The sequence below is a fragment of the Podarcis cretensis genome (genome assembly GCF_951804945.1).
Source record: "Podarcis cretensis genome assembly, chromosome: 18".
NCBI classification, from domain to species: domain Eukaryota; kingdom Metazoa; phylum Chordata; class Lepidosauria; order Squamata; family Lacertidae; genus Podarcis; species Podarcis cretensis.
The window spans coordinates 3693353-3834619 of record NC_137188.1 but is presented as its reverse complement, the minus strand read 5'-3'; the positions used below and the strand labels follow the sequence as shown (position 1 = coordinate 3834619).

The window sequence follows — 141267 nt, the reverse complement described above, 5'->3', positions numbered from 1 at the left end:
ATCCGTTAATTTAGCTGAGTAGTGTCTGAGAAGCACCTCCATTCTTTGCAACTACGGCAGATAAATCTGCAGGGAATTCGCTCCCCACACAGGGCTGCCAACTCCAGGAGAGGCAGATATTGCTGGTTTTCACCTATAAAGCCTTAAACGGCTCAGGACCGCAATCCCTTAAGGAATGGCCTCTCCCCATATGAACCTGCCCGGACCCTGAGATCACCCTCCAAGGCCCTTCTTTGTATGCCTCCTCCTCAAGAGATCCAGAGAGTGGCAGCACAAATACAGGGGCTTTTCTGTGGTGGCTCCCCATTTGTGGGACGCTCTCCCTAGGGAGGCCCATCTGGTGCCTTCATTATACACCTTTAAGCGCCTGGCTCAACCTGATGCCCTTTGCAGGGGTAGATTATTGGTTTGCCTTTGCTTTTATTATGCATTTTGTGTTTTTCATCTCATAATTTTCCGGATGAAGGGAAGCATACGGATTTAATAAATGATAATGATAATAACAACTCCTGCAGAAACGCAGGCACCGGGCTTTTTCAGAGGACAAGCAGCTATCCTTCACCCAAGAATAAAATCTTTTCACAGGTTCCAGTTCAATAATTTACTCCGGCCTGCGAGCTGGGATCCCTTTCCTCACCCACCTGCAGGCAAAGTTGGACTGGCAGGTGGAGCCCGTCACCTGGGTGACCAACACCCAGGACAGGTGAGTACGGCTCAGCCAAAACTACCAGAAGGGCCAAAACAAGCTGGCCAGGTTAGGCCCACAGGCCAAACGTTCCCGACCAGCAACATGCCAGACACAAGCGTCGCTACTTGCCTCCTCGCATCTTCTCAAACACGAGATAGAACCGGTCTTCCTCCTCAAAGAACTCAATCAGCTCCAAGATGTTCCTGCCACGAGCAAGACAGGGAAGACATTTTAAAATGGGGGGGAAATCTCCACTTTGCATGGTTTTCTCCTCGAATGAGGACGCCTCTCTTTCTCCCCCACTGCACAGCCTTGCCAGGTCAGTCCAAGAAAGGTCCACACACCCCCTCCCCACATTTTCTTCCCCCAAATGGGATGCGTCTCCAGGAAGCCTGCAAAAGCAAGGCTGCAGATAGACTGCTCTTGAGCATGGAGGTTTCATGGGGGCGAACCAGGTGCTGGTGGAGCATCAGGTTTATCTGAGCCACTATCATGGGCACCGTCAGTCCAAATTAGCCCTTAATAAACCCTACAGCTTAAGCCACCAAAAAATAAAATTAAAAATACCTATGTCCTTGGCACTGATACAGCATCTCTACTTCCCGGAAGACCCTGCTCCGGATGTGTCCGAGACGCTTTTCGATAATCTTTAAAGAGAAACACACACAAAGCAGCGAACATCAGCGCACAGTCGCGTCAGGGATTTGAAAGCGGCCAGTTGGGTGCAATCAAGAGTTTTGCGCCCTATTAACATGAGTTCAAGCCGTTCCCTTGTCTCTGTGGGAGTCTGTGTGCATAACAGGCACCATTCATGGCCACCCATATCCTGTCGCAACTCCCCGCCCACCTTGAAAGGCTAGCTCTCTAGCTGCAAGGGTGCCGTTTTGCACAGAAGACCGTTCTCGTGCGCGAGTTCCCCCAAGCATCTTGCTGGAGAACAGCTTTTTAAAAATGGCATCCCGATTTATCTGCTTGCACACAAACGCTCACCCACCCACCCAAAAAAGCAAGTTTCTCCGCAACTAGAAAGCAAGAATATCAAGAAGAAATGTAGACCCTGAGAGGCTTTGTTTTTATGTGCAGGGATTTCTGTGCAAGTTCAGCCTCTCTCAAGCTAAGGTCATACCACAAAGCAACAGAAAATTTTCCGCAGCAAAGGAATTGCTCCCAGTTAGGCACCAAAAACACACCAGCCCCCAATCACCACTTCCTTAATTTTTTTAATTTTTTGCAAAACACAGCTGTTCCCTTTGCAGCCGTTTCCTTTTCAAAAAAGCATTTTACGAAGACATTCTTGGGCTCATCCAGGGACTTCCTTGTTTTGCTCCAGCCTAAAAAAATAAAAACTATTTTGCTTTTCACGCCTACAATCGCAGATCAAGAAAATGTCCTTAAAATCTAAGCAGCTCAAATAGGAATTGCAACTCAATGGGAAACAGCCCAAAATCTTACACTGGGCACTCGGCCCCACCACTCTGGAATACAGTGATAATGGAGAAAATTGAGCATCTTTTGAGATTTTAACGAGGACTAGAACTTCCAGACACTTTACATATAATTTGAAATTCCTTCATTACATGTGGACAGTGAAGCCATCATTTTTGAGACAAGCCGCGCAAACAGGAAACGACGCTTGAAAATCCAGCAACACCAATATTCTCTCTTAATGCAAAAACTTTTATTCTCGTCTTTCTTTCTTGAACTGGGCTTTGTTATTTCACCGGGGGGGGGCATTTAGTTTCCCGTCTTTTAATTTTCACCTGTCATTACAAAAGTTAATGTTCCTAAGGCGAGAAAATAAATCATAGAATCCTAGAGTTGGAAGAGACCACAAGGGCCATCAAGTCCAACCCCCTGCCAAGCAGGAAACACCATCAGAGCACTCCTGACATATGGTTGTCAAGCCTCTGCTTAAAGACCTCCAAAGAAGGAGACTCCACCACACTCCTGGGCAGCAAATTCCACTGTCAAACAGCTCTTACTGTCAGGAAGTTCTTCCTAATGTTTAGGTGGAATCTTCTTTCTTGTAGTTTGGAGCCATTGCTCCGTGTCCGCTTCTCTGGAGCAGCAGAAAACAACCTTTCTCCCTCCTCTATGTGACATCCTTTTATCTATTTGAACATGGCTATCATATCACCCCTTAACCTCCTCTTCTCCAGGCTAAACGTGCCCAGCTCCCTTAGCCGTTCCTCATAAGGCATCGTTTCCAGGCCTTTGACCATTTTGGTTGCCCTCCTCTGGACACGTTCCAGTTTGTCAGTGTCCTTCTTGAACTGTGGTGCCCAGAACTGGACACAGTACTCCAGGTGAGGTCTGACCAGAGCAGAATACAGTGGCACTATTACTTCCCTTGATCTAGATGCTATACTCCTATGGATGCAGCCCAGAATTGCATTGGCTTTTTTAGCTGCCACGTCACACTGTTGGCTCATGTCAAGTTTGTGGTCAACCAAGACTCCTAGATCCTTTTCACATGTACTGCTCTCAAGCCAGGTGTCACCCATCTTGTATTTGTGCCTCTCCTTTTTTTTGCCCAAAATGTATTGTCTATTGCTATATCTATTTGTTCTCTCCTGCTCTGGAGGGCGGGACTCGAACCCATGGCTTCAAGCTACAAGAAAGAAAATTCCGACTAAACATCAGGAAAACTTTCTGACAGTAAGAGCTGTTTGACAATGGATGGAACGTGGCGGACTCTCCATCCTTTGGAAGTATTTAAGCAGAGGTTGGCTGGCCATCTGTCCGGAGTTCTTGAACTGAGATCTCTGCATTGCAGAGGGTTGGACTGGATGACCCTCAGGGGTCCCAACTCTACAATTCTATGAATGCGCTTAGGGGGGTTGCTTTTGTGAGAGGAGCATTCCCTCCCCCCATGCACATACCAAAAAAAAAAATTGCTTCTCTCTCCCCTTCTAAAATCAGACTTCGAAGGGACACAAAGAGTAACCTAGTGCAATATTTCAGAAGATCACGCCTGCAGCTGTTTTTGCACTACAATGCCCACCCTCCCTAGCTAGCAGGACCAGCGGTCAGGGATGATGGGAATCGTAGTCCCAAAACAGCTGGAGACCCACGTTTGGGAAACGCCGACCAACTGTCCGCAACGCAAAATAATAAAAATTGTAGAATGAAAAACACCCGTGTTCGTTTTCACTCAACCCAAAGTTCTTAAGACGAGAGAGGGAATATGTGCATTTTATATTGGTGTTGGTGCTGACCTTTAAAGCCCTAAACGGCCTCAAAGGCCCAGTATTCCTGAAGGAGCGTCTCCAGCCCCATTGTTCTGCCCGGACACTGAGGTCCAGCTCCGAGGGCCTTCTGGCGGTTCCCTCCCTGCGATAAGCGAGGTTACAGGGAACCAGACAGAGGGCCTTCTCGGTGGTGGCACCCGCCCTGTGGAACGCCCTCCCTCCAGATGTCAAAGAGAACAACAACTACCCGACTTTTAGAAGACATCTGAAGGCAGCCCTCTTTAGGGAAGGTTTTAATATTTGATGCATTACTGTATTTTAATATTTTGTTGGAAGCCGCCCAGAGTGGCTGGGGAAACCCAGCCAGATGGGGAGGCTATAAATACAGTGGTACCTTGTTTTGATTCAGGATCCGTTCCGGACCCCCAGACGCTCGACAAAGCGCCACTCTGCGCATGCGCGTGAGCGGTTTTGCGCTTCTGCACATGCATGAAGCATGATTTAGCGGGCGTGTGCGAGCGGCAAACCCGGATGTAACCCGTTCCGGTCCTTCTGGGTTTGCCGTGGACGTTCCACGAAATGGACACTAAACAGGGCAGACTCACAACGAGGTACTACTGTAATACATTGTTGTTGTTATTATTATTATTAATCCCTCCCCAGCCAAGGCCGGGCTCAGGGCGGCTAACAACCAATAATAAAAACAAGTTGAATGAATACAAGATTAAAATACAACATTAAAACATTAAAATACAGCCTCATCACAGCAGGAGAAAGGGAAAAAAGAAAGAGGGGGAGGGAATCAAATTGAATTATTATTATTATATCCCCATCTGCACCCAAAATCTGGCTCCGGAAAGGGGCGAGGGGGTTCATTTTGGGAGCTGCCATCACTGCTGCAGCCCCAAACCCACAGTCAGAAGGAGCGAGAATCGGATTATTTACGGAGCTCTAAACTTTTCTCCTCGCCCCGAGATGCCGCTTTGCAGCCAAAGCCCGATGAAAGGCCTGCTTGTTCCTCTCCCTCCTGCACTTGAAAGGGAAGGGGGCGAGGGGGTGTGTGCCAGCGCCAGACCAGCAGCTGTTCTCCTCCCCTCCAGCCCAGGCAGGTCACAACCTCGGCCCTCCCCAACTTCTGCCTCCGCAAAACAACGCCAGTTTTGCCACCACCGCCCGCTCTCCCTCGCTCTGCATCTCCCATGCGCTGGAAAAAAACAGCCTCGTGCAAGACTGCAGAGAGGAATTTCTTCTTTGGGGTGGGTGGTGAAAAAAGAGGCAGGGGCCTGCAGATGAAAACAAGGAAGCGATTGCAACAGGGTGGCAGACACGGCGCCAGCTGATGGAGAAAAATAATAATAATAATAATTTATTATTTATTCCCCAGCCACTCTGGGCGGCTTCCAAAAAATATATTAAAATACTGTAATACATCAAACATTAAAAGCTTCCCTAAAAAAAAAAAAAAAAAGCTTTCCTTCCTGTCTCACAAGACTCAAATCCATGGGCGTTCCTTAAAGCCGAATGCTAAGAGCTGGGAAAGCGCCTGAGTTGGGTTTTTTTTTAAAAATGTATTTTTATTAAATATTTTCTTGATTTACAAAAGTGTGTGCAATGCCTCTCTCTCGTACTTTCCTTTCTCCATGTAACATTTTTACAAATCAGTTTCATTTGTTGAGACATTAGAGAAAGAGGTGGGTGGAGAAGATGGGAGGGGGTCGGATGTTTCTATTTTACTTAATATATGTAGGGTTTGGCGTCAGCGTTGCTTGTGCAGGTTCTCTGCTGTTCACTTGTGTTCCTTTGGTGGCGAGAGAGGTTGGGGTTGGCCTAAGTTTTTTGGGGCCCTCCAGACGTTTTTTGGGACTACAACTCCCATCACCCCTAGCTAACAGGAACAGTGGTCAGGGATGATGGGAGTTGTAGTCCCAAAACATCTGTAGGGCCGAGTTTGGGGATGCCTGGCCCAGGGTGTGGCTGTTCCTTTGCGGTTGGCTGCAGTGGTCTTTGTTTTCATGTGTGAGTGGGGTGGGTGGGTGTTTTGGATCAGGTTAGCCATATTGAGTTGTATGCTGTTGGTGAATTTTTGTCACTGTCTTGTTGGGCTGTGTGTGTGATAAAGGGGAGCCATACCGGGGTAAAGGCGTCTTCTTCTATTTGTCCCTATATCAGTTTCAGTTTATTGGTTAATTTTTCTAGTAGGGCTGTTTCCCATACTATTTGGTCCCATTGGTCCATGCTTACTCCTGACAGGTCTCTCCAGTGTCTGGTTATGGTGTTTCTGGCTGCTGAAAGTAGGCGGGTTATGAGTTCTTTGCGGTGTAAATGGGCATTATTGTCTTGGAAGATGTTTAGTAAGGCCAGTTCTGGGGTGATTTCCAATACTTTGTTGGTTATTTTACTTATTTCTCGTATGGTTGTTGTCCAGAATAGTTGGATTTTGGGACACTCCCACCACATGTGGAGGAAAGCACCTAACCCCCATTGTCCTTGCTCCTATTCCAACAGCACGAAGACCTACCTGTGAAGAATTTCTTTAATTCTCTCCCCCCCCCCTCCGTCCAAATCCCGGCTAACCACACCAACTAGGAAAACACTACCGCAGACGTTTCATGCTGGAAATTCCTGACACACACACACACACACACACACACACACACACACACACCAATTTTGGCCCAGGGAAGACCTTCACGCAGGACCTGTGGAACTCCTTGCCACAGGAGGTGGACGGCTTCGAAAGAGGGTTTGAAGGAGAGGGTTATCAATGGCCGGCAGCCACAATTGGCTATGCTCTGCACCTCTGCGGTCAGAGGCAGCCATAATAGGCACCAGTAAAAGCACAACACAACCATCTCACACCCAAAACGCAATGCAGTTGTGGGAGGGGAGAGAATCCTGCTTGGGGCATCCAGCTGGCCTCTGTGAGAATCACAGATTTGTGGAGCTGCGAGGGACCCTGAGGGCCATCCATCCCAACCCGCTGCCATGCAAGAATCTCTTGCCCGACCCGGGGCTCAAACTCCAAAGTCCCCAAGCCCCCTTACCTTCACTGCATACTCTTTGTTGGTAATGAGGTTAACACAGGCCTGGACTTTTGCATGAGCCCCTTCCCCCAGGACCTCTTCTTGGAGTTGGTAAACGTCTGAAGTTTTTTGGGGGGGACGGAGAAGACAGAGAGAGAGAGAGAGAAAGACAAGGAAACAAGAGAATTATGGGGGGAATCAGTTCCCTGCCTCGTTGCCTGAACTTTGTTTATTCCAAAAACTCTGTTTATATTCCAAAAATTCCACATAAAAGTCCAATATATATTTTAAAAATGTTCTTTTTGTATCGCTAACTTCCCATCTCATTTTCCGTGATGTTTTTCTTATCTCCCCGCTCCCTTTGCCTGCCTCCCCTCTTTTTTAACACAGCCGTAGCGCAATCATCGTTCGTTCTTTCTGCTGCTCATAGTTCGAATCCTGATCACAGATTCTTCGTGCTGCCGTATTTCTCCAAACGATCCGGAAAAGGCTTCCATTCTTCAAAAAAAAAACCCCAAGCACCAGATCATCTTATTTTAACTGATGGCTTTGTTGATTTGACATAGTCCATCTTTGCCTGAATTTAGCTGACGCCTCTCCCTGCTGCTCCTCAAATTACAGATCATCATCGTAGTTGTTGTTGCTGTCATTATTATTTCAATTTACATGCCACCCTTTAATATTCAAAATACATTACAGAACATCAACAACAACAAAAAGCATACTGACAGACCCTGCCTAATAGTAAAATAGCCAGTAGCTGCAGTCCCTGACGGTTTAAAGTTCTAGCCCTCATTGCCTCTCACCGTTCCTGCAAAAATAAAACAAGGTGCTAGACCTCATGATTCTGAACCAACAGGCTGGTTTAAAAAGGAAGCTCTCCTTCAAACAGCGTCACACCTTTGGGTCTCATCCAGCTCAGTGCAGTCTACACCAACCTTTCCCTAAACGCAAGAGTCTAATCCAGGATTTCCCAAACGTGGATCTCCAGCTGTTTTTCGACTACAATTCCCATCATCCCTGACTGCCAGTCCTGCTAGTTTGAGATGATGGGAGTTGTAGTCCAACAACTGCTTGAGAACCAAGTTCTCCTGGTCTAATCCATCTCCTTTGGATAAATAAACACACATCTCTCCTGCAACCCTCTTCCTGTAGGCTTCTTGCGGACACAGCCCCTCTCACAAGGACTGAGCGGAAAACATTTTGCTGCAAAGGGAAGGATTTCGAGAATAAACGCTGGGGACTAGCGACTTGAGCGGCTCACCTTCAAACCTTCCGGAGAAGCTATCCGTGGCCCGACAGCGTTTTTTCTTTTTGTTCCGTTTCTTCGCGTTGGGGATGTCGATGGGCTGACTCGAAGGCATGTCTGTTCCACGAGATTGGGGGGGGGGGAAGAATCACAGTTAAAAGGCAGCATTTGAACCCAGGACCAGGCACACAACAATCCCTAAAGCCAGAGGCGTGCTGGGTTCTGCAGTCGCCCTTAAACTTTGCATTTTGCATGAAACAGCCAGCGGCTTATATTTCAAGGTAGACTCTCTTTGAAAATGGAGGCTCCATTACAGGAGTTAAGACCAGGGTGGGGAGGCTGTTCCACATGACAGCTGTGGGCGGGGCGACAGGCAAATGTGGGCGGGGCTATTAATAGAAGCTTCACCTTTGTGCAGTAGGGCAGTGCTGCACAGTGGTTAGAGCAGTTTCCCAAACTTGGGTCCCCAGACTACAATTCCTGTCACCCCCGACTACTGGGTCCTGCTAGCTGGGCATGATGGGAGCTGTCGTCCAAAAACAGAGACCCAAATTTGGGAAACTCTGGGTCAAGACGAGGGTTCAAATCCCGACACCTGTTCACAAAGCCAGCCACCGCTTCTTAACTGAACCCACCTCACAGGATGGGGAGGAAACCATGAACGCCAGATTAGAGGAAAAAGGTGGCATTCTGAACCCAATAAATGGGAGAGTTATGAGGGCCAGAAGGAGAGGTCTCGGGGGCCGCACTCCTCTCCCCTGCAGTTCACAATCCCTGGAATAGAGATAAAAAGGTAAAGGGACCCCTGACCATTAGGTCCAGTCGTGGCCGACTCTGGGGTTGCGTCACTTATCTCGCTTTATTGGCCGAGGGAGCCGGCGTACAGCTTCTGGGTCATGTGGCCAGCATGACTAAGCCACTTCTGGCGAACCAGAGCAGCGCACGGAAACGCCGTTTACCTTCCCACCAGAGCGGTACCTATTTATCTACTTGCACTTTGACGTGCTTTCGAACTGCTAGGTTGGCAGGAGCTGGGACTGAGCAACGGGAGCTCACCCCGTCATTGCGGGGATTCGAACCACCGACCTTCTGATTGGCAAGTCCTAGGCCCTGTGGTTTAAGCCACAGAGGTACCCTCCATCAAATTGTCTGAATCTCAAGAGGCGTAAACCTAGGACAATTCCCAGTTCAGGAACTGATTTTCTTCCTCCTGATCCCAAAACAGAATTAAAACAGCGGTGCTCACCGGGCCGAGAGGGGCATTCGAAGTTGAAGACAGAATCCAGGTGAGTGGACTGGGAGAATTCGATGTCAAACGGGTTCTGGCCCTGGGAGTAGAGAAGGAAAGGGGAAGGGAGAGGAAAAGTCACATCCAAGCCAGAATTAAAGGGGGGAATGGTGGTAAGAAGTTTCCAGGGGGATAGTAGGGGTCTGCTAGACCTGAGCTACACAGTTAGCCTCTCCTAGACCTGAGGTGCATATTCGGTAAAAAGCATTTGCTAGACCTGAGCTGCACATTCTATTTCTCCTAGACCTGAGGTGCATATTCAGTAAAAAACATTTGCTAGACCTGAGCTGCACATTCTATTTCTCCTAGGCCTGAGGTGCATATTCAGTAAAAAGCATTTGCTAGACCTGAGCTGCATATTTCTATTTCTCCTAGACCTGAGGTGCATATTCAGTAAAAAGCATTTGCTAGACCTGAGCTGCACATTCTAGTTCTCCTAGACCTGAGGTGCATATTCAGTAAAAAGCATTTGCTAGACCTGAGCTGCACATTTGGCCTCTGCTAGACCTGAGCTTCTAGCTTCTTAAAAGGCAGCCGACATCGACGCCAACTTTTTCTGGCCAGCTACCCAAGCGCAGAAAACCTTGCCTGCCTGCTCCCTTTAGGTCAACAATATTTAATGGGCGCAGGCAGGCAGCCCAAATTTTGTACATTTTAAAAAAAACCTTTGCCACTTAGGGGTTTTGCTTTTCCAGAGGCAGCTTCTGTGTGTCGTTCAACCCAGACGCAACTGGTTGATGCAAAAAAATAAAAAGTAATTTGAACTTTTCTTGTGGACTAGAAACTTAGCAACCTGCAATTGCAGCTTTGCAGGAGCCAACTCCCTTGAAAGTGCTCAAACCAGTTCCTTCCCTGCTGCGCGACAACCTGGCGAGGGAGAACAAAACCAGGAACCTGACTCTTCCCCAGTACACAGTCTCCGTGGACAGGTGTGACTGGTGGAGGCTGCAAAAGGAGGCCAACAGGGAGGAGAACACAGGGTAGCCTAACCAGACCCGGCCGGAACGCTGCCCCACCGGCTGTGGCTGGAGATTCAGCCCATAATGAGCAGGGAGGAGACTGCTTGTTTGGGAACAGCAGGGCAGGGCGAGGCGAGAACCTTGCAGAGACACCACAAAACACAGGAGGCGTCTGCTAGACCTGAGCTGCGCACTAAACCTCTCCTGGACCTGAGCTGCGCATTTATATATATCGGAAGGAATGTCTCCACCTCCATCATTCTGCCCGGACACTGAGGTCCAGTGCCGAGGGCCTTCTGGCTGTTCCCTCGCTGAAAGAAGCCAAATTACAGGGAACCAGGCAGAGGGCCTTCTCGGTGGTGGCACCCGCCCTGTGGAACTCCCTCCCACCAGATTTCAAAGAGAACAACGAACAACTACCACAAGACTTTTAGAAGACATCTGAAGGCAGCCCTGTTTAGGGAAGCTTTTAATGTTTGATGCAGTACGGTATTTTAATATTGTGTTGGATGCCGCCCAGTGTGGCTGGGGAAGCCCAGCCAGATGGGCGGGGTATAAATAAAATTAATTATTATTATTATTATTATTATTATTATTAAAACAGCATGTGGCAGAGCCCTTTCTGGGTTGTACCACAGAGGTGGGGTGCGGGTGGCAAATGGACTTTGAATCCCCCCCCCCAGCATTTATATTAAGGAGTAGAATCATGGAATATTAAGAGTTGGAAGGCACCCTGAGTGTCATCTAGTCTGACCCGCTGCAATGCTGTCCCAGACGGCGATCGAACCCGCAACCTTGGCGTTATTATCAGCGCCATGCGCTAACCAACAGAGCTCCCATCCAGGCTCCTCAATTCCACATTCTATATTTAGTACCTTGAAGGTAGAAGAGGAGCAGCTCAGGGAACAACGCCTTTTGCAGAATCGGGGAACGGCTGGAAGGGACCCCAAGAGTCATCTAGTCACCCCTCAATCCTTAACACCTCCTTGTAGGAGGGCCACACACACACCCCCCCCCCCGCATGTTAGAAACTCAGCTATCTAAGATGGGCACCTTAAACCTATATTGTAGTCACCGCAACAGAATGTCTATTTGCTGGGGGGGGGGGGTTGGACTAGATGACCGCCAGGGTCCCTTCCGACGCGACAATTCAACGATCTCAGCTACATTGCTTGTCCGCGGCTTCCTCTTACGACAATTCACTCGTAAGGCGGAGAAACACGCACAGCGGAAATGGAAACGGCATTGAGTGTGGACTAAAAAAGAGGTTTTCTTTTCTTTTATATACATTTTTATTAATTTTTTTAACGTATCATTTCCAACAGTCATTGAACACAAGTTCTTATCTTATACAATATTTTAGACTCGCGCCAACAACCTCTGAAGATTTTCCGTTCTTTATCACTTGGGGAAACTCAGCCAGATGGGCGAGGTTTAAATAATAAATTTATTATTATTAATTATTATTATTAATTATTATTATTAATTATTATTATTTTTTTATTATTATATTATTTTTATTTTTATTATTATTTTATTATTATTATTCTGCATTTCTTAATTTCTCTATTATTTTTAATTATCATTAACTTGCAATATTTCACATAACCCTCCTTACAGAACTTCTTGCAGTCCTACCAGCGTAATCTGTTCATTACAATTGCTTTTCAAATAGTTCAAGCATTTACTCAAGTCTTCTAAGAATCTCTTAGATTCTTAAAGCAGAGGTTTCCAAATGGCGCCCAGGTATCTCCACATTGTCGCAGCCGGACCAGCGCCAGCAGCAAAACCAGCGTTTGAAATTCCGAGTCAGGCGCATTTTCTGAGTCCTCTGGCCCCAACAAGGCAACCTGGAATTCCTTTTACCCAAAAGGAAACCCTAGTTTAAGATTTGGCGCCTGGCTTCCATATCTGAGTTTCCAAGCCTGCTCCTTGAGTGCTCTCTGCACGCGCTCAAGCAACTCTTCCCCCTGGGGGGGAACTAGCCTCCGAGGATTAAGCCCCCCGCTCCCATTGTAAACCCCATTATTAGCACCCCCTGACTGCAAACCAATTCCACCCCCATCTCATTCCAGGCCAAAAAAAGGGAGGGAGCAGAACCCGCAGCCTGGATAGACAGGCTGTTATGAAACCTACTCAGGTGAAGGATGCAGGCGCTTCCCACAGTAGAAATATTTTGTTCAAGCTCTCGGAACACAAACACACCCCTCTGTTGCATTGGTCCTTAGCAGAGAACAAGCTTGTTTCCTCCTGGGTAAGACTCTGACAAACTGGAACGTGTCCAGAGGAGGGCAACCAAAATGGTCAAAGGCCTGGAAACGATGCCTTATGAGGAACGGCTAAGGGAGCTGGGCATGTTTAGCCTGGAGAAGAGGAGGTTAAGGGGTGATATGATAGCCATGTTCAAATATATAAAAGGAGGTCACATAGAGGAGGGAGAAAGGTTGTTTTCTGCTGCTCCAGAGAAGCGGACACGGAGCAATGGTTCCAAACTACAAGAAAGAAGATTCCACCTAAACATTAGGAAGAACTTCCTGACAGTAAGAGCTGTTTGACAGTGGAATTTGCTGCCAAGGAGTGTGGTGGAGTCTCCTTCTTTGGAGGTCTTTAAGCAGAGGCTTGACAACCATATGTCAGGAGTGCTCTGATGGTGTTTCCTGCTTGGCAGGGGGTTGGACTCGATGGCCCTTGCGGTCTCTTCCAACTCTAGGATTCTATGATTCTATGACTCGAACCCATGGCTTCAAGTGACCAGAAAATGAGATTCCAACTCAACCTCAGGAAGAACTTTCTGACAGTAAGCGCCATTTGGCAGGTTGCAGATTCTCCTTCCATGCAGCCTTTTGAAGCAAAGGTATAACGGCCACCTGTCATGGACGCTTGGCCTGAGATTCCTGCACTGCAGCGGGTTGGGCTGGATGACCCCTGGGGTTCCCTTCCAGCTCACGATTCTATGATTCTATCCACAGCCTTCACCTCCAGACCCTCTTTTGAAAGCCAGCCTTCTCCCCACACCCCTTTAACCCATTCTCAATGCACGAGGCTGGCCACATTGTGACTTTTTAGTACCTAGATTGCGGCTATTAATAAAGAACAGCGGCAAGAGAAGTTGATGAACTACGCAGAATTGGTGAAACTGACATACGAACTGCGAGATAAGGACAACTGTGACTTTCAAAAAGAATGGGAACTTTTTACAAATTACTAAAAAAACAAAACAAAATGAGCTGGACTCCTGGACAGTTTTTGAATATACACACACAAATGTATTGATTGATAACATGGTAAACAGATAATGTAAGGATTGGTATAATTTTACAACATGCAGAGAATAATATGTGCTGAGAAATCATAGAGTTGCTGAGGGAAGTCTCTTGGGGAAAAGGGGGAGAAAATAATAACGTTTTGATATGTTGAAATTGTTAATAAAAACATTTTTTAAAAAAAGATGGCAGCTATTAATATTTGACATTTTATTGTGTTTTTCTATGTGTCGGGAGCCGCCCAGTGTGGCTGGAGAAACCCAGCCAGACTAGAGGAGGGGGGTATAAATTATTATTATTATTACTTATTATTTTCCACTCTACTTGCGCCAACCCCTGATCCCCTTTGTGCCTGCTTAATTTCCACCCATCCCTCAAAAAATGCAAAACAGCCAACAACAGGAAAACCCACAGACCCATTTCTGGGTTTCTCCTTCAACCTCTCTGCTCCTGCCACTTTGGATTTTGCAAAACCCGGGTCTGGGAATTCCCCGTATGCGACTCCCTTGCGCCTTTGCGCACGAAACGCACAGACTGCAGAGCCCAAGATGCGCTTACATAACCCATCCCGCGCTGCGCCAAATATCCCTCCATGGGGCCTCCCAGCCGCGGAGAAGTTACATCACCCGGCCACAAGCGAGTTTTGCAAAACGCAGGGTGCAAAAAGGGGGGGGGGGACTGCAGGCAACTCTCCTGTCACGCCTCCGTTCAGCGGCCTCCTTCCTCCACCCCCTGAAACACACACTTGTGTGCGCACACAAACCCAGGTGTGAGGCTGCACACAGTCCCTGCACTGCACTCTTTTAAAACTGGAGAGTTGTGCAGCAATCGACTTAAGGACCCAGGCTTTTCACGACAAGCAATAAATGCAAGGGAATCTATTGTGCAGGCTTGTGTGTGTGTGTGTGTGCGCGCGTGTCGGCATGTTTAAAAATAAGCGCAAGGGCATTAATTTGAGATTAGGCAGCAAAGTCACAGGGTGGCCGAGAGGCTTCGACCATCGCCAACCCGAAAGGCATCTGGAAAGAAATCTCTTGGAAAAATACTAGCAGGAAACGCAAAGGGGGGGCATGTCAAGCCCCGTGCAAAATTGGGCGTTTGAGGCACACACCCGCATTCTAAGTTGCAAAGAAAAGATTTTGCATTACATAAGGAGGAATGGAGTACGGGATCTCAGCATGCGCTGGGGAGGGAAACGAAAATAAGATTATTTCTAAGAGCAGCTGTTATTTGCAGGCGGAAAACCCCATGAGGTTGGCTGTAGGGCAGGGAATGGGATTAAGAACATAGGAGATTTGGAGGCATGGATGGAGGCAGCTGGTGGAACCCACAAAAAGTTTCCCTCTCTCACCCCATAGTTATCCTAGAACCGTAGATTTTTGAGGGACACCAGGGGGTCATCTATTCCAACCCGCTGCGATGCAGGGAAGATTTGCACGCAGAAAGCCTAGGCTGAGTCCTCAGCATCTCTGACTAGGAAGCACCGGATAGGCACTGCCAGTTGGTTGCCGTTAATACTGAGCTACATGGACCAGCATGGAAGCTTCCTGTTTAATCTTCACAACAACCTTGCGAGGCAGGCTGAAGCTGAGCGAGAGATATTCCAGAGATCAGCCGGCAAGTTCAGTGAGGGTTTGGAGTCGCAGACTCCTCGGTGCCCGACCTTGACGCCACACAGATTCACTTTGGAAGTCTGAGCACAGTTTCAAAACCGGTATCTCGCAGCTGGAGCAGGCGAGACCTGGGTTCGAATCTCCACTGAGCCACAAACTCAACTCTTCCAACTCTGAAACCTACAAAGGACTGAAGAAGAGAGGCCTCTTGCAGGAGAACGGACAGAGCAAAAACCTTTGGGAAGATCACTTTTCTTGTCGGAATCGCCGCTCTGGCTAGGTTGGCCTACCTCGCACGGTTGTTGGGGTGATTAATTGAACAGAACCGGGAACGGCGACACCTTGAGCTCAGTGGACAAAGAAGGCGGGCTACAAACAAAGTAAATAATAGGGAGCCTCGCCACCCCAGTACAGAAACAGCTCTAGGCCAAGGGAACCGCTGGGTTTTGCAGAACTACATATCCCATCATCCCTGACCATTGGGCTATGGTGGCGACTGGGAGCTGGAGCCCAGCAACGATGACCGGAGAACCAGATGACCCGCATGGCTGTGTTGTCTTGACCCACATGGCTACTCGTCTGCAATGTTTGCAGGATTATTCCAGCTGCAAAAAATCGTGCAACCTTTGGGCCTTTTTAATTTGGAGAAGAGGGAAGCAAGCACACGTTTGCAGGATTACGTCCACCATGGGAAAAGAGTGAAAAGCTTTTCTCCCTCTCTCACAGACGCTTGCGGACGTCCCAACAAAGCTGGACAGTTGGGAGATCTGGGACAGGCAGAGGAAAGCCCTTCTTGGGCACTGTTAAAACTATGGAACTCCTTGCTGCAGGAGACAGTCGTGCCCACCAACCCAGAAGGGTTAAAAAAACAGGATGAGGTAACTTCATGGCAGACAAGGCTACTAGCCAGGAAGGCTAGAAAGGCTCCTGAAGACCAGTTTCTGGAAAGCATGGAATCGCAGAATTGGAAGGGAACCCTCAAGGTCATCCAGCCCAACCCGCTGCAGTGCAGGGATCTCAGCTCAAGCTCCCAGGACAAATGGACACCCGACCTTGGGCTTGAACACCTCCAAGGAAGGAGAGGCCACAACCTCCAAAAGGCAAATCCAGCCCAGGCCTGAACTGCGATGAAGCCCCAGGGTTGCGGGTTCGAGGTCCACGCTGGGCAAGATTCCTGCATTCCAGGGGGTTGGACTGGATGACCCTCGGGAACCCCTTCTAACTCTTATGATCCTGTTCCCCGGAGGGAGTCCCAGCTTCTCTTCTGACCTGCCCAACCGGTCTGGCTCCGAGCCGCAGAGGACCAGCCCTCCCGCATGGCTCCCAGCCTCTGCCAACCAGGACGCTGGCATCCCATAATTAGGGAGAGCCCTCGGCAACCAGACAGACAGGGAGGGAGGGAGGCGGCGCATCACGGGACAAACCCCATGACTCTGAGCGCAGGGTTGGCAGCCCTGCAGGGAGGAATTAATCTGCAGGGCCAAACAACCAACTCAGCTATCCCGCCTGTGAAATGGGTACAAGACAGTAGAGACAGGCGTGGAAGCCTGTCTGGCCCCAGGACTCCTCCCTCCTTTTGTCTGTTCAAGAAAGGCAAAAATACTGGGTTTTCCGGGTGTTTTGCTTGAAATTGAGTGCAGCCCAGCAGCTGTCCCTGACAGGGACTGAACCCACAACCTTGGCAATATCAGCACCAGGTGGCAGGAACCAGTCATCTCACAAGCTAAAGGTCACCTGCCACTCAGCAGTTCAGACAATTGGAGCCACATTGCGGGATCCTGACTCACACCAGCCATAACCCTGTTTCGTGCAAATTACAAAAACAAAACACTTGTACGGCATTATCCAATTTGGCCTCATTTATTCAGGCGTCGAACCAGGTTCTACCCAGAGGAGGCAGGGCACAAGCAACCATTGCTACACAAATGCACACACCTGTAGCAACAACATCTCGGCCTCCATGAGGGCTAGAAACCTGGCTGCAACTAGCAGAGAGCATCTGAGGATCAACACGAATTGCAGAAAGCGTGCAGGCGATATCGCTGCCTCCATGGGGACTAGAAACCTGCCTATGGAGAGCAGAGAGACGCAGAGAGGTCACATCGCCACCAAGCCGGCCTGCCAAAGGGTTTTAGGGAACTGCCATCGGCTCATAAATCACGGAAATTGAGGCGGCGCCTACAGACGACTTGCATCACTTCCCAAACATTTCAGGCAACCAGTTTGGAAGGACAGGATTCCCTGACGCACTTGCACAACACAGAAGTCGGGCCCTGGCTGTATCCCTAAACACACGTTCCGGCCAAAGGAACTGACACAACCCTCTTTTTGCTTATTCAGCAAAACAGACACAAAACCCCCAGCACCATTGCATGTCAGGGCACCAGCGAAACGGCAAGCAAGCCTTCATTAAATGCAAGCACCCGGCTCTCTCTTTCAAAAGAGCTTGCAAGCGCCAAAGGCCGACTCTCTAGGAGGCCGACCCAGCAGCAAATTAATTCCTCTTAGGAAGCAGAAATTAATCTCGCACACAACTCAGAAAAGTAAAAATGTACAGCGCTCCATGCAGACGCCCGAAACTGCAACACAACTTGTCGCTAAAGCATTGCTTCTGACAACGCACACCCACCAAGACAAACCCTACAACAAGGTGTCATAAATCATTATTAATTATTATTTTTAATTGTTATTATGTCGGGTTCCTTTTAATCATTATTATGTCGGTTGATTTCAGGTTGTACGTTGACAATAAAGGTATTATTATTGCTCTCGAACCCCAACCACCTGCTACGTCCCCGTGCTGATTTCCCCCCTTTGATTGTAATCTCCTCGGGGCAGAGACCCTCAAGTCCTGATGGTCCGCTATAATTTGATGGACAAGGTCAAAAACTCGCTTTTTGGTGGGGCGGAGGGCAGGGAGAATGTGGTCCAATCCTTAGCATCTCTTCGTAGGGGTGAGTAGGATTATTAATATATTATATTATATGCTACTATTATATCTGCAGCAGCAAAAGTTTCGGGGTTAGACCCACTAAGGAAGTATTTTCCACTACTCTGAGGAAACCACCTATGCCACACAGGGTCCCGAGTCAGCTCTCCTGGCTGACTAGGAGTCCTGTGTAGCTCAGAAGCTTGCATGCAGCTTAAAAAAAAAATTAAGCCTTTTTATAGTGGATATACATGCTGCAAAAGTTTCAGTGCAAACGGTTTCACAGCACATATTTTGATTCCCAACATAAGTCTCTCCATAATTATTATTTTTTTCCAATGAGCAACAAAGGCATTGCAAGCCTAGGCAACTTACCTGGGAGTAAGCCCTATTGAATTCAATGGGGCTTCTTTATACCTACATATGTCTGGGACTGCGTTGCAAAAACACAACTTTTTTTTTAAAAGGGAAAAACAGAAAACGGAAGCAACTTTCAGAAGGCATTAAAAAAACCCAGACACATTAACTCCGCAATCCGACTTCCGCTAAATAATAAGAGTTTTAATCTATCTTACCTTGAAGGAACGGTGGAAACCTTTGAGTTCTGTTTTTTTCTGCACCATTTTGGAGGTTTGGAAGATGCAAATGAAGAGGGGGGAGTAAAGAAAAGAAAAGGGGGGGCGGAGAAGGAAAAAAAATTGGGGTGAAGCTAGTCCGGGTCTGCCGATGGAGACCCTGTAAAAGGGGAGAAAAGAAGAGAAAAGCTTTATTTTTATTTTTTAAAAAGTTCAAGATTCAACCACTGGGCGCATAACCATAAAATAGCTGTTGGGATTTTTTTTGGGGGGGGGGGGATCTCATTTTTGACAAAGGAAATTTAAAAGCAAAGCACCAGACTCCTAGAAAAAGGAGAAATAAGAACGGCGGTTTGCAAATGACACACAACACAACACAACACACCACAGGAGCAGAGTGCGTCCCGAAATACAGAAAATCGCAGGCAGAGATTTTGCAAACACACAAAGAAGTGGGGGGCTTCCAGGGGGGGCAAGTATTTTTCTCTGACAACAGAGGCCCTTTTGCGCAGAAATCCTCGTATTTAATAATCATAATCATCGTCATAATCACAGTAATAATAGTTTGTGCGTTTAAGATTCAGCTCCCAACCTCTCCGACATAAGGCCTTTATTACAAAAATATCTCAATCTCCCTCTCTCTTTCTCTGTGTTGCACCAGATTTTCGTCCCTTTGTGATGCAATGCAAAGCTTAGGAAGAACATTCACTGTTTATGATTTGAAAGAAGTTTTGCTTTATTTTATTTTATTTTTCAAAGGAAGGGGGGGAACAAAATTCTTGGAGCGAAGGCAGATGTTGGAAGTACAGGCCCTGGGGAAGGAAGGGAAAAGGGGGTGTGTACAAAGGGGGTGGGCACCCCCCCCACACACACAGGCCTTTTGCAAAGAAGGGATTATGCAGCCAACTCAAGCCCTACTCACAAGTAGACCACTGAAATCAGTGGTCATTGCCCATAGATTTAAACAGTGGTTGCAGTTAGATGCAGCTGAGAACTGGCAGGAGAGGAATGTTATCCCCCCCCCCCAGCAGCACAAAATTTTAATATTTCCTCTCCACCCCCACCGCGTCGACCCACAAAAAACCATATATAATATTTTGCAGCTGATCTTGTGGGGCAGATGGAAGAGACTTTGAAACTTGCAGATTTGCAGTAAAATCCTAATAAACCCAACGCTCTCTGGACTTTATTCTGAAAATCTGCAATTGGGGCGGGGGGTGGAAATAACACAGCAAAAATACACACCCCTTATTTCCTAAGCCACCCCCCCCCAAAAAAAACCCTACATCCTGCATAGCAAGGGAGGGGGGCGTGATCATTCGGGTGAGTTCATTTTCTATTATTGCATTGAGGAAGAAGGTAAAATGGGGGAGGAGAAAAAAGAATCGCTCACTACTGGGGGGGGGCCGTGAAACGGATACGCCCCCGCAAAGCTTCCTCCCCCCCCCCAACGCAAACACACCTCCCCAGGCTTGCAACACAACAACAACAACAACACAATCCGGCCCTTTGCAATGCTATCAGGTTTGCAAAAGGAAAAACATGGATTTTTAAACCCCCCCATTTGCAAAAATAAGTGGGGCCACCAAAAAACGGTAAAAAAGAGATAAAGGGGAATATTGGGGGGGGGGTGAAGGGATTGCCTCCCCAGCCCCTCCCCCTTCCTTCCCCCCTGCAAAACCCCTCCCCCCCTTAAAAACACACACACACACACAAGACAGATTCAGCTGCGCGCGCCATGCAATGAGTTTGCAAACCGGGGGGGGGGGATGCAATATTTCCGACCTGCTTTATTTATTTGCTGGGGGGGGCATTCACCCCCCCCCCACATCTGAAGTCTTCTTCCCAACCATTCTCTCTCTCTCTCCCCCCCCCCCCCAATTTCCATTGCAGAACTACGGAGATCCCGTCGCCTCTGCTTTTTGCAAATCGCTTTTTGCAAATGCAAGGGACGCGGCTTTGCAAAAGCGCCCGGGGATCGGGGGACCCGGCCCTCGGCAGCCCTCCGCCCGGCCCGCGGCAGTCTCCCCTTACCGAGGCTCGGGCTCCGCAGTGCTGGCGCCACTGTAGATGGAAAAGGCACAGCCGGGCTCGGGAAGGGAGGTTCCGACCAGGCGCCGCGCCGAGCCTTATATAGGCGGCGGCCCCCGCTTGCATCAGCTGAGCCCCACCGGCCCGCCCCTGCCTCCGCCTCCGCCTGCCGGGCCGGGAAGGGAAGGGAAGGGCAGAGGCCAGCGGGGAGCGGCGGCCCGGCGAAAGGCTTTCTGCTCCTGCTGCCTCTGGGCATGGGCAGAGTGCCTCTGCGGCAGGAGACAGAGGGTAAAGAGTACCTGGAAGCATGTGCAGAGTATTTTTACTGCTCCTGCTGTCTCCCCTAGGAAGGGAGTGCCCCTGGGCATGTGCAGAGTTTCTCTGCGGCAGGAGAGAGAATACAGTGCGTACCTCTAAACATGTGCAGAGTGTTTTCTTCTCCTGCCGTCTCCTCTAGGAAGGCAGTGCCCCTGGGCATGTGCAGAGTGCCTCTGCGCAGAGAGAGAGAATACAGTGCGTACCTCTAAACATGTGCAGAGTGTTTTCTTCTCCTGCCGTCTCCCCTAGGAAGGGACTGCCTCTGCGGCAGGAGAGAGAAAGTAGAGTGCACATCTAAACATGTACAGAGTGTTTTCTGCTCCTGCCATCTCCCCTAGGAAGGGAGTGCCCCTGGGCATGTGCAGAGTGCCTCTGCGGCAGGAGAGAGAATACAGTGCGTACCTCTAAACATGTGCAGAGTGTTTTCTGCTCCTGCCGTCTCCTCTAGGAAGGCAGTGCCCCTGGGCATGTGCAGAGTGCCTCTGCGGCAGAGAGAGGGTAAAGAATACCTGAAAGCATGTGCAGAGAGTTTTCGGCTCCTGCCATCTCCTCTGGGAAAGGGGTGTCTCTAGGCATGTGCAGAGTGCCTCTGCAGCAGGAGAGAGAGGGTAAAGAGTGCCTGAAAGCATGTGCAGAGTGTTTTCTGCTCTTGCCGTCTCCCCTAGGAAGGGAGTGCCTCTGCGGCAGGAGAGAGAAAGTAGAGTGCACATCTAAACATGTACAGAGTGTTTTCTGCTCCTGCCATCTCCCCTAGGAAGGGAGTGCCTCTGGGCATGTGCACAGTGCCTCTGCAGCAGGAGAGAGAATACAGTGCGTACCTCTAAACATGTGCAGAGTGTTTTCTGCTCTTGCCGTCTCCCCTAGGAAGGGAGTGCCTCTGCGGCAGGAGAGAGAAAGTAGAGTGCACATCTAAACATGTACAGAGTGTTTTCTGCTCCTGCCGTCTCCTCTAGGAAGGCAATGCCCCTGGGCATGTGCAGAGTGCCTCTGCGGCAGAGAGAGAGAATACAGTGCGTACCTCTAAACATGTGCAGAGTGTTTTCTTCTCCTGCCGTCTCCTCTAGGAAGGCAGTGCCCCTGGGCATGTGCAGAGTGCCTCTGCGGCAGAGAGAGGGTAAAGAATACCTGAAAGCATGTGCAGAGAGTTTTCGGCTCCTGCCATCTCCTCTGGGAAAGGGGTGTCTCTAGGCATGTGCAGAGTGCCTCTGCAGCAGGAGAGAGAGGGTAAAGAGTACCTGAAAGCATGTGCAGAGTGTTTTCTGCTCTTGCCGTCTCCCCTAGGAAGGGGGTGCCTCTGCGGCAGGAGAGAGAAAGTAGAGTGCACATCTAAACATGTACAGAGTGTTTTCTGCTCCTGCCATCTCCCCTAGGAAGGGAGTGCCTCTGGGCATGTGCAGAGTGCCTCTGCGGAAGGAGAGAGAAGGCAGAGTGTGCATCTAAACATGTGCAGAGAGTTTTCTGCTCTGCTGTATCCCCTAGGGAGGGAGTGCCTCTGGGCATGGGCAGAGTGCCTCTGCGGCAGGAGAGAGAAGGCAGAGTGCGCCTCTAAACATGTGCAGAGAGTTTTCTGCTCCTGCCGTCTCCTCTAGGAAAGGGGTGCCTCTGGGCATGGGCAGAGTGCCTCTGTGGCAGGAGAGGGAGGGTAAAGAGTACCTGAAAGCATGTGCAGAGTGTTTTCTGCTGCTGCTGTCTCCCCTAGGAAGGGGGTGCCTCTGCGGCAGAAGAGAGGAGGTAGAGTGCACATCTAAACATGTACAGAGTGTTTTCTGCTCCTGCCATCTCCCCTAGGAAGGGAGTGCCTCTGGGCATGTGCAGAGTGCCTCTGGCGAAGGAGAGAGAAGGCAGAGTGTGCATCTAAACATGTGCAGAGAGTTTTCTGCTCTGCTGTATCCCCTAGGGAGGGAGTGCCTCTGGGCATGGGCAGAGTGCCTCTGGGCATGGGCAGAGTGCCTCTGCGGCAAGAGAGAGAAGGCAGTGCGTGCCTCTAAACATGTGCAGAGAGTTTTCTGCTCCTGCGGTCTCCTCTAGGAAAGCGGTGCCTGGATTAGTCCCTCCCTGCTGCCTTCCTCACCCCCAACTTTTACCATCTTTTCAGTGGGTATTTCTAAACATGCACAAATCCACAACCTGCAAACCTCCTTCTTTTATGGGTGACCTCTGCAAAAACTAGCCCCTTTTGTTCCTCCTGGAGACCAGAGCCCACATTGCAGGATCCGTCCCCCTGCCCAACCCCATCCTGGCTTCACTTTTCCACACTGCCAGTTGTGAGAGGGTGTGCAAGCAGTCAAATGCCTATGTGCAATTTCACATGCCCATTGTTAATAATAATAATAATAATAATAATTTATTGCATGACCAGATCACTCAATCAGGCTCTAAATCAACCCAGGAGTGTAGAGGGTGCGAAATATGCCACGATTCGTCTACCACGTTCGCCAAAGACAGATGCAACCCCAGTCCTTATCCCACGGCATTCTTGGATTGCGGCGGGTTGGTCTAGATGACCCCTGGGATCACTTCCCAGGATCTGTAACGCCTCCCTCTCTCCCCCACCTTGGGATTGGAGAAGGCTTGCAGCGTTTGAAAAGCATCGTTCGGAAATGCAAAGTGACAAGGGCAAGTTAATGAAAAACAATAATTAAAGCGCATCGCAGCGCATTTGAAACCAGAAATTAAAATCCCGTTTGCCCTGCCCAGCAGCCCAGTAATCGCCATTGTCCAAAGGCCTGGAAGGAGAGCGAAGAGGGAGCCAGTTTAACCTCTCCGGAGAGGGACTCTGCAACATGGGAGCCACCACAGAAAAGGCTCTGTCGAGCCCCACCAGCCGTTCCCCCATGATCAACAAAGACACCTTCTAAAAACCAGTGTCTTTTTGTAAACGGGCATCACTCTGTGCATGCTCAGAGACTATTATTTCCCCTTAAACTTCACATTGTTGTCATTTTAAAAGGCCCACGCCTATCAAGAAGGGGTTGACAGGCCCTCCAAGTGTCCCTATTTTCCAGGGACAGTCCCGAGTTTTCAGAAGCCGTCCCAGTTTCTGATTTTCCTTAGGACGTCCCTATTTTCATTGGAGGAATATACACCCTTTCGAAGATGTCCTCTGAAGGCAGCCTTGCATTGTGAAAGTTTTATAATGTTATGTTTTTCTTGTCAGAGTGGCTGGATGATGATGATGATGATGATGATTAAACAGGACGTCCCTATTATCACCAGAGAAATGTTGGAGGGTATTGCGCTCTGTGTATTCTCAGAGGTTAACCCCACTGCTGGCAACAAAATGAAAGTTAGCTGTCCAAGGGTCGATAATGAGGGGCTGGGTTCAAAAGCTGCTTGTGCATCCATAGCCTGATTTTTCTCCCTATAGGTATGCAAAGCACCTATCTGCCTCTGGAAAGTGAGTTTGCCTGTTGCATCTCTGCACGATGCGCTCGTGTGCATCCTTGGAATCATTCGTCGGAGTGGGAGAACTGGTTTTTCCACGCTTTTGCACTGGGCACAATTGAATGCTCCAAACTGCTCTAAATGCAGAGATGTGCAGGACGGATGAGGTAGCCCGTTCTCTCTCTGCGTGAGTCACTGCTCTGGTCTTGCCTAAACTGTAGGAAGCCTGGCTTGCTTATTTTGGGGGTAACTCTCTTGATTATTTTGGGGGGTAACTCTCTTAACAAGCATCGGCTAGGTGGAGTAGGGTCACTGGGCAGGGAGATTGGGAGGTGGGGCTTATAATTTAATTAAACTCCCCCCCTGAGGGTTCCTTCCAACTCTGCCCTTATATGATTCAGCGCACATGCACACACAAGACTACATATTTGGATTGAGTCAGCCAGTCCCAGCAGGGAGGTGGAGCTAAGCAGTATCCCCAGGGAGATGCCTCCCTGTTGCCCCCCTGCCCGAGTCCCTGTTCTTTGTGCAACTCCTGGACCACAAACTTGACATGAGCCAACAGTGTGACGCGGCAGCTAAAAAAGCCAATGCAATTCTGGGCTGCATCAATAGGAGTATAGCATCTAGATCAAGGGAAGTAATAGTGCCACTGTATTCTGCTCTGGTCAGACCTCACCTGGAGTACTGTGTCCAGTTCTGGGCACCACAGTTCAAGAAGGACACGGACAAACTGGAACGTGTCCAGAGGAGGGCAACCAAAATGGTCAAAGGCCTGGAAACGATGCCTTATGAGGAAGGGCTAAGGGAGCTGGGCATGTTTGGCCTGGAGAAGAGGAGGTTAAGGGGTGATGTGATAGCCATGTTCAAATATATAAAAGGATGTCACATAGAGGAGGGAGAAAGGTTGTTTTCTGCTGCTCCAGAGAAGCGGACACGGAGCAATGGTTCCAAACTACAGGAAAGAAGATTCCACCTAAACATTAGGAAGAACTTCCTGACAGTAAGAGCTGTTTGACAGTGGAACTTGCTGCCCAGGAGTGTGGTGGAGTCTCCTTCTTTGGAGGTCTTTAAGCAGAGGCTTGACAACCATATGTCAGGAGTGCTCTGATGGTGTTTCCTGCTTGGCGGGGGGTTGGACTCGATGGCCCTTGTGGTCTCTTCCAACTCTATAATTCTATTCTATGATTCTTTCCAGTTTCAACACACAAGCGAAAGCTTGGGAAGTGAAAAGAAGCTCGTCATGGGCACCCGAAGCAGTTCCAAGCAGCTCCGACCTGCTGCAAGGCCTGGTAAGATTGTGCAAGCAATTTGTCTCCCCTCCGGTGAAATTTCCCTCCCTGTTCGCTTCTTCCATCACGTACAGACTCATTCCTGTCCAGTGTCTCCTGTGCCGAAGCATTGTCTGTCCCTTCTGCCATCCGGTGACTCTCCAAATCCTTTCCTGCGGAGAGCAGGGCCTGGCTTTGTAAGACTTTTTAAGGTTTCTGTTTTTAAAGGCCACCCCCCCTCACCCCAAAGAGATTCTTAAAGAGACATGCTTGGTTTAAAAATAAATAAATATCATTGAGGTTTATAGAGGAAAATACAAAGCTTTATATCTTTCTCCCCTGTTTTTAACCAAACAAAGACTTTAAAAGAACAAAAAAAGGGGAGGGGGATAGAGAAAGAAAAAGCAAATAAAGAGAGAAGCTTGCTTTCTCCTCCTCTGGAGGGTAAGACTCGAACTCATGGCTTCAAGCGACGAGAAAGGAGATTCCGACTCAACGTCAATAAAAACTTTCTGGCAGTGAGAGCTGTTTCACCGTGGGGTGGTAGACTCTCCTTCCTGGAAGGTTTCTAAGCAGAAGTTGGACGGACATCTGTCACAGGTGCTTTAGTTGAAATTCCTGCCTTGCAGCGGGTGACCCCTGGGGTCCCAACTCTGCAATTCTAGGATTCAACACAATGTTCTGAAGCACGGACTCTGAATGGCACCATCGTTGTTTAATTCCGCAGATAGGGAGCTTTGTTAGAAGCGGGGTTTTGGTAAGGAAATTCACCGTGGTGGTTCCTGACGCCCTGGGTCAAGTTTGAGGTGTTCCTATTAGTATATGAAGCCCTTAAGAAGTTTACCTGCGAGAAAAACACAAGATGGAAGAAGTAAAACAAAAAACAAAAAACTGAGATCACACATGGGTGAAGGGGAGTATAGGGGAATTTATAACATTATTTATAATATAAAAATTTTAATATAAAATTTCTAATTGCGTTGTATTTATATGCAGCAAAGAGAAGTCTAGAGCAATTAGATATATTTTAATTTAGTTAACTATGCAATAGGCTTATATTAGAAAACGAATATGGATTTTGAATGTTTGTAATTTTTCTTTTTTCGGTTTTGGAAATAAAGAAGAAGAAGAAGAAGTTGTTTACCTGCGAGGCTGCCTTATGCCACTAGGCCTTCTCGGCCGCTGCCACCTGTTCCAGGTCCTGCTCAACTCCCCCTTCTGCACGGCTAAGAACCAGATGTTTTTAGCGTCTGCACTTTGGAACTCCCCGCCACTTGCCACCAGGCCTTCCCTGTACTATTTTGGGCACCTGCTAGAAACCCCAGCACAGAGGCAGGAGGAGAGGAGGGAGGCCTGTCCCACGCAGGGGGTGCTTCCGACGTTCTCACCTGGCCTACGCGTTTTGGCATCTGATCCACAGGGCAAGACCTACTGGGGGCCAGCTGCTCTGCTCACTAGGCCTGACGCTCCACCAAATCTATTCCGGTTGTGTTCTCGCTAATAAATAGTTCACCCCAATTTGTATCACATCTGACGTGACTGATTTGTAGACAACACAAGAAACATGAGAAGAGTCAAAACACGGATTGTTGTAACCAAAGAAAATCACACACGCACAAAAAACACACACATTATCTCTAACTTGCACAGTGTGATTCACTCCCGACACCCTCGTTCTCTCCCTTTTCTCTCTCTCTCTCTCTCTCTCATTCATTCAGCCTTTACAGTACTGGCATCATTTAGACAACAGAAATCATAAATGGAAAAAATAATAATCCATAATACATTGGTACTTGAGATGTATCAAACACATAAGACATATAGAAGACTCAGTAGACACCATTAACCCTAACCTCTACATTCTTGTTATAAGTTTGATATTATTATCCTAAAAGTTAAAGGTAAAGGGACCCCTGACCATTAGGTCCAGTCGTGACTGACTCTGGGGTTGCAGCGCTCATCTCACTTTATTGGCCGAGGGAGCTGGCGTACAGCTTCCGGGTCATGTGGCCAGCAGGACTAAGCCGCTTCTGGCGAACCAGAGCAGCACATGGAAACGCCGTTTACCTTCCCGCCGGAGCGGTACCTATTTATCTACTTGCACTTTGTGCTTTTGAACTGCTAGGTTGGCAGGAGCAGGGACCGAGCAACGGGAGCTCACCCCGTCGCGGGGATTCGAACCGCCGACCCTCTGATCGGCAAGTCCTAGGCTCTGTGGTTTAGACCACAACACCACCTGTGTCCCTATTATTATCCTAATATGTATGTAAATATGAATAACCTACTAAATTTTGTAGAAACTCATTCCAAATATTGCCATACTTTAAATTATAAAAATAGTTAGGCATCATTCCTTTTTTATATATATATATACATTTTTATTGGTTTTTTAACATATCATTTTCAGCAGTCAGATAACATAAATTTTCATCTTAATACAGTGTTTTAGACTTCCATCAACACCTCAGATGATTTTTCATACTTTATCACTTATTCTGCATTTCTTAATTTCACTATTACTCTTAATTGTTATTAACTAATAATTTTCCTCATAGTCTTTCTTGCAATGTTTCGAATAATCCGCCTTACAAAACTTCTTGCAATCCTACTAGCGCAATCTGTTCAGTACAATTACTTTTCAATATTATACTGTATTGTTTTAATTAGTGTTTTTATAGTTGTTCTGATTTTGTGTGGAGTGCCCTACCTGGGTGGATGGAGCAGCCAAGTAAATTTCGTTGTCCCTGAGAGGGGGCAATGACAATAAAGATATTATTATTATTATTATTATTATTATTAAATAGTTTGTATATTTACTAGTTAGGCATCATTCCATGTAAGAAGATGAGCCTGCAAAGGGCTGAGTAGCCTGTCTCTTTCTCAGCACCATCTCGCTGAGCGCCCAGAATGGGGCATCGTGCAGGGAAGCAACGGGAGGCCTCTTCTTTCGCCGCCCCAGCCCCAGCGCCTCTCTAATTGGCTGCCCTGCTCCCTGCCTCCTTCTCATGCTTCAAGGTTCGGCGATTGTTAATGTGGAGGACGGTTGCAGATTGGAGGTGAACGGGGCCACCTTGGCGGCAGCACCCAGGCTGAGGTGTGGCAGAGCAGGTTCACTCCCCGTAGCTCTCTTGAGTTTTATTGCTGCCTAAATTGCCCTCTGCTTGGTAGAGTGACCTAAATAACATTCCCAGGTGTTCTTGCAGGCCTTATCTTTATTATATATATAGATATAATTTTTCATACAATAACAGAATCGTAGCATTGGAAGGGACCCTCAAAGGTCATCCAGCCCAACCCCCTCCAATGCAGGCATTTCAACTAAAGCATCTGGGACAGATAATGCCATCCAACCTCTGCTTCGAAAGCTCCAAGGAGGAGAGTCCGCTGCCTCTACTGGGAGTGGCTGCTGAGACCATATAACACCAGTCCTAAAGGATCTTCACTGGCTCCCAGTATGTTTCCGAGCACAATTCAAAGTGTTGGTGCTGACCTTTAAAGCCCTAAATGGCCTCGGCCCACTATACCTGAAGGAGTGTCTCCACCCCCATTGTTCTACCCGGACACGGAGGTCCAGCATCAAGGGCCTTCTGGCAGTTCCCTCACTGTGAGAAGCCAAGTTACAGGGAACCAGGCAGAGGGCCTTCTCAGTAGTGGCCCCCGCCCTGTGGAACGCCCTGCCATCAGATGTCAAAGAGAAGAACAACTACAGTCATACCTTGGGTTAAATATGCTTCAGGTTGAGCATTTTCAGGTTACGCTCCGTGGCGACCTGGAAGTAACGGAACGCGTTACTTCCGGGTTTTGCTGCTCGCGCATGCGCAGATGCACAAAGTGATGCCATGTGCATGCGCGGAAGCATGCGCAGACTTGCAGTCGCGTGTTACGTTCTACTCAGGATGTGAATGGGGCTCCGGAACAGATCCCATTCGCATTCAGAGGTACCACTGTACCAGAGTTTTAGACAACATCTGAAGGCAGCCCTGTTTAGGGAAGCTTTTAATGTTTGATGCATTACTGTATTTTAACTTTTTGTTGGAAGCTGCCCAGAGTGGCTGGGGAAGCCCAGCCAGATGGGCAGGGTATAAACAATAAATTATTATTATTATTATTATTATTATTATTATTATTATTATTATTAGTTTTGCCTGCACAGGCTGGCAGCGGCTTTGTGGGGTTTTGGACAGCCAGTCTTTCCCTGGGGGCCGAACCCTGGACCCTAACCCCACAGGCCCCTCCCCTAGTGCATTACGGACTCTGCTTTCCTGCATTAAGCTGCAGTTTAAAGAGTCAGCCGGGCGAGAAAGCAAGAAACAGAGAGGACTGGAAACATGAGTCCCCCTTTGCTGCCGCCATGGCAGGTCGCTGCTCCTCCCCTGAAGGTTAAGGCAGGTCCCTGGAAGGGCGTTATCAGCACAGAAAAACAGTTGCAGAGTTCTTGCCAAGGATTACATAACCGCAAGGTTACCACGAGACGAGGTGCGCCTGACTCCCTAATAAGCCCGATAAGCAGAGCGGCTGCTTGGCTTGCAGAAGGAGCTGGCTCCTTGATTGATTGACAAGAGCCTCTTGTCAATCAATGCAGGCGACCCTCCCCCTCCCCCACCCCAAGTTTCTTCTATTAAGTTTTCCAAAATTTCGCACATACATTTCTTATATATATACATTTTTATTAGTTTTTTTAACATACCATTTCCAACAGGAATTAAACACATTTTTACATCTTATTCAATATTTTGACTTCCATCAGTCCATTCTGAAAATTTTCCAATCAAATCTCTTAGTATACATTTCATATTTTCCCTGTTACATTTAAAACTCTATTCTTTATCTACTTTGTAGCTCTTCATATATTTCTCCCTACAAAACTTATTGTAGTCCTACTAGCATAATTTGTTGATTACAGTTGCTCTTCAAATAGTTCGTATATTTCTTCCAATCTTCTGTGAATCTCTGTTCCCGCAGATTTCAAATCCTTCCTGTCATTTTGTCCAATTCTGCATAATCCATTATTTTCGTCTGCCATTCTTCTTTTGTCGGAATTTCTTCTTGCTTCCATTTCTGGGCTAACAATACTCTTGCCGCTGTTGTTGCATATAAAAACAATTTAACATCTTGCCTGTTAATATCCTGTAATATAATACCAAGTAGAAATGCTTCTGGTTTTTTTAAAAAAATGTATATTTCAACATCTTTTTCATCTCATTATATATCATTTCCCAGAAGTTATTTATTTTCTTACATTCCCACCACATGTGATAAAATCACACATACATTTCAATACACAATAAAAACTCTTTTTGTCCAACTTCCCACCTCCTTTCCCACGACGTTCCTCCCCTTCCGCTGCTCCCTATTTTCTGTCTCTCAAACCTTGAGAAAACAACTGTAATCTTTAAACCCCCCTGTTGCTCATGGTTCGAATCCTGATCCCGTGTTTGTCATGTAATAATATTTCTTTAAATAATTCAAAAAAGGGTTTCCTCTCTTCCACAAAAACCTTATTTTAGCTGCTAACTTTGCCCATCTGGCATAATCCATCGCCTTCCTTATTCATTCTTCTTTGGTGAGAATTTCTGCTTCTTCCCATTTTTGTGTGTGTAGAGAATCTTAGCTGTACTTATAAACAACTTAATCGTCTTAATTGTCTTTTTGGGGTAATTTCTGTCCCTATAATCCCTAAAAGAAAAGCTCCAGGGATTGTTGTTTTTTTGGTATAGTAAACGTCCTTTTTATCTCATCATATATCATCTCCCAAAATGCCCCCGACGGTGCAGATAATCCCAGGCCACAAAAGGTCTCAGCTTCGTAGGTTCCTATGGAAATCAGAGCTTTGTACGCAATCCTGAGGACTACAACCTTGCGTCGCCTTTAGGGAAATGATAATATAACTCAACAGTTGCTTTGGAGGCAGCAAGCTCTGGAGCCAATCCCCAGGATCCCCGGTTAGGGCCAAGAGAGACCCCTACGTGTAGCCCTCGGCTTTCTGCTCATGGGCAGATGCACTCTTGCTTGCAATGGGCTCTGTCGCTCCCCAAGGGGCAAGCAGCTGTTGTTTTCTTGCAGTCCAGGTCTGCTTTGCAAACCTCCTTCATTCCTGCGTTTTGCCTCCACCCCAGGGAGAGGGGAGAGGCAGTTTCACTTGCAAATTTCCTGCTTCTTGTGAGACCCTATCCATTTATTTATTTTTAAAAAAGAACCAGCTCAAAAGCCCATCATGAGGCAGGTGCAGAGTGTCCCCAGCCTCCAAACACATGCCCTCCAACATTTATCTAGTGGAAATAGGAACGCGGGTGGCGCTGTGGGTTAAACCACAGCCTAGGACTTGCCGATCAGAAGGTCGGTGGTTCAAATCCACACAATGGGGTGAGCTCCCGTTGTTTGGTCCCTGCTCCTGCCCACCTAGCAATTTGAAAGCATGTCAAAGTGCAAGTAGATAAATAGGTACCGCTCCAGCGGGAAGGTAAACGGCATTTCCATGCGCTGCTCTGGTTTGCCAGAAGCGGCTTAGTCATGCTGGCCACATGACCCGGAAGCTGTACGCCGGCTCCCTCGGCCAATAAAGCGAGATGAGCGTCGCAACGCCAGAGTCGGTCATGACTGGACCTAATGGTCAGGGGTCCCTTTACCTCTACCTTAACAAAAAGTGCAACATTCTGGGATCAAAACAGAAACCGGGACCGGGCTTCTGCCAACCCAGGGCCGTCCCAGGAAAATAGGGATACTGGCAGGGCCTTCAAACAGAATGCACAAATTCTGCGCCCACCCAATATTATGGTTCCTGCACCCATAACAACTTCAGGATCTAGTCCGTCGCGGAATAGATCAGAGGCAAGGAAACGGCAGCTGGCAGAAAGTCTCGTCTGGCCCTCTTAAAGGCAGAAGAGCCCTGCCAGGGAGAAGCAGTTGGCAACTACGCACACTTGCAGGCTGGTTGCACAAGACGTCGGTTGTGCAATATCCAGAAATGGAGCAGGATGCAAAACTGGAGAGGAGACCTGCCCCCCCCCCCGCCAGTGTTTCTCCTCCAAAAGTCCTCTCCTAGGGGAGAGTTGCCAGGGGAGGGACCCCAAGCACTTATGAGCCCAAGGAAAATGCTGACGCCTCCCTCCCTCTCTCCCTCATTGGTTTCCTCCCCTCCCGGCCCACTGGACGATCCCCTTCCACCCCAGCAAAACATGTTTTCCTCCGGAATCAGTCTGCTACGCAGGCCGGGAGACCGTCCCAGGTTTCCGAGAAAACTCTGGAGGCCTGGAATGGGCCTGATCTTCTTAAAAACCGCTGGAAGATCGCCTGAAAAAATGAGACCCTCGCTTGCAAGCTAGCTAGGCAGGCTGGCCTTCAAGAGAATGCCAAAGAAATCTGCCTTCTGTGTCTCTGTAGGAGCCTAGAATTGTACAGCTGGAAGGGACCCTGAGGGCATCTCGTCCACCCCCCTGCAAGGCAGCACACTTTTGCCCAATCTGGGGTTCGAACCCGCAACCCGTCCTTTGCTCTTATTTAAACCGCTTTTGATTTTGAGCCCTTGAGGACTAGAATCTGGCTTTAAGGGGAGGGCAGCCGTGGGTCCGTGCTGGAGTGTGTCTGTTTTTGCATGCGAAAAGGTCCCATCCTCCCCAAACAGGAAAACCCTGGAGGGAAGTTTTGGGGACTCCAGCCCTCGCCTGCAGCACCCTCGGTTCACCCGAGGCGAGCGGGCATTTTGCAAGGCTGGATTATCTGCATATATCCACACTGGCTCCACCCTGCTTATCTGCAGCTGTACTGGCCCCTCAGGGTAAACAAATATGTGTTGCAGACCAGGTTTCTCTCTCTCTGTTTGTGTGCGTGTGCGCCTATTCCCCTGGAGTTAACCCAATAATTCTTACAGCGTTCCTAAAAGATTCCCTCCCACCCTCTCTTATAACGCTAGACCGTGGGCATGCAGTGAAGCTGAACATTGAGAGATTCAACAGAGTTAAACTGCGGAACTCCCTCCCACTGCAGGGCCATCAACTTGGACAGCTTCAAAAACGGATCGGACACACACGCGGAGGAGCAAAAGGCTTTTGACGACTACTAGCTATGAAGAATACCCCAAGTATTGTTTCTAAAGTTTTCTGCCGTTGCCAGACAATTTCAACACGAGCTTTTCCACTGTGGAGGCGCAGAATTTCCCTTTGGATCAGCTGTGTGGGGTTCCAGGGAAGGGGGCAAAATTTGGGCGCAGTTTGCATTTAGAAACAGACCAACCTCGTTCCCAATTTCCCCAAATAGTGTGAGAACTGAAACACACAACTAGCCTTCGAAATCCGTGCCGCTTCTGAATTTTGCAAAGGAGGTCTCCAACCCCCCGAAAAGTGAACAGAAATGTGTAGATAATGAAAGGAACATACAAGACTGCATCCTTTGCTTGTTTTAAAAAAAGCATCCTATTTTGGGAAAGTGTCTTCTAAAATATGTGTGTGTTTTACATAGAACTGCCCTTTTAAAAATGTGTATGTAATGTGATTATATATTACATTTGCTATACAGATGTATATGTCGTATACACATTTTAAAATGCAATATTTAACTGCAGGAGAGAGAGAGAGAGAGAGAGAGGAGTCATGAAAGTGTAAAGCTGGAGGGAACACCAAGGATCATCTAATCTAACCCCCCACAATGCAGGAATCACAAGAAAAGAACCCCTGACTCTTTATAAGCAAACACACACAGCTCATAGACACATGCACACATCCGAGAGTCTGCACCTCTTCTCACCAACCCCAGGACTTGCCCCCCATCCAGGACCGTGATGAGGCCCTACAAATCATTCCATGGGAGCTGCGTGACGACAGCATTACGTTTGTGTTTCTATAGGAGAGATAATAATGGCAGAAATGTAGCAGGAGATGCTCCTTGGAATTAAAAAACATTGCAATCTGGTGCAGAAATGTGGCAAACTGAACTTTTGAGATTGGGGGGGGGGCTGAGGGAATGGGAAACTGAGCAGAACCGAAAGGGGCAGCTGCCTGCCTGAGGGCGCCGCGTGGCAGTGGAAGAGAAGCGCTCTGGGGAAGGGGCTGACCTACCCCATAAGTAAAACAGAGAGAGGAGAGGACAGAGGAAGTTTGAGGGGACTTGTGACAACCGCTGGCCAGGTGCGCAGGTGGGGTGAGGGGGGGGGCCTTCTGCGTTGTTGGCCAAGCCCCCAGGCTCCCATGCCAAGGTCACACTGTTGGTGAGCCAGAGCTTTCGAAGACGCGGGAGGGATCCTGTCCTCAAGACTTGGCCCAGCTCCCAGAACCAGGCCAAACAAGCCATCAATCGTGAGGAACCTGGCAGCTCTGAGCACATGATCCGAGGAGGAAAACAGAACGTCCTGGAGGGAAACACCACAGCTTTCGGGGGGAGGAGAAGAGGGACGCTAAGCTCCCTAGGCTGCTCCCCAGGCCTCCTCTGTGCTTTTTTCCACACGCGCACCATGCGCAGATATGCGCACCCATGCGCCGTGCGAGAGCAAAAAGCGTCCCCTGACTTCGCAGTGACCTTTGTGGGAATTTCAGCAGGGCGAAAGTCACTCGGATTAGAGGAGCAGAAATTGCTGGCGTTTGCTTGCTGGTATGCGCGAGGCCCATGCCCCACCCCACACCCCTGGCAGGCCTGCCAAAGGGGGTGGGTTGGGGGTGGAGCAGGGAGAAAAGACGCCCAGAGACAAGGCAGTGCTCCAAAGTTGTGCATTATTTTGTTTTTCAAGCATTGTGGGCGGGAGCAAACTGGCACCAATTATGGGAGGCGAGTTGTCATCTCGTCCCACCGCTTTGCACCAATAGGAAAAAGAAGTTCTCTGCTTCCTCTTCGGGGTCAGAGTTAAGCATATTTGTCAACAGAATAATAATCACGTTTGTTTTTGCTTGGGTTTTTTTTTTGGGGGGGGATGTGTGAATATTTTAAAACTCATTTTGTTGTATGTATAAAACAGAGAAAAAATAAACAGAAACAAAACTATAAAACAGCCACATTGAACGAGTTGGGATTAGGGTTAGAACTTTTTTTTCTTTTCCCAAAAAATTGATTTCCTGTATCCTAAGGGGATAACCTTTTGCTTAAAAAGGTAAAGGTAAAGGTACCCCTGCCCGTACGGGCCAGTCTTGACAGACTCTGGGGTTGTGCGCCCATCTCACTTAAGAGGCCAGGGGCCAGCGCTGTCCGGAGACACTTCCGGGTCACGTGGCCAGCGTGACATCGCTGCTCTGGCGAGCCAGAGCCGCACACGGAAACGCCGTTTACCTTCCCGCTGGTAAGCGGTCCCTATTTATCTACTTGCACCTGGAGGTGCTTTTGAACTGCTAGGTTGGCAGGCGCTGGGACCGAGCAGCGGGAGCGCACCCCGCCGCAGGGATTCGAACCGCCGACCTTTCGATCGGCAAGTCCTAGGCGCTGAGGCTTTAACCCACAGCGCCACCTGCGTCCAACCTTTTGCTTAGAAACACTCAAAAACAGGGACTGGTTCTTCTCAGTTGTGAAACAAGGTCACCCTGAAATGAAAAATTGGAATCACCATTACTACTCATAAAGAAAGAGCATTTTTGAAAACTTGATGGAACTGTTTAGAACTTTTACAGCTGTAGGAGAACTTTCAAAAGCATTGGAGAATCTCTCTTAACCTGGAAGCAGGAGCAGGGCCGGATTAAGGTTTGATGAGGCCCTCCGCTCCGGAAGGTAATGGGGCCCTTTATATGTCCAGCTGTCCTTTGTCAACAACAAATTGTCGCTGTTTTTTGTGTTGAATATATTTGTTGTTGCTTAGTCGTTTAGTCATGTTCGCCTCTTCATGACCCCCTGGACCAGAGCACGCCAGGCCCTCCTGTCTTCCACTGCCTCCGCTTCGAGAACATTATCCAACCATCTCGTCCTCTGTCGTCCCCTTCTCCTTGTGCCCTCCATCTTTCCCAACATCAGGGTCTTTTCCAGGGAGTCTTCTCTTCTCATGAGGTGGCCAAAGTCTTGGAGCCTCAGCTTCAGGATCTGTCCTTCCAGGGAGCACTCAGGGCTGATTTCCTTCAGAATGGAGAGGTTTGATCTTCTTGCAGTCCATGGGACTCTCAAGAGTCTCCTCCAGCACCAGAATTCAAAAGCATCCATTCTTCGGCGATCAGCCTTCTTTATGGTCCAGCTCTCACTTCCATACATCGCTACTGGGAAAACCAGAGCTTGCTATATGGTAATTTATGGACATAATAGGTATCTAAAGCCATTTGCCGTTGTTGCTGTATGTAGGTTTTATTTAATTTGTTTTTTTATTTTATATTTTGGAAATGGACATCCAGTTTTTTCCCCTTTAATTTTTTTTGGGGGCCCCCAAGAAAGTGGGGCCCTAAGCTATAGCTTGTTTAGCTTATACATAAATCCAGCATTGAGCAGCAGCCCTCTGTATGCCAGATCCCAGGATGTGATCCATGCGCAGAACGCGCAACCAAAGTGATGCGGGAACTTTTTGGTGCTTGCAGCAGAAACCCAAAGCCAACTGCAACCTTGTTTTATTCTAAGCAGTAAGAAGAGATATACGATGTACAAGCACTGAAAAGTTTGCAATCTCAATTTTTCCTGCATCATAATACATGTCATGCATATTATACTATGTTACATGTTATACTATAATACATGTTATACTATGTTATAGGTAAAGGTAAAGGTACCCCTGCCCGTACGGGCCAGTCTTGACAGACTCTGGGGTTGTGCGCCCATCTCACTCAAGAGGCCGGGGGCCAGCGCTGTCCGGAGACACTTCCGGGTCACGTGGCCAGCGTGACAAAGCTGCATCTGGCGAGCCAGAGCCGCACACGGAAACGCCGTTTACCTTCCCGCTGGTAAGCGGTCCCTATTTATCTATTTGCACCCAGAGGTGCTTTCGAACTGCTAGGTTGGCAGGCGCTGGGACCGAGCAGCGGGAGCGCACCCCGCCGCAGGGATTCGAACCGCCGACCTTTCGATCGGCAAGCCCTAGGCGCTGAGGCTTTAACCCACAGCACCACCTGCGTCCAATGTTATACATTGTATAACAATGTATAACAATCTATAACATAGTATAACATTGTATAACAATGTTATACTATGTTATACAGTTATACAATTATACAGTTACACAGACAAAATTTGATTTATTGTTTTTGGGGTGACTTTGTTTGTTTTTTGCAAAAGATTTTGCTTTTCGGCAAAAGTTCATCTAACTAAGCTACAGGAACGTGAGGTTGTAAAAAAGTTATAAACTTAATGGCCACCTGTCAGGGATGGTTCAGTTGGGATTCCTGAACTGCACAGCATTGGAATTCTTTTTTAAAATAATTTTTATTAAGAATTTCAGCATAACAAATTACCAAAACATATCGTATTCATCCCCCCCCCATTTCCCCCTCCCCCCAGAAGACCCCCCCAAGACGTCCCTCAGCTCCTCTCTCAGTTTTTTTTCAACCCATGTTGTTCTCTGCATATTGCAAACTTGTAAAGATCCTTAAAGGGTACGCAGGTGGCGCTGTGGGTTAAAGCCTCAGCGCCTAGGACTTGCCGATCGAAAGGTCGGCGGTTCGAATCCCTGCGGCGGGGTGCGCTCCCGCTGCTCGGTCCCAGCGCCTGCCAACCTAGCAGTTCAAAAGCACCTCCGGGTGCAAGTAGATAAATAGGGACCGCTTACCGGCGGGAAGGTAAACGGCGTTTCCGTGTGCGGCTCTGGCTCGCCAGAGCAGCGATGTCACGCTGGCCACGTGACCCGGAAGTGTCTCCGGACAGCGCTGGCCCCTGGCCTCTTAAGTGAGATGGGCGCACAACCCCGGAGTCTGTCAAGACTGGCCCCTACGGGCAGGGGTACCTTTACCCTTACCTTTACCTTTAAAGATCCTTAAATTATCTGTCTGTTATGTTATCAATAAATTTGTGTATGTTTATTCAAAACCTGCCAAGGAGTCCAATTCATTTTGTTGTTTTTTTAAAGTAGTTTGTAAAAAGTTCCCATTCTTCTTTAAAGTCACAGTTGTCCTTGTCTCGCAGTTCGTACGTCAATTTCGCCAATTCTGCATAGTCCATCAGTTTCTCTTGCCACTGTTCTTTTGTCGGGATTTCCTCGTTCTTCCAACCTTGTGCTATTAAGACTCTTGCTGCCATTGTTGCGTACATAAATAAATACTTTATTTTTTCTTGGCAGGTCTTGTACAGGGTTGGACTTGATGGCCCTCGGAGGTCCCTCCCAACCCTACAATTCTAAGAACTGGGAAAGGGTTGCGAAACGGGGACTCCTGCACTCCCTGGCCTCCCTCTCCCCCCCCCCCTTCCCGGCTCAGGCTCCGGCCAAATCCTGACCGGCCACATGCTGTTCCTGGTGTCCGGTGACCAAGAGACAGCTGTCGGACATGGCTCGGGTTTGGACAGGAGACAAGGGTGGTGCACGGGGCACATCAACAAGGAAGGCGAAAGGAAGGCGGGGTGAGTCATCTCCATGGCAGATGTTCACTGTGAGGGCGGGGAGGACGCAGCACATCGCAGGTAAAAACAGGAGGGCTCCTAACGCCGTCCCGATGCTCATATCCAGGGTAGTCTCCGCCTAGGCTGCTCTTGCGCATCGCTAGAGACTCTCCTGCACATGAAGCTGTCTTTTTTTTTAAAAAAATACATATTTATTAAAGTTTTTTGAGTACAAATGCATAAATAAACGACATTACTTATATCATAACATAATTTCGTCACTTCTTTAGACTCCCTCACATCTCCCGCTCCCACTTACATTGTTACGAAATTTTTTTCCAAGCAAATTACCCACTTGTTTGCGATCTTATCTCCGCTCATTTAAATAAAATCTAACAATTCTCCAATAAATTTATATTTTCCTTAATCTCACTTATCGTCAAATTCAGATCTAATTCAGTGGTAGGCAGTTATTTGTGATCTAGCATCCTTCTTAACATTCAACCAAATTACAATATTTTTGTAGATAAATCTTGAATTTCCTCCAGTCTTCTTCAACCCTCTCTTCTCCCAGGTCTCGAATTCTACCAGTCATCTCGGCCAGTTGCATATAGTCCATCAGCTGCATCTGCCACTCTTCCAGTGTGGGTAGATCTTGAGTTTTCCAGCTCTTAGCGATGAGTATCCTTGCTGCCGTTGTTGCATACATAAAAAATGTTCGGTCCTTCTTTAGCACCTTCTGGCCGACAATACCCAGAAGGAAGGCCTCTGGTTTCTTAGTGAAGGTATACTTAAATACCTTTTTCAACTCATTATATATCATTTCCCAGAAAGCCTTCACTTTAGGGCAGGTCCACCAGAGGTGAAAGAATGTTCCTTCATGTTCTTTACATTTCCAACATTTATTATCAGACAAATGGTATATTTTGGCAAGTTTAACTGGGGTCATGTACCATACCTGCACATGAAGCTGTCTTATCCCGAGCTAGAACACTAGGCTGCCCAGGTGACGGCTCTGCGTGGCGCTAGTCCTCATGGTGTCCAAAGAGGTGGCTTAAGCAGAAAGCAGCCTGCCAGTGAGCCAGGCCACAGGTCCTGCTGGCTTAGTACAGTCGTACCTCCGGTTACAGACGCTTCAGGTTACAGACTCCGCTAACCCAGAAAGAGTACCTCGGGTTAAGAACTTTGCTTCAGGATGAGAACAGAAATTGCACGGCGGCAGCGGGAGCCCCATTAGCTAAAGTGGTGCTTCAGGTTAAGAACAGGTTCAGGTTCAGAACGGACCTCCAGAACGAATTAAGTTCTTAACCCAAGTTACCACTGTATTATTCTCAATGTTCATTTAGGGCTCACCGCTGTCCATGGAGGCGCAGGTCAATTCTGCGTGCAAGGAGGCTGTCTACCAGCTCCATCTGAGACGCTGGCTGCCTGTGCCCTGTCTCGCCAGAGCGGCCTATGCTCTGGTTATCTGCCACATAGACTTCTGTAATGCGCTTTCTGTAGGGCTGCCTTTGAAGATGACTCAGAAACTACAACTAATCCAGAATGCAGCAGCTGGACTGGGGACTGGGAGTGGCTGCCAGGACCATATCACACCAGTTCTGAAGACCTACGTTGGCTCCCAGTATGTTTCTGGGCACCATTCAAAGTGTTGGTAAAGGTAAAGATAAAGGGACCCCCGACCATTAGGTCCAGTCGTGAATGACTCTGGGATTGCGGCGCTCATCTCGCTTTACTGGCCGAGGGAGCCGGCATACAGCTTCCTGGTCATGTGGCCAGCATGACTAAGCTGCTTCTGGCAAACCAGAGCAGCGCATGGAAACGCCATTTACCTTCCCGCCAGAGCGGTACCTATTTATCTACTTGCACTTTGATGTGCTTTCGAACTGCTAGGTTGGCAGGAGCAGGGACTGGGCAACGGGAGCTCACCCTGTCTCGGGGATTCGAACCACCAACCTTCTGATCAGCAAGCCCTGGACTCTGTTGGTACTGACCTTTAAAACCCTAAACAGCCTTGGCCCAGTATACCTGAAAGAGCTTCTCCACCCCCATCATTCAGCCCAGACATTAAGGTCCTCCTCTGAGGGCCTTCTGGCGGTTCCCTCACTGCAAGAACTGAGGTTAAAGAGAACCAGGCAGAGGGCCTTCTCGGTGGTGGCACCTGCCCTGTGGAACGCCCTCCCAGCAGATGTCAAGGAGATAAATAACTACTTGACACTTAGAAGACATCTGAAGGCAGCCCTGTACATAGAATAATAGAATTATAGGATTGGAAGGGACCCCGAGGGTCATCTAGTCCAACCCCCGCAATGCAGGAAACTTGTGGGGCTCAAACCTGTGTCCCTGAGTCCCATGCTCTACTGACTGTGCTTCCTGTTTTATGTTTTTGAATATACAGGAAGCCTCCCAGAGACAGTCAGATGGACAGGGTACAAATAATGACATTATCATCATCATCATCATCATTTAGGCAAAGAGTCTTTCCTGGCCTTCATGGAGACGCCAGACATTGAACTTGAAACCTTCTGCTTATAGAGCAGGTGTCCTGTAGCTGAGCTATGTTTCCTTTCCTTCAAAATAAACTCAAGGATCCAGTCCTCATCTTTCTGATTAGAAGTCAGGTTTAAAGAGAAGCATGAAAAACAGCGTTAAAGGGAGTCAGATGGCCCAGCCAGCTCAGAAACGATCTGCACTGGGCTTTTCCAAACTTATATCGCCAGCTGCTTATGGACTACAATTCCCATCATCCCTGAGCACTGGTGCTGCTAGCTATGGATCATGGGAGTTGTAGTCCAACAGCAGCTGGAGACCGAAGTTTGGGAAGCGCCAACTGGCCATGGGTTCCCAGACAGGGGACACCCCCTAAAGATTATTAGGGGTCGAACCTGGCACCTTCGGCATGCAGAGCAGGTGCCCGGCGACAGTAGTATGGTCCTCCTAGGTTCCTAGTCCTCATGGGTCCAAAGAAGGGCCTGATGTAATAAGAGCAGCACAGGCTGCCGGCATGCAAGCGAACAGGCAGGCAAAACGCGATTCGGACAACGGCATTGTGAAGTCTGCTGTTTTGCAAAACAGGTGATCTGCTGCTGTCTGGGTCATGATGTTGGCAGAGAGAGAACTTCCCTTCTGTGTTCCAGGGTTTCCTAGAAGAGAGGTGGGATCAGGGCAGTGTGACCACATCCGCCACACTGGGTGGGCGCCAAGAGCACACAACTATGACGTGGTTTGTATATTTTATCAGCCTTCTATCGTAATCTTCAATTCACAAACATGTCTTTCCAGTTCCCACCTGGGACAGCTACCATCTGGATTCCTGCCTTGCAGCGGGTTGGAGTAGATGACCCCTGGGGTCCCCTCCAACTCTCCAATTCTATGATTCCATGTCTACTCAGCGAGTAAATAGCAGCCTTAATAATAATAATAATAATAATAATTTTTATTTATACTCCGCCCTCCCCAGCCAAGGCCAGGCTCAGAGCGGCTTACAAGCGATAATAAAAACAACTTAAATGATTACAACTTAAAAACAAAATTAAAACTACAACATTAAAATATTGAAACATTAAAATATTAAAATGTAGCCTCATCGCAGGAGGAGAAGGAAAAGAATAAGAAAGGGGGAGGGAATCAAATTGACTCCAAGCCAAAGGCCAGGCGGAACAACTCTGTCTTACAGGTCCTGCGGAAAGAAATCAGATCCTGCAGGGCCCTGGACTCATGAGGCAGAGCGTTCCACCAAGTTGGGGCCGGTGTTGAAAAGGCCCTGGCTCTGGTTGAAGCTAATCTAACTTCCTTAGGGCCCGGGACCTCTAGGGTGTTGCTGTTTAGCGACCTTGAGGCTCTCCGTGGGGCATACCGGGAGAGGCAGTCCCATAGGTACGAGGGTCCTAGGCCGTGAAGGGCTTTAAAGGTCAAAAGCAGCACCTTAAATCTGACCCTGTACTCCACCGGGAGCCAGTGCAGCTGGAAAAGCACTGGGTGAATATGCTCCCATGGCAGAGACCCCGTGAGGAGCCTCGCTGCAGCATTCTCACCCGCTGGAGTTTCTGGGACAGCTTCAAGGGCAGCCCCGCGTAGAACGAATTACAGTAGTCAAGCCTGGAGGTGACCGTCGCATGGTTCACTGTGGCCAGGTCAGGGCGGGAAAGGTAAGGGACCAACTGCTTGATGCGGTAAAGGTGGAAAAATGTCGCCTTGGCTGTTGCTGTAACCTGCACCTCCATGGAAAGTGAGGCGTCAAGGATTACACCCAAACTCTTAACGGAAGGCAATGGCACTAATTGGGCCCCCGCAAGAGAAGGGAGTTGGTCCCTCATTCCCATGCCATCCCGACCCAGCCAGAGGACCTCTGTCTTCGAAGGATTTAGTTTCAATCGGCTCCCACGAAACCATCCAGCCACAGCTCCCAAGCATCTGGTCAGTGTGTTCGGGGTCGAGTCGGTGTGGCCATCCATCAGCAAATAGAGCTGAGTGTCATCAGCATATTGGTGACAACCCAGCCCAAAGCTCCGGATAATCTGGGCAAGGGGGCGCATAAAGATGTTAAAAAGCATCGGGGAGAGAATTGCACCCTGCAGCACTCCACACACCAAGGAGTGGCGCGACGACATTTCCCTCCCTAGTGCCACCCTCTGTCCCCGACCAGAGATAAAAGAGCACAGCCAGTTACGGGCTATGCCCTGTATCCCCACGTCTGCCAGGCGGTGGTCCAGAAGATCATGATCGACCATGTCAAAGGCTGCTGACAAATCTAAAAGGATCAGCAGTCCTAACCCGCCTTGATACAGTTGTCTACGGAGATCATCTGTTAGGGCAACCAGAGCCGTCTCCGTCCGAAAACCAGGACTGAAATGGATCTAATGCCGATGTTTCCTCCAGAAACCTACCAAGCTGTTCAGCAACCGCTCTCTCAATTACCTTACCCAGGTATGGAAGATTTGAAACTGGGCGGTAATTGGATAGGTCTAAGGGATCTAATGAAGTTTTCTTTAAGAGTGGACACACCACTGCTTCCTTCAGTTCCCCTGGGAATTTCCCCGTGTCAAGGGACAAATTGATAATTTCAAGGGGGGGTGGGGGGACCTTGTAGCCAGACCTCACCCCTGCTCTCTCCCTATAATCCTGCCCCATACATTATACATTTATCTCTCAAAGCATTGTATAGAGTCTTTCTGAAAATAGGTTTATTATTTTACGTTGGTATTTTCATTAAGATCACATAACGTGCAATTTTCACCAAAATCTGTTTATTTATCTTGGCTGCTTCCCATTGTTACATCCATGATGGTCTAATTCTTTCTCCTCCCTGCGGCCGGTCCAACCCCTTAACCTTATCTATTTACCTAAAACCTATATTGCAATCTTTTCTGTTTCCGCCCCCTGTTGCGTTCTTACAGAGATGGAAAAAGAGGTCACCAAAAAAGTTGGTAAAATGGTTTTTGTACCCACAAAAATGGAAAACACCAGAAATCACAACAAAGGAGGAATGGACATACCCTCTAACATTTCTCGGATGAAAACAGGGACGTCCTAAGGAAAAGCGGGACATTCAGGGATCAAAACAGAAACCGGGACGGCTTCTGTAAATCTGGGGCTGTCCCTGGAAAATGGGCACAATTGGGAGTACTCAGAAATGTTGGAAAGCCCAGCTAAAACAAGGAATTCGAAATGTGTGGAATTATGATTCTTTGATTCCAAAGAGCACCATGTGTTCCCCCCAAGGGTGTTCCCCCTTGGGGAAAAAAAGGTCATATATATAATAAATGTTCATAAATGTACCAAGCAAACACGTACATAAATATATAAACCACATGTCTGAAGCAGCACAGGAAAACAGCCCTGGAACCATTTTGACTCCCAAACTGACCAAATGATTTCTCTGCAAGGTCAAGGAAAATGGAAAAGCCTCCCCATTGTCTTTTCCTTCACAAATCCTGCCTTAAGGGTATGTCTGTGTATGAATAGGGTGTGAGCCTGTGACCTGGCTCAGGAACTAAGTATTTGTCATTACAAAAGACTGGCCAGGCTCCCCAGGCTCTCCTCATTACAAAAGACTGGCCAGGCTCCAATCAAGTGAGCATTAACAGGTAACCTGTCAGACAGGAGGTAAACAACGCACTCAGATTTCTGTTGTAGACCGCCCTTTCTGTGATGTAGGTATGATGTTTCTGGGGGTGGTCTTGGACTCCAGGGCGGGCAATTTAAAATGTCTATATAAGGGCAGACACACCTTGGTTCTGGGTTCCTCCTCCTTTCCTGCGTGTAAAGGGGGCACCCTCTTGCAACAGTTCAATAAAGATCAGGCTTACGAGCTTCTTTGCTTCTCAATGTTCTCTGGTTGGCCTCTGTTATTTTCTCCGACCAATGGAGAAAGTGCAAAGGACTCTATAAGGGCTCTTGTGTCCCCCATAAGGGAACCAGGGCAGATTTTCATTTATTACACCCTCCTGTAAAACCCCATACACCCCAAACCTCAGAGTGGGAATGTGCAAGTCAGCTAAGAAGGTAAAGGGACCCCTGACCATTAGGTCCAGTCATGACCGACTCTGGGGTTGCGGCGCTCATCTCTCTTTACTGGCCGAGGGAGCCGGCGCACAGCTTCCGGGTCATGTGGCCAGCAGGACTAAGCCGCTTCTGGCGAACCAGAGCAGCGCACGGAATCACTGTTTACCTTCCCGCCGGAGCGGTACCTATTTATCTACTTGCACTTTGAGGTGCTTTCGAACTGCTAGGTGGGCAGGAGCAGGGACCGAGCAACAGGAGCACACCCTGTTGCGGGGATTCGAACCGCCAACCTTCTGATCAGCAAGCACTAGGCTCTGTGGTTTAGCCCACAGCGCCACCCGTGTCCCGCAAGTCAGCTAGATCTGCTCTTAAATGCATTGTGAATCTGAATCCCTGCATTTGATCACTGTCTCCTTCATCTCAAGAGTGAAGCCAGCAGACATAACAAGCCGCCTGCAAGCGTCTGTCCAAGTGCCAAGCCACCGGTCCGGCCAACGACAACAAACCGCACACGCAAGGCTCCTGTTTCTTCCGAGAACGGAGGCCTGCCCACCTGGTTATAGGAAGCCCGGTCCCAGGGCGAAACACGGCGTGGAGTTCACATGAAACAGTGCCAGCGACCCGGGTCAGAGCCCTTACATGGGAATAAGCCCCACGTAGGAATGGGGAAAGCAGGTGGGGGTGGGGCCCTTTTCTCCTGTCACCCAGGACAAGGTAACCCACACCAAGGGGTCAGCCGCTCGGATAGTCCCGTAACAAGACTCTGGGCTCTGCGTCCAGCAGCCCCTCTCCCCCAAAATAGCACAGGGCTGTCAAAAATAGGAACATTCTTTGGGAAGGCCGAGAGTTGAACCCAGGACAGAACACATCGACGCACGTATTGTTTTGCAAGCAGATGGCAATCTTAGGTTTCGACCAACATGTGCCTGTTTTCTCTTTCTGCCAATAAAAATTGACTGATTGATTGATTGATTGATTGATTGGCTGTCAAGTCTTAATTGCTGCATCGGTGTGAGAGGTTTTTTTTGAGCTGGTGGCAGGAGGGGGTACTAATCGTCATAGGAGCCAACTCCTAGGGGACAAGGGGTCTGGAGGAGGACACAACCCCTCCCCCCAAGTTGCCGGGCATTGCCATTCAAATAGTGTGAGGGCACGGTGTCATGCGATCGATTATGCAGCGCAGGGCTTACTTGGAGCGCTGCCATTATTTTGTTCAAGTTGGCATCACCTTTCCCTCCCCAGCTGTTAACTTCCCCCCTCGCCCTGCACCCCCCACCCTCAAAGTATCCAGTGACTACACAGAGTTCGAACTTCATTGCTGGACAGGTTGTGCGTGTTCATGTGCGGATGATTAAGCCGGATCCTGCCCATGGACTCGGGGCTCCTTTCTCCCGCCAGCCTAGTCACTTGGCGTGACCGGGACAAATGCATAAAGGTAAAGGTAAAGGTACCCCTGCCCGTACGGGCCAGTCTTGACAGACTCTGGGGTTGTGCGCCCATCTCACTCAAGAGGCCAGGGGCCAGCGCTGTCCGGAGACACTTCCGGGTCACGTGGCCAGCGTGACATCGCTGCTCTGGCGAGCCAGAGCCGCACACGGAAACGCCATTTACCTTCCCGCTGGTAAGCGGTCCCTATTTATCTACTTGCACCCGGAGGTGCTTTCGAACTGCTAGGTTGGCAGGCGCTGGGACCGAGCAGCGGGAGCGCACCCCGCCGCAGGGATTCGAACCGCCGACCTTTCGATCGGCAAGTCCTAGGCACTGAGGCTTTAACCCACAGCGCCACCTGCGTCCGGGACAAATGCATACCCTCCAACAATTCTCCCTATGAAAATAGGGACGTCCTATTCAGCAATAACAATAACAATAATTACCTTGCCCATCTGACTGGGTTGCCCCAGCCACTCTGGGAGGCTTCTGTAATAAACGAAAATCTGCCCTTATTCCCTTATGGGGGACACAAGAGCCCTTATAGAGTCCTTTGTTGGTTCTCCATTGGTCAGAGAAAATAACAGAGGCCAGCCAGAGAATATTGAGAAGCAAAGCAGCTCGTAAGCCTGATCTTTATTGAACTGTTGCAACAGGGTGCTCCCCTCACATGCAGGAAAGAAGGAGGAACCCAGAAGAAAGGTGTGTCTGCCCTTATATAGACATTTTAAATTGCCAGCCCTGGAGTCCAAGACCACCTCCAGAGACATCATACCTACATCACAGAAAAGGCGGTTTACAGCAGAAATCTGAGTGCATTGTTTACCTCCTGTCTGGCAGGTTAACTGTTAATGGTCACTTGATTGGATACCCTGGGGAGCCTGGCCAGTCTTTTGTAATGATAAATACTTAGTTCCTGAGTCAGGTCACAGGCTCACACCCTATTCATACAGAGACATATCCTTAAGACAGGATTTGTGAAGGAAAGGACAATGGGGAGGCTTTTCCATTTGTTTGCAGAGAAAACATTTGGTCAGTTTGGGAGTCAAAATGGTTTCAGGGCTGTTTTCCTGTGCTGCTTCAGACATGTGGTCCACACATCTATGTATGCGCTTGGTTGGTACATTTATGAACAATATATATATATATGACCTTAATTTTTTAATTTCACTTCCAACATAACAAAATATTAAACATCTTAAAACTTCCCTATCCAGGGCTGCCTTCAGATGTCTTCCAAAGGTTGTCTCGTTACTTATCTCCTTGGCTTGGGGGTCGCATAACTCCAGACCCTTCAACATTTCTCCGATGAAAATAGGGACGTCCTAAGGAAAAGTGGGACATTTCGGGATCAAAGCAGAAACCGGGATGGCTTCTGTAAACCCAGGCCTGTCCCCGGGGCAACAGGGACACTGGGAGGGTTTGCAAATGGATTTCCCTGGTGTTTCAAATCTCACGTGGGTTTCTGCGAAGGTGTTTTCGCAAAGGCAGCAGAAGGAAAGTGTGTTTTGAAAGCTTTGCCTAAATAAACAGGTTCTTATTCCCTTTTCCTGACACTGCATCATACAAGAAAGAAAAAAACCCTCTTAATTATGGTCTTGAGCTTTGCTTTTGTTCCGTCACTACAATGAGCAGGACAAAATCTTCCCTTGCAAGTCCTGCAATCTTCACACCTGCATTTTCAAAAAGGCAGCAAAAAGTGTATTTTTATTTTTAATTCAGGATTCCTCCTTAAATCTCTTAGGCAGTTTCATTTTTGTTTCAGGATTAGAAAACAGCACCCTCTAGAGGTGAAATATGAGTACTACCCACCTGGAAATTTTGCGTGTTATGATTGGGTAAACACCAAGCAGGCCTCTCCTCATTGGTTGAGCTGCTGTGATGTCACAGCGTGGCTTTCACGCCTTCCAGATTCTTGAGGTTTTTCATCTGCTAGGTCGCTTTTATCTCATATTTTATAACGTTAAGTATAAAGAACATCCATAATTGAACTGAGGAGGAGACAGAGCGAGAGAGAATTTCTGCAGCCACAGTGGGAGCTGTGATTTCGCAGCAGTTTGATTTCACCCCCCGAGGTGCACTCCATTGTTTCTCAAGACAGACAGATGCCAGCAACTGCCCCCAACCATGTAGCCTTGCAGCTAGTAGCCATCAGTGGCTATCTATCCTCCCTGAATCCATCCAGTCCTTTTTTCAAACCATCTTGTGGCAATGAGTTCCGCAGTCTAACCGAAAAGGGTAATTTTTGGATAGGTCCCAAATTGCCCAACATTCAGCTGCACTGAACATCCCTGAGTTCCAAAGAGTAGCCACTGTGGGAACAGAATATTATTTACATTTCCCTATACGTATAGTTAAAGCTATGGTTTTCCCAGTAGTGATGTATGGAAGTGAGAGCTGGACCATAAAGAAGGCTGATCGCCAAAGAATGGATGCTTTTGAATTCTGGTGCTGGAGGAGACTCTTGAGAGTCCCATGGACTGCAAGAAGTTCAAACCTCTCCATTCTGAAGGAAATCAGCCCTGAGTGCTCACTGGAAGGACAGATTGTGGCCACCTCATGAGAAGAGAAGACTCCCTGGAAAAGACCCTGATGCTGGGAAAGATGGAGGGCACAAGGAGAAGGGGACAACAGAGGACGAGATGGCTGGACAGTGTTCTCGAAGCTACAAACATGAGTCTGACCAAACTGCGGGAGGCAGTGGAAGACAGGAGGGCCTGGCGTGCTCTGGTCCAGGGGGTCACGAAGAGGCGGACACGACTAAACGACTAAACAACAACATACGTCGTATATGGATTGATAACAAAGTGATGGTGAATCTCTGATCGGTGCAAGCTCTCCCTAGGGCCCAAGGGAAGCAAAGCTTGGATTGTAGAGGAACCGAAATATTATAATAATAATAATAATAATAATAATTTATTATTTATACCCCGCCCATCTGGCTGAGTTTCCCCAGCCACTCTGGGCGGCTCCCAATCAGTGTTAAAAACAATACAGCATTACATATTAAAAACTTCCCTGAACAGGGCTGCCTTAAGATGTCTTCTGAATGTCAGGTAGTTCTTTATCTCTTTGACATCTGATGGGAGGGCGTTCCACAGGTCGGGCGCCACTACCGAGAAGGCCCTCTGCCTGGTTCCCTGTAGCCTCACTTCTCGCAATGAGGGAACCGCCAGAAGGCCCTCGGCGCTGGATCTCAGTGTCCGGGCTGAACGATGGGGGTGGAGATGCTCCTTCAGGTATACAGGACCGAGGCCGTTTAGGGCTTTAAAGGTCAGCACCAACACTTTGAATCGTGCTCGGAAACGTACTGGGAGCCAGTGCAGATCTCTCAGAACCGGTGTTATGTGGTCCCGGCGGCCACTCCCAGTCACCAGTCTAGCTGCCGCATTCTGGATTAATTGCAGTTTCCGGGTCACCTTCAAAGGTAGCCCCACGTAGAGCGCGTTGCAGTAGTCCAAGCGTGAGATAACCAGAGCATGCACCACTCTGGCGAGACAGTCCGCGGGAAGGGAGGGTCTTAGCCTGCGTACCAGGTGGAGCTGGTAGACAGCTGCCCTGGACACAGAGTTAACCTGCGCCTCCATGGACAGCTGTGAGTCCAAAATGACTCCCAGGCTGCGCACCTGGTCCTTCAGGGGCACAGTTACCCCATTCAGGACCAGGGAATCCTCCACACCTGCCCGCCTCCTGTCCCCCAAAAACAGTACTTCTGTCTTGTCAGGATTCAACCTCAATCTGTTAGCCGCCATCCAACCTCCAACCGCCTCCAGGCACTCACACAGGACCTTCACCGCCTTCACTGGTTCTGATTTAAAGGAGAGGTAGAGCTGGGTGTCATCTGCATACTGATGAACACCCAGTCCAAACCCCCTGATGATCTCTCCCAGCGGCTTCATATAGATGTTAAAAAGCATGGGGGAGAGGACGGAACCCTGAGGTACCCCACAAGTGAGGGCCCAAGGGTCTGAACACTCATCCCCCACCACCACTTTCTGAACACGGCCCAGGAGGAAGGAGCGGAACCACTGTATAACAGTGCCCCCAGCTCCCAGCCCCTCTAGACGGTCCAGAAGGATGTTATGGTCGATGGTGTCAAAGGCCGCTGAGAGATCCAGCAGAACTAGGAAACAGCTCTCACCTTTGTCCCTAGCCCGCCGGAGATCATCAACCAGCGCGACCAAGGCAGTTTCAGTCCCATGGTGAGGCCTGAATCCCGATTGGAAGGGATCCAAATGGTCCGTTTCCTCCAGGCGTGCTTGGAGTTGTTCAGCAACCACCCGCTCAATCACCTTGCCTAAGAATGGCAGATTTGAGACTGGGCGATAGTTGGCCAAATTGGCCGGGTCTAAAGATGTTTTTTTAAGAAGCGGTTTAATGACCGCCTCTTTTAGCGGGTCTGGGAAGGCTCCCTCACAGAGGGAAGCATTCACCACCCCGCAAAGCCCATCGCCCAGCCCTTCCCGGCTCGCTTTTATCAGCCAGGATGGGCAAGGATCAAGAAGACAGGTGGTCGGTTTCACTCGTCCAAGCATCCTGTCCACATCCTCGGAGGTAACAGATTGGAATTGATCCCATATAACAGGACCAGACAGAACTCTAGCACTCTCCCGCCCTGGCCCTGCTCCCACTGTGGAGTCTACTTCCTTCTGAATCTGAGCGATTTTATCTGCAAAAAACTTTGCAAAAGCATTGCAGGAGATCTTGGGGTCCCTACCAGGCCCCGGTGGTACAGGTGGTTCCGATAAACTGCGAACCACCTGAAAAAGTCTCCTGCTGCTGTTTTCTGCAGATGCAATGGAGGCGGCGAAGAAGGCCCTCTTCGCCGTCGCCATTGCCACTTGGTAGGCTCGACGTTGAGCTCTAACCCGTGTCCGGTCTGATTCAGAATGAGTTTTCCGCCACCGGCGCTCTAGCCGTCTCAACGATTGTTTCATCACCCTCAGCTCCGGGGAGAACCACGGGGCTGTCCGGGCTCCATGCAATCGGAGAGGGCGCTTCGGAGCCAGACAGTCAATAGCCCTGGTTAACTCCGCATTCCAGCGTGCCACCAGGGAATCAGCTGAAAGGCCATCAACTTGGGATAAAGCATCCCCTACCACTCTCTGGAAGCCAATTGGATCCATTAAGTGGCGGGGGCGGACCATCCGAATCGGTCCCACCTCCCCGCGGAGGGGAAGGGTTGCGGAGAAGTCCAGTTGCACCAGGAAGTGATCTGACCATGGCACTTCTTTTGTTTCGCTTTTAGTTAATGTCAGATCACCAACATCCGTAGAGGTAAACACCAAGTCTAAGGCATGTCCGTGGCTATGAGTTGGGCCAGACTTATTCAGGGACAGCCCCATGGAGGCCATGCTTTCCACGAAGTCCCGAGCTGCCCCTTGTAAGGTCGTGTCGGCATGGATGTTAAAATCCCCCAGGACAACCAAGCTAGGTGTCTCCAGGAGCATATCCGCCACGACCTGAAGCAGCTCGGGCAGGGAATCCTTGGTGCAGCGGGGAGGTCGGTACACCAGTAGGAATCCTGTACTGCCCCTATTGCCCAACTTCCAGAACATGCACTCAGAAAACTGGGTCTTCCCAATAGGACGCCTGGTGCAGACTAATGACTTCCTAAAAATCACTGCAACCCCCCCTCCCCGCCCACATGACCTGGGTTGCTGTGCGTAAGAGAAACCTGGTGGGCAAGCAGCGGCAAGGACAGGCCCATCTGCCTCATCCAACCAGGTCTCTGTCACACATGCCAGGTCAAATCCTCCATCCACAATCAGGTCGTGGATGGCAGTGGTTTTATTCATCATTGACCTGGCATTGCACAGCAACACTTTCAGGTCATGTGGGTTTCCCTTGCTGATTACTGTATCCTTCCGGTCAGGACCAGACCTGGAGGCAGGGATAGTCCTCAAACAACGACTAAACCTGCCTCCTCGGTAATGACATGGTCTGGTCTTAGCATAACTCCTCCTCCTGCCCGTGATCACTGAGATCGGGTGTCCCAATACATCTCCCCCTGTGGAACCTGCCCCACCCAATCTATTGGCTGAGGCCCTCTCCCAGGCAGCCATGACCCTCCCCCTTAAAAGGCAAAATACAAACTATATAATAATTTAACAGAATAATAATAATAATAAAACAAAACAGAACAAAACAAAACAAAGCAAAACAAGGAACAATAGTGCTGACTCAGTGCTTATCCCACCCCAAGCGGAAATAAAATAATGAGATAATATAATATTATAAAAAAAACTGTGGAATATATTCCATGGCATTGCTTCTACGGGAAACTTTTGGACTTGGAAATACCAGTTCGCTAAAAGACCTGAAACTTCATTGAACAAACTTTAAACTTCATTAAATGAGAGAAAGCTGGAAGACAGCTAAGAATGTTAGAGATATGACTGTGGGGGCCCCCAGTTGGAGGGACTGTGCCGAAAAACAATCGAAGATTAACAACAAGAAGAATAAAATTTCCTCTTGCATGCCAACATAATATGGATTCGTCAAGCACAATGGAAAAGTCTCATACCAGGGACTGTGACGATAAGAAGAGGTTAACATCGGAACTATGATATTGAGAAAAAACAACAGAGAAAATGCAGGAACCAAAATAAAAGACTTTTTCTGTACCAGCCAGAACATGGGAAGTTCCATTAAATTAATTAATTTGGGATGTATAATTGGCTTATTTTTTTCTTTTTTATTCGGATATGATGTTGATATTTTATTAACTGGAATGTTATGAATGAAAAATTAATAAAAATTATTTATAAAAAAGAATATTATTTAAGTTTCAACAACAACAACGGATCCAGCAGGCTCTTCCTTTGCAAGACAGGCTTGTTGTAAACAAAAATTTGCCCTTTTTCCCTTATGGGGTATCCAAGAGCCCATATAGAGTCCTTACGTAGGTTCCCTACTGGTAGGAGAAGATAACAGAGACCAACCAGAGAATATTGAGAAGCAAAGCAGCTCGTAAGCCTGATCTTTATTGATCTGTTGCAACAGGGTTCTCACTCACCAAATGCAGGAGGAGGAACCCAGAACCAAGTTGTGCCTGCCCTTATATAGACATTTTAAATTCCCTGCCCTGGAGCTCCAGACCACCCCTCCATACATCATACATACATCACAGAAGGGGTGTAACCTAAGACCACCCCACATATACATCATACCTACATCACAGAAAAGGCGGTCTATAGCAGAAATCTGAGTGCGTTGCTTACCTCCTGTCTGGCAGGTTACCTGTTTAATGGTCACTTGATTGGATTGCCTGGGGAGCTTGGCCTGTCTTTTGTAATAACAGATACTTAGTTCCTGAGCCAGGTCACAGGCTCACCCTATTCACACACAAACATACCCTTAAGACAGGATTTGTGAAGGAAAAGACAATGGGGAGGCTTTTTCATCTTCCTTTGACGTTGCAGAGAAAAAAAATTGGTCAGTTTGGGACAGTTTGGGAATGAAAAATGGTTCCAGGTCGGTCCTCCGGTGTTGATCCATGTATGTGCTTGGTTGGTACATTTATTATATATCTAAGACCTTAAATATGTCCATCCTGGCTGCCCGTAGAACCATCAAAGCCTTGGAGAAATTCTTCTATGCAAAAGGCGGCCAGTTGGTTCCACCAATTAGAAAAGCATTTATCAGCAAAGTCCTCCCGATGTTATTGTATGGGGTTGAAATCTGGGGGTGGAATTTAAAAACACTACAACGGCTCGAGATTCTGCAAAACTCTTTTGCACGAAAGTTACTGGGTCTCCCCAAGGGCTCGATTGCTGCACAGCTAAGAACAGAACTGGGCCTCCCCTCCTTTGTTGCGAGAGCCCACATTAGAATTATTATTGTGATATTCTTATCACAGGCTCACATCTCTCACCTGTCTGCAGAAAGGTGAGCGAGGGACACAGATTCATTGCATCTGCTTTGAGAAACAGCAAAACTCGGTCACCTTCAAAAAAGCAACCACCACCCCATAATTCTATTAGAAGTATATTTAAACAAGCACATTCACTATCCAGGAAATGGTCCTTGCAGTTGATCTCTCTTTTTTAAAAAAGGGACTTTCCTACCCCCCAAAAGTCCCTTCTTGCCAGCACACACAGAAATTGAAAGCTTTTCAACATCCAAGTTTGTTGGCACATTTTGATAGGCTTCTGGGAACTCCCCTCTGGAATATCCCTCAGTCCGGGAAGGCATACGAGGACAACGGGAGGGCAAGGGAGAGGAGGAGGAGGAAAAATATTTCGGAGAAAGTTAAGAGCATGTGCCTGTCAACAGCTGAGAATCCAGTTTCAACCAGGAATGGAAGCACAAGGTTGGTTCCTATTGCATTTCATGGCAATTCCACACCGTACTTGTGTCTTCCTCCACAAAGAATCTGTAGTTCAGGGCGCTGAGAGGGTTCAAGAAATGCCCTCCCTCCTCCTTGCTCCACTCAGGGAACTGCAATTCCCAGAGTTCCTGGGAAGGATTAGCTGTTAAACCGGGAACCGCAGTTCCAAGGGGAATAGAGGTCTCCGAACAACGCTCAACAGCAAAAAAAATGAGATCATGGCCACTGGTCCCATCACCTCCTGACAAATAGAAGGGGAAGAACTGGAGACAGTGAGAGATTTTACTTTCTGGGGCTCCATGATCACTGCAGATGGTGACAGCAGTCACAAAATTAAAAGACGCCTGCTTCTTGGGAGAAAAGCAATGACAAACCTGGACAGCATCTTAAAAAGCAGAGACATCACCTTGCCAACAAAGGTCCGTATAGTTCAAGCTATGGTTTTCCTAGTAGTGATGTATGGAAGTGAGAGCTGGACCATAAAGAAGGCTGATCGCCAAAGAATTTATGCTTTTGAATTATGGTGCTGGAGGAGACTCTTGAGAGTCCCATGGACTGCAAGAAGATCAAACCTCTCCATTCTGAAGGAAATCAGCCCTGAGTGCTCACTGGAAGGACAGATCCTGAAGCTGAGGCTCCAGTACTTTGGCCACCTCATGAGAAGAGAAGACTCCCTGGAAAAGACCCTGATGCTGGGAAAGATGGAGGGCACAAGGAGAAGGGGACGACAGAGGACGAGATGGTGGGACAGTGTTCTCGAAGGAGGCAGTGGAAGCCAGGAGTGCCTGGCATGCTCTGGTCCAGGGGGTTAGGGTTAGGGTTAGGGTTAGGGTTCACAGCTAACCGTTCTCTTTGGGCATTCCACTTCTCCGAAGTTTTGCAAAGCATCTATCCCACGACAGCTTGTGTCCTTAAAAACAGGTATTTAGGGCACGTATAGGCAAACTAAGTCCCGGGGGCCGGATCTGGCCCAATCGCTTTCTAAATCTGGCCCACGAACGGTCCGGGAATCAATGTGTTTTTACATGAGTAGACTGTGTCCTTTTATTTAAAATGCACCTCTGGGTTATTAGTGGGGCATAGGAATTCGTTCATCCCCCCAAAAAAAAATATAGTCTGGCCCCCCACAAGGTCTGAGGGACAGTGGACCGGCCCCCTGCTGAAAAAGTTTGCTGACCCCTGATTTAGGGTAATGTATGCATACAGATGTATGCATACAGCGGCGGGGTGCGTTCCCGCTGCTCGGTCCCAGCGCCTGCCAACCTAGCAGTTCGAAAGCACCTCCGGGTGCAAGTAGATAAATAGGGACCGCTTACCAGCGGGAAGGTAAACGGCGTTTCCGTGTGCAGCTCTGGCTCGCCAGAGCAGCGATGTCACGCTGGCCACGTGACCCGGAAGTGTCTCCGGACAGCGCTGGCCCCTGGCCTCTTAAGTGAGATGGGCGCACAACCCCAGAGTCTGTCAAGACTGGCCTGTACGGGCAGGGGTACCTTTACCTTTACCTTTATGCATACAGATCACATATTCATGTTATTATTTATTTCATATATGGATTGCTTCCTCTGAAGCGATTTCACAACACACACAAAAACCTTTGCATTAGAACCTGCATGGTCATGTAGGCAAAAATGTATTCGAGGAATGTAGCACATAAAATTTGTTAAAACACAAAAAATGGCTTGCAATAAATATGTTAAGCAGGCATATGAAGATATTTGCATGAAACATATGAAGGTTTTAATGTTTGATGTCTTACTGTGTTTTAATTTGTGGGGGGAAAGGAAGTGTGGCCTGAGAAGTGTTCTGAGGGCCAGACCGGGGGTTCTGAGGGCCGCATCTGAGGTTCCCTTGCCAACGCAGCCAATCCAAGAGGACACGCTTCAGAAGACTTGGGACAGGACTCGTCATGTCCCAAAATTGCTAAAAAATAATAATAAAATCCCACCAGGATCCCTTCAAAATCACAACACTTTACGGTGGGAGAGTAGATTATCAAACGGAGGCAGTGCTAGAAAAGTTTATTATTATTATCTTTAAAAAATACATGTATTTCCAGCTAGTGGTTTGAACAGAGTTCTGCACATAAAAGTACAGGCAGATTTTGGCCAAGCGAAATATTTCCCCGTAGGATCCAGGCCCCAAACCACTTACAAAAAACCCCACAGAGGTTTAATGGCAGGCAGGGGCTCCTTTCAACCCTACCCCCCCAAATCACAAGTCTGAGAGAGTCCTAAAAACTGATTAAAACTCACATCGGCTTCTGAAGCAAGAATTTTTTTAGCAGGAGCTGGAACAGGTAGGGCAGTGGCACATGCCCAATATCAAGTGGCAAGGAGTTCCAAAGTAAGATCACTTGCCAACTACTTGATAGACCTGACGGAGCCCAATTTGAGAAGAGCGTTTACCATGGCCCGTTTCCATTCTATACCCACGGCCTTTTTGCAGGGGATTTATTCTAAGACCCCTATTACTCAGCGTCTATGTCCATGCACAATGAATGAAGTAGAGGACTTCATACATTTCTTTTTCTACTGCCCTATTTATGAGCTAATAAGATCTAAGCTCCTCCGCTTGATCCCGTCCACCATTACATCTAAGGAAGACTGTTTGAAATCGCTTCTTGTGGACGCAAATCCCCAAGTTTCACGTGGGGTGGCAATCTTTATAGTGCAGGCCTTGAAACTCAGGGCTACTCTGACCGGGTAGTGTGTTCTAGACCTGGACCAGTTTTAATTCTTTCATTACCTTTTTAACCTAATGTGCCGAGCCTATTTTGGGGCCATTTTATGCTTTATATACATCCGCGTTCTAGTTTCCTGGCCCCGGTAACTAAATCTTTATATTATTGTCTTAGGGTAATTTTAAATGCCATAACCCCAGCAATATCGCTTTGAATTTTGTTTGGTTGCTTGTCTATAGCATTTTGTTTTATCCTGCTATGGCTGTATGCTAATGCAATAAAGGTTTGATTGATTGAAGTGGCAAGGAGTTCCAAAGTGCGAGCTCGGCCGCACCAAGGGACCGATTTCTTACAATTAATGGGCATCACCTGTGGCAGTACCTGACGCTGGTCAAAGTGGGAGGGGATGCCATGGGTGGGCCAGTTTCTGCGCACAGTCAAATGGGTGCTCCTCTCCACCCCCCCTCCTGGGAAAGGAAGGACCAGCCAGGCGTGGTCTTACCTGTGCAGGTAACGACAAAAGCACAGGGCAGGGCAGCCATGTCTCTATCTTTGATGACATGCATTGAAGAAGCAACATCTGCTTAGCCAAAGATGCTCTCTTGGCCATAGCTGTCAACATTTCCCTTTTTTTTAAGGGAAATTCCCTTATTCCGAATAGGATTCCTCACAAGAAAAGGGAAAAGTTGACAGCTATGACAAAGGGACTGTCTCCTTAGGAGATAGTTTCCAGGTATATATAACTTTTCTAAGCTAAGTCTGCCTTCTGGGATCCGACTGTGAACAGAATGTGAGTAAACTCTTTTTATACTTTTGTAGACAACTGTGTTGTGTCTTATCTTTTATGAGGGAATAAGGGGGAAATATAGGGACGCAGGTGGCGCTGTGGGTTAAAGCCTCAGCGCCTAGGACTTGCCGATCGAAAGGTCGGCGGTTCGAATCCCTGCGGCGGGGTGCGCTCCCGCTGCTCGGTCCCAGCGCCTGCCAACCTAGCAGTTCGAAAGCACCTCCGGGTGCAAGTAGATAAATAGGGACCGCTTACCAGCGGGAAGGTAAACGGCGTTTCCGTGTGCGGCTCTGGCTCGCCAGAGCAGCGATGTCACGCTGGCCACGTGACCCGGAAGTGTCTCCGGACAGCGCTGGCCCCTGGCCTCTTAAGTGAGATGGGCGCACAACCCCAGAGTCTGTCAAGACTGGCCCGTACGGGCAGGGGTACCTTTACCTTTACCTTTAAGGGGGAAATACCAGAACAGTTATTATAGAGGCTTTAGCGAGCCTGAGCAAACGCATCCGCTGTGAGTTTAAAAAGGGGAATGTTACTCTGCTAAAATTGTGAACTTGTTAACACAAGTTGGAAAGGCTATAATCAAACAATATATCCTCTCCTGCATCCCTGAACGTTCTGAGGGAGTCCCTTCCGCTGTGGAACAGCTCTCACTGTCAGAAAGTTCTTCCTGATGTTGAGTTGGAATCTCCTTTCTTGCAACTTGAAGCCATGGGTTCGAGTCCTGCCCTCCAGAGCAGGAGAAAACAAGCTGGCTCCCTCTTCCATGTGGCAGCCCTTAAGATCTTTGAAGATGGCTCCCATATCTCCTATCAGTCTCCTCTTTCCTAGGCTAAATGTACCCAGCTCCTTCAACCGTTCCTCATCAGGCTTGCTTTCCAGACCCTTGGTGATCTTGGTCACCTTCCTCTGCACATGTTCCAGCTTGTCAACATCCTTCTTAAACGGGTGGCGCCCTGAACTGGACACAGGACTCCAGATGTGGTCTGACCAAGGCAAAATAGCGCAGCACTATGACTTCCCCTGATCTGGACACTAGACTCGTTTTTCTAAATGCTCAAAGAAACCACCAGTTGAAATATCTGTTCTAGGACCTTTCCTTGTATCAACGCCAAGCTCACCGGTCAGTAGTTACCTAGGTCTTCTCCCCCCCCCCCTAAAAGTTAGGGACAACATGAGACTCATGTTGTGGGTTCGAATCCCACATTGGGCAAAAAGAGTCTTGCACTGCAGGGGTTGGACCAGATGACCCTCAGGATTTTTGGGTTCTATGATTCTATCCCTGATTATAATACATGCAGGCACACACACAACATACACGCCCTCTCTCTAACAAGGAAAATCATGGTATAAAACAGTTTTTAGTAGTCATCGTAGGATAACTCTCCCCCCCCCCTTTCTTTGGCTTTGTTTTATAAAACAATATATTATTTTCTTCAAAGAGGGGAGGAAGGCGCTCCAGATTCCCCTTGCCCTCCCTAGTGGAGGAGAGTTCCGCAGTCCCAGGAGAGGCTCGTATCTGGCCGGGGGAATCGCTCCCTGCAGGGCGTCAGTGGCAAATCCTTGAGGTCATTTCCTTCTGTCGAATAAAAGAGGGCAGGGGGAAAGGACTGAGTGCTTTTCTGCTGTTCAAAATTGTGAGAAAGAATTAATATCTATTTATATCTATATCAGCTTGGCTGCATTTTAATGTTTCAATGTTGTATTTTAATCTTGTTTTTAAGTTGTATTCATTCAACTTGTTTTTATTATTGCTTGTTACCCGCCCTGAGCCTGGCCTTGGCTGGGGAAGGGGGGGCATTATTATTAATAATAATAATAATAATTATCATCAACATTGCACAGCAACAAAGGTAAAATAAGGTTCAGGACAGACACATTTTTTAAAACAAAAAGCAGCAAGCTGCTAGACCTGGGAGTTTGATGGGTGTGGGTGTGGGTGTGGCTGGAATGTGGTTTGTTTGGTTGTTGTTGTTGTTTTGCTTTTGTTGTTTTTAAGGGATGGCATCCAATTTCGTTGCACTTGTGCAATGTTGCACTTGTGTAATGACAATAAAGAATCTATCTATCTATCTATCTTATGGAGGTCTTGTAGGCAGGGTGGGTTAAGGTAAAGGTAAAGGTACCCCTGCCCGTACGGACCAGTCTTGACAGACTCTGGGGTTGTGCGCCCATCTCACTTAAGAGGCCAGGGGCCAGCGCTGTCCGGAGACACTTCCGGGTCGGGTCACGTGGCCAGCGTGACATCGCTGCTCTGGCGAGCCAGAGCTGCACACGGAAACGCCGTTTACCTTCCCGCCGGTAAGCGGTCCCTATTTATCTACTTGCACCCGGAGGTGCTTTCGAACTGCTAGGTTGGCAGGCGCTGGGACCGAGCAGCGGGAGCGCACCCCGCCGCAGGGATTCGAACCGCCGACCTTTCGATCGGCAAGTCCTAGGCGCTGAGGCTTTAACCCACAGCGCCACCTGCGTCCCCCTAGGCAGGGTGGGTTAACGGCATATAAATATAATAATAACAGTACCAGTAATAATGAAGATGATGGTAATAATAAAAACGATTTCCAAATATTACTTGGCGTTGCCATTTTCTTTTTCAAATAAACTTATTGTGTCTTATGGGAATGACTTTGGAATTTTGCACACCAGGGAGTATATGAATGCTATAAAAATGATGATGATGATGATGATGATAATAATAATAATAATACGTGGGGTAGCTCAGTCGGCAGAGCATGAGGCTTTTAATCTCAGGGTCGTGGGTTCGAGTCCTACGTTGAGCAAAAAGATTCCTGCATGGCAGGGGGTTGGGCTAGATGACCCTCGTGGTCCCTTCTCCCTCGACAGCACTGAATTTCCGTTTCCAGTATTACTAATGGCAATTTCCAAATGGGGCTTAGCCTTGCTCTTCCTCTTCTTTTCCAAAATGACCTCAGTGCAAGCTGCTAAGGGATTCTGCACATGGGGCGGTATATAAATATCACTGAAAGCCACAGGGTCATAGAACTGTGGCGCTGGAAGGGAATACCAAAGATCATCCAGCTCAACCCCTGACAATGCAGGAGGGCTGTATTTTATGCCATCGCCTCGGTGGTTTTGTACATATAAATACAGTCATACCTTGGGTTACAGATTGTGTCGTTTCGGGTTACAGACGCACCGAAACCTGGAAGTACCGGAACGGGTTACTTCCGGGCTTCAGGGCTCGCGCATGCACAGAAGCGCTAATTCACGCTTTGCGCATAAGCGCCAAATTACAACCTATGCGTGCGCAGATGAGGCGCTGCAGGTTGTGAACGCTGCAGGTTGCGAACGTGCCTCCTCCGCGGATCACGTTCACAACCCGAGCGTCCACTGTATAATAATAATAATAATAATAATAATAATATGAATAATAATTATGAAAAGATTGGCAACCCTTTTCCCCAGAGGAAACTCACCAGGGGCTCCAGCTCCTTGGTGTCGATGAGGCCAAACTCCGTCACAAAATAGTAAAAGTGCTTGTAGCAGGTGTTGACGTGGGCTTCGGAGCCCATCTGGGCGATGCGGTCAAAGTGGTGGATGTAGACGTGGACGAAGACTCGGAAGAGCCGCGAGAGGATCTTCTTGACGGACTTGAGGAAGTTCTTCTGGAACGGGGTACCTGGTGAGAGAAACGCACATGATGCCCAGGTCATGACAGGCGGCAGAGATGCCCAGTAAACACACACACACACCGCCCCGTCTAAGGTCAATACTGTCCACACTGGCCGGCGGCAGCCCTCCAGGAGCCTTTTGGACCTCTACGGCTGAGCTACGGCCTTCCCTCTAATAAAAAAGTTTCTAGTCCTCCTCGTTCCAAATACCGTATTTTTTGTTCTATAAGACTCACTTTTTCCCTCCTAAAAAGTAAGGGGAAATGTGTGTGCGTCTTATGGAGCGAATGCAGGCTGCGCAGCTATCCCAGAAGCCAGAACAGCAAGAGGGATTGCTGCTTCCACTGTGCAGCGATCCCTCTTGCTGTTCTGGCTTCTGGGATTCAGAATATTTTTTTTCTTGTTTTCCTCCTCCAAAAACTAGGTGTGTCTTGTGGTCTGGTGCGTCTTATAGAGAGAAAAATACGGTATACAACTGATTTAAGTAGCAAGCTTGCTTCCTATCAAGTCAGACTGATGGGTCCATGCAGCCTTCTTGCTCCTGATGTGAACCAGATGACTCCAGTTTCTTAAGCAGGGCTTCCAGCCTCAGCGAGTTGCTGGAAACAAACATTTGTCCTTCCTGACCAGACCTGGCTGCTTCTTGCAACTCACGGCTTTCTTGACCCCTGGATCGTCCAACTACGTGAACTGAGATACACCTGACCTTAGGACTGGACTGGACCTTGTATACAGACTCTGCCTCGAGGCAATTATCCCCCTGAGACTTGGCTGGTTTCTCCAGTGGATCAGTTGCCAAGACAGCCGTCTCAATCCCCTCCTCCCCAGGGCTTTCTCCAAACAATCGGAGATTGCTCCTGTGTGCAGCCAACCTCTCCTCCACCCTTTTCACGCCTCTCCTGGTTCTGGGGGACTAGCAGAGAGGGGAGATGGTTGCAACAGGAGGGGGAGACTCCCTGACATCTTCACCAGCCTGACCCATCTCTGCTTCCTGGCCTCCTTCTTTTCCTGTTTCAGCTCCTGCCTCTGATTCTGGACTGCTCTCTGTCACGGACTCTCCCTGCTCACTAAACCCTGTTAGCTCTTCTTCCAACACCTCCACCTTGTAGTCCTCTTCCTCTTTTTCCTCTGACTACTCATCGCCATTCCACCACCCCTCCCTGGGCTCTGAGCCTTCTTCCCTTGGGGGCTCCCCAGCTGGTTCCCCCCACGCTTCCTCTGGGTCCAAACCACCCCACGACAGAGGATCTGTCTGGCACAGAGCAAAAACTGAACCACCACATTCCTGTGACTTGGGAATGCAATGTAATAACAACAACAACAACAACAACAATAATAAATTTATTATTTATACCCCGCCCATCTGGCTGGGTTTCCCCAACCATTCTGGGAGGCTTTCAACAGAATATTAAAATACAATAACCTATTAAAAATTAAAAGTTTCCCTAAACAGGGCTGCCTTCAGATGTCTTCTAAGTGTTAGGTGATTGTTTATTTCCTTGACATCTGGTGGGAGGGCGTTCCACAGGGCGGGTGCCACTACTGAGAAGGCCCTCTGCCTGGTTCCCTGTAGCTTTGCTTCTAGCAGGGAGGGAACCGCCAGAAGGCCCTCGGCGCTGGACCTCAGCGTCCGGGCTGAACGATGGGGGTGGAGACGCTCCTTCAGGTATACTGGACCGAGGCCGTTTAGGGCTTTAAAGGTCAACACCAAGACTTTGAATTGTGCTCAGAAACGTCCTGGGAGCCAGTGTAGGTCTTTCAAGACCGGTGTTATGTGGTCTTGGCGGCCGCTCCCAGTCACCAGTCTAGCTGCCGCATTCTGGATTAATGCAGCCTATAATCACATTCGCCTTTCTGCGCAGCCACATCACACTGCTGGCTGACGTCCGGTGCCCCCCCCGCCCCCGCAGGAAATCCCGGAAACGGACTCACCAACGTTGGTGGGGAAAAGGTCCTCATTGTTGATCTGCACTTCGATCCAGTCCATCAGCAGGTCCATGTACTGCGGGGCCGAGAGGGCAGTGGGCTTGCGGGATTTCTCGTCCTGCCACCGGTACTCATATTTCGGACCCCCGGACATCACGGGGCAGCTCTGCTCCGTGCAGGAGTCAGCGATGGTCCCATAGATGAGGTTGATGCGGTTGAAGAAGTCCACCACGTGGACGGCCACCCAGTCGTTCAGCTCCTCGCCCGGCGGCAGCTGCACAGCCACCTTCAAGTCCAGCCCGGCGTTGAGAGATGCCTGTGCCATTTTGTGCAGCTCGAAGCGCTGCGTTCCAGGTTCAAATTTCTTCTTGGGGCGGAACGTGCGGTCCTTGTTGAAAACTTGCCGCAGAGGGTTAGACATCTCCTGCTCGAGTCGGCTGCCCCCCAAAAGTTATTGATAGCCGAGAGATTTGCCACTGCGACGGAGGAGTTTTTCGGACAACCGAATTTTAAAGTGTCAAGGAGTTCCGCCGGTCGTACAGAGGCTCTTCAACCTGCAGCAGAACAGATAGACATGGTTTTTATAAAATGCCTTTTCTTTTTAAAACAGAGGGGTGTTTTTTTGGGGGGGGGCACACCTGTCAGAGATTAATTCTGTAATCCAGTCCAAGCCTGGAATTAGAGGTGGTTGTATTATTCTATTAATAATAATAAATTATTTATCACATCACAAAACTAACACAGTATACAAAGAACATAAGAACATAAAAACAAGCAATCAATCACTGAATTAAATACATCTTAAAATTAGTTCAGAGAAAATTAAAATCTGGACAGATGGCAGTGCCCAGGTAAAATTGAGAGACGTTAATATTCTCCAAGGGATGCGGGTGGTGCTGTGGGTTAGCTCCAAGAGCCTAGGACTTGCTGATCAGAAGGTTGGCGGTTCGAATCGCTGCGTTGCTCGGTCCCTGCTCCTGCCAACCTAGCAGTTCGAAAGCACGTCAAAGTGCAAGTAGATAAATAGGTACCACTCTGATGGGAAGGTAAACGGCGTTTCCGTGCGCTGCTCTGGTTCGCCAGAAGCGGCTTAGTCATGCTGGCCACATGACCTGGAAGCTGTGCGCCGGCTCCCTCGGCCAATAAAGCGAGATGAGCGCGGCAAACCCAGAGTCGGCCACGACTGGACCTCATGGTCAGGGGTCCCTTTACCTTTTTAATATTTTCCTGGGCCAACTGTTACCACTGGTCTTTTAAAGGACCCATGAATGGGCTAGAAGGCCTCTTTAATGCTTATTCTTATACAGAAAGAAAAGGCCAGGCCAGTCTAATCTCCCTGGGGGCTGGGATCTCTAATATTATAAGAGAGAGAAAATAGGGTGCAGCAAAGGGGAGGGGGAAAAACACACCATGGAAAGTGGAGTGGGAAGAAAAAATTAACGTGTATTGGAATGCATATGTGAAATTTCTGGAAATTTAATAAAATATAACTGGGGGAAATGAAGGTACTTCCTGCTGAATTAACTACCTTCGTGTGTGTGTGTGTGTGTGTGTGTGTGTGTGTGTGTATATATATATATATATATATATGAGATGGTTCTTGAAGGCCAGGAATCGAGGCCCCTTGGGTGTCTCTAAAAGAAGAGAGGTGTCCTGTGAAGGGAAGTTGAGAGAGGAAGTTGAGGGCGGGGAGAGGGAGGGCAGGATCCGACAGTCGTCCTGCAGCGGTGCAAGCCCCATTTACAAAGAACCGAGTTCGAGCTTCGCTTAAAAGCCACATCCTGTGTGCAGACACATGTCAGTTTTGGTGAAGAAGGCAGGAAGTGCAGAAAGAGAGAGAGAGAGAAGCTGTGTCTCGAAACAACACAAAAGCGCCAACGAGAAGATATTGCTTCAAAGCTTTGGAATCGTAGAGTTGGGACCCGAGGGTCATCTAGTCCAACCCCCCATGCGATGCAGGAATCTCAAGTAAAGCATATAGAATCTTTTGGACTGCCCTGGAGAGAGGGGTTTTTCCTGTAAAAAAAGGGGGGGATCTGCTTGGAATAAGCTGGTTGCTAGTTGCCATCAAAAGCCCACTCCTCCTCCACGAATTTCCCCATTCCTCTTTTAAACCCTGTGGGAGGGAGTTCCGCAGTTTAACGGGAAAAGTCTGCCTGGAATCTTCCCATGATCAGCTTCCTTGGGTGTCTGCAAGATCCAATGTTAGAAGAGGGAGAGAGGAGGCCTTTTTCTCAATCCACTTCCTCCAAGTCAGGCATCTACCCCCTCTTACGCCGCCCCCCAAACTCTCCTTGCCTGACTCAGACCCAGAGGCCCATTGAACCCAGGATCCTGTTTCTGACAAGGGTCAGCAAGAGGCCTGCAGGGAGGCCCACCAAAAATGCACCAGCCTTTCCCTGTCCGCTTGTCGTTGTTTAGTCATTTAGTCGTGTCTGCCTCTCCGTGACCCCCTGGATCAGAGCACGCCAGGCCCTCCTGTCTTCCACTGCCTCCCGCAGTTTGGTCAAACTCATGCTGGTCTCTTCGAGAACACTGTCCCACCATCTCGTCCTCTGTCGTCCCCTTCTCCTTGTGCCCTCCATCTTTCCCAACATCAGGGTCTTTTCCAGGGAGTCTTCTCTTCTTCTGAGGTGGCCAAAGTCTTGGAGCCTCAGCTTCAGGATCTGTCCTTCCAGTGAGCACTCAGGGCTGATTTCCTTCAGAATGGAGAGGTTTGATCTTCTTGCAGTCCATGGGACTCTCAAGAGTCTCCTCCAGCACCAGAATCCAAAAGCATCCATTCTTCGGCGATCAGCCTTCTTGATGGTCCAGCTCTCACTTCCATACATCACTACTGGGAAAACCAGAGCTTGAACTATACGGACCTTTGTTGGCAAGGTGATGTCTCTGCTTTTTAAGATGCTGTCCAGGTTTGTCATTGCTTTTCTCCCAAGAAGCAGGCGTCTTTTAATTTCGTGGCTGCTGTCACCATCTGCAGTGATCATGGAGCCCAAGGAAGTAAAATCTCTGACTGTCTCCATTTCCCCCCCTTCTGTTTGCCAGGAGGTGATGAGACCAGTGGCCATGATCTTCGTTTTTTTGATGTTGAACTTCAGACCATATTTTGCGCTCTCCTTTTTCACCCTCAATAAAAGGTTATTTAATTCCTCCTCACTTTCTGCCATCAAGGTTGTGTCATCTGCATATCTGCAGCAGTTGCGAATTCAGAGGTAGACTGTCCCTGCGTGGGGAGGTTCAGATTCTTAAATACAGGGAAACCTCTTCCTCTTTGGCAAAGCTTTAGCATCAAACTTTTTAGAAGGCAGACAGGAGGAAACAGTATACACCGTACTTGTAATAACAAAGAGGTGGAATTAATTTTACAGGTCTGGGATCCAGGCCTGATGAGGAACGGTTGAAGGAGCTGGGCATGTTTAGGCTGGAGAAGAGGAGACTGAGAGCAGATATGAGAGCCACCTTCAAATATCTCAAAAGCTGTGACAAGGAAGGTGGAACAAGCTGGTTTTCTCCTGCTCCGGAGGGTAGGACTCGAACCCGTGGCTTCAAGTTATAGAATGGAGACTCCGACTAAACATATGGTAGAAACTTTCTGACAATAAGAGCTGTTCAACAGGGGAAGGTTTCTAAGCAGAGAATGCTTTAGCTGAGATTCCTGCATTGGTTTGGATAACCCCTGGGGTTCCCTTGCAACTCCACAATTCTATGATTCTATGACTCAATGAAATGCATATTTTTATTTTTAAAAAGTCAGGGAGCTAGAAAACAATGCTGAACTATCCTTTTCACAGTCCTTCTCAAGTCATTTTACTGGAGGACGGAGTTTTATTTTTTGTCACACAATATTCATGTAAGTCTGCTTTTGAAATCCACATGGACAAGACCAACTTTGACCCTCTATACACTATGAAATGAAATATAAAGTCTTTACAAAAAGGGGGAAAGTCTAACTTTTGTCCCTGCTTAAAACATTTTTGTTTAGCCAAGTAGAAGTTACATGCGTTTATTTCCACCATCCTTTGAATATTTCCACATAACTGCTTTTAACTGCCCCCCCCCACACTTAAAAAATGACAATTTAAATATTTCCTATTGTCATAAAACTTCTTAGAGGCTCTTAAGCGGTATACAAAATTTGTGAATGAATACACAGATCCACTTATTTCAACGGGTCTACTCTGAGGAGTATTAACAACAACAATAGTTCTGTTTATATACCGCCCCTTATAAAATACCCCAGAAACAAATCAATAAATCAATATTTATTTATTGTATTCACAGCCCCCCTCCCCACTCTCAAGATCTCAATTTAATCCCCACAACATGAAGAAGTTGAGAGGCAGCCAGGAAGCAACGGATCAAAAAAAACCTCTTTATTTTACCCATACATATCCCATCAAAAGGTACTCAGCCACGATTCCAGCATTTCAAGGAATCTTTGTTTTGTTATTTATAAATAACATTATTATTATTATTATTTATTAAACCCAGGTTCATGTTCTTACCGGCACCGCTTTCCGACCGGAACAAAATGAGGAGCCTCAAGGCGGAATTGGCGATGGGTCTCCTCGTCGCTGTCTCCTTTTTTGAAAAGGTTTTGAATTATAAGAAGAAGGGAGAGGGGAAAAGACGGGGAAAGGTGGATATTTTAAGAAAAGGCACCTGAACAGAACCCTGAGGTCACCCTAAGGAGCTTGGATTGCAAGTCGCTCGCTCGGATCCTGACCCAAAACACGGGAAACCTCTCTGCTTGAGGAAGATTCAGAACCCCGATGAGTAATGCCTGCTGAACTCACTTCCTTTTAGGGAAAGCAACGTTTGTGCAAGAGGTTTTTTCTTTTCTTCTTTGCAAAAAACCCAAGGGCTACATTATTTATACGAAAATGACATTTTTTGGAGGGGAGCCAGGAGAATACACCCCCCCCCTTGGTTCAACTGATCTGGGCTTTCCAAAGTGGTTGGAACTGACACTCTCAGGGGTCGGTGGAAATGGTTTTGGGGTGAAATTTCTCATGTTTTGTAAAAATCTATGCACTTCTAAGAACAAGGCCTAGACTGAATAATATGTTCATGTTTTATTATAATCTTATATGTGCTGGAAATCGGCCAGAGTGGCTGGGGCAGCCCAGTTAGATGGGTGCTGTATTAATAATAATAATAATAATAATAATAATAATAATAATAATAATAATTTTATACCCCACCCATCTGGCTGGGTTTCCCCAGCCACTCTGGGCGGCTTCCAACAGAATATTAAAATACAGTGGTCTATTAAACATTAAAAGCTTCCCTAAACAGGGCTGCCTTCAGATGTCTTCTAAAAGTCTGGTAGTTATTATTATTATTATTATTGAAAAGGACGTCCCTCTTTTCATCGGAGAAATGTTGAAGCATATGTTGCTTGAATGGTAAAAAAAGTCTGCAATAATACATTGGGTTAAAGATACACTTGTCTCTTTTATCGCTTTGTTTTTGCTGTCAATTTTGCCGTTTCAGTATAGTCCATTAACTTTTGAATAGGCCGAGGGTGTCTGTCTGTCTGTCTGTCTGTCTGTCTGCCTGTCTGCCTGCCTGCCTGCCTGCCTGCCTGTCTGTCTGTCTGTCTATCTATCTATCTATCTATCTATCTATCTATCTATCTATCTATCTCAGGGGTCAGCAAACCTTTTCAGCAGAGGGCCGGTCCACTGTCCTTCAGGCCTTGTGGGGGGCCGGACTATATTTTGAAGGGGGGGAAATGAACAAATTTCTACGCCCTGCAAATAACCCAGAGATGCATTTTAAATAAAAGCACACATGTTTGCCTACCCCTCATTTTGACGCCAATAAATAATATAAAGGGGGGGGGGGGGAAGAACCCTCTAAACTTCCAAATGAAAAAGACTCACTGATGATTTAAAAAAACACCAAAAACCCAGAATTTTCAGGAAGCCAGAATCCCAACTATTCATAGTTCTTTGAAATGAGGAATTCCCCCTGGCAGGAAATTCTTTCTGCATGCTTACAAGGGGAAAATTGCCAGGAAAATCCATTTCCTGCATTTTTCCAGCAACTGGGCTCCAAATGCTGGCTTTGATCTACCAGTTCCTCGTTTCGAGTTTCCAGATCGCGAGTATTTTCGGCTGAAATCCCTTCCCCACTGAACCGCAGCCCACCCCCCACCCTGAGACACAGCTGCAAAGCAGGAAGCCCCGAGTTCAAATGCCGCCGCTGACATGAGGCATGCGAAAGGCAAGCCACACCAACCGCCCAGCTCTCGGCCTCAGTCTTCCCCATCTGTGGAATGGGCTGAAGAACACGGGCAAACTTTGCAGCACTGCTGTAAGGGACAAAATACCATGTGCAGAGTTCCTTGAACCCCATAGGAAGAGAGAAGTCGTTTTTAGTTTTTTTCCTGTTTGGTTTTTTTTTTAATCATTATTCTCTTTAGTTCAGCCTGAATTTTATGGAATATTCGGTTGAAAACCTTTAATAACATAGATTTTTTAAAAGTTTGCATAGTCCCCTGCGATTCACATTTTGCTGCATTGATAAGATTTTGAAATAACAATTACAAGGTGAGCCCAGCTTCGGCTGGTGAGGGCGGGATATAAATACATTATTATTATTATTATTATTATTATTATTATTATTGATAAACCTGATCAAACGGGGGGAAAGGGTGGAATTCAAATGAATCTGACAAGCATCTGAAAAGAATTAAGATGCCCCCAAATCCCTAACCAGCACTTTATGGGGGGGGGGAGTTTTATTATTGAATTAAATTTTGATATCGTTTTGCAAATAACAATTATCAATGAGGGTGGGGGTCGCTTGGAGCAGAAAGTCTCTGGAATTGCCGTCTTTTTCCGTGTATAAAACAATGTTTTCTGAAAAGGATGGGGCCTTTTATCATATGTGGTGGGAATGTAGAGAAATTTTAAAAAAAAATTGGGAAATGATATATAATGAATTGAAGAAAATGTTTAAAATGACATTTGTAAAAAAACAAAACCAGAAGCATTTTTGTTAGGGATTGTAGGAAAAGACCTGCCAAGTAAAACAAAGAATTTATTTATGCATGCGACAACAGCGGTGAGAGTTTTGATAGCACAAGGATGGAAGAACGAGGAAATCCCGACGAAAGAGTAATGGCAAGAGAAATTGATGGATTATGCAGAACTGGCAAAACTGACATATAAACTGTGAGATAAGGACAAGGGTGACTTTAAAGAAGAATGGGAACTTTTTACAAAGTATTTAAAAAGACAACAAAATGAATCGGACTCTTTGGCAGGTTTTGAATAAACATACACAAACTTATTGATTGCTAACATAGTAAACAGATAATATAAGGATTTATACAATTTTACAGTACGCAGAGAACAATAGGTGTTGAGAAATCAGAGAGAGGAGCTGAAAGGGGAAAAATAATGAATCTGATATGTTTTGATATTGTGTTCTGTTGAAATTGTTAATAAAAAAATTAAAAATAAAAATAAAAGGATGTTTTCTGCTAACTTTATTTAGTAAAAAAATTGGGGGTCGTCTTAAAAACCAGCTTCCCCCTTAGTTGGCAACCCACCGTGGGAAAAACAGAAGGAGAGGATCGCTGGGGGGGAGGAAAGTTAATCGCCCCCAAACCTCTTGATCTTACAAGGTAGAGGCTCCCACCTCGTCCCTACTCGCGAGTAAGAGAGGAAGCAGGCGTTTCCGGGGCGCGGAACACCGGAAATCTGCAATGCATTGTGCAACATCAGCCAGACTTTTAGTTTTTCTTTTTGCAACGGGGATCAAAGCTGCAATGCGAATTCGACTGCCGATTTAAAAAGGGGAGCCGGGCGCGCATCCCCGCATCCTCACGTGCGCCTTACCTGCTTTCCGGAGGGGCTCCCCAAAACGCGTGTCAATGTCAGTCTCCCCCACTGGATCGCTGGAAAAGAGGGAAACTCTCCGCACGTTACTCCACCCTGGAGGCAGGATCGGGGCTGAGCGGCACCACCCCTTCCGGGTCCCGATCCAGGCGTGGTCCTACTCGAGAGTAGACCCGTTGAGAAGACTGGAAGAAATTCAAAGACTATCTGCAGAGGCATTATAAAATTAATGGACATTAGTGTGATGCTGGATAAAAATTAAGTGGTTACCAGCTGTAATGTAGAGGTTGAGTAATAAGTTACAATAAGTTACAACAAGTTATAATAAGGATTTGCTGAATTAAGAATTTGAACTGGAATACAAAAGGGGGAGGTGAGAGGAGGTCCGGGAAATAAGTTAATGGAAATGAGTAATGGAAACTACATTTGTTTTAACTGTTCCTTTTTGTTTTTGTATTTTTGTATTTTTATTATTTCTTTTTTTCTGTATGTTTATTTTTTTTTGTATTAATTGGAAACTTTAATAAATATTATTAAAATAAAAAAAAGAGAGTAGACCCGTTGAAATTGCAGGGCATCCCCATCTTAATAATAATAATTTATAGACTGCGCATCTGGCTGGATTTCCCCAGCCACTCTGGGTGGCTTCCATCACATAGAAAAAACATAATATTTATTTATAAATATTATTTAAAAAACCATAATATTATTTTTGGGTGGGGAAGTTTTTCAAGCTGAAAAACTGAAAAGTCTTGGCCGTCCTCTGCAATTGCTTCACCTCCATGTTTGCAGGAAGGGGAGGGACTGGCGACTGGAGAAGCAACACCTCCTTCACCTGGTTCACCTGCGGAACTCACTGCCACAAGAGCGTCCTGTAGGGTCTTTTTTGTCGTATGTGGTGGAAGTATATAAGAGCTAAAGGCTTTGGGGGAAAGACAGATAACGAGTTGAAGAAAATGTTCCAGTTGGCTGTTCCCAAAAGTCCTGCAGCTTTTCTCCTAGGAAGGAAGTTCCCAAAAAAAGATGATTAAACTAATTATGTCTGCAGCAGCGGCAGCCAGAATCCTGTACACTCAGAAATGGAAAGGAGAAGGAATGGCTTCAGAAGTTAGGGAATGAAAATATCCTGGAAATAAGGGTAGGGAGTCAAATTTTTAAGAAAAACGTATGTTGAAATATAAGTAAACTGGCCAATCTGTGAAAAATCAATTAAAAATATCTCTAATAAGAATATTAATAAAAACAAGCTTCCTGGCAGTTCCTAGTGGAAAAAGACTAAGGAAAATTCACAAAAAAGCATACAATCTACCAAGGGTAACCAGCAGCTGTAGTCGGTGTGAAGCATCCCAATCAGGGGCAGTCTATCTGCATGTTTCTTTCTTCTTTTTAATTTTTTTATTAACAATTTCAACATAACAAATTATGAAAACATATCATATTCATTATTTCCCGCCTTCAACCCCCCCCCCCCGAGACTCCCCTCTTCTCTGATTTCTCAGCACATATTATTCTCTGCATGTTATAAAACTATACATTTCCTTACATTATCTATCTACCATGTTATCAACCAATAAATTTGTGTATATTTATTCAAAACCTGCCAAGGAGTCCAGTTCATTTTCTTGTCTTTTTAAATAAATTGTAAAAAGCTCCCGTTCTGCATGTTTGTTTATTTATTTGAAACTTTTACAAACCACACTTTTATTGGAAAATAGCTGTCCCCTCTCTTCTTCCCTGTTTGTAGCTTTCCATGCTTATTTGTCTGTTTCGTAACACAAGGAAATATTTAAAAAATGTTTTTTAAAAAAGAGGAAAGTTAGCCAGACTAACTTGTGGAACTCCCTGCCACAAGAGCGCTTAAGAGCAGCGGGGAGAGGGGAGAGTTGGCACCGCTGCCCTCAGGAGAACCGGAACGCGCTCCGGAACGATCTAGAACCACCGGGGCTGTTCCGGAACGTTCCCTGGAAGCCAGAATGCCCCATTGTCTGACGCCCTGGAGATGCCAGGAATGGGAGATGGGTTGGCGGACCCCATGCCTGGCCTTGGTGGCGGTTCTGATCCTGGGGCCGGGCCCCTCCTGGCTTTGCCTGCAGTGCGACCCCAATTTCGCCCTCCGCTTCGCCTCCTACGCCCCCCACTTGAGCCGCAAGTCCTGGGGGCTGGGGGACGTCCCGGCTGCCGGGCGGAGGCTTCGGGGCTGGGCCCAGGACACCCTGGCGGAACTGAACCTGGGGGTCCCGGCGGAGATCCGTGAGTCGCCTCGCAGGCCCTGCTCCTCCCCTGACTCCCAGGGTGCCGGATGTGGCCCTCCAAACCTCCCAGTGTGGCCCTCGGGTCATAGCACCTCCTAAGCAATAACACTGCCTCTCTCCCCATGGACGGGCCCCCTGTCAAAGATGGGGAAATTCAGGCTTGTGTGCCAATGTGGCCCTCGAGACCTCTCCACCTGGCCCCTGGAAATCTCCGCAGGCCACTCCCCCTGGCCCCAGGCCACACGCCCTCATTGGCCCAGCTGGGTCTGCTGCCTTCTTACATCCCTTGCACCGCCCACTGTTGCCCCTGGGATGTGGCCCTGGGAAGCCCAGCTCGAAGGAAACATGGCCCTCGAGCTAAGAAAATAGGTTTTCCCCCACCTGCACTGGGTTAACCTGTGGAACTCCCTTCCACAAGATGTGGCGGTGGTGACTGAAAACCAGGTTATTCTTTTTCAAAAAATCGAAATGTCCCTTTGCCAAAACTCTTGACCCATTAGGAGCGCAGCCTTGCATTTTAGGTCTACGTGGACTGCGGTTTCCTGGCGGGGGGGGGGGGGGTTATAATTTGTTGTATGCTCTCTCCCCACATCCTGTCCTTTCCCCCATCTCTCCCCATCTTACACAGCGATGGAGAAACTCCAGGCAATAGCTACAGTCGTCTATGGGAAACTGGACACCCTCTTCAAAGGGAACACTTACAAGCCAGGTAAGTAAATATAAATATAGATATATCGAAAGGGCCTGCCTCTATCTGTTTGCCTGGATGAGGATGACCATTTATGGCAACTAGAACTGCCCGAGGCTGCAATTCCTCTGCAAAAGTTTGCAGATGTTCCTAATCACAGAATTGTAGAGTCGGAAGGGACCCCCAGAGGCATCTAGTCCAACCCCCTTCGATGCACGAATCTTTTGCCCCATGTGGGGCTCGAATTCACAACCCTGAGATTAAGATTCGTGCTCTACCAACACACACGTGCTGCCGGGCCTCTCTCTCTCTCTCTCTCTCTCTCTCTCTCTTTTTATAAATGTTTTTATTGGTTTTTATCATACAAAATTACAAAACATACCACACAGTTTATCACAAATACAATCTTATTAGACTTCCATCAGCACCTCTGATAATCCTCCGTCTTAATACCTTCTTATGCATTTCCTAACATAATATTGCCTTTACATCTCTTAACATATCATTTTTCCTTTTCCATTTTTACAATATTTCTAATATTATTCCTCACAGAACTTTTTGTAGACCTACAAACGTCGTCTGATCATCACAAATACTTTTCAAATAATCCGTAAATCTACTCCAGTCCTCTGTAAATTTCTGGTCCCACTGGTTTCGGATCCTTCCTGTTAGTTTGTCAAGTTCCGCATAGTCCATTAATTTCATCCTCCATTCTTCTTGCTTCCATTTTTGGGCCAATAATATTCTTGCTGCTGTTACTGCATATAGAAAAAGCTTACATTCCTTTCTATTTATATCATTTCCAACAATACCCAAGAGAAATGCTTCTGGTTTCTTTATAAATGTATATTTCAACATTTTTTTCAACTCGTTATATATCATCTCCCAGAAGCATTTCACCTTTTTACATTCCCACCACATGTGATAAAATGTTCCCTCTTTTTCCTTACATTTCCAACAGTTATTACTAACTCTCTCTCTCTCTTCTCACCCCCCACCCCAAGGTGTCCTTCCGGAAATCCTGCATTCCATTTTCGAGGAACAAGTCAAATTGCTACGGAATGCCATCATCGAAAGTGAGTGTTCCCTCCTTCCGTCGTTTGGCGTTTGTTTCCTGGATTATACATACCTGTGTTTCGGAGCAGGGCTTAGTTAAGAAGAGGCATGTTAAAAAAAACAGGGTGGTTCTTTCACGCAGAAGCCCCTCTCTCAGGCCGGCTTGTGTGAATGCCTCTTCCAAAATGGTGGGCAACGGGAATGCATCACCTCTGGATAAAATGCTAAAGCGTGTTAATTTTATTTTTGAAAGCAGTTGGTACCGTATTAAGCAGTTGGTCCCTTACCTTTCCCGCCCTGACCTGGCCACAGTGAACCATGCGACGGTCACCGCCAGGCTTGACTACTGTAATTCGCTCTACGCGGGGCTGCCCTTGAAGCTGTTCCAGAAACTCCAGCGGGTGCAGAATGCTGCAGTGAGGCTCCTCATGGGGTCTCTGCCATGGGAGCATATTCACCCAGTGCTCTACCAGTTGCACTGGCTCCCGGTGGAGTACAGGGTCAGGTTTAAGGTGCTGGTCTTGACCTTTAAAGCCCTTCACGGCCTAGGACCCTCGTACCTACAGGACCGCCTCTCCTGGTATGCCCCGCAGAGAACCTTAAGGTCCACAAATGACAACATTTTGGAGGTCCCAAGTTGCAAGATTGGTCTCAACTAGGACCAGGGCCTTTTCAGTACTGGCGCCAACTTGGTGGAACGCTCTGTCCCAAGAGACCAGGGCCCTGTGGGACTTGACATCTTTCCGCAGGGTCTGCAAGACAGAGCTGTTCCGCCTGGCCTTTGCTTTGGACTCAGTCTGACCCTTACGTTTCCCTCCCCTTATGGTTTTGATCTATGGGCTACTTTTAAAATGAGGTTGCATTTTAAATTGCATTTTAACCTGTATTTTAAATTGCTGCCCCCCCTTATTATGTTTTTACTGTAATTTTACTGGTGTTAGCCACCCTGAGCCCAGCTCTGGCCAGGGAGGGCGGGGTACAAATAAAATTTATTATTATTTATTATTATTATTATTGCTTTGGAAATGCATGTAATATTGAGCAGCAAATAAGGCTGGGTAGGGAAAGATCAAGGCCGGGGGAGTCGGCATGTAAATTTGTATTAAATTAGAATCAATTTGATGTTCAGTTGTTAAAATTTTTGAAGAGCAATAGCAAGTAAATTTGCAAAACAAAAAGGCAGCCGATGGAAGTGTGGGAATGTCTCATCGAAAAGTTCAGCTCTTGGGAAACCCTCTTCTAATATGGCAGCCAGTGATAGATAGATAGATAGATAGATAGATAGATAGATAGATAGAGTAGTGTTAAGTTGTGGGCGAACATATCAGACGACACAGCGATTCTTCCAAAGCAGCTCTTTATTTGTAAGATAATTTATTTGTAGATAATTTATTACAATCAAAGACCAGATCACATAACATAACCCAATAAAAACAGCGTTCATAAAGATAAAATATATAATCAGAGAAGATTGCAGCAGTAGCTCTTGAGTTAAAATTGAGATATATACATACACCCGTACACCTGAGATTTGGGCTACCATAAAAATTGACCCTGAGGCGCCCTAAAAGGTGACTTTAGCATTTCCCTGCTAAGCTATTCTATTCTAGAGGATGATCTGTGTCTACAAATCTGGGCGCAGAATCTGGCTACCAGTCAGGTCGTTTTGTGATCTTTGCCTAAGTGGAGAGAATTAAGTTTAGATTTGTCTGAAAGATCGGCAAAGGATCAGTGGTGTCTCTACGAATCTCAACATAAAAAGGACATCTAAAAAATATATGTTCGGGGCTTCCTGTTTCCCCTAATGGGCAGAAGCAAAGTCTCTGTGCGTACGGGACTCTTCTATAGGAGCCTTCCAGAACCGGTGAGGGCAAGGCTGAGCTTCTAGCAAGAGTAAAAGCCTTTATTGCGTTTCTGGATGTGAGGAAATAGAGATATGCTGCTGGAGCGGCTACATATCTCCCGTTTTCTATGATTTTATAATTGGGGACCCTTGTGCAGTCCTCTTGTCTCTCTATGTCCAGGATTCTTTGCCTAACCACGGATCTAGCTGGGCCCAGGCACATATTATGAGGGTTTGGGGAGCAGGGTCCAGTTTCTGAAGAGTGTTTAGGACTGCTGTCTGCCAGCCAGACTGAAACTGGTTGCTCAGAATCAATGGGGCTATTCCTCGGGGGAGCAGTTTCAGAGTTAGCCACTTACCGTATTTTTCGCTCTATAGGACGCACTTTTTCCCCTCCAAAAATTAAGGGGAAATGTGTGTGCGTCCTATCGAGCGAATGCAGGCTCCTTGGCTTCAGCGATAGCAACACGAAGCCTCCAAAGCGCAGAGGGAGCGCTCCCTCCGTGCTCTGGAGGCTTCGCATTGCTTTCGCTGAAGCCTTCAGAGCGAGAGGGGTCGGTGTGCACCCACCCCTCTCGCTCTCCAGGCTTCAGGGATAGCCGTCTGAAGCCTTCAGAGCGCAGCGCGAGTTCCCACTGCACTCCGAAGGCTTCAGGTTCCTTTTGCTGAAGACTCTCCCGGCTTCAGCAGAGAGGGAGAGCTGCGCAGCACCCCTTCAGCCAAGCGGGAGGTGAAATGGAGGGGGCTCCGTTTCTCCTGCCGCTTCACTGAAGGGGCACCAAGCAGAGAGGGGGAGAATTTTTTTCCTTGTTCTCCCCCTCTAAAACAAGGTCCATCCTATGGTCCGATGCATCCTATAGAGCAAAAAATACGGTATATATTGATGTTAGACTGATATGAGCTTTGACTTTCATCGTGCCTGTTTCTAGTCTGACATGGCAGCCAGTGGGAAAAACTTGTGGGAAACTTTTTTCTTTTTGTATAATTTTTATTAATTTCCCAAATTTTAACAATTACTGTATACAATACCATTACATAACAACCATTGTACCACTGGCTCTTGCAGAGCTTTCGACTTCCCTCGGTCCTTTTCCTGGTTTCCTTCTGCTACTTTTTATTTTGCACATTTATAACATCTCCATCCTATATTTATCTTGTCTTAACATTCACTTTTGTCTTAAATAGAACGTTGATTCTTCTCACGAAGTGAGTCTTATCTCGGTCCTGCTAGTGTCTTTATATGTGTACAATGAGTCTCTAAGTATTGTATAAATTTAGTCCATTCTTTCTGGAACACTTGATCACCCTGGTTCTGGATACGTCCCATCAGCCTTGCCATTTCCGCATACTCCATTGCCTTCGTCTGCCATTCTTCTATTGTTGGTCGCTCCTGCCATTTCCACTTTTGGGCTAGTAAAATTCTTGCTGCTATTGCAGCATACATAATCAGTTTTTGATCTATTTTTGGTATTTTCAGTCCAACCATTCCTAACATAAATGCTTCAGGTCTCTTTGGAAAGGTGTACCTGAGCATTTTTTTTAACTCGTTATATATATCATTCCAGAAGACTTTAACCTTCTCACAAGTCCGCTTGTGGGAATGCATTTCAGCATAGTTTCATAATAAGCCATTCCTCCTTCGTTGGTAAACCTACTCCCCATCCATTTGCGCAAATAATTAAGAGGAATAAATTTGTGTCAGGGGGTTATTACTGAATTTGCTTTTCAGTAGTTTCCTTTTTTGGGGGGTTCTTTTCGAGTAGTTTCTGCATTTCACTTTGGTTTGGGGTGGTTTGCTTGCTTTTCAAAATTATCAATGACAAAATATATATATGACACAATACCTTTAGAAGCGCAGAAACTGAGATCAACAGGGGATGCATAACTCCTGGGAACGCCTTGCAGGAAATGAATCATAGCATTGAAGAGTTGGAAAGGGACCCCACGGGTCATCTAGCACAACCCGCTACAATGTAGGAATCTCAGCTCAAGCACTGTTAAGTTGGTTGAATGCAACCGGTTAATCAACTGCCCAGCTGTGGCACAAATTTCAATTACACTTGAGAGGTGGCCAGAGAACCACGAGGGAACCCTGCTGCCTAAAAACCGACTCACTTTCTCTCTCTCTCTCGCTTTTCCTTAGGTAGAGTGAAGTGTGAACGCCATTGTGGTAAGTGGGCTTTTGGGGAGGGGTGCCCCCATCTTGAATCACAGCCATGCCTTTTGTGTGCCTGAACGGAGAGAGGGGAGCGTGTGTTGGCACCCTCTGACTTTTGTGGGGTCACGACATGAGCCTGTGGGTTTGCCAACATCCATGATTGAAGGATTAGCTGCAGGTATGAGTGGTTTATATAGGGATGCGGGTGGTGCTGTGGGTTAAATCGCAGAGCCTAGGACTTGCCAATCAGACGGTTGGTGGTTCGAATCCCCACGACGGGGTGAGCTCCCGTTGCTCAGTCCCTGCTCCTGCCAACCTAGCAGTTTGAAAGCACTTCAAAGTGCAAGTAGATAAATAGGTACCGCTCTGGCGGGAAGGTAAACAGTGATTCCGTGCGCTGCTCTGGTTCGCCAGAAGCGGCTTAGTCCTGCTGGCCACATGACCCGGAAGCTGTACGCCGGCTCCCTCGGCCAGTAAAGCGAGATGAGCGCCGCAACCCCAGAGTCGTCCGCGACTTGACCTAATGGTCAGGGGTCCCTTTACCTCTTATGAGTGGTTTGGCAGCGAGCGCAGGTGCTCGTGTGGTGGTTAGGCATTGGTTCAATGTGGAGTGGAGGGGAGGTTGTCACACCTGCCCCCCCCCAAATGTGCAAAGGTATTCCATTAAAGGAATTCAGGGATTTGCCATGCTTTTGTCAACCCCTTTCGAGGGCTAGGGCCACACAAGAGTCCCTGGGAGCATTTAGGATGAGGTTGAGTCTCATCCTGGTTCTTTGCTCCCCCACGATGTTTACCTGTACTGACCATATGGTGGGGCCCAGTCGTCAGTGCTGCCCTGCTCAGGTCAGGTGCAGCTAGTCAGAAACCAATGCCTAGACAAACTACTCACTATTGGTAATCAATAAAGTTGTGGCCAAAATTATGCCAATAACCTAAACGGTGGTTAAGAGGGTTCTTCAATTGGATGGCTTTGTGATTTCACACCCAAATATTACCTTCAAAGCTGTGGCCCTTTATCGGAATGATGGGGTGCATCTCTCGTCACTGGGGAGTGACATCTGGTTGGATACGGTTGCATTGAAATTGAAGGTTTGGTTGGGTATGTGAGTGGTTTGGTGGCGAGCGTAAGGGCTCAATTGGCAGTTAAAGGTAAAGGGACCCCTGACCATTAGGTCCAGTTGTGTCCAACTCTGGGGTTGCGGCGCTCATCTCGCTTTATTGGCCGAGGGAGCCGGCGTACAGCTTCCGGGTCATGTGGGCAGCATGACTAAGCCGCTTCTGGCGAACCAGAGCAGCGCACGGAAACGCCGTTTACCTTCCTGCTGGAGCGTTTACCTATTTATCTACTTGCACTTTGACGTGCTCTCGAACTGCTAGGTTGGAAGGAGCAGGGACCGAGCAAGGGGAGCTCACCCCATTGCGGGGATTCGAACCGCCGACCTTCTGATCGGCAAGTCCCAGGCTCTGTGGTTTAGACCACAGCGCCACCCGCGTCCTCGATTGGCGGTTAGGCATTGGTTAAAACTAAAGGCTAGTGGCCCCTGGGTGATGTCCTGCAAAGGAAGGAGGCCCCTTAGCTGAAAAAAAACTGCCCCACTCTACAAAACATGGGTTTGGACTTCGCATTGCAAATGATGCTCTGGTGTTTTATTCTCTGATGCAGAGGAAATGGGTCCATCCGTGGCACTGGAAGATGCTGCGCCACCAGCCTCAGCCAGCCGGCCACCTGCCTCCCATCTTCCTCCTCCGGTCTCAGTGTTGCCCTCCTAGAACAGCAGGGAGGGAGGAGGAGAACAGGGATGAAACCAAACAGAGTTTGCCATTGGCTCTGGCGCCACCTAAGGGACGCAGGTGGCGCTGTGGGTTAAAGCCTCAGCGCCTAGGACTTGCCGATCGAAAGGTCGGCGGTTCGAATCCCTGCGGCGGGGTGCGCTCCTGCTGCTCGGTCCCAGCGCCTGCCAACCTAGCAGTTCGAAAGCACCTCCGGGTGCAAGTAGATAAATAGGGACCGCTTACCAGCGGGAAGGTAAACGGCGTTTTCGTGTGCGGCTCTGGCTCGCAGCGATGTCACGCTGGCCACGTGACCCGGAAGTGTCTCCGGACAGCGCTGGCCCCTGGCCTCTTAAGTGAGATGGGCGCACAACCCCAGAGTCTGTCAAGACTGGCCCGTACGGGCAGGGGTACCTTTACCTTTACCTGGCGCCACCTGCTGTCGGGCTCCTGTCCTGATCTACCTGCCCAAAGGAGGGCTTGTGGGAGGATGTCAAAGACATCCGCATGGCCGGTTCTAGTGCTTTATTACAACTGATCCAGAATGCGGCTGCCAGACTGGTGACAGGGAGGGGCCGCTGGGACCATGCAACACCGTCTTATTTATACCCTGCCAATTGGGATGGGTTTTCCCAGCCACTCTGGGCACTCTCTTTACTTACATAAACACACATAAAAACCCAATAAAACATCAAGCATTAAAAACTTCCCGATACAGGGCTGCCTTCAGGTGTCCCCTAAAATTGTATAGTTGCTTATCTCCTTGACATCTGATGGAAGGACATTCCACAGGGAGGGTGCCACCACCGAGAAGGCCCTCTGCCTGGTTCCCTGTATCCTCACTTCTCACCAGAAGGCCCTCGGAGCTGGACCTCAGTGTCTGGGCTGAGTGATGGGGGTGGAGACGCTCCTTCGTCTACTGGGCCGAAGCCATTTAGAGCTTTAAAGGTCAGCACCACTGGGAGTCAATGTAGGTCTTTCACGGGCATAGGCAAACTCAGCCCTCCAGATGTTTTAGGACAACAACTCCCATCATCCCTAACCACTGGTCCTGTTAGCTAGGGATGATGGGAGTTGTAGTCCCAAAACATCTGGAGGGCCGAGTTTGCCTATGCCTGGTCTTTCAGGACTGGTGTTATATGGTCCCAGCAGCCGCTTCCAGTCACCGATCTGGCTGCCGTATTTGATGTCTTCTGTTTTTCTGTTTTTGTTTTACAGGAATAAAGCGATACGAAGCCGTTTCTTGCGTGACGTGCAACGCCACCAAGCCAGCTTGCTTTGGATATAATTGCGAGTAAGAATTCTTTCTCTCATTCCCACGTTAGAAAAAATACAATTAAAAATGGCATTTGGGGGAGGCTGATTCCCATAGCAGAAAAGCTTCCAGGCTCCTTCCTGCAATTATTCTCCATTGTGTGAAATCTAAGCCAGTGGTTCCCAAACTTTTTTTTTTTTTTTTGCAGGAGTGTGGGGAGTACATCCCCATTGGTTCCACTAACTCATTCCCAGGGGGGAAAGCAGTATTCAGAATAGCAGTTTGCAAGGAAGATAATAACACAATGAAACTCAAAATCAGTAACAATTAAACTGTACATTCATTCAAAATCCAATTAGAACAATTTAGTTTGATTAATTCAACAAAACTGATTTCCTTATCCATTCTTCTTTGGCGGGAGCGTTTTCCTTCCATTTTTGTGCATTAAGAAATCCTAGCTGCTCTCTTTACTTACATAAACAGCTTAATCATCTTTTTTGAAACTTCTGTCCCTATAATCTCTAAGAGCAAAGTTTCACTTCTTTCTTTTTTGGTATAATCACTCTGAGCATCTTTTTTATCTCATCCTATATCCTATCCCAATATACCCTTGGCTTTCTTACAAGTCCAGCACCTACATATTGGGCGGGGGGGGGGCGACCAATTTGCTTGTTCACACATCCAGCAGTTAGAACACTGTCCCACCATCTCGTCCTCTGTCGTCCCCTTCTCCTTGAGCCCTCCATCTTTCCCAACATCAGGGTCTTTTCCAGGGAGTCTTCTCTTCTCATGAGGTGGCCAAAGTCTTGGAGCCTCAGCTTCAGGATCTGTCCTTCCAGTGAGCACTCAGGGCTGATTTCCTTCACAATGGAGAGGTTTGATCTTCTTGCAGTCCATGGGACTCTCAAGAGTCTCCTCCAGCTCCAGAATTCAAAAGCATCCATTCTTCGGCGATCAGCCTTCTTTATGGTCCAGCTCTCACTTCCATACATCACTACTGGGAAAACCATGGCTTTAACTATACGGACCTTTGTTGGCAAGGTGATGTCTCTGCTTTTTAAGATGCTTTCTAGGTTTGCCATTGCTTTTCTCCCAAGAAGCAGGCGTCTTTTAATTTCGTGACTGCTATCACCATCTGCAGTGATCATGGAGCCCAAGAAAGTAAAATCTCTCACTGCCTCCATTTCTTCCCCTTATGTTTGCCAAGAGGTGATGGGATCAGTGGCCATCATCTTAGTTTGATCTTCCATTAAAAACTGCAAAAAAGACGATGAATTGAAAGTGCAGACGATGGGGGTACCTATCCCTCTTTATCTGTTTGTTTCATAACACAAAACAAGGACAAGCTAACTGCAGCCAGACAGGTTATAGCGAGTAATTTGGGAAAATGCAGAAGAGCTAGGGGTGAACCAATGGAGGAAAAAAACTGAATAATATAACTGTGAAGATACACAGAATGAAAGGCTTTGAGGTCAGTGAGAAAGAGGAGGATTGGTTTGAGAAGATAATGAATTATTTGGGTAGGTCTGAACAATTTGGGGCAATTAAAATGTTAAAATTTAAATAAACCTTGTGGATGGAGGAGTGTTAACGTATATAAAATTGTCCATATGGTTGATTTGAATATGTTGTCATTGATTATGTATATCCAATGTATCAGCTGCCTGGGGGGTTTCACTGTTTGTGTTTGGTTGTTGGTAAAAAATTAAAATTAAAATAAATAATATAAACTAATAATCATATTAAGAAACAGGGGAGACTGGTTTATTAGGGCAAGTGGCTTCCGTCTGGCCCTGACACCCAGGAAGTCTCTCCAGCCACAACCCCACATTCTGACCCCGGGTTTCTGTCCCCCGTTTCCGCCCCCCAGGTCCTCTGAAGACTGGGAAGATGCCTTGAAGGGACTCTACGAGTACATGTGAGTTCTCCAGGGGCTGTACAGGGTTAGGGGTGGTGGGCAGGCATTTGGGAGGCAAGAAAGGGGAGCAAGCGGTCCCTGGTGAAGTTTCTAGTCCCTGTGTTTCTGGAGACAGGGTGAACGAAGTGAGATGGGGAGAGGGGCCACCAGGGACCCTCCCCAGGTTGTTGGACTCATCCCTGACTTGGGGCCAATGGGAATTGGAGTTGCAACTTCCGGTGGGTCACAGGTTTGCCTCAGCGCCTAGGGCTTGCCGATCGAAAGGTCGGCGGTTCGAATCCCTGCGGCGGGGTGCGCTCCCGCTGCTCGGTCCCAGCGCCTGCCAACCTAGCAGTTCGAAAGCACCTCCGGGTGCAAGTAGATAAATAGGGACCGCTTACCAGCGGGAAGGTAAACGGCGTTTCCGTGTGCGGCTCTGGCTCGCCAGAGCAGCGATGTCACGCTGGCCACGTGACCCGGAAGTGTCTCCGGACAGCGCTGGCCCCTGGCCTCTTAAGTGAGATGGGCGCACAACCCCAGAGTCTGTCAAGACTGGCCCGTACGGGCAGGGGTACCTTTACCTTTACCTTTAAGCAAAAGGTTATCATGCTTGCAGGGAATGCAAAATCGTAGATATATTTTGGACCGGGCTCTTCGGTTTTCTCTCTGAAATTATTAAACAACCCCTCTTGCCAGGCCCTGCCTTAGCCCTGCTTTCACAAAACCCAGATTCCAACCCCACCACCCAGCACAAAGATTTAATTCTGTTTCTACTGGTAGCTGCACACCTAGTGATAGCAGATCCCTGGAAAGCCCAGGTGTTGCGACTTCTTGAGATGTAGTTCAATAACATTAGTTCGGAATGACGAACTGGGCTTGGAAGAGTTGCAAATGGGGTTATAAAGGAAAATAAAACCTGGTCTCCCTTCTATTTATATGTAAGGGTGGGGGGGAGAAAAGAAAATAAAGCTCTCCCACCAGCCTCACAAACCTGTCTGTGGAGAACCTGCCAATGTTTTAAGACCATGTAAAATGACATTTGGCTGACACCTGCTTCATAGAATACAGGCAGGCGGTTGAAAAACTTTTGTAATGTCTCAGGTTTTAATCAAGACATTGTGGTTGGGGTTTTTTGAACCACTTTGGAACTGATCGTTACTGTGTGTTGCTTTGTGCTGCAGTCTCTGCTTTATTGAATTTAATAAAAACAAAATTAAGTAAGTAAGTAAGTAAGTAAGTAAGTAAGTAAGGAAGGAAAGGAAGGAAGGAAGGAAGGAAGGAAGGAAGGAAGGAAGGAAGGGGAAGGAAGGAAGGAAGGAAGAGGAAGGAAGGAAGGAAGGAAGGAAGGAAGGAAGGAAGGAAGGAAGGAAGGAAGGAAGGGGAAGGAAGGAAGGAAGGAAGGAAGGAAGGGGAAGGAAGGAAGGAAGGAAGGAAGGAAGGAAGGAAGGAAGGAAGGAAGGGGAAGGAAGGAAGGAAGGAAGGAAGGAAGGAAGGAAGGGGAAGGAAGGAAGGAAGGAAGGAAGGAAGGAAGGAAGGAAGGAAGGAAGAGGAAGGAAGGAAGGAAGGAAGGGAGGGAGGGAGGGAGGGAGGGAATGCCTCTTCCCTTAGATCAAGGATCAATGGCACTCTCATTTTTGCAGAGCTCCAACTCCTGCCATTCCCAGCTCCCGGCCATGTGGGCTTCTGGGGCTACTGGAAGTTGCAGTCCCTGCAATATAATGAGGGCCACAGGGCCCCACCTTGGCCCTTCGGACTTTCACATTGCAGAGGTCAACAATGCCACGTCCACGCATGGGCGACAAGCCCCAGGCAGTTTGGGGGAAGCAGAACGCAGCAGTCGTGGCCCCCTTTAGAAAGAACTGGCTGGTGGGGGCTGTACAGGATTCCCATTAGGTGGCGGCACCAAGACTTTGGAACTCACTGCCACTTGATACTTAAAACATATTTGTTTAGGGAGGAGTATCCCGACACATCATCATCATCATCATCATCATCATCATTATTATTATTATTATTATTATTATTATTATTATTATTATTATTATCCCACCCATCTGGCTGGGTTGCACAATAAACATTGATGTGTTTTGATCTCCTTTTAGTGCTGTCACTCATTTTAATTACCTTTCAAATGCTTTTAGCTGTTTTTAAAACTGTTTCTACCAGTAAAATTTAATGTTTCTTGCACACCACTTACAACCCAGCGATGTAAGAATTTGGTTGAAGAAATATAAAGAAATAAATCCCGTAATCCTGTTATATCCTGTTTTTTTTCTTCTCTTCCTCTCTTTCTCTCACAGATACAGTTTGACAACGTAAGTTGGGCGTTTTGACGCAAAGTTTTCCGCAGCGACAAAAAACTGAGTGTGGGAAATGGAAGAGTTTGCCCTTTTCTGCAAGGCCCCCTTGGCTGCGCCCCGTGCGACACTCTTGCGAGGAGGGCAGTGACAGGAGTCCCCCTGATGGACAGCAGAGGGGCAGCAGTTTCCCAAAATCACCAGCTGAGGGGCTCTGGGTTGGCCCCCGAGGTGGAAAAAAAACAAACAACACACCACTTTTGTCCAGGCTGCCAAAGGTGAAACACTGAGCAGCTGAATTCACATAAGGGAGACCCACCCGGAGGGGCAAGATGAGCTGGGGTAGCTCAGTGGGCAGAAGTTGAGACTCTTAATCTCAAGGTTGTGGGTTCAAGTCCCACACTGGGCAAAAAATTCCTGCAATGCAGAGGTTGGACTAGATGGCCCACATTGTCATATGTGTGTCTTTGTATGTATGTATGCAGAATATGACGTTTGTGTGTGCGTGCGCGTTAAGATCCTCAGAAATGATTTTAATAGGATCTCTTTCTTTAACTTAAGATTTTTTAATTAATTTTTCAAAACTTTAACCAATTAATTTAAATTTTCTAATTTCTCTTTTGATTTGACTTTCCACCTTTTCTTCCATGCTGTTTTTCATACCAATCCCTTTCACAAATATAACATCACACATTTCATCCAAGACAGATTCCTCCATTTAATCTATTATCGTTTTCTTCCCGTTGCTCAAATGTCAAATCCTGCTTGTGATTTCATTTGGTTACAATATTCCCCCCCCCCCAAATAATCCAAAATTTCAGTGTGTTTTTTTTTATTAGCTGGGAACTCTTTTCTGGGTGATTTTTTAACACCTGGCTGCTGTCTTCACAGGAACCCAGGCGAGTGGTCGATGGCACTGAAGCAACTCCCGGGATTTAGGTAGGCGCCCATTTCCTTGAAAGCCACTGGAAAAACTGAGGTACTCCCCCACAAAATGTAGGGCAACAGCTGCGGGTGGGGAAACAGCGGCCGGGAGAATCAGTTTGTGGGAGAGTGGGGAGGCTTATAGATTAAATTAACGAATAGCTGCCGAGACGATATAGCAGGGACTCATTCCTAGAAAGGAGTGGCCCCTTTCTGGGATTAATTGTTCCGTCCCAGGAAGCGGTGCCAGAGCTGAAGGGAAGACAGGACGGTCATCCTGTCAGGGATGTTGTGCTTTTCAGGATTTTACTCTGGGATTTTATGTTGCATCCTGCGTTCAGCAGGGGGGCTGGGTGACCCTTTGAGGTGCCTTTCAACGCCTATCGGTTCCTGCTAATGCAGGATTGCAGCAGCTAAGCAGGTGTAAACCTGGAATAATAATGTTTTTATTATTATTTATACCCCGCCTATCTGGCTGGGTTTCCCTAGCCGCTCTGGGCGACTTACAGCACCTACAGGGTCCACAAGAGGGAGGCAGATACAAGGGGAAGGAAAGGAATTGGGACCCACAGCATCAATGTGTTTTAAGAAACCACCAAGAACATTTTTAGAGCATTGCAGTGGGGGTCTCTTCCAACTGTACAATTCTGTATTTCTCTCCCCCCCAACTTTATCTTTCAGCCACTGCACATCTACAAGGTAAACAACCGGCCTCGAGGAAAAATGGGACGGGAGTTGCTGAGCTGAAAGTTGTTGTGTTTGTGGCTGTGCGCGCACGCGACATTTTAAAAACCCATGGCTTCCCCCAAAGAGAGTCCCAAAGACAGCTGTAGTTTGCCCCTTGCAAAGCAACAATTCCCAGCGCCCTTATCCTAATGCCATAATGCTGCAACTCTATGGTGTGGCCAGGTTTTGAATGCCCTGTTCCGTTCTGGTCACCTCTCCTTGAAAAGGAGATTGTTGAGCAGGTTAAAGTTCAGAAAAGGGGCAACCCGAAGGATCGAGGGGATGGAGAAAGGTTGCAGCATTTGGGGCTTTTTAATGCCTAGGGACGCAGGTGGCGCTGTGGGTTAAAGCCTCAGCGCCTAGGACTTGCCGATCGAAAGGTCGGCGGTTCGAATCCCTGCGGCGGGGTGCGCTCCCGCTGCTCGGTCCCAGCGCCTGCCAACCTAGCAGTTCGAAAGCACCTCCGGGTGCAAGTAGATAAATAGGGACCGCTTACCAGCGGGAAGGTAAATGGCGTTTCCGTGTGCGGCTCTGGCTCGCCAGAGCAGCGATGTCACACTGGCCACGTGACCCGGAAGTGTCTCCGGACAGCGCTGGCCCCTGGCCTCTTAAGTGAGATGGGCGCACAACCCCAGAGTCTGTCAAGACTGGCCCGTATGGGCAGGGGTACCTTTACCTTTACCTTTTTAATGCAGAAAGGGGACGCGGGTGGCGCTGTGGGTTAAACCACAGAGCCTAGGACTTGCCAATCAGAAGGTCGGCGGTTCGAATCCCCATGACGGGGTGAGCTCCCGTTGCTCGGTCCCTGCTCCTGCCAACCTAGCAGTTCGAAAGCGCGTCAAAGTGCAAGTAGATAAATAGGTACCGCTCTGGCGGGAAGGTAAACAGTGATTCCGTGCGCTGCTCTGGTTCGCAAGAAGCGGCTTAGTCCAGCTGGCTACATGACCCGGAAGCTGTACGCTGGCTCCCTCGGCCAATAAAGTGAGATGAACGCCGCAACCCCAGAGTCAGCCACGACTGGACCTAATGGTCAGGGGTCCCTTTACCTTTACCTAGTGCAGAAAGGGGTTACGTGAGAGAAGTTCATGCATAGTCTGGAGAAAGCAGATAGAGGGAAGTTTTTCTCTGCCTCTCAGGACATTTGAAATTTTGGATATCTGACAAAGGTTGGAATAGTTAGGACTGATGAAAGGAAGTATTTTGTCACACGGCAGTGTTAAACTGTGGAACTCACCGCCACTGGAGACAGAGGTGGATACTGACATGGATGGCTTTAAAAGAGGATTAAACAAATTCATGGCCAACGATGGCTGCTAGCCAAGAAGGCTATGCTCTGCCCGCCACGATTGGAGGCAGTAATACTTTGAATAACAACTGCTGGAAAACACAAGAGAAGAGAGGGCTCTTGTGTTCGAATCACGCCTTTGGGTTTCCCAAAGGCATCTGGTTGGCCACTGCAAGAAGAGGGTGCTGGACTAGATAGGCCATGTATTGTTCTTGAAAGACAGCTCCCAGCACACTCAGGCAGAAAATCGTGCTCTTCCTTATTCAGTTCACTAATTAATTGCTTCCCACGAGGCTGATTCGCAATGCAATGTTAACGTATATAAAAACAGCTTAAAACAATCACACTTTGATCTCTTGAGCGGTGAGAGACTCCAGGGATTCCTGCATCTACCCAGGGCTGAGTTTCCCTGGAAAGGAAGTCAGTAGAATCCCACTTCTGACACCAGTGTTGCACACACCCAAATCTCCAAGTGCTGAGAGACTTCCAGGGGTTCTGGGCACTAACTCAGGGTTTGGCGTCCTTGAAATAAAGGCCAGGGGAGACAGTGGCGTCTTTAGGAGTTTTGTTTTTTATCGACACATGTACACAACCGGCACATGGCGTTGAACTAAACTCCGTGTCTTCCTCTGTTTCCGCAGACCAGAGAACCTGAACTTTACGAGTAAGTTTCCAAAACTTCGACTTGGGTGCTGCAGGGGGCATGGCTTCTTCACGACTTATGGGCTGATGTGAAATAGAGGCATTCTCTTCCATTAGCAAGGAAGACCTCTTCGTAGATCAAGAAGGGAGAAACATCTCTGGCCCATCTCTTGCTGGACTCTCACCTCCTGTCCTCCCAGACCACGTGTGAGATGGGAGTAATGGTTCCATCTTAAAGAGGCATTCTTTCGAGGGATTGCGCCTCTTCTTCAAGAAGGGACGTAGGAACCTCTGTGGCTGCCGACTCCTGGCAAACAGCCACCATCCAGTGAGCCAAAAATCAGGAATGGAGTTGTCCTCAAATATCTGGGGAAGCCACAGGTTCCTAATCTGTTATGCCACCATGTCACAGAGATGGAAAGGTGGAGTCAGAAGGGCGCTGTATGCTGGTTTTAGGGACAGCAGCTACAAGGGGGGGTCTCTAATGCCTGCGTTGTGTCCCCTAGGTATAGAAAGCACCCTCTCGAAAAACTGGCTCAACTTGATGGCGCTGAAGGAGCTTGAGGGAGAGACCCCTGTTCTCCAGCTCCTCGCCCCGATCTGCTGAATTCTTTTCCTTTCCGCAATGTTCTATGGAGAGCCCACTTTGATGTAATAAAATTATGGATAGAGAGACCCCAGCAGTTTGCTGCTGTTGAGCTTGGTTGTATCAGAAAGATGGTCTCATTGGTTTTACACACAGCCAGGAACCTGGTAGATCCCTCTCAACTACATATGAAATGGTCTGGGTCTTTTGAAAGGGAAAATGGGATCAACTGGAAAAGGGGTTTGATGGCTCAAGAAAAAACGGTGAATTAATGGGTAAGTAACCAAAACCAACGCGGGTGGCGCTGTGGGTTAAACCGCTGAGCCTAGGACTTGCCGATCAGAAGATCAGCGGTTCGAATCCCCGCGACAGGGTAAGCTCCAGTTGCTCAGTCCCTGCTCCTGCCAATCTAGCAGTTCGAAAGCACGTCAAAGTGCAAGTAGATAAATAGGTACCGCTCTGGCGGGAAGGTAAGCGACGTTTCTGTGCGCTGCTCTGGTTTGCCAGAAGCGGCTTAGTCCTGCTGGCCACATGACCTGGAAGCTGTACGCCGGCTCCCTCGGCCAATAAAGCGAGATGAGCGCCGCAACCCCAGAGTCGGTCAGGATTGGACCTAATGGTCAGGGGCCCCTTTACCTTTACCTTTACCCAAAACCGAAGCTTTTCCAAAGTGGGAGGAAAGATGAAAGACCTTTCAAGAGTCAGCTGGTTTTGTAATTTTATTGGATCATCTCAACATACACACACGCACACACAAAAATTGGTACAGCAGCTTTGTGGCGTTTTTCTCTTTTGGGGATTTCAGGGGAAGGGGGGGAATGTCGATAGCAAATAAGTTTGATTTTCTTCTCCCCCCCCCCAAAAAAAACATAACACATCATACAGTTTTTTAAAGGTTCTAGAATCACCAAAAGGTTTCTGCAAGAGAACATAATCTACATGCTAAAGTGAGGGTTTTTTTTTCCCCCCATCCAGGAATATATGTACACATATATAGATATATATATATACTTATTTTTTTTAATCCACTAATTCCAAGGAACCTTTGTCCTTTTTTAAGACAAATTTAAAAGACGCCGTGCAGTCTCCCTCCCAACGCGTACACAAAAATCCGGACTAAGCCACGGACGGTTGAGCAGGAGCTTCTCCCTACCCAAACAATTTTTTAATACTTTTATCAAGCAACATGGGCCCCAAAGATAATGTGGGAAAGGGGAGACCTGGATCCATCTGATAGTTCTGCCAGAGCAAAACGCACCCCTCTTTCCCCAAGCTGGCAAGCATTTTGCAAGTGGTTTTGGATTTAAAAAAAAAACCCAAACCTACCCCCAAATCATAGGGGGGGGGGGAGACTGAGGCACCCGTGTCTTGAAACAAGCAGCACATCAAAGAGCAAGCCAGAGACTGGGGTTTTCATGCTTGTTTCTGTGCTCTCTCTGCATCCCACAAAATATACTTTATTTGGGGGGGGGGAGGTTGAAAAATGATATTTTGCGAAACAGGTGGGTTCTTGTAAAAAAATTGCTAAGTGCCATATTCCCAAACAGTGATCAAGCTGATTTCAAAATAAATAAGTCGCCGGCTCACTTCCGACTTATGGGACAGGTGCGTGGGGGAAGGTTTGTCGAAACCAGAGGGAAGAAGACTTGTTTCCAGCCAAGAATCTCCAAAAAACACAAGGAATCTGTCCCACAAGCTGTGCGGTCTGCCAGTTTCTCGGACCAATGTCACGCGGCTGATCGGTTAGAGTCTTGATCTGGGAGTTCAGAAGCCCAAGGCACAGTTTATGGGAGCAGGTGGAATATGGGGCGAAAAGAGATAATTGGGGTCATGGTGGGAGGACCATGGCCAGTGCAGCAGCCAAAGGGGTCAACCTAACACGGTAAGCCAAATAAAAATGTCAAAAATAAAGTGGGGGGGGGGGGATCCACACACAAAACCAAGAGACAATGAACCTTTGGATTTCCAGTTTTCTTTTTGCTACATTCTAAACAAAATAAAAACTTCAGGAATGTGAGATTTTGCTCTCTCTCTCTCTCTTTAAGCGGACATCACAAAGACCCACGGGAAGGGGAGTTGATCTATCTCGCAGAACGGGAATGAATCCCGTCCACGGGAGGCAGGAGGGGAGGCAAACACAACGGGCTTATGGTGGGAGGTGGGAGGGAAGCCAGGGCTTAAACCCGCCCCCCCAACAACAGCAACAACAAAACTAATTACAGGTACAGTCAGCCTGGATGTGAACCACCACGCTATTGAGGGTGGTGACCCAGAGGAGCAACCGTGAAATTGGAGCTGATTTAAAGAGATGCGGTGCCTGCGATTTCTTGGGTTGCTCAGCACCACACCTCATGGGGCCATCGACTGTGGCAAGGATCTCTTGGGCGCCTGCGTCAATGAGGGCAGGGTGCTTCTCTGGTACAGAAGAAATTCCCCACCACGGCTGGTCAAAAAGTTCAAAATGGAATGTGAGGGAAGGAGGGGAGAGAGAGAGAAAAGACTACAGCTTCGGGATGTGTAAACCGCCAGAACCGAAAAACAACACCCACCCACACGCCCCGCGTCCCAGGGCGGAGTGGGAGTGGGAAAACACCCGCCCCCAGGAGGGGCAGGTAGGGGAGGACCGTACGTGTGCATGGGGAGAGAGAGGGGAGGGGAGAGGAATCTTTATCGCTCGGCCGGATTCAGTCTGTGTGAGCCTCACGACACTCCTCTCTCGGGGGGAGGCGGGGGGAGGAGAACGGATCGCACCAGTTTCTCGGGAGCAACTCAGCACTTCGACAAGGTCTCCTTGAGTTCAGACAGCAGGTTGCCCAGCAAGGTCGGTTCGTTGCACTTGGCATCGATGGAGACGGAGTTCTCTCCCTTTGGAAAGAGAGCGGATTTTCATTTGTGGGTGCGGAAAGAGAGAGAGATATCAGACAGCAAACACAGATTTTGGCCAACCAACACACAAAGGAGGTGGAGTGACTCCCCTAGGACGCAATCATCACCCCACTGTGCCTGCCCCCCCCCCACTTACCTTTTTAACTAACAGACAGACGTGATGGCCCTGGATAGAACGGCTATACATTGATGCGCAGGACCCCACTCGCTCAACAACTGAAGGGGAAGGAAAGAGAAGGCGTTTAAGATGGGGCGTCTTCGTCCTCTCCCTCAAAAACAAGGCTAAGCTTTCAGGAGTGAGAAGAAGAAGGAAGAGGAGGGGGAGGAGGAGAAGGGCCTTCAGAAGAGCTTACTCCCTCTGCCCATATCAGCAAGAGGCACTGGTTAGATCTCCTGGGGGGATGAAGCAGAGCCCAAAGCAGGGACTCATGTTGAGAAGCGACAGAAGGCCTCCTCAGAGAGACTCCTTGGATTGATCACAACTGATGCAGAGAGAGACGACAGGTAAAGGCAGCAAAAGCCCAACCCCCCTTACCTGCCAGCCATAAGGACTTAAGCAGGGGTGGAAACCCTCAAATTTGTCCCTAAACAAATGCCAACAGCTGGGGGGGAATCACGTCTGGCAACCAATCTATTGACATTATTTTCAGCTCTCCAACCCCACTATGGCAGTCTATCCTGGGTTGTTCTTGTTTTTTTGAGGAGGGGGAACTTACTGCAGAAGGAACTCACCTGAGAAGTGATGGTGGAAGCAGATTTTCGCCAGGAGGTGGTGGAAAGGCATGGTGATGCTGTCAACTTTGAAGGATCTGGCGTGCAGGTCCCCCGACTCCAGCAGCTTGGCATAAGCATCACTTGAGGGAGGAGAAATCAAGGTGAATTGAGCGGCAAGGGAAGCTGGGGGAAGAGGAGTGGGCCGGGACACCATCTCTGGCTTGCCCACTTTTGTGGCCCGGAAAAGCTTTTTAATGACATTGTTTATTATAATCTTGGGACCAACCAGGCCTAGCGAGCAAACACACACTCATGCTGACACACAAAGAAGGGGGAAAAGCATCAAAGTAATTTGTACATTCAAATGACGTTGCAAAGAGATACAGTTCATAAATAAGCTTGTTTTCCCCTGCTCTGGAGGGTAGGACTCGAACCCATGGCTTCAAGTTCCAAGAAAGGAGATTCCGATTAAACATCAGAAAGAAGTTTCTGACTCAACCTCTAGGATAATCCAGGAACAAGGGTTGAAGTTGGTACAAAAATGGTATTACACACCTGTAAGGTTATATCATATTACAAAATCTGGAAGTAAGAATTGTTGGAGGAAATGTGGAGTGATGGGAATGTACAGTCATATGTGGTGGGATTGTCCACTAGTTAATGAATTTTGGAAACAGATTGGTATAGAAATATCGGGAATTGGGTAGGAAGGTGGAAATATCTAAATTAATAGTTCTTATTAGCCTGAGTAGCACCGAGTTAGAAACAAAAGAGAAATGTAAATGGGTAAAATTGATGGTAATTGCAGCCAGACAGGTTATAGCGAGTAATTGGAAAAATGCAGAAGAGTTACGGGTGAACCAATGGAGGAAAAAACTGAATAGTATTATAATTTTAGAATACCTAACTGTGAAGATACACAGAATGAAAGGGTTTAAGGTCAGCGAGAAGGAGGAGGATTGGTTTGAGAAAAGATTGAATTATTTGGGCAGGTTTGAGCAATTTGGGGCAATTAAAATGCTAAAAGTTAAATAAACCTTGTAGAGGGAGGAGTGTTAAGGTATATAGAACTGTACATATGGTCGATTTGAATATGTTACTATTGATTATGTATACATGATTATGTATACCCAATGTATCAGCTGCCTGGGGGGTTTCACTGTTTTCACTGTTTGTGTTTTCGTTGTTGGTAAAAAATAAAAAAAAAATTAAAAAGGAAGAAGTTTCTGACAATGAGAGCTGTGAGATAGTGGAAAGGGTTTACTTGGGAGGCTGTGGACTCTCCTTCCTTGGTGATTTTAAAGCAGAGGTTGGGTGTCCACCTGTCATGGATGCTTGAGCTGAAATTCCTGCATTGCAGGGGGCTGGACTAGATGACCCTTGGGGGTCCCTTCCAACTCCACAATTTATGACTCTACAAGTGTTTTCTCATAAAAGCAGGGCAAGGGAGAAGCGTGTCAGGTCGATCTCTGCATCCAACAGTGGAAGCTCATTTGTCCGCTCCCAGAGTCTCAAGAACACTGCTTAGGCGCTACGTTCCCATTGACTCACCTGTAACAGGGCGTCGTGATAAGGTAGGAGGCGCAGCTGAAATGCAACTTGAAGTCCAGCTTTTCGTGTGTTGAGCCTTCCTCGTCCTGCCAGAAAACAACAGAGGATGGGAAGTGGGGGCAAAGGAAGCAGCCCCCCCAATGCATCCCTGAAACAGCCGCTTCTCTTGGGGAGTGGGGAAGGAGGCAGAAAAAGCCCCCCAACTGACCCTCCCATATGCTCCATTTTTCACTCCAGCCACCCGCCTAGCTGTTCCTCTCCGAGACTTTGGGAAAAAAATCTGGCTTTTCAGTCCCTTCTACCCATAAGAGTCCCAAGGATGGGATAAAGCCGCATCCAATATATTAATATAAAATCACCATTTATTACTTTTATATACTGCCCTTCATCCGAGGATCCTAGGGTGGTTTTCTGGCATAAAAACACAAAAATCCTTAATCTGTTTCAAACCTTTTTTTAAAAAAAAATACTGTGCAAAACTGAGTTTTAATGTTAACGGTGAGCTTTCGTTTATTCTTATTTTACTTATGAGATTTATAGGTCACCCTTCATCACAAGATCTTGGGGTGGTTCACAGAGTAAAAAAAATACAGGTTAAAAACATGAAAGTAAGTAAAATTTAATTGTAACAGCCTGCCATAGGACCTTGGGGTGAAGGGCAGGCAATGAACTGTAATAATAATAATAATAATAATAATAATAATAATAGTAATAACAACAACAACAACAACAATAATAATAATAATAATAATAGAATTCAAGTGTTGGGAAAGTGAAAGAGGCCCTTACTTTGACGATAAACGCAAGGGTTCCTTTTAGTTTCTGCGCCATGACAATACTTTGCAAGGTGAAGACAAACTGGGCTTCGTTGGACACCCCTATAAATTGGGAGAAGGGAGTGGGGGCAGGGGAAAGAGAAATTTTTTTAAAAAAGAAATAAATTTGCAAATATTCACTTTCTTCCATTTTGGCTCAAGCTTGATTGATTGGTGGGGGCGGGGGGAAGCCGTACCAAACCCGAACCCGAAACACATAATTTGGAAGCGTATGAAAATGAAAAGCACCAAAGACCCTCAGCAAAGTCACACAGCTACAGAGAAGACTCCCCCCCCCCCCCCGCAACTACTATCAAATTCTGTAATTTGTATTAATGTAAACTTCCAGTAAACCTCCAGAACATATTCCCCAGTATATTTTATCTTATTGATATGGCTGGTGGCTCAAACAAATGAAGTTTCTATCTATTATGTGAAAATATAATAATAATAATCAAATCAAATATCCTTTATTAGGCATAGCAAACCACACATTATCAAATAGACACCGTATACAAATTATGCAAAATACAAGATCAACATAACAAGGTTTGTCCCAGTCAGATCTTTTAACTCCAAAGAAAATCAATTTGCATAAATAATACAAACACTAAATCTCTTTATAACGGCCCAGTCTTTCTACATGGACAGCACTCAAAAATTCAGTCACTATTAAAGTAATTTGATCATTACTGTCCGAAAGCAGGTTCTGAACCGTTGGTAGAATAGAAGTCAGCCTACTGAGTTGTGAGGCCTCTAATAATTGTCTTCTGGCATAATAATAATAATAATAATAATAATTTGAAAGGTTGCCCCTGGGCTTAATCTAGATATGACCCCTTTGATGCCATTAAACTGTTCGTGGAAAGGGAGGCTCTCTTGACGCTCCTTGACGCCTCTGGCCAACCCTGCACCACCCCCCTCCCCAGCAAAGACAGCACATACCAGGGGGCAGCTGGAAAGGGACAGGAATTCCGTCATGTATCGAGGAGCCTTCTGGCCGGAACATTTTAGTGTTGAGTGAGTCCAGGACGTTCAGCTCCATGCTCTTCAGGAAGCTGCTGCTTTTGTTCTCGAAGATGATGGAGACGGTCACCTGGCTGTCGTTCTGCAGGTTCCCCTGGATGTCGTAGGTCTGCGGGAGAAGGCATTTGTGAAGAGGGAGCAGTAGCGGAGCTGGACACCATCACTTAACCACTGCACATTTAAGGCTCTTGCACTCCACGGAGGCGCAGACCCAACCCCACTCACCATTTTGATGTACGCGTTTTCGGCAAGGAGGGCGTAACTTGACATCGGCTGGAAGGCAGAAAGAAAAGGGCGTCATTCCTGAGCTGCGGCCAATTATGTGTGGAGAGACAGCGTGGTTAGAGCGCCGGAAGAGGACTTGGGAGACCGGGTTCGAATCCCTACTCAGCTAAGAAGCTATCTGGGTGGCCTTGCGCCAGTCGCTCACTCTCAGCCTAACCTACCTTGCAGGGTTTTTGTACGGACTAAATGTAGGCCATCTTGAGTTTGTTATAGAAAAAGGCAAGGTTATAAACGCAGTAAATATATATAAAGTTCTGCTCAGGGTAAACCCACTGAAATTAAGAGAAGTTCATAGAATCATAGAATCAGAGTTGGAAGAGACCGCAAGGGCCATCGAGTCCAACCCCCTGCCAAGCAGGAAACACCATCAGAGCACTCCTGACATATGGTTGTCAAGCCTCTGCTTAAAGACCTCCAAAGAAGGAGACTCTACCACACTCCTTGGCAGCAAATTCCACTGTCAAACAGCTCTTACTGTCAGGAAGTTCTTCCTAATGTTTAGGTGGAATCTTCTTTCTTGTAGTTTGGAGCCATTGCTCCGTGTCCGCTTCTCTGGAGCAGCAGAAAACAACCTTTCTCCCTCCTCTATGTGACATCCTTTTATATATTTGAACATGGCTATCATATCACCCCTTAACCTCCTCTTCTCCAGGCTAAACATGCCCAGCTCCCTTAGCCGTTCCTCATAAGGCATCGTTTCCAGGCCTTTGACCATTTTGGTTGCCCTCCTCTGGACACGTTCCAGTTTGTCCGTGTCCTTCTTGAACTGTGGTGCCCAGAACTGGACACAGTACTCCAGGTGAGGTCTGACCAGAGCAGAATACAGTGGCAGAATACAAGTTAGTAATGCCTATCAATTTCAGTGGGTCTACTTTGGGCAGGACCAACACTGGCTATGATTAAAAGAAATCTCTATACAGGAGTGTTTCCCAAACTTGGGTCTCCAGCTGGTTTTGGGACTACAATTCCCATCATCCTAACCACGGGTCCTGCTAGCTAGGGATGATGGGAGTTGTAGTCCCAAAACAGCTGGAGACCTGAGTTTGGGAAATCCTGCAAAAGACCTTTCAAGCGGTTTGCCAGATGGCCTAAAATAGTCATTTAAAATACCAATAAAAAACAAGTTAATAATAATAACAAGGGAAAAAACCCAAAAATGCAATTATAAGACCCTTGCTCACCGGTAACGGTTCATCCTCCAGCGTCCCGTTCTGCACCGATTCTGCAGGGAGCTCCTCTCCACTGTGGCCCTGGTGTTTCTTCGACTTCTTATCCTTGGACTTCTCTTCTTTCTTGTGCTTCTTCTTCTTGTGCTTGGAGGATTTCGACTGGGCCAGGGGGAAATCCAGGGGTCAGACACCTTCCTCCAATATCGCCCATTAAAAGCCAAGGTGTGAACCTTGGCGATCTCCGCCAGGCCCTGCCCTGTCCAACTCCCTGCCCATAGAGGGAACTGCCTGCCCCTGCCTCCTTCCAAAGTCTCTCAAAAACCGCTTTTGAGACAGGCGCTTCACACTACAGATGTCTCTCCTTAACCAAGCAGCATCTACTGCTGTCTTTGTGGTTTTTAATTAATAATAACAAATGATAATCATTTTATTTATATGCTCCCCAGCCACTCTGGGCAGCTACCAACAAAATATTAAAAACACAATAAAACACTGAACATTAAAAACGTCCCTATACGGGGCTGATTTCAGGTGTTTTTCAAGTTGTGTGGTTGTTCATCTCCCTGACATCTGGCGGGAGGGCGTTCCACACGGCGGGCACCACCACCGAGAAGGCCCTCTGCCTGGTTCCCTGTAACTTGGCTTCTCGCAGGGAGGGAACAGCCAGAAGGACCTCCATGTCCAGACTGGATGATTGGTTATATTGTTGTCCATATTGCAAGCTGCCTTGACATACAGTGGTGCCTCGCAAGACGAAATTAATTCGTTCCGCGAGTTGCTTCGTCTTGCGATTTTTTCATCTTGCAGAGCGCGGATTCCCCGGGTATTAACGGCTTTAAGAAAAAGGAAGCAAACCCGCAAGATGTTTTCGTCTTGCGAAGCAAGCCCATAGGGAAATTTGTCTTGCGAAGCACCTCAAAAAACGGAAAACCCTTTCGTCTAGCGAGTTTTTCGTCTTGCGGGGCACCACTGTATCTTATGAAAGCACCACTGTATCTTATGAAAGAAGCCGACTCACAAACCTTCTGCGGTCTCTTACTCTCTTTTTTGGCAGTCAAGAGGGAAAGGGACTTGGCCACTCACCTTTCCTTCATCTTCCTCCTCCAGCTCTTCTTCTCGCACTTCCTTCTGGGCCCCCACTGGCTGCCCAGCCCCCGCGAGGTTCACGCTCGGCTCAGAAGGGCTCTAAAGGGAGGCGGCAAGATTGAAATTATTTATACTAAGCCCATCTAGCTGGGTTGCCCCAGCCACTCTGAGGCAGCTTTCAACAAATTAAAACACAGTTAGACATCAAATATTAAAGACTTCCCCACGCAGGGCCACCTTCAGATGTCTTCTAAAAGTTCTAGCTTATCTCATTGACGTCCGGTGGAAAATGCTCAAAAAGCAAGCCAAGGGACTAAAGGACATTTAGGAGGCTCTCCCAGAGGGGCAAGGAGGGGTCTTACTTTACAATGGTTCATGCCCTCAAACTGTGGGCACCTCCCTGCTTGCATCCCTCCCCCAAGCCCACTGGCTGCCTGTTTACCGGGCCAGGCTCAGGGTTCTTGCGTTAATTTACAAGGCCCTTAACAACATGGCTCCAGGAGATCTTAAGATACTCCTGATACCTTATATCCCAGTCTTATCATTGAGATAACTGGGGACGGGGAGAGAAAACATGGGAGCAACAGGTCCCAAGGTCTTCGCCTAAACCAGCTGTTTTCAAGCTTTTTGAGTCCACAGCTTTTTGACCAACTCCATTCTTTCTGCGGCACCCCTGTGAGGCTCAGGAGCCCAGTTATGTCCCCCCTTGCCTGCAGAGCTGGCAGCCTCTTACCCTTTTTCGAACGCCTTCCCTTGTGGAGTGTTCCCTCAGCCTCCTCTCCTCTTTCCTTGGGAGTCCTCTGGGCAGTTGCTGCCCTTGGTTTCTGAGCTGCCCGTCTGCCCCAAAGAGAGGTGCTTCCTCACACTGCCCCACAGGCGCCTGGGAAGCACCACCTGGCCAGCCCCAGAGGCACCATTTGCCTGGGGAGCCTGTAGCCGGGGCTGCTGCAATGAACAGCCATGCAAGCCTTTGGGAGGAAGACGCAACAGGGCATCAGAGGAGGGAGGGAGGGAGGGAGGGAGGGAGGGAGGGAAGGAAGGAAGGAAGGAAAGAAAGAGGGACAGAGGCCAGTGTTGCCTGCAGCACCCCTGACCAACATTCAGTGCACCCCAGGGTGCCACAGTGCACTGGTTGAAAACCACTGGTTTAAGGAGACCTTTGACGCCTGGCTTACTGTCTTTTTCGCTCTATAAGATACACCTAGTTTTTAGAGGAGGAAAGGGGGAAAGCCCTGGTGTGTTTTTTTGGGATCAGCTCACAGTTGTGCAGCTTCTTTTGCAAAGGGGAAAAGCCCCCCTTTTTGAGGATCAGCTCAAAGTTGTTGAGCTTATTTTGCAAAGCGGGAAAAAATAATGTTTTTATGCGGTTCAGCTCAAAGTTCTGCAGCTTCTTTAGGAAAGGAAAGGGAGCCCTTTCTACAGTTTCCAGACAGATAATCTAATCAGCCAGTCACATGTCACTGGGGAAACAAACAGTCTCAGTCTGCAGGACATACAACAATGGAGGCCTGGGCAAGGGAGCGGGGCCAGAAAGGGAGCCAGTGATTGACCACACATTCGCTCCGTAAGATGCACAGACATCTCCCCTTACTTTTTAGAAGGAATAAAGTGCATCTTACGGAGCGAAAAATACGTATATACCTGAGTTTGCAATACTTGCATGCGCACGCACGCACACACACATCATTCCAGAGCTCTGCAATGGAGATTAACCTTTGCTTCTGTAGCAGCTGCAGGCGGCGGACCGTCAGAAAGCCAGAAGTCCATGTCTTCCTGCTGGAACAAGAGAGAAGGGGAGCAAAAAAGGACTGTGGGTTACCTGTAGTGCACTTTCTTTTACAACATATTTAAATCTAACAAATAATAATAATAATCACCACCACTCCACCCCAATACACAAAGTGTGTATGAAAACAGCAAACCCTGTGCCCATTTCTGGGTGCTTTTGAACTATAACTCCCACTATCACCCGCGACTGATGAGCCCTGCTGGAATGCAGCAGCTGAACTATAATTCCCATCAGACTTGGGTGCTGGGAATCAGAGTGCAATGGCCGGACCCTCGACGGGGCTCCCCGTCCCTGCTCTGAACGGAAGAGGCCAGACTTGAGAAGAGCACAGGTGTGTGGGTGTGTTACCTTCTTCTTCTCCTCTTCCTCTTGCTCCTCCTCCACCTCCTCCTCGATCTTCCTCTCCCTCTCCTTCCTCTTCTCTTTCTCCCGCTCCTTGTCTTTGTGCTTCTTCTCCTTCTTCTTTGGTCGCTTGCTCTTCTTCTCTGTGGAGAGCACTTCCGCCTCCTGGGGCGACTTGAGGTCGTCGGCGTTCCTGTGTCTCTGCACCGGAAGCTTCTCGCTGTCCGCCAAAGGCCTTTTTAGTGGGAAGGAAGGACAGGGGAGGTTTGTTTGTTTTTAACTACGTGTTTCGTTTTGCATCTTTGCATCTCATTTTGCATTTTTACGCCGTGATCTTCAGGTGAAGGGTAAATAAATATACAAATTCAACCCGGGCTGCAAAAAACACCATCTCAAGATCCAGCCTCCTGTTTTCCAACCCAAAAGCAAGATTCTAGCAGGGCCAGTAATATGGTGCCCATTGCAAGGCCAGAATTAACACCACACACACTCTCATGCATAGCACACAGGTACCCTCCCAGGAAGCTGTGACTGACTGCAGCTCCGTTGCTGAATGAACCCTCTGAAATGGCCTGAGGGTGACCAGAAGTTCCCCAACACCAGTCTTTGCCCATCTGGTGCCCTCCAGCGGCTCTGGACCACAACTCTTAGCAGCCCCCATGCTGGCTGCGGCTGCTGGGGAGTCATGATGGCGGAAATTCCAGAACATCTGAAGGGCACCTGGGCTGCGGAAGGCTGTCCTGGAGTAAGTTTCAGGAGCACTGCAACAGGTTAACAGCGAGGTGGATTGCATACAGCTGCTTTCCTGGTCGCCTATGGCGAACGGAAGATTGGCTCCAGGCAAGCAAGCGACCAAACGCCATTCAGAGCATGGAACTCCCTGTCACTAGCAATCAGGCAGGCACCAGCAAGGCTGAAACAGGTTTATTCCAGGAGGCCTTTGCACCATAAATGCTGTTCTTGGATTTTCAGTTTTGCATACTGCATATTTTTTATTTTGTAAGTTGCTTTAGTGAAAACTAGGATTTTAAAAAAAACGTTTCTTTTGTTCCAGGCCACAAACATGCAAATTTAGGTCTATGCAGGCAGAAGAGAGAGAGAGAATTGATTTCCCCCCCTAGACTCTCAAAATACGGAGAGTCTCTTTTTTCTGCCGCAATTTGGCGTGGGGTTGCTGGGTTAGCAGCTCTTTTGGCCGTGCAGGGGTTTTACGACGTCAGAAAGGGAGCAGCCAACTTGCGGTTTTTGCATTGTAATTTTATGTTGTGAACTGCCCTGAGATCTATGGATAAAGGGGCAGTATGCAAATTTAATAAATTGTAAAAAGAACAACTTCCCGTACACTGGAGAGAGAGAGAGAGAGAGAGAGAGAGAGAGATAGGGAGAGGGGAGCGCTTACCTTGCCGATTTCCCTGAAACCAGACTGTGTGTGAAAGACAGAGAGAAAGAGAGGGAGAGAGGAAAAAAATAAAATAAAATACACATGACGACAGAATACAGCAACTGTGCGAATGGAAGAAGCAGGAGGGAAAGAGACAGAGAGCGAGAAATGCAAAATAATTCTGGTGATGCCTCACAGAACATACAAACGGAAGAGCTGGAAGAACCTGAGGAGCAAACCTAGCCTTTTAAAAGACGCAATGGAAGTGTTCAAATCAATGGCTTCACCCCCTAAACAAAGCTAAGCCCACAAGGTGAAGACTGGGGGTGGGGTAGCTGTGACCCCTGGGTCTAATCTGGCCCACAAGGTCAGTGTCTACCCCAAACCAAGCTCACCCCAGAGGTCGCATGTGACATAAAGGAGGGCTTGCCATGCAAGCAAGTGGTCTATATTTGAATCGTTCTCATTCTCAAGTACTGATTTTCTTTTTTAAAAAAACAAACACCCACAATTCATGCGCATGGCTTAGAAATCTGAATACTAAGCCATCTCCATCTCTCCACCTAAATACCTGAAACAAATGAATGAAATATTGCTGAACTACAACCAAGAGCAGGGAAACTTTGGCCCTCCAGGCATTGCTGAAATACAACTCCCACCAGCCCCCACAAGCATGGCCGATGGCTGGGAGTGATGGGAGTTGTAGTTCAGCAAAATGCCTGGCTAGGCAAAGGCTCCTTGCACTCCGATGCTGTTTTTTGCTGCATCAATTAAGTGTTTTAAATGTGTTGTTAGCCACCCTGAGCCCGGTTTTCTGAACTGGGAAGGGTGGGGTATAAATAAAAAATTATTAATTATTATTATCATCATCATCCCACAGAGAGTGGCAAAGCAACAGGCCTCAGCTGACATCAGGAAGTTTAACGCTAGCCAGGAAAGCAGAAGAACGCCAGCCCAGCTTTTTCCTTACTTGTCAAGGTCGATGTCCAGAGCCTTGTAGGGGTCATTGGGGTCCTTATCATCTTCGTCGCTGGGCAGAGCATTCTGGGAGAAAAGCCACAAGAGAAGAGGGAATGGGTCAAAGAGGTGCTGACCTCCAAGGGGCGGGGGAAAGGGGGTCTGTTGACCTACCCTCCATTGCCACAGCGACAGTTAGAATTTTCATGAAGTCAGAAATATGTTTCCACCACCCTGAACCAAGAGATAATGACTGTGCCACCGCACACTGCTGCAGCAGGATTTCATTTGCCAGACTAAGAATGTAAGAATTTGCCTGCTGCCTCTGGCCAAAGGGGGCCCTTCTACAGTCCAGCCACCTGCTCTCACAGCGGCCAACCAGAAGCATCAAGGGGAAGCTCTCAAGCAGGACCTGAGCACAACGGCAACTCTCCCTGTGATTCCCAGTGACCAGGGTGCAGAAGCACTGCTGCCTCCAACTGTGCGGGGAGAACACGGCCCCTCTATTTTTGCACTCCCTCCCACCCCCAGACCCATCTGCATTTAGCACAGCGTGAGCACCCCAGGCACCCTCACCTGCTAAAAAGTTATGATCAGCTAGCTATCAACCTCAAGCCTGAAACTACACCATCAAAATGAATTTTATCTGCTGTTACCTTGCCTGCCCACCCCCTTTAAAATCTATGCAGTGGCCATTTCACGGAGAGAGGAGGTTATCAAGTTTGTTTGCTCCTGCTCCAGAGGGCGGGACTTCAAGTGACAAGAAAGATTCTGAATAAACCTTGAGAAGAACTTCATGACAGTAAGAGCTGTTTGACAGACAGCAGGTCCATACCCATAACTAGTTTTTTGGGCAATTTTTAATGTTTTGCAATTTTTTAATGTGCTGTAAGCCACCCCGAGTAGCTGGAGAAACCCAGTCAGATGGGTGGGGTACAAATGATAACATTATTATTATTATTATTATTACTACCACTACTACCACCCATCAGGATTTGTAACCAGGTTGGTTCCCAATCCACCCACAGCCAGAGAACACCAGGAAGAACAGGGTGGGTGCCTTGATCCGTGCATCAGCCGCACCCTCCCGCCAGGGCTTACTTCTGGCATCTCCTCCGTGATGATGTCCACATGTTGTGCGGGCGCAATGTCCTCGTCGCTCTCGGTGTGCAGCGAGTTGTGGCGCCGGTGGTGCTTTCCCCGCTTCTCCTTCTCCTGCTTCTTCTGCTTCTTCTTCTTCTTGTCCTTCTCCAGCTTCTGCTGGTGCCGACGCTCCTCTTCCAGCTTCACATACTGGTCAGAAACCGGCAAGCCTGCATTGATGGGCGGGGGGGGAGGGACAGAGCGAGTTCTCAAGAGGGGCAGTGGGCTGAGCACCAGCCTTGAAAGGAAACGCTGGCCAAGGTACACAGCCTGGGAGTCATTTTGGACTCACCTCTGTCCATGGTCAATTCTGCGCCCAGGGTGGCTGTCTACCAGCTCCATCTGAGACCCTCCCTGCCTGCTCCCTGTCTCGCCAGAGTGGTGCACGCTCTGGTCCCGCTTGGACTACTGCAATGCACTCTCCGTGGAGCAACCTTTGAAGGTGACTTGGAAATGACAACTAATCCAGAATGCAGCAGCCAGACTGGTGTCTGGGACCATATAACACCAGTCCTGAAAGACCTACGTTGGCTCCCAGTGCGTTTCCAAGCACAATTCAAAGTGTTAGTGCTGACATTTAAAGCCCTAAATGGCCTTGACCCAGTATACCTGAAGGAGCGTCTCCACCCTCAACGTCCAGTCCAGACACTGAGGTCCAGGCTCTGAGGGCCTTCTGGCGGTTCCTTCATTGTGAGGTTACAGGGAACCAGGCAGAGGGCCTTCTTGGTGGTGGTGCCCTCCCTGTGGAACACCTTCCTCTCATATGTCAAGGAGATTAAGAACTACACAACTTTCAGAAGACACCTGAAAGCAGCCCCCTATTGGGAAGCTTTCAATGCTTAATGTTTTTACTCAGAGGAGACCCATTGAAATTAACAGACTTTAAAAGGCAGCCATGCCCTCTTTGTGTTGTTGTTACAACTTTAGCAGCTGGAGAAATGGAAGCCAGGCGTACTCGCCCTTTCAGGATCCCAGCATCTGAAGTGGGAAGCAGAGACCAGGGCACAAAAAACTTGATTTGGAAGCGCTGAGAATCAAGGCCGCTCATCTGCATAGCTCCACCCACCGGGCCCCATTCATTGGTGTGGAATGCTGGGAAACTGGCAGAACTCTTACCAGGAACTTTCAGAGGAACGGAGAGGTCAATTTGTACCACAGGTATATGCTCGACGCCGGGGCTATCTTGGTACCTCTGGACAAGGTGGGGATGGAGGGAAGAAGATCAGGTGGGGAAACAAGAGATGTCATGTGCCAACATTGGCCCCGTGTGGCTTATCAAAAGCAACAGCAGGATCCCTGCCATTAAGAGAGGGGGGGCCCCACCACCCTAGAGTGGGTCCCTTGCGACTACCAGACAAGGATCTGGGCTTACCTTCTGTGGGGAAGGAGAACTTTTGATGTAGAACGGGTTGTTCGCTTGTTCTTGCTTCCGGACTTCTCGGCGCTTTAGGGAGAGACAAGGGGCACAGCGGTGGTTTTAAAAATCTAATATATTGAGGATTATTGGAACATTTTTCTTGGCTTCATTTATTTAAAAAAGGAGAGTGCAAATGACCCCACCCAGCTCCACATCAGCTTTGGCTGGGGGCCAAGCTGAGTCTCTATCCAGAGAGGACCAGCCTAACTTGTCTAGGCTCTGGGAACTTCCAGGTTAGATTACTGCAGCATGTTATATGTGGGGCTGCCTCTGAAGAGTTTGGAAACGTCAGCTGGTGCAGGATTCAGTGGCCAGGTTGCTCACTGGGACAAAACAGTTTGAGCATATTGCATTGCTCCTGGCCTGACTGCCAATCAGTTTCCGGGCCCACTTAAAAGTGCTGGCTCCTCACGTGAGCCAGAGGGGCATGATGCCTACATGACGGGCATAATAAATTCCTGCATTGCAGGGGTTGGCCTGGACGGCCCTCATGGTCTCTTCCAACTCTACGGTTCTTTCACTCTATGATGTGCTCCAACACCCCTGTTCTGCAGCCAGCCTACCCTCTTCAGTTCCTCCTCATCCATTTCAGGCTGCCGGTGCCTTGTGTGCCTCTGTTCCTCCTCGTGGAAAATGGTCCGGGGCTTCTCGTCCTCAGACTCGCTGTCAGAGGGAGGCTCGTTGATCCAAGCGTCAAGGTCCAAGCTGGGAAAGGAGAGAGCCTCCGCATCACTACCAAGCTGCCCTTGCTGTTGATTACTCAAAAAGTTACTAATTCTAGTTAGATTAATATAGCCTCTTGTCAACAGAATAGACTCTTAAATCTCAGGGCCACAGGTTCAAGCCCCATGTTGGGCAAAGATTCTTGCATTGGGGGGGGGGTGGACTAGATGACACCTGTGGTCTTTTCCAAGTCTGCGATTCTATAACTCCATCTTATTTCTGTGATTTTAGGTTGTTCTGAGAAATTTTCTTAATTGCTGCAACCTGCTTTGGGTTCTTAGAGTGAAGGGTGGGCAAATCATTGTCATCATCACCATCACCACAACACCCAGTCTTGAGTTATCATTTCTCCAGTTCAGGGCTGCGGAAACCCAAGGCGGGGCGATATCTGATTTTCAACGTCACAATATATCACCAGCTAAACACTGTGATATACCAATATATCACGATGTCTGAAATATGTAGAGGGCTTGGCACGCTACACACCCCATGATTTGCAGTATATTGCCGGGTCAAAATTTTCAAAACTGCTATCATGATACAGACTTCAAAACGGTTTGGGACGATATGTTGTCCAGCCCTACTCAGGACCCTCCCACAGGGCTACCCTGCACCCTCCTGAAGCGCTTTTGCATAGCTGGGATGTTTCCTTGAGCCGTTAATGTGCCTCTTTGCTCAGCTGGATGGGGAACAGAGAGGTGTTTATATGCAGCACCCAGGTTCAAAAGACTCCCCCCACCCGCTTGGAACCAAACAAGGTTTCTGGACCACCTTAAAAGGCAGCCCCATGCACAGTGCACTGCGGCAGTTCTGACCCTGCTGCAAACACAGAAATCGCACGCTCCCTCCTTGCCCTTTCTAAGACCCCTTGCTCTGCCTTCCCCCGATTTCACTCCTCTCAGACTGGCTGGGAGGCAGGTGAGGCTGCAGGCCCAGAAGAACCCTGAGATCCAATGCCGTCACCCGGGCGGAGAGACTCTTACCCTTCTGGAATGGGCACTTTCTTCTGGGCTTTGGGGGCGACGGGGTTGAGCTCCCCAGCGAACAAAGCGATCACTTCCTCGGCTACGGGGACCTCTTTGCTCTGAAGCTTGTGGATGTATTTCATGAGCTGGAGGATGCAAGAGGCCTGACGAGAGGAAAGAAATTTATAAAAGTTAAGAGAGAAAAAGAGACTCTCGTTGATTTAGCCCAGTGTTTCCCAGACTTGGGTCTCTGACTGTTTTGGGACTACAACTCCCATCATTCCTAGCTAGCAGGACCAGTGGTCAGGAATGGTGGGAATCGTAGTCTGAAAACAGCTGGAGACCCAAGTTTGGGAAACACTGATTTTAGCCGGAGGGTTAAAATGTTGCACAGGTGGTACCTAATGTCAAATAAATGAGCCAAAATGTATAAAAATGTGCCAGATAAGTGCTGGGAACGGTAAGTAGACAGAAGGGTCATTCTTTCATATGTGGTGGACATGTGAAAAAGTAAAAGGCTATTGGGAAATGATATACAGTGAAACGAAGATGATATTTAAATAGATTATTCCCAAAAGATCAGAAGCTTTTCTTATAGGCATAATAGGGACAGACATTTTGAAGATGACCAAACTATTTACGTATGTGACAACAACATCTAGAATATTATTTGCATAGAAATGAATAGAAGAAAGGGTTCCATCGAAGGAAGAGTTGTTTTTAAAATTAATAAGCTATGCAGAAATGGCAAAGCCGATAGCAATATTAAGATGAGCCTTTTACAGAAGAATGGAGGCCTTTCTTGCACTATTTGAAAAAGTATTATAGTCAAATGAAATTGCAGGCAGAATTCCAGATAGGACTATACAGTAACTGTATTAGTGGGATTCTGCAATAGATGAGAGTTTGATATATTACAGTAGAAAAGGGTATGAAAAGGGCTGCATTTTCTCTTTCCTTTTCGATATTTCTGACTTCATAACCTTATTTTATTGTGAAAACTTTAATTTGAGCAAAAAAGAAAAAGGTTTGAACAGAGACACTGTGAAGCTGGGAATGGGAAGCCAATTTATGAATCGATCCAATTATTCAATCTGAAGTCTAATTGTGAAATTTTAGAAATTTGATAGAAAATGATAATGTGCAAAAAAGAAAAAAGAGAAGGGATCTTGGGGGGATTTTTGCTTACCCTTTCCTGGACCTCGAGGTCCGCACTCTGCACGAACTGTGGCAGCCGCTCAATCATCATTTGCGTCGCCTCCTGCGCCACCTCCTTCTCGCCGGCCTGCTCCTTCTGCTGAAGGATTGCGGCGTACAATTTCACCATGTTTTGGACGTACACAGCCTGGATGTGGCCGGGCAGCGTGGTGACCTTGGGCCGCAGCATGGCTTCGAGAGTCTGGTGAGGCTCCTCGAGGTGCCTGAGGAGGAGGGGGAGAAGGTGCTCAGAGGCGGCGTGTCCCAAATCCTCCTTCCAGGAGGGAAAGCGAGGAAAGCACAAGAGGCAGCAAGGGGAGAACTCGGCCCTCTCCCGGTTGCGAGTGGTTCGTGAGACAGCCTTTGTGGTGGTGGCCCCAAGGGCAAGGAACTACGTCCCCACACAGGTGATACCAGCATCATGTCTTTACAGATGTTGGCAATGGGTCATGTTGGTTGTTGGAGACTAGCAACACCTGGGAGGGCCCTGACAGATGTTCCCCATCCCTGGTCTAAGAGGAGGAATTCCCCACTGAGGAGGGAATGCCTCTTCTCAATAGAGGCACTCCTCCATCTCAAGCATCCCATAGTGAACACTGCCTTCTTAGAGAAGGGCTGGGAAACCTGTGGCTTGACTCTCATCATGCAGGCCCACTTGGGAGCTCCTGCCTGACAGATGCCACCGTGCAGCTGGGAACTTACTCAGAGAACTCCCCGCAGATCCAGGCCGCGGCGTACAAGACCTCGCAGATCCCGTTGCGCTGGGTGTTGCTGGCCAGGAGGTGGGCGTTGTCCAACAGCATGGCCATCTGGGAGACGGCGAACTTGCGGATGGCCTTGACGCGAATGGCCACGTCAAGCATCTGGGAAGCAATGAGGTGGCCGTGGCGGGTCCCCTCCAGGCGGGTCAGCTCCACCAGGATGCTGATGTACCTGGATCACGAGAAAACAGGAAAGGGCCTTAGAGTCAGATTATTGGGTCCCTCAAGCTCAGGACTGTCTTCGGCAGGGTTTCCGAAACTTGGTTCTTTGGCTAGGGATGATGGGAGTTGTAGTCCAAAAACAGCGGGAGAACCAAGTTTGGGAAGCCCTGGTCTACAGTTACTGAAAGCGGCTCTCCAGGGTTTCCAGTTCAGGGGATATTCCCAGCCCTAACGGGAGTTGCTTCACACAAAACCTGAGACCTGTGGCACGCAAGGCGGATTGCTCTACCAATGAGCTATGGTCTTTTCCTTAAAAAACAAAGTAATAAAAAAAAATGAAATGAAAAAGATATTTAAACTGGTTATTCCCCACCACCACCACCAACCTGAAGCTTTTCTCCTAGGGATAATTGGGTCAGAGGCCACAAAGAAGATGATTAACTTATTTAAGCATGCAAGAAACAGCAGCCAGAACCTTCTACATGCAGAACTGGAAAGAAAAGTCCAGAGAAAGAAGAACGGCTCTTAAAATTAACGGACTATGCAGAACTGGCAAAACTAACAGTGAAAATAAGAGGTCAGTACGATGGGCAATTTATGGAAGAATATCATAATCAAATCGCCGGCAGGATTTGAAACTTGAGCAATGAGAAGAAAATGGTAATATATGAAATAGAGGAACATGTATTAGATGAAATGTGTCAAGCCCTGTAGGTAAACAGAAATACTGACCATTCAAAATTGGTGATGTATTGGTAATTGGACTGGCTACATATGTCAATGATTTTGGTCAGCAGCTCGTCCCTGTAGGTTGTCCCTTCTGCCTTGTCCACGTGGATCATCAGCTTCTTCACAATCTCCATCAAGTTCTTCTTGGACACCTGAAGTTATAGAGGCCGATTGGTGGGGAGGAAGGGGCAAGTCATTCAAGGGGATATTGACAAGCTGGAGCGTGTTAAGAGGAGGGTGACCAACAGTGGAGTGAAGTTTTTTGTCAGGGAACAATGATGCCAGCTTGAAAGGGCGATTTGGGTGTGGGTGTGAACATCGGGTTGTGACGTCCCAACATGCTGACATGCATGACCATCCCTAAGTCAGGCAGAAGCATCCAGGGCCTTCATACATGAGCAATTACGGTAACTGGGAACACAGCCTAGTCCCCCTAATCTGCACATCACTGGCAACCAAGATGATGAAGGGCCTGGAAACCAAGCCTTTTGAGGAGCAACTGAAGGAGTTGGGAATGTTTTGGCTAAAGAAGAGGAGAACTGAGAGGTGGGAAGATGGCCACCTTCAAATATCTCAATGGAAGGTGGAGACAGCTTGTCTTCTGCTGCTCTGCTGGGGAGGACCCCAGACAATGGATTCAGATGGCAAGAAAGGAGAACCCAATGAAACATTCAGAAGTTCAATAGTAAAAAGGTGGTGGACTCTCCTTCCTTGGAGGGTTTTCATAGAATCACAGAATCATAGAGTTGGAAGAGACCACAAGGGCCATCGAGTCCAACCCCCTGCCAAGCAGGAAACACCATCAGAGCACTCCGGACATATGGTTGTCAAGCCTCTGCTTAAAGACCTCCAAAGAAGGAGACTCCACCACACTCCTTGGCAGCAAATTCCACTGTCAAACAGCTCTTACTGTCAGGAAGTTCTTCCTAATGTTTAGGTGGAATCTTCTTTCTTGTAGTTTGGATCCATTGCTCCGTGTCCGCTTCTCTGGAGCAGCAGAAAACAACCTTTCTCCCTCCTCTATGTGACATCCTTTTATATATTTGAACATGGCTATCATATCACCCCTTAAGCAGAGGCTGGGTGGCCATCTGCCAGGGGTTCTTGAGCCGTGATTCCAGCACTGCAGGGGGCTGGGCTGGATGAAGCTGCAGGTCCCTTCCAACTTACGACTGTATGAATGCCTTCTATTGCTTTTGAGAGTGTTCTGGATGCAACATCTGTCACCCCACAAAGCACGGTTTGCTTTAGGAATGCAGGAAGCTGCCCTATGCTGAGTGTTAAGACTGGTGGCCCCATCTAACTCAGTACGGTTGACACTGACCGGCAGCAGCTCTCTGGGGTTCCAGAAGAGGCTCTTGCCCAGTCCTACCTAGGAGTGGTCAGAAATTGAGCCAGGACCTTCTGAACGCAAAGCAGGCACCAATGAGCCATGGACCGTCCCCAGCTTGATCTCCCTCCTGCCTCCAAGGATGGTGTTCTTGCTGCATCGCTCCTAAGGGTTTTCGGGTATGCTCTCTATATTTCTAAAAGTTAAGACCTCCGTGATGTTGCGGCGGCAGGTGAACGTACCATCCCGTAGAGAAGATCCAAGGCCCGGAGGCGGATGGACTCGTCTTTATCATCCAAGCACTGCAGGATGAGATCCTTGTGGGACTGGACAGATTTGGGGTGGGTTTTCAGGATCTTGGACATCGCCAGCAGCCCCAGATATTTCACTACGTGGAGAGGAGGAGACAAAAACACACACAAAGGCCAAATAAGATTTCCAGGGGCAGCGGTGGAGGCCAGGGAAGCTGAGCTGCACTCAAGAGTAGATTCCGCGAAATCAACGGACTCAAGTTGGGAAAGCCCAGTGGATTTCAACAGCTCTAATCAGAGAATGACCTATAAAGCCTTAAACGGCTCAGGACTGCAATACCTCAAGGACTGCCTCTTTCTTTACGAACCTACCCGAACCCTGAGATCATCTTCTGAGGCCCTCCTTCGTGTGCCCCCTCCTCGAGAGGTCCAGAGGCAGGCAACACGAGAACGGGGCCTTCTCTGCAGTGGCTCCCCACCTACTCTCCCCAGGGATGTTCGCCTGGTGCCTTATATTATATACCTTTAGGCGCCAGGCAAAAACATTCCCTTTAACCAGGCCTTTGGTTGATTTGATTGATATCCTATGCCCTTTTTAAATGTGGGTGGTTTTTTTTGGGGGGGCGGGTTATTGGATTGTTGTTTTTATTTTGATTATGTATTTTGTGGTTTCATATTTTGATTTTATTTTGTGAGCTGCCCTGAGACCTCTGGGTATAGGGTGGTATATAAATTCAATCAATCAATCATAATCATAAAATGACTAAGTCATATGCAACTGCTCACTCATAGTAGTATTTAGCAGGATTTTAAGGGTACCCCCTCCCTTGGTGCCAAGGACCTCCCCCCAATCCCGCCCCCAGGCCCGAGACTTACAGTTCTGGTCCGAATCTTCTATCAGTATCCTCAGCTTCTGAACGCAGAGCTGTAAAGAAATGACACACAAGTTTGTTTGTTTTTTGCAAGTGGCAGAGAGGATGACACCTTCCACCTCCCTCTGCAATCAAGGAAAGCCCTCTGCGCTCCAGCAAAATTTCAGCTGCCGCCGCGAGGGCTGACAGACCAAGATGGGACTGTACCTGGATGCTGGCACTGTGGTTGGGCATCCCAGAGGAGAGAGAGATCAACACTGGAGGAAGGAGGGCGGAAAAAAGGGAGTTTAAATTGGTATGGTGCAAAACACGCAAGTCAGGAGGGGTAAACAATAATGGTGTGCTTGGCAATGTCTTTCCTTACCTGCAATCACTGTGTTCACACATTCGTAAAGCAGCGACATGGCGGAAGTGCTGAGAGGGGGGAAAGAGAGAGTTATTGCACTGCGGAAAGCTCGCCGGAAAGTACTGCAACATTGCACATTCATGGAGGAGAAAGGCTATGGGTGTCCACTAGCCGGCTGACCAGGTTTTATCTCTGTGTTTGGAGGCAGCGCGAGACTTTAGGACCATCAAGGCAATGGCTTTTTCCACCCACACTCCAGTCCTAGCAGCCTTCAGATAGGAGTTGCTGCCACGAGCATTAAGTGCATGTGATGAACTAAGTGGAAGGTCGCGAGTCATGGGAGTGCACAAATTCAGCAGGGCTTAGTGTGATTTCGGCTGCTGGTTTGCTAATGCTGTTAGCATTGTTTTGCGGATTATGAGTGCTGCAGTGCTTTGCGAATCATATATTACGACTTTTTTGTTGTGGCTGCTGTTTAGCTCTTTTAAAAAGTTCTTTTGTTAATAGTGACTGTTTTGCTGATGATTTGTTAAGTATTCCAACGGTTTAAGTTGCATTTGTGTTGTTCTATTATTTATTTGATTGGTATACCGCCCTTCATCGTAAGATCTCAGAGCAGGTCGCAGAATAAAAATACAGGATAAAAACATGAAAATAAGTAAAACAAAACAACAAAACAGTAATGCCCTCCCCCTTCTCACAAACACATTTAAAAGGCTGTAGAATATTAATCAGCCAAAGGCCTGGGAGAAGAGGAGCGTTTTTGCCTGGCGCCTAAAGGTGTATAATGAAGGGACCAAGCGAACCTCCCTGGGGAGAGCGTTCCACAAACAGGGAGCCACTCAGAGAAGGCCCCGTTCTCGTGAATGGGTTGCTTTATATAGGGAGAGGCAGTACTCAATGTACAGTATTGCGGTCCTGAGCCAGTTACTGTTGTTTACTGTGAGCCACTTTGCGAAATTGACATCTTGACCGTTGGACCTGCCCTTGGTCTCGCCCGCTCCCTTCACTGGAGCCTATCTTCACATGGAGGGGAAGTTCCTAACTCACCGAGGGTTTGAGACCCATCGGCTCCCCTCGCCTGGTTCAGCCGGCCAGTCAAAGCCATTTCCGGGATTGCACCCGCTGTTGCATTTCTGACAGCTTCCAGGAGCCACGGGTGAGAGCAGAGTACAGGGTGGGGACCAAAGGTGGACTTAGCACCCCAGAAGGAACATGATGTGTCCCCCACTAGAGGTGCAACGCCTCCTGTTAACACCCCGTATTCCCCAGCTTCCAATATTACAGGTTCATTATTTAGCAAAACACATACCGTATTTTTCCGTGTATAAGACTAGGGTTTTTTCCCTTTAAAATGTCAAAAATTAGGGGGCGTCTTATACATGGGTCCATCTCCCCCACCCCCCATTTTCTTAAATCTGAGTCCCCCAAAATAGGGGGCGTCTTATACATGGGGGCATCTTATAGACGGAAAAATATGGTATGCCACTTAAAGACTAGCTATAAAATCCACAGACATGATAAAACTAGCAAAAGGAAGAATGTAAACAGCCAAAATGTGTAATGACTACATGTCAGGATGAAAGACTTTTAAGCATCATAGAATGAAGGCAGAGAACAGATGCTGTCTTGCTAAAAGATTGGAACACGGAACAAACATGGTGCTGCTCTGGAAAAAAGAGTCAGTTCTGCAGACCAAAGCAGTGGGAACACGATGGGGGCAAGGCCAATCCTTCTAGTGAAGTAGCCCCGAGTTGTGGGTGGGTTTTATGTGTCCCCTTGAATCTGCCCCGCTAACAAGTCACCAGACAGCGCAGATCTTTGCAGATCTATATTATTGGAAGCCAAACGGTTGCCATTTTGGGGACCAACACTTTTCAAACTCGCACAAGCAATCAGCCTGCATGCCTGTTCAGGTTTAAATATCAGGATTTAGAAATCAATATGCCCCGTGTTTTGTCAACTGGGTCGAACAAAAACCTCTGCTTGCTTCCCCAGCTCAGCACATGGGCTGCCTGTTTGAGGAAGCGCAAAGGTGTTCTGGCTGCTGGATTTGCAAGATCCACAACACAGACAACCTGCCCCAAACCATAGAGAGGTGAGTGAGGGAGAACGCAAGGGATGAAGAGCCACAACACGCTTTCCACAGAGCTAAGGAGAAAGGCCTAGAGCGACACACAAACAGAGGCAGAACGCCCTCTTCTGGTTCCTCCTTTTAATGGGGTGGGATCATAGTGCTGACAGGGGAGGAGCCAATCTACCCTAGAGGAGTGGGGGGGGGGAGATGGGCAAGCTCCAAAGGCCTGGTACCAATCGCCATCCAAATTGGCCGCATCTAAGGAGAATCCAGAAGTGGGGACCACGTGGGGATTTATGCAGCTTTGCACGTTTGTGAGAGGAATGGAATCGCCGTGAGGTGCGAGAAGTGGGAGGAACACAAAAGCAAAAACGGAACAAAAACAAAAAAAAAAACACCCCTCCACTGCTGCTGCGTCAACATCCCAGGTGGCAACTCTCCCCCCTCTTCCAGGACTGTATCCTGCAGAGCAGCCCCCGGGCTAGGGTCCACCCAGTGAAAATGGCGCTAGCTAGAGATACACACTTCTCGTTTTTTAAAAAATAGACAACAGCAGCACCACCTAATTAAGTGGTTCCCAAACTCCCTGCCCCACTTGAAAAGGGTCGAGGGGGCTTGCTGGACTGCAGAATGATTTGTCAGCTGTGCTAGATGCTGGTCTGGTCTTTAATTGCTTCTTTCACATTTGGGAACCCCTGATCTAAGCTATGTTGCAGAACTGGCACCCATTTCAGACGCTGTTCTGCAGGCAGCAAGTGAACAGCTCTGGGAAGCAGAGATTAGGTTTACGCAACATAGAGAATGCTGAGCCATTAAATTGTCCATGCTATAAAACCATGTCTTGATTCCCACCTAACGCTAAACCATGGTTTGTGCAGTTACAGTTTAGTAAAATATGGCTTGGCGTGCGTTCATGTGCTTAACTATGGTGTTTCTACCGCCAACAAACTACAATCTGAAACCATGTTCTATTGTTGGGTTATGCACCTTGCTCTGTTTTAACTTCTAGGGCAGGGGTGGGAAACTGGATCCTTACCCCAGCACTTGTGGGCAGAGTTTGACCAGTGGGTGTGGCTGCTCAACTGCCAATCCCCTGACCTCCCAATAAAGCCAGGTGACCTTTTTTTCTTTTTTGCCTGCACAGGTGAGAGCTGGGAGCCACTTGCAAAGCTCCTTTCAAAGGGCTATTTCTGCAAGGAGCTGCAGGGCTCAGCGGACACTCCCTGTCAGCAGGGTCCTCAAACCTCCTTCCAGCTTGCTAAATGGTTAATCACCTGTTTTGTGGGCAGGTCATACCAGGTTCAATCTCTTCCAACATCTCCAAGTGGGACTGGGAACTGTCCCCTCTGGGGAGCCTCTGCCAACCAGAGCAGGCAGAGCAGGCAGATGGAAGGACTAATGGTCTGGCTTCGTATATAGCAGGTTCCTGTGTCCCTCTCTCACTGGCAAGCTAGCACAGCATAACAGTTAAAGGGTTACTAGGACCTGGGAGAGACCAGAGCTCAAATTCCCCACTCAGCCCCCAAGCTCATCTTGGGGAGCATTCACCATCTTAGTCTAACCTACTCACAGGGTTGTTGTGAGGATAAAATGGGAAGGGATTTGAGAACCACACTGGAGAAAAAGGTGGTATAGGAATAAAATATGGCGGTTTTTTTAATACAGTGGTGCCCCGCAAGACAAATGCCTTGCAAGACGAAAATCCCGCTAAACGAAAGGGTTTTCCGTTTTTCAAGGCGCTTCACAAGACGAATTTCCCTATGGGCTTGCTTCGCAAGACGAAAACGTCTTGCGAGTCTTTCCCCTTTTTTCCTCTTTTTCTAAGCCGCTAATAGCCGCTTAGCTGCTAATCCGCTAAGAGCGCTAATCCGCTAATAGGGATGCTTCGCAAGACGAAAAAACCGCTAGACGAAGAGACTCGCGGAACGGATTATTTTCGTCTTGCGAGGCACCACTGTAATAAAAATATTAAGCCAGGGTTTTCCCTGCCCCACACTTAACATTCCACATGGTGCACGGTGCAAGGTGGGTGGCTGTGGCTTGGGCAAAATGGCTTTGCAGGCCAAATTGGGGCAAAAGGGTGGGCCGCGGGACAGAGCCACAGCCCCTTCTCTAAACCACTGGGTACTCACTACTGGCCTAATCTAAGGTGGGTCGCAGCAGCAGCACTCTGACCATATGAAATACATGGCCAAATAGAGGGAGGGAGGAAGGAAGGAAGGAAGGAAGGAAGGAAGGAAGGAAGGAGAATAAAATAATAAAAATAAAAAATTACCATTATTATTATTATTATTATTATTATTATTATTATTATTAATATGCCGCTCACCTGACTGGGTTGCCGCAACCACTCTGGGTGGCTTCCAACAAATTAAACACATTAATAATAATGATGATAATAATAATAATAAATTGGTCTCAAAACACGTCTGGGTTAAAAGGCAAGTCCGGGTCTGAAAAAGCTGAAGGCTGCTCATTCCAGACCAACCCCTGCCACCGCCATCTTCGAAGTCGGCTGGGTCCGCTCCCGTTAACACAGAATCAAAGAACGGTCAGGGTTCGAGCATCAACTGGGGACCTTGCAGGGTTTTCTCGGCCAGTAGCCCCCCACCCGACCCCCACCCCAACAGCTACTCAACTACAGCAGAATTAGGGTGAAGAAGAGAGGGAGGAGACCAGAGCACGGGGGTGGTGGAGTTTTGGGGGGGTGGGTTTGTGTTTGCTTTGAAGTATACATACTGTCCACTTGGGTGCATTTCTTGGAGAAGGACTAGTTTTTTATCTTTGGTGGGGCTGCCATGAACTCTACCCCCTTTGGGGAATTGGAAGAGGGCGCGCTGGCTGTTTGGGGAGAGAAAGGAGGGTTAAGTGGAACACTTCGCACGGGATCTACGTGTCCTTTTAAAAAATGGATGGGGGTGCTCGCTTGGCAAAGGTGGAGAGGACGTGCTGCACTTTTTACAAGACCCCACCCCCCCAATGGTCACAGGAGGCTGGTTAAGGGGTGACGAGTGTCCTGGCAACCCTGTCCCAGAAGCAGAAGTGCGTGCTTGAGTGGAAACACAAAGGCGGGGGGCTGGGATTCTTGGATATCAGCAGCGGAGGCGCGAGAGGTGCTTTGCACAAACGGCGTTAAGGACTAGCGTCGCCAAAGAACTGACTCACTCACCTGTGTATGAGGTTGGTGAGGGGCTCAATGAGCTTCTTCCCTAGCCTGGGTTCCAAAGGAGTGAGAGCACCAAACTGCAGGAAGAAAGGAGAGAGAATGTTTGAATGGCCGGATGACAACGGCTATCCTGCAGGGTCTGAGGGAGCGTCTTCACAACCATTGTTCAGCCTGGACACTCAGGTCCAGCTCCGAGGGCCTGCTAGCGGTTCCCTCACTGCAAGACATGAGGATGCATGAACCCAGGCAGAGGGCTTTCTTTGTAGTTGCACCCTGCCGCTAGATGTCAAGGAAATAAACAACTATCTGGCTTTTGGAAGACACTTGAAGGCAACCCTGTATAGGGAAGTTTTTCATGTTTGATGCTTTACTGCGCTTGATGTTTTCAATTTGTTGGAAGCCGCCCAGAGTGGCTGGGGCAATCCAGTCAGATGGGAAGCAATTAACTAACTAATCCAGCCAGCCCGCCAGCCCTGGGGGGTGGTGCTTCTCCCCAGACCACACCCTCCTTGAGTTCTTTTTGCCCTGTCGCAATGCGTGAAATTGAATGTAGCCCAATTTACACTGGTGAGAGTTGTGTCCGCTTTCCCCTCTGCTTTTGACAGCCTTCTCCTCCATTAATTTTCCTGATCCCTTTTGAAAACCGAACATAGGAGCAGTCCTGCTGGATGAGGCCAAAAGGGGCCCATGTAGTCAGGCGTCCTGCCCTCACAGGGGCTGAACATATGCCCCAATGGGAAGCCTCAACAAAGCCCTGCTGCACCTCTGGTTCACGAGGAGACCCTCTCCAGAGCCTGAAGATGATGCCCAGGTGCTCCAAACCCGTAATGCAACTGGAGTCACTTGTAAATAAATAAAATCCGTGCCGCAACAGAGTATACGGCAGCTTCCCTGCACACTCTTGCTCACATTTCAGCCTCTCCCAGAATCCTTTGCAGCCTGAGTCAGACACTTCGCCGCCACCTCCCCGCAAAAAACCAATTAAGCAGGCTGCCTGCTGTGTCTGCTCCTTTCCTCTCTGTTTCGCATCAACTCTTCGCCTCTTAAGTGACAAGAGTGTGTGTCTTCACACTATGAGCGAAGGAAGCCGCCTGTACTTGCCAGCTTGATAATTTTAATGAGGACCCAGTTGTTGGTGGACGACGTCATCAGCTTAAAAAAGAGCGGAGCAAGGGAAAGGTAGTTTTTCGGGTTGCGCCTGGCCAGCTCGCAGATGACGTTCACGGCAGCTGACTGGACACCTGGGGGACAGGGGAGGAATAAAGGGAAGAGGGGGTCCGAGTGAGTTGTGGAACAAAACAGCTGAAGGATTTAAGATACGTCTTCCCCAGAAAGTTAAAGCACCAGGGTATCACTTTAAACAGACATGGCTTCCCACAAGGAGTCACAGAATCAGAGTTGGAAGGGACCCTGTGGATCATCTGGTCCAGATCTTTGTGTTGTGGCTCCTTAGTGTGTTGGCTGCAGTGTGTAGGTATGTCATGTGAACATGCCCTGTGCTCCTCCCGGGGCTGGACAGGGGTTGGCTTAACCTCCAGTTTGCTAGTAAAACTGATGCATGTCTGAAAAGTGTGTCACCAACATTTAAAGTTTGGAAAGCTCTGATCTAGTTCAACCTCCAGCAGCTGTCCCATACAGGGATCAAACCTGCAACCTTGGGTGTTATCAGCACCATGCTCTGATCAACTGAGCTATCCTGGGGAAAGTGGTTCGTTCAGGGTGCTGGGAGTAATTAGCAGAGCCCTGTGCCCCTCGCAGGGCTACAATGCCCAGAGTGCTTTCAACAAGGAACTCTCCTCCCAGGGTTGTGGTGAGGTGGAGAAGGAGCAGGAACGGCTGGCTGGCTTCGCACTGGTTCTCTGGGAGCAGCTGGTGGCAATGGAGGCGCTGGTTAGGGCTGAAGGGAGCTGTGGCCCAAACAACCCGGAGAACACGAGGTGGGCAAAGGCTGGCCTACCAAAACGGGGGACGGGATCTGGTTTGACGCAAGCAGTGAACCGAACAAAGCGCTTGGCAATGGAGGTGACTGAAAAGAAACAGGAAGCCTGATCCTTTGATTCTTCAATTGTCATCTCCACCTTTTCTCGTGTTCCCTGTATCCATCACCTGCGTTACGCCCTCCTGCATCTCAGCAAATCCCTTTTCAGTTTTATTTCACCTGATAGATTTACCGTATTTTTCGCCCCATAGGGCACACCGGCCCATAGGACGCACCTAGGTTTTTTTTTTTTTTTTTGGGGGGGGGGAAATAAAGAAAAAAAAATTTCCCCAGAACAGACAGCTCTCCGCAAGCCTTGGGAGACCGGTGCGACTTCCCACCGGGCTCCCACGCCTTGCGGATATCTGCCTGAAGCCCAAACCAGGTCGGGGAACAGCGGGATGGCGGCCTCCAAACCAGGTCGGGGGACAGCGGGAAGACGCGCTGTGCCTCCCCGCTGTCCCCCAAGCTTGTGGGGCTGGCAGCAGGGAGAAGTGCGCTTCTCCCCACCGCCAGCCTCCAAACCAGGTCGGGGAACCGAAGCCCGGGGCGCGCTGTGCAGCGCGCCCCAGCCTTCGAGATGCAGGCTGCTATCCGCAAGCCTAGGGAGCCCAACGGGAACTCCCGCGGGCTCCCAAGGCTTGCGGAGAGCTTCCCGAAGCCTGGAGAGCGAGAGGGGTCAGTGTACACCGACCCCTCTCGCTCTCCCGGCTTCAGCGAAAGCCTCCATTCGCCCCATAGCACACACATTTCCCCTTCATTTTTGGAGGGGGAAAAGTGCGTCCTATAGGGCGAAAAATACGGTATGTGCCGCCACAGGGTTTTAAAAAATTATTTTAAAATTTGTATACCGCCCTATACCTGCAGGTCTCAGGGCGGTTACAGCACAAAAACACAATATAAATACACAACATTACATGATAAAAAAAAAAACAACCCAATGAAAGGCTACCTGGAGCCACTCCCTTCCCCTCCCGATTCAAAGACACACAGTCTTTGCAATCTTCTGGATCCTGTTTCATCCAGCTTACTAACCGGGGTCTGGGTCTTCCAACTTCTCCTTAAGGCGGGGGAACGCAGGGCGAAGGGACTCCGGGTATTTCAAGAACACTTTGTACATGATTAACACTGCCTTCTTCCTGATGTAAGGCTTCGTGTGAGACATCTGTTGGGGAGGGCAGGGAGAGGAAGAAGGGAGAGGAGAATGAGCTCACGTTTCTTCCACAACAAGGGCATCAAGGTCTCTCCTTTTGCACCACAGCAAACAGCAGCACTGGGAGGAAGGGCTGTAGCTCAGCCGTAGAGCTGAGCTGCATGCAGAAGGTCCCAGGTTCAAGCCCTGACAACATCTCCAGGTAGGGATGTTAATGCCCCCTGCCTAAAAACGTAGAGAGCTTTTGCCAGCCAGCGTGGGCAATATTATTAAATCACAATAATATTAAATCAGGAGCTGGCTCCAGGCACCGGGCCCATTGGCAGACCAACGCTGCATTACAAAGATGTCTGCAAACATGACCTGAAGGCTGGCAACATTAGCCCCACCATGTGGGAATCGCTTGCAGACGGCTACAGTGCCTGGAGGCAGGCAGTGAAGTGGCGCATCTATGGCAGTGACCAGAGGAGGAATGACCACTGGCTGCCCTCCTCTGCACACCTTCCAGCTTGTCAACATCCTTCTCAAACTGTGGTGCCCAGAATTGGACACCGTATTCCAAGTGTGGTCTGGCTAAGGCAGAACAGAGTAGTACTATTACTTCCCTTGATCTGGACACTAGACTTCTGTTGATGCTGCCTAGAATAGTGTTAGCCTTTTTGGCTGCTGCATCACATGCTTAGCTTGTGGCTGACCAAGACCCCTGGATCCTTTTCACAGGTACTGCTAGTAAGCAAAGGATGAGAGCGTAGTCCTCGCCTGCAGTTTCCAGAAACTACTATCTGAAAGCATCTGGGGGGCAGAGCACAGCCATCGTGGTGATTGGATGTTGATGATCTTCTCCTCCGTGGATTTGTCCATCAACAGTTGCAATCAAAATTATTCAACTCCCACTGCAAATCAGGTTTATTAAAATTTACAGACTTTTACAGACTGTTTGCAATGGGCAAATAAAACAAAAGCAATTGAAATAGCTCAACACGATGGTTTCCACAAATTCAGCTGAAAATGCAACTTATACTGGCTTCTCCAGTCTCACTATCATGAATGGAATCCCTCACAACAGCACAAATACAACATGTGCTAGAGCTGGAACACATGAAATACCTGAACTGGCTGGGATTTGCTGAGTGCCAAATTTGGCTGCATGTTAGAAATATCACCAAGTCAAGAGAATGGTCCAAAAAGGTAAGAGATGAGAGCCCTTCGCAAACAAGGAGCCTGTAAATTTTGATAATAAACCTGATTTGCAATGGGGGTTGAATAATTTCGATTGCAACCGTATGCTTTCGAGATGGTTCTTATGCACTCGAGGAGCAAAGCACAGAACTTAGTTGTGGGACAAGGACTTCTGAACAGCTTTTAAAATCCCAATGGCTTGGCAGAAGAAAGAGCAAACAATGCAACCATTGTAGACCAGCCACTTCCCCCCCCCAACCCTACCCCCGTCCCAACTCACCAGGGTCATGATGTCGTTGGCCAAGTCTCTGGCCAGATCAGGAGTCACAAAGCAGGACAAACCAGTCAGTGCAACACCGGTGTCATACTGGTTGGGGCTACTCAGGTCCTAGAATAGGAGGGGAGATGGAAAGGAGTGCCGGGGGGTGGGGAGGGGAGAGAGGTGTGGGAAGAGGAGGGAGAAGAGTCCTTAGTTGAGTTCAACCTAGAAAGACAAAGTCTTTATCAGCGGCGTAGCGTGGGTTGTCAGCACCCGGGGCAAGGCAAGTAATTTGCGCCCCCTAACCCGGGGCAAGGCAAGTAATTTGCGCCCCTAACCCCTAACCTGCTGCCGCTGCCAGCTTCTTCTTGCTGCTGCCTGGGCTGGGGTATTTACGGTAAGGTAGCCACGGTGGCGGGTCCATGTCAGGTGATCTGAGGCGAGTTGCCGCTGGCGCTGCTGCCCAAATGATGCCGCTTGCCCGGAGGAGGAGGAGGGCAGAGAGGCGAGGAAAATGTAACATGGCCCAGCAGCTGCAGCAGCAGCAGCGGCCGCGGCGGGGCTGTGAGGAGGGGCTGCCTGGCGCGCCCTCCGCGGCCCTGACGCATGGGGACCGTGGCAAGCGCTGAGAGCCGCTGCCGGCCGGATGCCTTCAGCCCGGACGCGCGCACAGCTCGTCGGTTCCGCGAGACATGGGGCTCTGCTACAGCCTGCGCCCGAGGCTCTTCGGCGACTCCGGAAGCGGCGAGCGCCCCCCCAGATGTTGCGCCCGCTGCGGCCGGCCCCCCCTGCACCCCCCACGCTACGCCACTGGTCTTTATATCCCGCTTTTCCTCCAAGGAGCTCAAGGTGGAGAACATAGCTCTCCCCTTCCCTTTTTATCCTCACAGCAGCCCAGTGCAATAGGCTAGGCTGAGTGACTGGCCCATGGTCACCCAGTGAGCTTCACGGCTGAGTGGGGATTCAGACCCTGGTCTCTCCCAGGCCATAACTCAATGCTCTGACCCAGTGTTTCTGAAACTTTGGTCTCCAGATGTTTTTGGGCAACTCCCATCATCCCTAGCTAGCAGCACCATGTGGGGAGACCTGTATTCTAATGCAAGTACAGTGGTACCTTGGTTTACAAACTTAATCCATTCTGTAAGTCTGTTCTTTACCCAAAACCGTTCTTAAACCAAGGCACACTTTCCCTAATGAGGCCTCCCACCGCCGGTGCCCTTCCACCGTTCGGATTCCGTTCTTAGACCGAGGTAAAGTTCTGAAGCCAAGACATTATTTCCGGTTTTACAGAGTTTGTAAACCAAATTGTTCTTAAACTGGACTGCTCTTAAACCAAGGTACCGCTGTAGTAGCTAAAGACCGCTACTGTTTAAATTTTTTAAAGCTGTTGTTTCAAATTGTTTTTACATGTTAATTTTGATTTTTGTTATTTGCAATTTGTGGGCTGGAGGGTTGGTTAGGCGCTTTTGTTGGGGAGCGTAATTTCTGCGAGTTTGCACACATTAGTTTTAGTAATTATTTTTATTATGTATTTCATGCTTTCATATTGTAACTTTGTGTTGTGAACTGCCCCGAGAGCTATGGGTATAGGATGGTGTAAAATTTAACCAATCAATCAAAGTGTAGGGCATGACCTACATTTCTTAAGTCATAAGGAAGAAAACAGGCCGGTGGTCTAGCAGGAGGAGACACCAATAACAGGCAGCAGCTCTTCTGGAATGGCGACACTCACCTTTCGGATCTGGTTCGTTGTCAGCATGATGACATCGGTCCCTTCGTGAAAGCACTGCGAAGCTGCCAGGTACCCGATCCTCTGCAGGGTTAGGAAAGAGGGAAAGCGAGTCAGTATCGAAGGCTGAAAGGTACTCATTGCCACTGCGGGCAAGAATGGTAAAAAAAAACATATTCTTAAAAAATTATGTAATCTGGCCCGGGACGTTCATAGACTATTCTTAATATTATTCGTAATTTTTATTTTAATGTTATCCTTCATTATCTTAATTTTATGTGTGTAATGCGAACGTTGCTATGTTTGGTTTTAATAAATAATTTTATAATTTCAAGCTTTCAAGGTGTCTTATTTACAACGTCTTCCTTCGCTATGTTGTAGGGGGTAGGTAGAAATATAAAGGTAAAGGTACCCCTGACCAAGAGGTCCAGTCGTGACCGACTCTGGGGTTGCGCGCTCATCTCGCTCAAGAGGCCGGGAGCTGGCGCTTGTCTGAAGACAGCTTCCGGGTCACGTGGCCAGCGTGACTAAGCCGCAGCTGGCGAGCCAGTACCAGCGCAGCACACGAAAACACCGTTTACCTTCCCGCTAGAGAGCTGTCCCTATTTATCTACTTGCACTTTGGGGTGCTTTCGAACTGCTAGGTGGGCAGGAGCTGGGACCGAACGACAGGAGGTCACCCCGTCGCGCGGGGATTCGAACCACCGACCTTTCGATCAGCAAGTCCTAGGCACTGTGGTTTAACCCACAGCGCCACCCGCGGTCCCAGGTAGAAATATAGGTGCTCCAAAAATGCAAATTTGTCACTGCATCTTTCTCTTTGTTCGCTTAAAGGCAGTAGGTTTCCAGAGGGGCGCTGAGTATTTTTTTCATTTTCTGAATGAATTTGGCAGGCCAAATATGTTTGGGAACCTCTATTTTAGAGGAAACATGTTTCCTTGGCAGCTGCCAGGAACCCCCTAGCAACTTTCCCCCCGGCAGCCCAGGTTCCCACGCAGGCCACTTACTTTGAAGGTGTACTTTGAGGCGCTCATGACTTCGATGATGTTGAAGGCTGCCCAGCTGATGTCGTAGCCCAGCATTTGCAACTGTGAGGGGAGGAGGAACAAAGGCCAGAGTGTGAGTCTTGGGACAGCAAGGATGGGACATTATAATGATTAGCAGGAGAAAAGGCGTCTTGCCTTTTTATGTGGCACCCAAGATGCTTTTGCCCTAGGCCAAAAGTAGTTGATGGTACAGGATCACAGGATCGTAGAACTGTAGAGTTGGAAGGGACCCCCAAGGATCATCTAGTCCAACCCCCTGCAAGGCAGGAATCTTCCCTTGGGGGTTTCCTCCCACCAATCCTCTGCGTCTAACCGCCTATGGACAGCCAGATGGAGAAGGCTGGAGGGCCATATTCAGCCTGTGCGCACACAGGCCTGAAGTTTCTTACACCTGCCCAATTTGATACCCCTGCCAAGCTCAATGCCACGCCCAAGGGATACAGAGAGATAAATAAAAAACCTGACAATTCTGTATGTAGTTTATGCAAATTCATTAACAACGTGCGGCATTTCAACAATCTCTAATACATGAAATCTTATTTACCGTATTTACTCAAGTCTAATGCGCCATCGAATCTAATGCACACCTTTAATTTTCACAGCGTGATTTGGCCAAAAAAGGTGAGCATTAGATTTGAGTAAATACGGTAATACATACAGTGACAAAATGAAAATGACAAGTGCAACAATGAGATACCCGAATTTCGATCTGTTTCATGCTCGGACTGAAAAGGAACTCTTAAGTTATATATAACATGATTGTAATAACTCCATTCAATGCAAACCTCATACAATGTCATTTTTATTTTGGCATTGTATATATTAAGATTTTAAAAAGTTGTTAAGTTTGCGATTTGACACCACCTCCATGGAAATAATACTGATACAGGAACACAATGTACAGTGGTGCCCCGCAAGACGAATGCTCTTTTTCTAAGCCGCTAAGCCGCTTATCTGCTTATCCGCTAAGCCGCTAAAAGCGCTAATCCGAGGCACCACTGTATGTTCCACAGCTGGAGGCAGCAGATACAGTGGTGCCTCGCAAGACGAAATTAATCCGTTCCGCAAGTCTCTTCGTCTAGCGGTTTTTTCGTCTTGCGAAGCAAGCCCATTGACGGCTTAGCGGCTTTTAGCGGCTTAGCGGATAAGCAGATAAGCGGCTTAGAAAAAGGGGGGGGGGAGGAAAAAAACCCGCAGGAACTCGCAAGACATTTTCGTCTTGCGAAGCAAGCCCATAGGGAAATTCGTTTTGCGAAGCGCCTCCAAAACGGAAAACCCTTTCGTCTAGCGGGTTTTCCGTCTTGCGAGGCGTTCGTCTTGCGGGGCACCACTTTACTACTTGCTGGAGGGGAAAATGTTGCTGTGTTCAGAGCCTGCTTGTGAGCATCTGGTTGGCTTCTTTTGAAAACCAGAAGGGCCACTGGCCTGATCCAACTGGGAAATTCTTAAATTCTTCTGTTTACTCCCCACCTCTACTATGGGGAGACAGAATTATGGGATGCAGTCTGAAACAAAGAGGGCCACCTCGCCTCGGGAGGCTCCTCGCGGAACAAGCTCACTTGCCTGCCCCACAGGCCGCACGGCAGAAACCTGACCCACAGGGGAGGGAGACACTTACGTAGGTGAGCTTGCAGACAGCATTGGCTTTCACGGCAATGTTATCCTGCTTCAGTTCCTGCTTGATCTCATCGATGCACTGAGAGATGTACTTCGCCTGGAGGGATGGAGAGGAAGGAGTTGTGGGTTAATGAAGTCACTGGAAATCTCCGGCTCAGTCAAGATTGTCCCCAAAGATCCAGTACCCAGAACACATTTCGTTCTTAGGCACAGGAAGTTTTGTCTGGCCTCCCCAAGCGCCCATGTCAAACAAATGATGCTGCCTTATGCCAAACTGGTCAATCTGTTTTTTAAAAAATAATATTTATTAAGAGTTTAAAAGATTACAAAAAGAAAGAAAAAGAATTAAACAAATCACCATAATAAAATACAAAAACAGAAACAAAAACACTACATAAAACATTGAATTAACAAAACAAAACAAAAACAATTAAAAACACTTCCAATATTTTCAATCTTAACTTTCATTCACTTGTTTCATTGACTTCCTCACACCTCTCTTTTTGTATTCCACTTCAATTAACTGTTTCAGTAATTCTTTTCCATCTTCATCTATTTTCTGTCCTGTAACTAATCTTAACATATTCTAACCTTGTTTTTTCCCTTTAATACATTAACAATCTATCTGTACCTAGTTCCTTATAACATTTCTGCCAAAGCCATATAACTTCATTCCACCATTTTTCTATAGCTCATTAATTTTACAATGTTTCTGTAAATAATCTTTAATTTTTTTCCAATCTTCTTCCACCGACTCTTCTCCCTGGTCTCGGATTCTGCCAGTCATTTCCGCCAGTTCCATATAGTCCATTAACTTCATCTGCCATTCTTCCCGGGTGGGTAAATCTTTTGTCTTCCAATACTTCGCGATGAGTATCAAACTGGTCAATCTAGCATAGTACTGTCTGCACTGACCAGCAGCAGCTATCCAGGGCTTCAAGAGGACACACCTAGCTCTACCTGGAGCTGGGGATAGGCAGGTCACACCGCTGACATGATATAAATGTTAGGCACCCCTCCCCTTTGTGGGTCACTAGGAGATCTGGATGCAAAAGGCAATTAACGTTCCCTCTCCAAAGGTGTTGCACAGTTACTGATTTAGACTTCGTTAATTAAGCTTGCTAAAAGCCAGCTTCGCATGATAAAGCAAAGTGTGATTTGGGAGGGAAGGGAATAGAAGACAGAAGAAGCGGAAATAATTTAGGAAGGGAGTCAAAATATCGCCCTCTGTGTACATGGATCCTGCCATGATGCTGAAGCCTGTACCTCAAGGGGAGGTTTTGTGGGGTCCTGATTTCATCATCATCATTTTATTACTTGTACCCTGCCCATCCGACTGTTGGAAGCCCTACTCTGGGCGGCTTCCAACATGTATAAAAACATACTAAAACATCAAACATTGAAAAAACTTCCCTATACAGGGCTGCCTTCTGATGTCTTCTAAAAGTCAGATACAGTTGTACCTTGGTTGTCGAATGGAATCTGTCCCAGAAGTCCGTTTGACTTCTGAAAATGTTCGACGACCAAGGCGAGGCTTCTGATTGGCTGCAGGAGGTTCCTGCACTCAATTGAAAGCCAAGTAAGCCGCATTGGACACTCGGCTTCCAAAAAAGTTCGCAAACCGGAATACTCACTTCCAAGTTTGTGGCATTCAGGGGCCACAACGGATGAGTACCAAGGCGTTCGACAACCAAGGTATGACTGTAGTTATTTATTTCCTTGACATCTGATGGGAGGGCGTACCACAGGGCAGGTGCCATCACCAAGAAGGCCCTCTGTCTGGTTCCCTGTAACCTCACTTCTCTCAGTGAGGGGCCACCAGAAGACCCTCAGAGGAGAACCTCAGTGTCCAGGCTGAACAATGGGCTGGAGATACTCCTTCAGGTATACAGGGCCAAGGCTGTTTAGGGCTTTAAGGGTAAGCACCAACACTTTGAATTGTGCTCGGAAATGTACTGGGAGCCAATGTAGGTCTTTCAGGACTGGTGTTATATGGTCCCAGCGACCAGTCTAGCTGCCGCACTCTGCATTAGTTGTAGTTTCTGAGTCACCTTCAAAGGCAGCCCCACACAGAGCGCATTGCAGTAGTCCAAGCAGGAAATAACCAGGACATCATTTGAACGTGGGCTCCATATCCTTCTGGTGTCCTCAATTTCTTTTTCCCCTTGATTAAAAAGACCCAAGTTTGACGACCTCATTTGCATGACCAATGCTACTAAAAGTGGGCGGGGCAACTGATGTAAATTCTATCTGTGTGCTTTTGTCCAGTTTCTTAACACACACACTCTTTATCCTTCATCCAGTCAATCAAGAAGCATCATCATATTTCAATGAAACATCCCAGCCGGGGATGGGTGTGTGGATCTGGGGGAGGGGTCTGCAACCTTTAAGACAAAAAGAGCCACTTGGACCCGTTTCCAAAGAAAAAAAAACTGGGAGCCGCAAAACTCGTCATTATAAAAATAACTTTTTTGTCACTTTTTAAAAATTATTTCTTTGTTTGACCCCTCAGAATTACTCCTCCTCATAGAAATAAACGTTAAATTAACAAGTTACCTTTTTGTGTGTGTGTGTTCTTCACTCCCCTTCAAAACAGTGACCAGCGTACATGCCCCTTACAATGTAGCGGGCGGGTGGGAAGGTGACGTCGGGACGGTGCGTGACTAACGCACGCACCGCCCCCATGCGACGTCACAGCCAGTACAGCGCCCGCCACAGTGGGGAGTGGCGGGGCGCACAATGCGCCTCCTCCCTCGCTAGTATCCGCCCCGGAGCCGCGGCAAAGGTGTAAAAGAGCCACATGCGGCTCCGGAGCCGCGGGTTGCAGACGCCTGATCTGAGGTGTAAACGAACAGCCCGTGAAATGTATGACCTAGGCACAGTTCTGAGGGCTAGTCAGAAAGGCATTCTACAGTAATCTCCATCTCTGCGGCTTTTAACAAACATTGCCAGATGATTGGTTTCTCTTGTCTTCAGCAGTTACCAAATTTTTAACCTGGCACATTTTTGTCCCTAGGTACCTTGGGTGATGGGACACTTCCCACTCTGCTCCCCACAAGTGAGCAGTGGGGCCTGGGAAATTAGATACGTGCCTGATGGATTCCATGACATCTGTCTTTTCCTGCCGCGACATGGCCATCAAATATTTAGTGCAAGTTAACAATGTGTTCAGAGATCCATTGCACAGCCGACAAGCCATTGGGGGGGGGGGGCAGGGGGGAGAGAATAATTCAGCTCTGACTTATGGGACCCTGACAGCTCACTGGAAGACTTATCCCCTTAATTCCACCTTAACTGGGTTTTCTGCTCCATTATCCACACTTTTTAAAAATTTTGAATAAAGCAGTAGGCCAATCTGTTGGTGCTTTTGGTATCTGTTACCTGACCATCAGCTTGGGCTGATGGGAGCTGGGGGACTGCCTTGCCACGCGGAGGGCAGTGAGATAACTAATTTGGACCATCTTCTGTGCCCCTGCGCGCTCTGCTCACCAACCATCTTGCCATCCACCACATCCACCTTCCAGAGCTTCCCCTTCTCGCACCATGTAACTACAAGGCTCATTTTTCACCTTCTGAAGCCGCATTTCCTCAGGCAAATCCAGATGTGGCACTACAAATCCTCCCAAGGGGGGGTTGCACAATAGACAGCCTTACATTTTAATGTATATAAAAAGAGAAGCAAACTCTGTTGCATGGCTGCTGTTTTGAATGTAAAATCCTGAAACCAGTTGCTCCCACACACTATGCCATGTGGAATTGGATCCCCCCCCCCCAAAAAAAACCCCTGAGGCTGCCTGCTGCACTTCTGTATGATTTACTGGTCTGGCCATACAGCTTCCCTGGGGCTGGGGCAGGTGACTCCTGCTCTGTCTCTGATTCAAACAAGATCTCTCCCCATGCAGAGATTAAGAAGCTGTCAAGTGAGCATGCTGTTTCCTACAGAGGATCAGTGGGTGGGCATCTCTGATTGTAGGCAGTATATTATATCAGTGCCCCCCCCCGACATTGGCTGAATACAAGCCCCACAGCCAACTGTCAGGGATGGTGGGTATTGGGAGCTGGCAGAATCTAGAGGGTCTCGTGAGGTCAGTCAACTCCTGCTTCAGTCCTTCTGGGTGTAAGGGTGTGGTGGCCAAACTGAAATGGGAAATACAGAAAAGAAGGGGGGTGTTTCTGTGGGTCTTAAGACCTGGGAAGCGGCCTTATTTATACCAGGTTCATCTAGCTCATAATTCTCTATTCTGACCAGCAGCAGCTCTCCAGGCACTCAGGCAGCAGACCATTTTTTACCCTGCTGACCTCAACCGAAGCTGTTGGGGGTCTGAGTCTCAGATGCGCCATGTTCAGAGTATGTGTTCAGCGGGTCCAGTGCTCTTTTCCCAGAATTCTGAAATGTGTTGGCTTAACATGGAGACTCTCTACCTTTCCCTTGACATTTAGCAACTCCTTGAAGGCGGCTGACCTCAGTGCTGCTTGCCTCGAGCAGCCGTTTTCAATAATGGCCTCGCCTGGCTTCCACGATGGGACAAAACCCTGTGACTGGGAGCATGTTGGGCTTGCGTTAAATCTCTGCAAGGAGAGGCTGCTAAAAAAGCTCCGTGGGTGTGGACAGGAGGCAGATCTCAAGCCGGCTAGCGGAGGAGCATAAACCACAGAATGGAGCAAGAACATTTTAGAGGCTACCAGGCCAACCTCCTGCCAGCACTTTCAACAGGAATCAGAGACAGGGAAGTCTATTCTTGCTCTTTGCACAGGGCGCGGTCGACGGCCCTCTTTAATCTTCTGCCCTAATTGCAATGAGTGGATTGTGGGTATCTGGACTGTCCCTGGATCAAGTGACTTTCCTTCTTTCAAGTTCTCAAAGCTCTTAAACAAGATCAAGGTTGTCCTCTGAACTAGCCAGATATTTAGCTGAGAATCAATCACAGTCAGTCCGTCATTTGAAAAATTAAGACTTTAGAGCCATCTTGGTCTCAAATGGCAACTAGACATTCTGTTTTGGTGACTGTAACCTTGGTTTAAGGAGCTGTTTGGCTCGCGTTGCTTGGTCCCTGCTCCTGCCAACCTAGCAGTTCGAAAGCATGCAGTGCAAGTAGATAAATAGGTACCACTCTGGTGGGAAGGTAAATGGCGTTTCCGTGCGCTGCTCTGGTTCACCAGAAGTGGCTTAGTCATGCTGGCCACATGACCCAGAAGCTGTACGCCGGCTCCCTCAGCCAGTAAAGCGAGATGAGCGCCGCAACCCCACAGTCGTCCGTGACTGGACCTAACAGTCAGGGGTCTCTTTACCTTTAGGCATCTAGCTTATATATTGGGAGTTTCTAATACTGACCACAACCCAAGATGGTTGGCAGTGAAGGCTAGATGCACCTAAGGCATGAAGTGCTGCGATGACCACCAAAGGAACACAACCCTACATAGAATCATAAGAGTGTTGGAAGGACCTCCAAGGGTCATCAGATCCAGCGCCTTGCAATGCAGGAATCACAGCTTTAAAATCCCTGACGGACAGGCACCCAACCAACCTCTGTTTAAAGCCTCCACGGAAGGAAAGTCCACTTTTCAAGGGAGTGCATGCCACTGCCAAACAGCTCTTACTGCCAGAAAGTGCTTCCTAGCATTGAATCAGAATCTACTTTCTTTGAAGTTGAACCCACTGGTTCAGGTAAGCTAGACATACACTTCAAGGGAAGACTACACTGGGCACACAGCTTGAGCATGGGAACATGTCTTAGAATCATAGAATTGTAGAGTTGGAAGGGACCCCTAGGGTCATCCCTGCAATGGGGGAATAATGTATAGCCATTTTCACAATGCTATGTCTCTGCAGCTATAAGAGGTTTCACATAAGGTACACTTTGTGATTGGTCAATCCTAGAGGGGGCCTCCAACACACCCGACACAGCTCATTCTGCAGCTTCAAACTGCCAGAGTCAAGCTTATTTTCTTTTCAGGAGGCTAGCTTCTGCATCCAGAGCCCACTTGTCCCATTGGCCAGCACAGCAAAGTCCTTCCTGGCGTTTCTGCTATGAAACTGAGCCAGCGGCTGCTCTTCATTGCCAGGAATTTGGGAGATGGGGGGAGAGAGGAGCAACAAACCATTTCAGGAGGCTTCCCAATGGACTAGGAGTGACGTGTCCAGAAGTTAAAAGCTCACAAGAGAGCAGGCCTTCTGCTATCTGCCACTGGGAACCAATCCTTCAGTCAACATGAACACTTTTATTTTTTTAAAAAAAGGAGGGGATGACTAATTTCCTGAGCAGAAGCACTCGGTGGCTCAGCACCGTAAGAAGTGCCATATCATCCCTGGAGTCATTAAAGCAAACAGACACCTCACCCTCTCGCCAGGCTCCCAATATTGTTGATTTTTTAACACCAGCAGATTGCTTTCCCCACATGCAAGCAGAGGCAACGATGCATGTCCTTTTGTAGGTGCTGCTTTTCCCGATTTCACTCTGAAACTCCCCCCCCCATGAGCAGTGTTAGAAACACAAATATATGTATAAGCTAGGTACCAAATGGCTCCTTAGACCAGGGTTACAGTCGCCAGAATTGAATGCCTAGTTGCCACTTTGGTGCCAGATGGCTCAAAAGTTGTGTATATGACTTTTGGTTCCTGCTTCATTCCAATTGTGTAGATAAAATATAATGGATAGAATTCTGAAGGATGGCATTGCTAGTGTGGGAAAACAGTTAAGATCCAAGGATCCCCAGGTGTGCACCTCCAGATGATGGAGACGTCAGGCGGCATCCTGGCAGCTTCAGTTGGTTGCAAGTGGCCATTAGCAGGTCAGAATGCACCTGGCAAATTTTGAACGCTGTGCTGGACTAGTTGGGCCACTTGGCCAATCCAACATCTTATGTTCTTTATACAGCCAACCCCAGACCCCAAACCTGGACACAAAAGTACCCTAGTGCAGGCCATACCAATGTTTGGCCATTCATGGCCTGAAAAAAACCCACACACCCTCTTTCTATCTGCAGATATGTAATAAAAATTCCTCCAATATTTAGCATCCAAGCACTGTAAACAAAGTTAAAATGGCACATGCTGCGCTCGAGCTCACAATCTCATTTCAGGATTGAGGAAAGGAGAACTAAGTGAAAGGCGTGGAGGCTCTTGGTTACTTCCCTGAATCTCTCCCCCAGCCACACATACCAATTTGCAGTAAGTGCATGATTATTTACAAGCAAGCTGGGCTGCTCAGGCTACGAACTGCATTCAAAATTGTATGTTGATAGCAAAGGTATGCTTCTTAAGGGGTTGCAGTCCAATTCCCCGCCCACCACCCAATCTAGTCAAGGGCAGCTAAAAGAAGAAAAAGCAATATATTTACAGACTGTCACCTCCTTCCTGATAAAAAATGAGTGCTGTATCTGTTATCTCTGTGCCTTCACACAATGGACACTTGTTTTAACTCTCTAACAACATCACAAACACTTCAAGGCCAGCACTGCAAAGCTCTCCAAAGAAACACAATGAGATTTCCAGAAAGGCTCTATTGTAGCGAGTGGCTTCCTCTTCTGAGACAGAGAGCTCCCCAAATGGGTCTAGATAGGACGAAACTGGTATCATCAAAAGGGAGGGTTGAAAGTGAGAGACTCTCTCAGTTGAGGAGCAGCCTGGAACTTTTATTAGGCACTGACAAGGGTTAGTCAGGGTAAGGGGGAGAGAAAAGATGTTGCAATCCAAGAATCACTTCAAAAACTAAAATTTATTTCATCATGGAAGAGTCCTCGGAGACAACGCTGTTTTGCTACAATTCTGAAAACGGGTGGCACTTTCAGCTTCCCCGCTTGCAAATATTCTTACATAAGTCCCTTGCCCTGGTGTCTCCCCTTCCGTACGTGAATCTTTTCCAGGCCTTGCTGCAGCTCATTGCCCAGTCTGGCACCCCAAGTCCTTTGGCAAGCTGGACCCGTGGCCTAGAGGCAGGTGAGCAGGGGACCAGTTGCCCCACTGTGGCTCTGCCTGATGCTGCCCTTATGAGGAGCTGGGAAAGAGGAGACTGAGAGGAGATATGATAGACATCTTCAAATATCTTAAGGGCTGTCACATGGGAGATGGAGCCAGCTTGTTTTCTCCTGCTCTGGAGGGTAAGACCTGAACTCTTGGCTTCAAGTTACAAAAAAGGAGATTCCAACTAAACTCCCTTTCCTTGGAGGTTTTTAAACAGAAGCTAAATGGCCATTTAGGGACGCAGGTGGCGCTGTGGGTTAAAGCCTCAGCGCCTAGGGCTTGCCGATCGAAAGGTCGGCGGTTCGAATCCCTGCGGCGGGGTGCGCTCCCGCTGCTCGGTCCCAGCGCCTGCCAACCTAGCAGTTCGAAAGCACCTCCGGGTGCAAGTAGATAAATAGGGACCGCTTACCAGCGGGAAGGTAAACGGCGTTTCCGTGTGCGGCTCTGGCTCTGGCCAGAGCAGCTTCGTCACGCTGGCCACATGACCCGGAAGTGTCTCCGGACAGCGCTGGCCCCTGGCCTCTTAAGTGAGATGGGCGCACAACCCCAGAGTCTGTCAAGACTGGCCCGTACGGGCAGGGGTACCTTTACCTTTACCTTTACTAAATGGCCATTTGTCATGGATGCTTTAGCTGAGATTCCTGCATTGCAGGGGGGTTGGACTAGATGACCATTGGGGTCCCTTCCAATTCTACATCTCTACAGTCCTGTGATTCCTGCAACTTCCTTCACCCAACCCACCCGTTTTCTTGCAGATATTCTGTGGCAGTTCCTCTTTCAGGTCTGCAATCGAAAGGCATTTGCTTGGTTCTTACTCTCATCAGCTGACAGACATGCCAAGCTTTCTTGCAAAGTGGAAGTAAGGCAGGACGGGTCATGGGGAAAGGGCGGTGCTTCAGTGGTAGAGCACATGCTCTGATTGCAGGAGGTCCTGGGGGGTCCTCTGCCATCTTTAGTTTGGGTGGGTATGGGGAGCCTGCAGCCAACCAGGTTTGCCAAGATTCCCAGCACCCCTCTGCCACAATGGCCAAGGATCATGGAAGTTATAGTCCTACCCTCCAGAATCTGGACCCAGCTTCCCCATCTAAAACCCTGAAGAGCAGCAGTCGGTATAACTGTAGATAAGTGGGACACTGGGAGATCTTCCAGATGGTCATAAGCATTCATAATTGCCTCTCTATTCCAGGTTCTGGCAGAGGGATGGGGAACCTGTGTGACTCCAACTCCCATCAACCCTGACCACAATGCCTGATGGGAGTTGGAGTTCAACAGCTCCTGGAAGGCCACAGGTCTTCCAGGCCTGCCTTAAGGGGCCCCTAAGGTATCTGTATCACTCCAGATCATTTTTGCCCAGAGCTCCCACCGTCTCTTATCACCGGCTGCAGCTGACTACAGCTGATGGGTGTTGGAGTCCAGCAACATCTGGAGGGCCAGAGGTTCTCCATCACTGACATATTGCTTCAGGGTCTTTACAATGGTGTATAAATATTGATGGTGATAAACAGAGACACGCCCCATGAACAGTTCTGTTTCCTTGGGGGACCCCACTTCTTACAGCGTACATGCAAAATTTGTTTTCCCCCCACCACCATGAACCATCTCGTTGAGAGTGATTTTGAAGCTTGGAGACACCTCCCCCCCCCCAGGCCTAGAACCTTAACACCAACCTCAGCTCAGCCACCTAGTGGTTGAGGATACCTTCAGCTTTTGAAATTTGTCAGGCACCAGGCGCACTTTGCACCTGGCTATTGTCTACTTGCAACCAAGTTCAGATGCTGACGTCTCCGTCATCTGGAGGTGCATGCCTGGGAATCCTTGGGTCCAGACTGTTTTCGCACATCCTCTAGAATTCTATCTATCTGCTCAATCAGAATGAATTTCAGGAACCAAAAAGTCGTATTGAAAAATATATGACTTTCAAGCTGTCTGGTCCAAAAATGGCAACTAGGCATTCCATTTTGGTGACTGTAACCCTGGTCGAAGGAGCCATTTGGTGCTTGGATTATATATCTAAGTTTCTAGTACTGGGTGCCCTGCACCAGGTGTTCCTATCCCCCACTTATGTGGTCTTTGCGGAAACTGAGAGTGCCCCTTGCTGAAAGCTAGAGAAAGGAAATTCTGCTTTGCTCTTCAGCACACTTGGGTGCGGTACAGTGAACGCCTATGCACTCCTGCGGGTCACAAATCCTGAAGAGCTCCTGTCAGTCAGGCAGACCTATGGTCCAACTCTGTATGACCAAGCTCCCTAGGTTCAGTGTTAGAAACTCAGATATATAAGCTAGGCGCCAAATGATACGTTGAATTTATGTTGCGGTCGCTACAACAGAATGTCTTGTTTGCCAGGGAGTTGGGACTAAATGATCCTCGGGATCTCTTCCAACCCTACAATTCTACAATCTCAGCTACATTGCTTGCTCTTACGACAATTCACTTGTCCCAGTATGCAAGGAAGAGAAATGCACAGAGTGGAAATGGAAATAGCTATGGGCTAAAGCAAAGGTTTTTGAACTGCGGTTTCGCGGTCCCTGCGCCAGTAGCAAAAAGAGCCTGGCAAAACCAGGCTAATTCCGAACACTGCCCTAAAATTCATGTTTCAAGCAGCTCTTGAGGGCTGGACACTTTTAGGGGCAGGGCCCCAGCTCAGCGGCAGTGCAGGTGCTCTGCTTGCAGGAGGTCCTGGGTTCGATTCCTGGAGAGCTCCCAAGCTAGGAATCACGAGGACTAGCACCTTGGGCGTTCCTCCCAACTCTAGGGCTGGGCGAGAGAGGCCTGTCCCCCAAACCCTGCAGGGGCGCCGCCAGTCCACACCAAGGGAGGAGAGCTCCCAAGCTAGGAATCACGAGGACTAGCACCTTGGGCGTTCCTCCCAGACTACAACTCCCAGCGCCCCTAGTCAGCAGTGGTGGGAGTTGTAGTTCTGAGACCCAACCCGATTCGTTCCCCCTCGTGCCTGCGGTCGTGCTGGGGAATCACGAGGACTAGCGCCTCGAAGGGAAGCATCATGAGGGACGAGCCTGAAACTCCGGGGTTCCTCCATGCGGACTAGCGCCCGCCTCACCTCGTCCTCCTTGTGGTTGCGGATGCCGCGCACCAGGTCCTGGAGGTTCTTGTCGAACATGCGGTCGATGCTGCCTTTCACCATCTTCAGCGCCATGGCGGCGGCGGGGGGGGGGAGAGGCGGAGGTAAGCGAAGGCGGCGGCGGCGGCGGCGGGCGAAGGCGCCTCACATGCCTCCTTCCCGCCCCTGGCGCTCGCTCTCCCTGGCGGGCCCCGCCGGCCGGCGCTGCTCTGAGGGGGCTTCGCGGGGCGGCGGCGGCGGGAAAGAGCCGGAGCGGCGACAAAATGGCCGCCGGTCAGCTGAGGGAGCGCTCGCGCCACGCCCCCTTTCTCCTCCGGCGCGCTTGCGTCACCACGCCGCGCCGCGGCCCCCAGCTTCCCACGTCCGCCACTTGAGGCGGCGGGTCCTCCTTTCCCATAGAGAGCGAGGGAAGGA

At 48.2% G+C, this 141267-nt stretch overlaps 4 protein-coding genes and 1 long non-coding RNA gene across 7 annotated transcripts in view; 1 reads left to right on the top strand and 4 right to left on the bottom strand.

Annotated features, from left to right (window-relative positions):
• MKNK2 (MAPK interacting serine/threonine kinase 2) overlaps positions 1-20936 on the bottom strand; it is a 44740-nt gene extending 23804 nt beyond the window's left edge. The window contains exons 1-7 of the mRNA XM_079960759.1: positions 20813-20936; positions 18779-18938; positions 9398-9479; positions 8167-8268; positions 6924-7021; positions 1256-1335; positions 818-891 (exon numbers count right to left, since the gene is read on the bottom strand). Of these exons, the coding sequence (XP_079816885.1) occupies positions 818-891; positions 1256-1335; positions 6924-7021; positions 8167-8268; positions 9398-9479; positions 18779-18826 (484 nt within the window). The 5' untranslated portion in view covers positions 18827-18938; positions 20813-20936. The remainder of the gene's footprint in view (positions 1-817; positions 892-1255; positions 1336-6923; positions 7022-8166; positions 8269-9397; positions 9480-18778; positions 18939-20812) is intronic.
• Positions 20937-57460: 36524 nt separating this feature from the next.
• LOC307207339 lies at positions 57461-58977 on the bottom strand. The gene is made up of 2 exons (XR_013834654.1): positions 58482-58977; positions 57461-57811 (listed from the first exon to the last, which is right to left on the bottom strand). It is a non-coding gene; the product is annotated as an uncharacterized lncRNA (long non-coding RNA).
• A 1105-nt stretch (positions 58978-60082) lies between these two features.
• Positions 60083-69058, bottom strand: MOB3A (MOB kinase activator 3A). The gene is made up of 4 exons (XM_079960996.1): positions 68987-69058; positions 64488-65035; positions 62361-62563; positions 60083-60502 (listed from the first exon to the last, which is right to left on the bottom strand). The coding sequence occupies exons 2-4, from the start codon at positions 64900-64902 to the stop codon at positions 60473-60475; spliced, it is 648 nt and encodes a 215-aa protein (XP_079817122.1). The 5' UTR covers positions 64903-65035; positions 68987-69058; the 3' UTR covers positions 60083-60472.
• Positions 69059-74292: 5234 nt separating this feature from the next.
• Positions 74293-91810, top strand: IZUMO4 (IZUMO family member 4). Its single transcript, XM_079960924.1, has 11 exons — positions 74293-74584; positions 75215-75295; positions 76279-76350; positions 80317-80343; positions 83320-83395; positions 85227-85274; positions 87554-87568; positions 88442-88489; positions 89156-89173; positions 91127-91149; positions 91634-91810. The coding sequence occupies exons 1-11, from the start codon at positions 74308-74310 to the stop codon at positions 91732-91734; spliced, it is 786 nt and encodes a 261-aa protein (XP_079817050.1). The 5' UTR covers positions 74293-74307; the 3' UTR covers positions 91735-91810.
• Positions 91811-92419: 609 nt separating this feature from the next.
• On the bottom strand, positions 92420-140973 carry AP3D1 (adaptor related protein complex 3 subunit delta 1). 3 transcript variants are annotated; one of them, XM_079960453.1, is made up of 33 exons: positions 140833-140973; positions 129816-129911; positions 128159-128239; positions 127155-127235; positions 125444-125551; positions 123867-123996; positions 121955-122094; positions 120857-120930; positions 115629-115678; positions 115472-115521; positions 115269-115317; positions 114384-114529; positions 112815-112963; positions 111862-112092; positions 111152-111383; positions 109981-110126; positions 108838-108979; positions 108230-108301; positions 107974-108049; positions 106816-107027; positions 105728-105801; positions 104776-104799; positions 103383-103611; positions 102959-103018; positions 101243-101344; positions 100172-100318; positions 98931-98978; positions 98625-98814; positions 97654-97742; positions 96865-96950; positions 95332-95453; positions 94736-94815; positions 92420-94578 (listed from the first exon to the last, which is right to left on the bottom strand). In XM_079960453.1, the coding sequence occupies exons 1-33, from the start codon at positions 140926-140928 to the stop codon at positions 94483-94485; spliced, it is 3708 nt and encodes a 1235-aa protein (XP_079816579.1). In that variant the 5' UTR covers positions 140929-140973; the 3' UTR covers positions 92420-94482. The 3 variants fall into 3 exon arrangements, with proteins under 3 accessions (XP_079816579.1, XP_079816580.1, XP_079816581.1); XM_079960454.1 differs by having other exon boundaries at positions 102959-103020; positions 103388-103611; XM_079960455.1 differs by lacking the exon at positions 104776-104799.
• Positions 140974-141267: the final 294 nt, after the last annotated feature.

What these genes read in the sequence shown, in the direction of transcription:
- IZUMO4 (XM_079960924.1), top strand. Translation starts at nt 74,308, where the DNA reads ATGCCCCATTGTCTGACGCCCTGGAGATGCCAGGAATGGGAGATGGGT. An exon ending in GAAGTGTGAACGCCATTGTG is followed by an intron (nt 80,344 to 83,319) that starts GTAAGTGGGCTT and finishes TTTGTTTTACAG; the next exon opens with GAATAAAGCGATACGAAGCC. An exon ending in AGAGAACCTGAACTTTACGA is followed by an intron (nt 91,150 to 91,633) that starts GTAAGTTTCCAA and finishes TGTGTCCCCTAG; the next exon opens with GTATAGAAAGCACCCTCTCG.
- AP3D1 (XM_079960453.1), bottom strand. Translation starts at nt 140,928, where the DNA reads ATGGCGCTGAAGATGGTGAAAGGCAGCATCGACCGCATGTTCGACAAG. An exon ending in GCAACCACAAGGAGGACGAG is followed by an intron (nt 129,912 to 140,832) that starts GTGAGGCGGGCG and finishes CCATCCCTCCAG; the next exon opens with GCGAAGTACATCTCTCAGTG. An exon ending in GTTCTCCTTCCCCACAGAAG is followed by an intron (nt 108,050 to 108,229) that starts GTAAGCCCAGAT and finishes CACCTTGTCCAG; the next exon opens with AGGTACCAAGATAGCCCCGG.
- MOB3A (XM_079960996.1), bottom strand. Translation starts at nt 64,902, where the DNA reads ATGTCTAACCCTCTGCGGCAAGTTTTCAACAAGGACCGCACGTTCCGC. An exon ending in CCTTTTCCCCACCAACGTTG is followed by an intron (nt 62,564 to 64,487) that starts GTGAGTCCGTTT and finishes TTCTCTCACCAG; the next exon opens with GTACCCCGTTCCAGAAGAAC. An exon ending in CCAAGGAGCTGGAGCCCCTG is followed by an intron (nt 60,503 to 62,360) that starts GTGAGTTTCCTC and finishes TTTATTCGACAG; the next exon opens with AAGGAAATGACCTCAAGGAT.